Raw genomic sequence first — 137,433 nt, forward strand, 5'->3', positions numbered from 1 at the left:
CAGTTTTCTTTCATTTTGAATGATTTAATATTCTTCTCCATGCTGTTTATCAAACATGAAGGAAACTGTGATGTCCCATAGTGTAACAAGAGAGGCAGACAAAACACCAGAGAGAGAGAGAGAGAGAGAGAGAGAGAGAGAGAGAGAGAGAGAGAGACCCACCCAGCCATCCACCCCTGCATCCCACCTCCTCCTGCCCCAAATTCTGTCGGCTTTCTGCCTCACTCTGCTCTCTCCACACACATACACGAACCATTACACACAAACCCTACTGTATTTTCTGAGCTGAACAGGGCATGCTGGTGCCATAGCAGTTACTGTAAATCAATCTTACCCTCAGTTTTCTTTCATTTTGAATGATTTAATATTCTTCTCCATGCTGTTTATCAAACATGAAGGAAACTGTGATGTCCCATAGTGTAACAAGAGAGGCAGACAAAAGCACCAGAGAGAGAGAGAGAGAGAGAGAGAGAGAGAGAGAGAGAGAGAGAGAGAGACCCACCCAGCCATCCACCCCTGCATCCCACCTCCTCCTGCCCCAAATTCTGTCGGCTTTCTGCCTCACTCTGCTCTCTCCACACACATACACGAACCATTACACACAAACCCGACTGTATTTTCTGAGCTGAACAGGGCATGTTGGTGCCATAGCAGTTACTGTAAATCAATCTTACCCTCAGTTTTCTTTCATTTTGAATGATTTAATATTCTTCTCCATGCTGTTTATCAAACATGAAGGAAACTGTGATGTCCCATAGTGTAACAAGAGAGGCAGGCAAAAGCACCAGAGAGAGAGAGAGAGAGAGAGAGAGAGAGAGAGACCCACCCAGCCACCCACCCCTGCATCCCACCTCCTCCTGCCCCAAATTCTGTCGGCTTTCTGCCTCACTCTGCTCTCTCCACACACATACGCGAACCATTACACACAAGCCCGACTGTATTTTCTGAGCTGAACAGGGCATGTTGGTGCCATAGCAGTTACTGTAAATCAATCTTACCCTCAGTTTTCTTTCATTTTGAATGATTTAATATTCTTCTCCATGCTGTTTATCAAACATGAAGGAAACTGTGATGTCCCATAGTGTAACAAGAGAGGCAGGCAAAAGCACCAGAGAGAGAGAAAGAGAGAGGCCCACCCAGCCACCCACCCCTGCATCCCACCTCCTCCTGCCCCAAATTCTGTCGGCTTTCTGCCTCACTCTGCTCTCTCCACACACATACACGAACCATTACACACAAGCCCGACTGTATTTTCTGAGCTGAACAGGGCATGTTGGTGCCATAGCAGTTACTGTAAATCAATCTTACCCTCAGTTTTCTTTCATTTTGAATGATTTAATATTCTCCTCCATGCTGTTTATCAAACATGAAGGAAACTGTGATGTCCCATAGTGTAACAAGAGAGGCAGACAAAAGCACCAGAGAGAGAGAAAGAGAGAGACCCACCCAGCCACCCACCCCTGCATCCCATCTCCTCCTGCCCCAAATTCTGTCGGCTTTCTGCCTCACTCTGCTCTCTCCACACACATACACGAACCATTACACACAAACCCTACTGTATTTTCTGAGCTGAACAGGGCATGCTGGTGCCATAGCAGTTACTGTAAATCAATCTTACCCTCAGTTTTCTTTCATTTTGAATGATTTAATATTCTTCTCCATGCTGTTTATCAAACATGAAGGAAACTGTGATGTCCCATAGTGTAACAAGAGAGGCAGGCAAAAGCACCAGAGAGAGAGAAAGAGAGAGGCCCACCCAGCCACCCACCCCTGCATCCCACCTCCTCCTGCCCCAAATTCTGTCGGCTTTCTGCCTCACTCTGCTCTCCCCACACACATACACGAACCATTACACACAAACCCGACTGTATTTTCTGAGCTGAACAGGGCATGTTGGTGCCATAGCAGTTACTGTAAATCAATCTTACCCTCAGTTTTCTTTCATTTTGAATGATTTAATATTGTTTTTATTTTGAATTCCCTATATATGCAGACACCATACTCTTTTCAATGGTAAGGGCCTGTAAAGGTGTCAATCCTGCCCTGACTATACACATAACCCCAAAGTAAGAATATAAGGTGCTGCTATTTTGCCAGCATTTGGGAGTTACCGCCCTGAGAGTGATCCTCCAGGTAGATGTTATCTGATGAAAGCAAAGATGCAAGAACATGCACTGTCAGTCTGGAGTCATCCCACACACCTGACAAAGGCTATATATCATAGTAATCCAGGGACACGTTATAACTTAGGAAAAGAGCAGTCCGGTTGATTGGACCAAGCAGAAGGGGAGTGAGTATATAACTGAGAGAGGTGGATTCATTACTGCCTGCCCTTGGCCGGGAGTGCAGTGGGACATTCTGCCCTTTTGAGCAACGACAACCAAGCTCGTGAGCATTTTGAGAAAAAATCCAGTGTAGTAGGTAGGTGGCTTTATTCTTTTCTGCTGCCTCGAAATGTATGTCATCTCGTTCATGGGTTGGAAGCCTCCTTTGAGTGCTCCAAGGGGTGGAGGATCTTCCCTTACTTACTAACATGGAATATCTACATTAACTTTTCAGATAAACTGTTCGTGTGTTCTTGTTTGCTGACAGAGGAATTTGGATCCCTGGGGAACCACTTTGAAGGTTTGGGTAAGCTTTTAGCCCAGTGAGCCCCGTTCCCTCTTTCTACCAGCTGCCAAAGCCTTTAGAGGTGGAGAGGCACAGGCAGGAAGAAGGGGCAAGCACTCAGCAGACAGCAATGGGAGTGGTGTTAAGTGGGGTTAGATTTGGGTGCATAAGTGCTGGGTTTGCAGTGTTTGCAGCACCTATTACCTGGAGACTTGGACACCCCCCATTCCCCTCATTGGAGCGTTGTTACAGCGTTAGATACAAGGGTTGGTACAAAAGTAATGCCTCCTTTTTTATTTCAAATCTGGTGCCACATCATGTTGTGAGTTCAAGTGGGTGTTTAGTTTCACTCCACGAAGTGGCAATGTGATATGTCACATGAGTGTGGCGCACAAGAAGTTCAAAATAGTGGGTGTTTCAGATACTCATATAAAACAAAGAGACGTGATTTCTCACTGTGGAAGGTATCAGTCCAATTGAGATCCATCCTCGACTCTAAAATGTGTATTCTGTTGACTGTCTCTTCATCTCAGGGTCATAATGGTGGACCCAGGTTTTGTCTCCTGTGACAATGTGTGACAGAACAATTTCCCTCTTCTTTTCATAGTGTTCCAGAAATTCCAAATACATGACTTTCTAACCTTCTTTCTGCTCATCTGTCAGCATTTTCAGGACCCACCAGGCACAGACCTTTCTGTAGTCTAGCTCTTTAATGATGGCCCTTACAGCTGGTTTTCTGATGCTTACTACATCACGCAGTTTATGTGTTGTGATGCAGTGGTCCTCTCCAATGAGCATGTTGATTTGGCTCTTGTTGTCTTCTGTCATTGTCGGTCTCTGGCCAGCTGCTCCAAGACTTGTCAACAACATTGTTTCTTTGCTCTTGAAGTGTCTCACCCAAAGTCTGACTGTACTGATGTCAATGGTATTGTCACCATACACATTTTGGAGTCTAGTATGGATTTTGACTGGACTGATTTCTTCTGCAGTGGGAAATTCAATCAATGCCCTTTGTTTTATACAAGTATCTGAAACATCCACCATTTTGAACTGTTTGTGCACTGCATGCATGTGACATATTGTATTGCTGCTCTGTATGGTGAAGCTGAACACATCTAGCGAGTTACACTCACAACATTATGAAGCTTTGTACTGGGACTTTTTCTGATGCACCTGCAGTTCCTTTTCACAATTTTTTCACCCTCACCTGAGTTCTTCTCAGTAACCACAAAATGCATCATTCTTGTGCCCACTAGCTTAGCATAGCCCCAGGTTGCCTCTGACATAGGAGTAGCAAATAGGTTCGGTTCAGTGAATAAATGTAGCACGAGCCCCTGTGCTGGTGCCTGAGTGTTTCTCTCTCTCTCTCTCTCTCTCTCTCTCTCTCTCACACACACACACACACACACACACACACACACACACAATCTGCCCTTCCCCCCACCTCTCACCACCCCTAGGCTTACTTACAGGCATGCAGACGCATTGGCATGCAGAGCCAGGCTGCTTCCTGCTTGCGGCACTGGCCAGCCCACACACTCTGGCTCGTCATGTTTTGTGACTGCCAGAAAGCGCCTTGTTGCAGTTTTGATGTGACAGTGTATGCATTTGAGAACCACAAATCTATGTCTGAAGGAAAACTGACTTGGTGCGTTAATGTCGTAAACCCACGTAATTGCTGGAGCCGCGTTGCCAGATACTTCTTTTCTGGTGAACTTCTTAGCCATTAACACGAGAAAACGTGTGAAATGGGACATGAGATGTGTGACATGAGAAGGTTCAGAACGGCCTTTTCCAAGGAACATCCTCTGCTTCCATCATCTTGCTCAAATGGGGGCCCTGTGGATGACCAATTCACCAGCTTGTTTCCCCCCTGCAGCATTTAGCCATGTGGCTCTACTTGGCCGCCCTGCTGGGGCTTTACTTCCTTCGCCGATGGTACCGGGAGAGGCAGACTGTGGAGAACCTGACTGAGAAATACGTCTTCATCACTGGCTGCGACTCTGGATTTGGGAACCTGCTGGCCAGGCAATTGGATGCCCAGGGCCTGAGGGTGCTGGCAGGTTGCCTCACCCAGAAGGGGGCAGAGCAGCTGGAGAAGGCCACGTCGGAGCGGCTGAGAACCACCATCCTGGATGTCACCAGCACAGAGAGTGTTGAGGCAGCGACCGAGTGGGTGAAAGGATGTGTGGGAAGCAAAGGTAATTGAATCTTCCCAATTCTGTAATTCTTTGTCTGTGCTCCATTCTTTATGAAGCAAATATAGGATTCATTTCCTTTCATCATTAATGGGAACTGCGAGAGTTGCCAACTGACTCGAGAATAACATTGTGTCCTTCTCTTATACCTGAACAGCAAGTTGATTTGTTACTTTTGGTTTCTATTGATGTTGTGTAAATATCAGCATAAACACAAGAATATGAGAATAGACTAAAGAAAATGGAAAACATCCAGTTCTTAAGAGAACTTGGAATAAGTGGGTGCATTTGAATTAAGGAACGGTAATTCCAAGTTTGTAATTAAGAAACTGCAAATATCTCTCCCTCCCACACCCAGTGTGTCTTTTCTAATTACATGGAGAGATCATTCATCCGAACCATTCCCTCTCACTTGATCTAAGCACTTCAAATATTATTTTGATCTCATAGTATTTAGATTGCATGTGAGGGTTCGTTCATACGGTCACCTCCACACCATCAGAAGAAAAGGAATGGCATGCTGGGAGGAGGAGGAAAGCATACATGTTTGCTCAGACAGGTCCATCAGAAATGATATCAAATACAATAGTCCTAAACATGTGTATTCTCTCCTCCCGCAGGGCTCTGGGGCTTGGTGAACAATGCAGGCATAGCTTCTCCAATGGCTCCCAATGAATGGCTGACCAAAGAGGACTTTGCAAAGGTGATCAATGTCAACCTGCTTGGGCTGATTGATGTCACGCTACACATGCTGCCCCTGGTGAAAAAAGCCAGAGGGAGGGTGGTCAACGTCTCTAGCGCATCAGGGAGGCTATCGACTGCTGGAGGAGGGTACAGCCCATCTAAGTTTGGCGTGGAAGCTTTTTCTGACAGCCTCAGGTAAAGTGCCAGGTCTGCAAATTCCATGATTTTTGGCTCAAAACCTGTAAGATATCTGGCTCAACATATCTGTGAGATTGACTTATACTCTAGTATCTGCGGAAATTCCAGGCTACGGTTCTTTGTTGTTCAGTGTTTGAATGTGTTATTTTCCTTGACCAATATTTTCCTGTTCTTCTTGGAAGCAACTAAAATAAACTTATTGGCTGATGGATGATGTATAAGATCATAAGAACAGCCCCACTGGATCAGGCCATAGGCCCATCTAGTCCAGCTTCCTGTATCTCACAGCGGCCCACCAAATGTCCCCAGGGAGCATGCCAGACAACAAGAGATCTGCAGCCTGATGCCTTCCCTTGCATCTGGCATTCTGACATAGCCCATTTCTAAAATCAGGAGGTTGCACATACACATGGCTTGTAACCCATAATGAATTTTTCCTCCAGAAATTGTCCAATTCCCTTTTAAAGGCATCAAGGCTGGATGCCATCACCACATCCTGTGGTAAGGAGTTCCACAGACTGAGCACACGCTGAGCAAAGAAATATTTTCTTTTGTCTGTTCTAACTCTCCCAGCACTCAATTTTAGTGGATGTTCCCTGGTTCTAGTGCCATGTGAGAGTGTAAAGAGCATCTCCCTATCCACTCTGTCCATCCCCTGCATAATTTTGTATGTCTCAATCATTTCCCCTCTCAGGCATCTCTTTTCTAGGCTGAAGAGGCCCAAACGCCATAGCCTTTCCTCATAAGGAAGGTGCCAGAGCCCAGTAATCATCTTAGTCGCTCTCTTTTGCCCCTTTTCCATTCCTAATATGTCCTTTTTGAGATGTGGCGACCAGAACTGAACGCAATACTCCAGGTGTGGCCTTACCATAGATTTGTACAACGGCATTATAATATTAGCCGTTTTTATTCTCAATACCTTTTCTAATGATCCCAAGCATAGAATTGACCTTCTTCACTGCCACCGCACATTGGGTCGACACTTTCATTGACCTGTCCACCACCACCCCAAGATCTCTCTCCTGATCTGTCACAGACAGCTCAGAACCCATCAGCCTATATCTAAAGTTTTGATTTTTTGCCCCAATGTGCATGACTTTACACTTACTTATTGAAACGCATCTACCATTTTGCTGCCCATTCTGCCAGTTTGGAGAGATCCTTCTAGAGCTCCTCACAATCACTTCTGGTCTTCACCACTCGGAAAAGTTTGGTGTTGTCTGCAAACTTAGCCACCTCACTGCTCACCCCTATCTCCAGGTCATTTATGAAGAGGTTGAAAAGCACCAGTCCCAGGACAGATCCTTGAGGCACACCGCTTTTCACTTCTCTCCATTGTGAAAATTGTCCATTGACACCCACTCTCTGTTTCCTGATCTTCAACCAGTTCTCAATTCAGGAGAGGACCTGTCCTCTAATTCCCTGACTATGGAGATTTTTCAGTAGCCTTTGGTGAGGGACCGTGTTGAACGCCTTCTGAAAGTCCAGATATATAATGTCCACATCCAGTTCTCCCGCATCCACATGCCTGTTGACCTTTTCAAAGAGTTCTATAAGGTTCGTGAGGCAAGACTTACCCTTACAGAAGCCATGCTGATTCTCTCTCAGCAAGGCCTGTTCGTCTATGTGTTTTGAGATTCTATCTTTGATGAGGCATTCCACCATCTTACCCGGTATAGATGTTAGACTGACCAGCCTATAGTTTCCCGGGTCCCCCCTCCTTCCCTTTTTAAAGATTGGTGACATTTGCTGTCCTCCAATCTTCTGGCACCGTGGCTGGTTTGATGGACAAGTTGCATATTTTAGTGAAGAGATCAGTAACTTTGTTCTTCAATTCCTTAATAACTCTTGGGTGGATGCCATCAGGGCCCGGTGACTTATTGATCTTTAATTTATCAATGAAACATCTTCTCTTTTAACCTCTATCTGACTTAATTCCTTGGTCAGGAGGGGCCGTTTGGGCAGTGGTATCTGCCCAAGGTCTTCTGCCATGAAGACAGATGCAAAGAACTCATTTAATTTCTCTGCCATCTCTAAGTTTCCTTTTATCTCCCCTTTCCCTCTCTCACCATCCAGAGGGCCAACTGCTTCTCTGGTGGGTTTCCTGCTTCTAACATATTTGAAGAAGCTTTTATTATTCCCCTTAATGTTGCTGGCCATGTGTTCCTCATAGTCTCTCTTGACCTCCCGTGTCACCTTCTTACATTTCTTTTGCCACAGTTCATGTTCCTTTTTCTTCTCCTCATTCTCCTCATTATTCTCCTCACAGCAGTCGGATTATTCCTTCCCTTCTGTTTAAAGGCAGGGGAGAGAGGAGCAACAGAAAGCCTTAGGGCAGCAAAGTCTATTTCCAGCAGAGGAGTGGCCTGTGAGACATCCAGCGCTAGGCTTGCCTTGCTTTTATCCTTTTATAAGCAGCCCTGCTGGTTGTCTCTGTCTGTATAGGCCAGTCTCAGAAGGTGGGTCTCGCCACATGTGTTTTTTCTTAGGAGGGAGCTCAGGGGAGAGGAGGGGTGCCACTATCAAGAGAGTGATGGGCCAGGGGAGATATGGTGGTGGGGGCTGGACAGACCATTACAGGAGGGGGAGAATTCATCATAGGCAGATCATCTCTCCTTCTGGTCCTTCCCCCAATTCTCGGATGCCTGGTGGTCTTGGCGGTGAGTCCCTGGATCTGAAGCTGCTGCTTTTGAATGCCAGGTTGGTGAATAACAAAACCTGCATCATGCGGGATTTAATCCTGGATGAGAAAGCTGACCTGGTATGCATTATGGAGACCTGGTTGGACATGGCAGGAGGAGTTAATATCTCCGAACGTTGTCCACCAGGTTTCCAGGTGTTGCAACAGCCAAGATTGCAATGGTCTATCGTGAGTCCAACTCCCTTACCAGTGCCCTGTCCAGCAGTTTGCTGGGTTCGACTGCCTGCATGTTGTGTTGAGAGGGCCGGACAGGATTGGGATTCTGTTAGTGTACCGCCCGCCCTGCTGCCCAACAGTCTCCCTGCCTGAGCTGACCGGGGTGATCTCAGGGATAGCATTGGAGTCCCCCCACCTATTAGTGCTGGGGGACTTCAATGTTCATGCCGAGGCACCTGCAGCAGGGGCAGCTCAGGATTTCATGGCTGCCATGACAACCATGGGCCTGTCCCAGAAGATCTCGGCCCCAACACATGCTGGACCTGGTGTTTACAGCTGGGCACAGGGGTAGTGATCTGGATGTAGAGGAGATTAAGATCACTCCGTTGTGATGGACAGATCACTTCCTGATAAGCTTTAGGCTTGTTGCAGCTTCTCACCTTCGCAGAGGCAGGGGACCGCATTCACGGTCAGCCGCTGTGACGTGTTTGCACAACATTTTGCAGATAACATCGATCGTATTCGTCACGACTTGGATGCCACATTGACAATGTCTGACGATGTCCCCTTGGCAACTGCTTGTTCGATGTTGTGGGATTCTTTTCAGCTTGTACAGCCTGAGGATGTGGACAGACTCCTTTGGAGTGTGAGGCCACCTGCCTCACCCAGCTTGGCTGATAAGAGCTACCTGGGGTGGACTGGCTGAGTGAACAGGGAGGGTGGTCAACTCTTCCTTGATGGAGGGGACGTTACCACTTGCTTTGAAACGGGTGGTGGTTCGCCCCCTCCCTGGATTCCACTGTGTTAGACAACTACCGGCCAGTCTCCAACATCCTGTTTCTGAGCAAGGTAATTGAGCGGGTGGTGCGTCTCAGCTCCAGAGAGTCTTGGATGAAGCGGATTATCTGGATCCTTTTCAATCTGGTTTCAGACTGGGCTTTGGGACAGAAACTGCCTTGGTCGCCTTGGTGGATGACCTATGCCAGGGACTGGACAGGGGGAGTGCGTCCCTGTTGGTCCTGCTGGACCTCTCGGCGGCTTTCGATACCATCAACCATGGTATTCTTCTGGGCCAGTTGGCCGAGTTGGGAGTTGGAGGCACTGTTTTGCGGCGGTTCTGCTCCTACTTGGAGGATCGGTCCCAGGATCGGTGCTGGGGGATGCCTGTTTGACACCCTGGCCCTTGAGGTGCGGCGTGCCGCAGGGTTCAATTCTGTCCCCCGTGCTATTTAACATCTACATGAAACAGCTGTGAGAGGTCATCCTGGGATTTGGAGTGGGTGCCATCAATATGCTGATGACACCCAGCTCTATCTCTCCTTTCCTCCAGACTCCAGGGTGGCAGTTGAGGGCCTGGAGCGCTGTCTGGAGGCAGTGAGGATCTGGATGGGGGCTAACAAGCTAAAATTAAATCTGGATAAGACAGAGACTCTCTTGGTTCGGAAATCCTCGATGCAGGTGCTGGAGTATCGGCTTGCACTGAATGGGGTTGCACTCCCCCTGAAGGAGCAGGTCCGCAGCTTGGGGGTCCACCTGGACTTGCAACTGCTCCTGGATTCCCAGGTGGCGGCTGTGGCTAGGGGGGCCTTTGCTCAGCTTCGGCTGACAGTGATCCAGACCTGGCCACAGTGATCCATGCCACGGTGACATTGAGGCTAAATTATTGTAACGCGCTCTATGTGGGGCTGCCCTTGAAGACAGTTCAGAAACTGCAACTAGTGCAGAATGTGGTGGCCTGTGTAGTTACTGGAGGTAGGCGGTTTGACTGTCAGTCTGCTTCTCCAGCGGCTGCACTGGCTGCCCATTTGTTTCCGGGCCCAATTCAAGGTGCTGGTTTTGACCTTTAAAGCCCTGTACTGCTCTGGGCCAGGGTATCTCAGAGACCGCCTAAATAATAATAATAATAATAACAGGTATTTATATACCGCCTTTCTTGGTCTTTATTCAAGACTTTATTCAAGGCGGTTTGCATAGGCAGGCTTTTATTTAAATCCCTTATTAAATAGGGATTTTTACAATTTGAAAGAAGGTTCTTTCTTTCAAGAACCACTACATTCAGGTGTTTCATTCCAATCTGGCTTCACATTCTGGCCTCCATCCTCCCACGCTCAGAGCAGATGGAATAGCTCGGCTTCAGCTTGTCAACTGCTTCAAGGTCGCACAGTGCCAGTGGCCTCGAACTGGCGACCTTGTGGATGTTATTCTGCAGGCAGACGGAGGCTCTACCCTCTAGACCAGACCTCCTGCCTACTCCCGTACAATCCGGCCCGTCCTCTTAGGTCATCAGAGAAGGCCTTTATATAAGTGCCACCACCTAGGGAGGTACGTGGGGCAGCGGCAAGAAATAGGGCCTTCTCAGTAGTGGCACCAACACTATGGAATTCCCTTCCCCTTGACTTAAGAACTGCTCCCTCTCTTGAAACTTTTCGGTGAGGCCTGAAGACTCTTCTGTTTAGATAAGCCTTCTGAGTTCCTGGCCTTTTTAACATCTCTTAATATCTCTTAATATTTTTTAACATCTGTTTACAGGCCTGATCCTTTTTTAATTTGCTGCGCTATGCTCTTATCTGACTAGTTTTTATCTGACTACTGTTTTTACAATATGTTACAATATGTTATTTTTTTATCTGTTTTAAACTATGTTTTTAATGTGTTTTAACCTTGTTTTGTAAGCCGCCTTGAGTCCCTTCGGGGAGAAAGGCAGGGTAAAAATAAAGTATAATAATAATAATAATAATAATAATAATAGGGCAAGACTTCCATTTACGGAAGGAAGCTTCCTTGCCCTTCACAGCCTCTCTAACTTGACTCGTTAGCCATGTGGGCACCCTCCTGGAATTTAGTTGAGCCCTTCTTCCTTTGCGGTATATGCTTCCGCTGTGCCTCTGTTACTGTTGTTTTAAGCAGCCTCCATACACTCTGGAGAGATTGGACTCTTTGTACCTTTCCTTTCAACCTCCTTCTAACCAATCTCCTCATTTGAAGGAAGTCCACTCGTTGGAAGTCAAGGGTTTTTGTGAGAGATTTGTCCGATGTTCTTCCCCCGACGTGCATTTTGAAACAGATCGCAGCATGATCACTATTCCCCAATGCCTCAGTAACATTGACATCTCTAACCTGGTCCTGAGTACCACGCAATATTAAATCCAGAATCACCTGTCCTCTGGTGGGCTCCATGACTAGCTGCTCTAAGGCACAGTCATTTAGTATGTCAAGGAATCCGATCTCCTTTTCGTGACCAGAACACAAATTGACCCTGTCAATATGAGGATAATTGAAGTTCCCCATTATTACAACCCTGTCCCTCCTTGTCACCTCCCTGATCTGTTTCTTCATGTATGAATCTTAGCATAAAATTAACTAGGGTAGTTGTGGGGTTGAAGCAGTTCTCCCCTGTCACAAAGTCAACTCACCACAAACTGTCTTCTGCTCTCATCAGGCGAGAGCTCCATCCTTTTGGGGTCCATGTCAGCATTATTGAACCGGGTAGTTTCAGAACACCTATTGTCAACAAAACTATAGAGGACCTGCACAAAGCATGGAGCCAGGCACCTCCTCACATCAAAAAATCCTACGGGCACCAGACCTTTGAGAAATGTAAGTTAGCATGTTCCTTTATTTTTCATAATTCACTACAGGGCTTGGTCTTGTGACAAATTGAAAGGGTGAATATCACAGAGATCCACTTGTCTGAGTTTCAGTTCCCAAACATTAAAAAAATTTTCAGGTACATCTACTTTGTGTTTGGACTTCTAGGGATGGGATCCAGGACCTACTGTTAGTGTCTTTGGGCCCAATCCAGACCTGAGTGCATTGGTTTACCACCGGCACAGACTATCGGAAATAGTCATTGTTGTCATAAGGCATTGTTACAGACGTCACAACCTCCCCCAGAATGTCGTGATGTCTGCTTATTGCCTCCAGAGGTAATTAACCGGCCATAAACCCATCCAGCCACTTAACACCTCTCAGGCTTCTCTTGTTTTCAGTTACCAGTTGCTCTTCAATCGTAAGAGCTTCCAAACCGGATAGTCAGGTCAATTTATCAAACCCATTTGAGCCGTACTCCAGCCTGAGCCTCCCTGACTCAGCCTGATCTCAGGAGCAGGTCTCCTTTACTGGGGTATCCAGTTCACATACCAACCAACCATGGATTAGCTCCCACAACCAAGTCCCTTTGTTCCATCGGTCCAATAATCCAGTCAGCTCTAATAGATAGGATGTATTGAAGAGAGAGTTAAAGAAACAGTTATACAGACAGGCACTGCATCAGTCATAGATTTAAGAATTTAGATTAGAGCATATCATTGCATTACAACACTCAGCAATAATAGAACAATAAAGAGCTAACTCCTAATCCTAACTATCGCTCACCAAAGCCTTGGTGGAGTTCCAGTCCAACCCATCCTTGCTGCAGTCAAGGTGGGTCCATCTTGTCAGAAGGGTCAACGCTCAGGCCCCCCTTGGCCAGAGGTGAATTAAGACAAAGGAAAGCTACTTCCTTCTACCTTTATAGGTCTTCTGATCCATCCACCAATTAGAACTCGGATCCAGCCGAACATTCTAGGTATGGACGTGCCACAGACCTTCTCCCTCATGGTGGACTCCCCCCACCCAACCTGTAAAGCTCATAGCTTCACCTAGTTGCTAATCAAGCAGCCTTGGAGCCAGTTTCACAGCCTGGCACCTTATCGGAGGCCCTGTGAAGCGGCCGCCTCCACAGTTCTCTCAGACCTGGTATGTGCTAATGAGCACCCTTGTTTGCAGCTGGTCCTTGCAACTCGGGCCCAGCAACATGGCCAAAGGCAGAGACTGTCCTTGCTCAGGTTTTTACCTTGTCAACCCCCATGTTAACTTTTCCGTCACAGGCATGCTTGCGAGCAGTACCGGTGCCAGTGCCAGAGCTAGCACAGCACGAGCCTGCACTGGACCAACTCTGCCACTGGGCCCATGGCCCGCCACCCGACACTCTCCTGGAGTGCCAGGCGGTGGAGAGGTGGGTGGGGGCATGAGTGAAGATGATCTAGGGTGGAGGGAGGGTCGGGAGGAGGGGTGGCGGGGGAGGGAGTGAGGCAGGAGGAGGTGGGACTGGAGGAGCTCCGCTCCGCTGGGCTGCGAGGCCCAAAACAAGGCTTCTTGATTGCATGCTGGCTTAATGGCCAACACAGAACCAAGAAGCCCAACTGCGGGGCTGTTTCCCTTACCCGGGGGAAGGGGACAAAAATCCCTTCTCCCCGGGGGCTGCTGCCAGTTACCTGGTGTGGTCAGGATGCCACAGCAGCCATTTTAGCAACCCTGCCAGCCAGTCAGCTCAGGATTCGGCTGTTACTCCCTGATTCTATTCCTTCCCTCCCCTGCCATTGTAGTCACATTGCTGAAGCACGCACTGTATCCTGTGGTGGGGGCAGTTCCAGGGGACTCCTCTGGGTAAACCTGCAGAACCAGCACAGGTCTACTTGGACCTGTGCCAACAATTTAGCTGGTACAAGTCTGCGTGAACCTGGAACAGCAGATTGAAGCCTGTAAGGGGAAGACAATATCACCAGTACCGCTGTCACAGATAGTGCCCCTTTCTAGCCCTTGTTCCACCACTGTTTTAACCCTTCTCCTTCCCTTTCCACTCGCTCCCTTCCCTGTTCTGCCCTGTCTTCACTTCCCTCCCACTCTCTATGCTGACTTATCAGTGCCAGGGGACCCAACACAACTTGCAGCAATATCCCAGCTCCTCCCAATGGCAGGAAACATTTGCAACCACCATAAAGTGCCTTAGGCCATCAGAACAGGAGTTCCATCAGTGTAAGGGCAGCATAAGACTGAGCAGCCCAGTGACTAAAGTGTCACCATGTCTCACGAATTGTTGCAAGGTTAACTTGTCATGTGGTTTGTATCACACACAGATCTCCGACTGAGTCACACTATCAGTGGGAACTTCAGCCAGAACCTCAGTATGGTCACTAACTGCATGGAACACGCCCTGAAGTCCCGCCACCCTCGCACTCGCTACTCTGCCGGTTGGGATGCGAAACTTGTCTACATTCCTGCCTCTTATTTGTCAAGCTCAGTGGCAGACTTTGGATTTCAGTGTGTTATGCCCAAGCCAGATACGTTATAAAGTTATGATTGTCCAAAAGCCTCACAAGCCAGGGATGATACTGAACTCTAACTTCCTCTTCCAATATCTCAATCACGTGACGCTTTGGGAATCAAGGAACTTTAAAAGTCTTATTTTTAAATAAGTTTTTCTTTTTCTTAGGGTTCGGATATTTTTTTCCTTCGTTTTCTGACCTGTTGGCACATACGGTTTGCTCTTTTCCAAGTTCTGCTCTGAAATCACAGAACATGTATATTCATGCATATGTATCCATTTCTACTGCATCCGTTTCAATTGATCTGGAGGGAACCAATCAGTGACTTCAGCAGCCATCTGGCAGAATGGGTTTGGCTGCCTCTTGGTGAAACTGACCCTGAGGAAGAATCATGGGACTGGAAATGTGTGGGGCTTCTCAGCCCAACGCCACCGCTTTGCCTTCTTTTCTTTTTTGCTGCTCCTAACACATTTTGAATTGCTTTTATTGCTTATAACACAGGCCTGCAAAATTGAGGGTCAGAAAAGTTTTTCCCAAACTTTATGGTGGTTTGATATGAATTTGGGGTGCCGATTCCAAAAATGGCATCCATTTTGCCTTCTCATGTCTAGTTTTGGAGATATAGTATAGCCTCGTTAGTGAATGGTTCGTGCAGCTTCCTCATGAGTGTTGCAAGGTCAAAAGCAAACTCAGTAGGCAAGAGTGGTGATTGTCTGCAAGCTTTATTTCGTTGCCAGCAACGGGCTTCTCAGGGACTCCTGTCCAAAATGAAGAGAGCAATGAGAGCCATGTGGGAACTCCCAAAGCCCTCAGGGAGAGCAATTTTCCAGTGTGAGCCTCTCCCTTATATTTGATTCTGGCTCCTTTGTCTGAGGAGTCTTACATTTCTCATTGGCTGGTGTGTGACATCAGAGATGGGGGCCTTCTTAGGGTTGGCCAGAGATAACTTTACAAGCATTTGATTGGTTGGCTTCAAGGTACAAACTCCAAAAAAGGAGAAAACATACATTGAGACATTATAGAAAACATTGTTTCCAACAACCACTAGATGGCACTGTTTACGCATTTACTGGCTTTGGTATGTCTTGTGCTATCTTTCCAAATTCCTTTTTGTCTGGTCTCATCAATCACTGTGGGCTTTCTGCTAACCTCTGTTTAATTCTCTATATGTGACTTGTTATTGTGATGTATAGTGATATAAACATATATTTAATACAAGACAAACTAACTTCTTATTGTAAAAAGGATTTTAAGAGACTTTTCTCATTCATTTTAACTAAATCCAGCTTTTTCTTTCAGCTTTCAGCTCTTGTTATGTTTTGGCTTAATTAGGGGACTTTCTCTGGAATGTTATTTCTGTTATCTTCTGTCTGTCTAACAAGATAAACTGTCCGCTTAGATCTCCTCAGTAAAAAGTCTCCAACCTGTGTATAACCTTTAGTTTTATCGTCTCTTGGTGCCAAGAGATATAATTTATTATTGCAAGTGTATCCTGACTACTCTCTATTTGTTATCTAAACCTGTCTCTCTGAGTTATAAATCTGTCTCTGAGTTGTAGTCTAATCTCTCTTTGAGTTGTAAATCGGTCTCTGAGTTCCAATTAAAAGTATCTTTTGCCTAAGATAAGAGCCTTATCTGAGGAGTAACTTCATACCACATTCCAGTGTCTCCTGTCAGACTCTCCCAATTAACTTTTGCTAGGCTTTGCCTTTCAAGGTTGCATTTTCAGACTTGTGGCTTTAAGTAAAACTTAATAATTTTTCCCCTTTCTGTGTATTTCATGCTTTGTATTTCTATACTATTATTTAGCTTTCAAACAGTAAAACTTATTCCTAAACTATTACATCCTTATATATTGAAGAATATTTGGCATGCATGCTAACTTCGTAATTTATTTGGCACTTCTATGAATCCTCACAGTATTCATAACATTGTCCTTCTGAAAATATAATGTTTTAAAAGTCCAAAAATGCCTTTTTCCTTTTCAATTCTCTGCTTAGAAGCAACTTGAAGGTGGAATTTGCCTCCCTATTCAGCGTTTTATCTGACGCTTTAGTATAATGAGCATACAAGGCTATAAATTTGATTCCAAGAGAAGCTTAAATCATTTGTCATACTAGCAATTAGCCTGAGATGGAAATTCCAGCTTCTTATACTCCTGTTTCCATGAAGCGGTTCACCTTATCTGATGCTTTGACAGTTTGCCCAGAAACATTCCTTGAGACTGATATACAGACTGTCTCTGTTTGCAGTTTCAGACAAAGACCAGAAAAATGCTTTTTTTTGGGGGGGGGGGGGGGGGTTCTAAAGCATGCTGAGCATATGAATATAACATTTTCCCTATTTCTTATATAAACTAATATGTTTGTGAGCATGCTAAACATAAACTCCCATAGCATAGCATAAACATTTGGTTTGTTCTATAACATTAGTGGCTGTCATGGCCTTGCATCATTGAGGAAGCCATGGTGTAGGCTTCCTCACGAGGAAGCTGCTTGAACCATTCACTAAGGCTATACTATATATCCAAAACTAGCCGTGATAGGACAAAACGGATGCCGTTTTTGGAATCAGCACCCCAACTATACCTAGCAGTTGGTGTTTAAGGAATCAAAATGTGTGTTGACCTTTGTAATTAGAGGTGTTTGAAAATGGTGTTATTTATTTTACTCAGCCCATTGTGTTCAGTAAGACTTGGGCTGTAATCATAACTGACTCACCCAAAATAAACACCTCTACATAGTTAGTAACATACTATCAGTGGTGTTGCTGTGGGGGTGTGGGTCACACTGGTTTATGCACATGACGGGTGTTACTACGACTACTGGCCAAAATTTTGGTATTTTCTAATCATACCATCATGTTATATATCATGCAATGCGTAATTTAATAGAGAATGCAACAAAGCAAACCGCATTAGAATATCTCTCTTCCAGGGAGAGAAAACCCACAAGTTACTGTTACTGTCATGAATACTAGATAAATATAAGGCATCTATTATTATTACCTTACTTTATTCACATCAAAATGACAACACAGCTGATAATGATCGTATGCACACAAAAACCACAACCTTTATTAGCTGGTAAATCCTCATCCACACAGACAACTGCCTGACATCTAGGTGTAGATGAAGTACTGACAAAGGATGGATGCTGTGCCAATTATGGCAGTATTCTGTAATTCGGCTAGTGTTATTGCAGGGGAGTCCAGGTGTGCAAAGTACTAGTTAAATTGTGTTGACATTGTTCCTAGTGCACCAGTTACTATCAGCAGCACTTTTACATGCTTCATCCAGATTCGTGTCAATTCTATGCACCGGTTGCGGAATTTGGATACTTTCTCCTGTTCTTTCTCCAAAATTTGCGAGTCACCAGGAATGGCGACATCTATGATTAACACATGCCTGGCTTCTATGATGGTACTTTCTGGCATACTGACCTCCACATGTCTGTCAGTCTGTATCCAAAAGTCCCACAGGATTTTGACCTCTTCATTTTCTACTACTCTTTCCACTTGGTGTTGCCACAGCTTTTCTGACGCGGGTATGTTGTACTTTTTACATAAGGCCCAGTGAACTAATTTGGCCACATTATTGGGCCGTTCTTTGCCCCACATCCCACAATAAAGACACAGACAAAGGTCTATGGTAGAAAGGGCCACTTTATTAACTGTTTAAATTACAGCTCAAATTGCAGCAGGGGCTAAGTCATGTGGGTTCTACGTGGGGGAAACGGAGCTGCCCATCTATCTCCCCCTAAACCCATTTTGGGCGACCACACCCAACTCCAGGCTGTGTCAGAACAATGCCTGCCACCCCCTTCCTTGTCACCCCAAAGGGATCAGGCTGGCTGGCTAGTGCAGGCCACCCCAGCAAACCCGTGGTGCACCTTTGCCACCAGGCCGAGGTTCGGCTAGCCCGTGTCACCCAGTCGGGTATGCCAGCATGACCGAGCATGGAGTCCTCCCAGCCCTTGCCACCCTGCGGTGTACACCAAGATTGCCTTACCTACCCAAACCTGCACGACACCTGCCACACGGGGGGGGGGGGGGTCAACCTAGCGCTTGGCCCCCTCTGCACCATAAGGAAATCACTTTCCGCAGTCCCTGCTGCAAGTCCTTAAGAAAATTATCTTTACCCAAATCGAGTGGCATACTCCATTGCTTCTGAACAACTCTGGCACATAATGCCCAAAGTCTGGATGAGGAATAACTTCACTACTTGTCCTAGAATCACCTGACTTAAGAGTATATTTAACTTCTTCCTGGCTAACTCGATCTTTTTGACACTCTCAGCATGATGTCATGCCCTACGTGGCAGGAAGTCGGTCCATAAGGACGACCATCCCAGGGAAGAGCTGACTAATGTGGAGAATGTCACTATGGGCCTGGAGCCTCAAGGACACCATTGCCCTCTGGCCCAGGACACTCTCCCCCAGATGGATTACAACTACCTAAGGCAGGGCCAGGGCCCTCAAAACTCATAAATTTCAGGAAGAAATTGCCCCATTCTGTGTTCCTCTTCTTGCCCCAGTGCACACAAGCTGTGGGACCCAGTCACAGCTGGGTGTCAAAGCAACTGGAGGTCACTCTCTTCCTTGCCCAGAAGACAATGAAGTATCCACCAAAAGAACCCGAACTAGCAGATCCTGGAACTGCAGAAAAGAGGAAGCCGGCATGAAACACTATAAATGTTCAACTGCAAACGTAGCTAACCAATCCCTGGTCCCAACTGGGATGGACTGCAGCCCAAGGCCGTGAACACATAACTGGGCCATATGCCCAAACCAGTGCTACCCGGCAGCACCAGTGTGACATTTTGCGCCCAACCGCAGTCACAGGCCATGTCTGTACAATTTTGTGGTATTAACTAGCCCTTTCCCCCTACCATCAGGAGAGAGGGTCACAGCTGCGAGCAGCTGGATGCCAGAAAGGCTTAAGTACACTCACCTGGGCCATGTGCCCAAACCAACGCCACCTGGCGGGAACCCAGCATGGCTTTCTGCGCCCAACCACAGTCGTTGTGGAATTAACTAGTTTTCTCTCCCTACTACTAGGAGAGAGAGTCACCGCAGTGAGCAGCTGGATGCCAAAAACAGCTTACAGTTCATCAGGGTCCTTGATATAATACTTAAATGCGCCTGAGTGCCAATGGCCAATCTGCTGGATGTCATGTGCCAGCCGTCCGTTGTCAGCTGCTGCTGCTGCTGCTCAAGTTCCAAAGGAGTGCGGCCGTAGTCCTTGACTTGCAACAAGACTTGCTAAAGCCCCGCGGAACAAGACCCTAAACTAGGGAAAGGAAACCAAGGTCGCATCAGCCTGACCAAACTGAGGGCCAGGAGTGGGCGGACAATCCACCAGATAGGACCCGAGTGTCATCACGATGCACAAAGTCAGGTTTGCTGCCTGTTGTCGTACTCTGCAGCCCATGCCCTTCTGAACTGTCTTAACAACAGAGGTTAGACACAATAACACGGTGGAACTGAAGGGCCCTACCAGATTTGTCCCTTGCCGAGACATACAAATCTCATTGGGGTGGAAGGTGCCTCATCAGTAGTTAAGCACAGCGCCTCCAAATGCCTGACCAGTCTAATCAAAAGCCCCAGGGTGATAGGCTGTCTTCAGTCTGTGGGGCATTTCCGCTTAAGACCCTCCACCAGCTTTCTAGCCTTAAGGTCCATGATGGCGTCAGCAAAGCCTTGGGCACCAGCACAGTAGGCCAAGACTACTAGATACACAGCCAGAGACCACTTAACAACAGGATCTTATGGAAATACAAAGGAACCCCATAAAGTGCTTAAATGTTATGGCCCAGACTTGAGATAAGTACAGGTCTGCCCTATAAGCTGCAAACTTCCCCACCTTACTGTGGTAGCTCTAACAGGCAGCAGGCGCAAGTGCAGACCAAATTATATCTTGCGCCCTAAAAACACGGATCAATAACCAAAGGGGAGTATTGGATCAGGTCTTGCCATGCCCCTGATGCCAAGCGATGGAAACAGTCGACCAAAAATTGATATAGGCCAGGCATGTCCAACTTTGAACAGGTCGTGATCTACTTTTTCCGGCCAAAAATGCCGGTGATCTACCACCATGAAAATTAAATTTCAAATTAGTTTCAAATTAAATTTTAACCCAATAAAGTTGGAGGATTCCCCCCCCCCCCAATTTTTAATGAACCTTCTGTCATTTACTTGGATGTGATCAGCTGTTAAGCAAATTAAGCAAAAACAAAACAGAGAGACGAAGATCCAGTAAGAACTGCGAGGGGAAATGGAAAGTACATTTTTTCTCATCAAAAAAATAGGTCCAAAAAATGTTTTCTGCCTAGGCACCTATGGAACCTGCAGGATTAGAGCGTGTCACTCAAGGAGACTGTAGAGCGTCCACAGAGGTATGTGGAAAAAGATGAGGGCAATCTAGGAAAAATGGGGGTCAGGCCTTGAAAACGATGAACCCGGGGTCATTTAAAAAATAGGTCCAAACATTTTTTTCACCCGAGGCACCTGTGGGACCTGCAGGAGAAGTACACATTACCCATGGAGACTGTAGAGCTACCACAGAGGTATGTGGAAAAAGATGAGGGCAATCTAGGAAAAATGGGGGTCAGGTCTGAAAAATGATGACCCCCGGGGTCATCGAAAAAATAGGTCCAAAAATTTTTTTTTTCTCCCGAGGGACATGTGGGACATGCAGGAAAATAGCGGATCATCCAAGTAGACAGTAGATCCTGCAGAGATATGTGGGACAAGATGTGGGAGATCAATGAAAATTGGGAGTCAGGTCTGAAAAGTGCTGACACCGGGGTCATGCAGGAGGTCGAAAATAGGTCAAAAAAATTTTTTCCCCCAATGCACTTGAGGGTAATGCAGGAGAAGTACTGGTCACCCAAGGAAACTGTGGAGCATCCACAGAGGTATGTGGGAAAAGATGTGGGCGATCAAGGAAAAATGGGCACAGGCCAGAAAAATTATGACCCCGGTGTTATATAGTGGGTCCATGTGAATAAAGGAAAGCATAGAGATAACAGCTCAATATGTTTTTTCCATCTTCTGAACAGAACCTGGCAATGAAACACAAGGCAAACTCCCCTGGCTTTTTATAGCCTTTAGCTCCGCCCAGACTTCCCATGATTGGTGCAGTTGAAACCTTAACTAGAGGGCCAATCAGATGGTAGGATTTTGATCCATTACCCGATTGGCCAGCCATAAGTCTGGGCCAATCAGTTATGCAGGATTTCGACCCTGCATAACTTACATACATAACACCCCTCCCCCCAAAGTACAGTTCAAGATTAACAAACATAGTCCTGTAAGTGGCGGGGCCGTACCCGCATTCGCAAAGAGCAGTGTGGCGTTTGTATCAGGACCTCTGGTTCCTCAGTCAGCTCTGGGTTTGGCACATCTATGGCAGAGGGACTCCCCATAGGTGTGCCGACATCAGGTGGCTCAGATAAGTCCAGGGAGGTCTCCGGTTGCCACAGTAACAGGTCTGGAGTGATGGCCTCTCCAGACTGTGGCAAGACCTGATGCTGTTCACTGGGGACTGGAATCAGCATGGCAGATGCTGAGTCAGCCAGGCGGCAGCACATCTGGTCCACATGACAGGATGGTAAACTCGTATAAGACGGGGCCAGTGATTCTAATGACGGTTGCTGGGATTCACGCTGGACTATTTGCATAGTTCCGTACATACACTGGGTCATTCAGGCTGAACCCACGAACACCCTCTCGTATCTCAGAGGTTGGTGGTCTTTCCAAAGTCCTGTCAAGGCAGGTCGTCAGGCGCCGCCCCATAAGAAGTTCCGCTGGACTGCGGCCTGTGGCAGTGCATGGGGTGACTCGCTGGCTGAAAAGGAACGCTGCCAGTTGATGGTCCCACTCACCCTGGATGATGCGGGTGAGTGCTTCTTTTGTGGTTCTCACCATGTGTTCAGCTTGACCATTCGTGGATGGATGGAAGGGAGCTGATGTCACATGGCAGATCAAATACCTGCTGATGAACTCCTTGAATTCTGCTGATGTGAACTGGGCAGCATTTTCCAACGCAATCATATCAAGCAGACTGTGGGTAGCAAAGATCTTGCGGAGAGCCTTGACAACTGCCCGGGTTGTCATAGCTGCTACTGGGACAACTTCTAGGCATTTGGTGTACGAGTCCACTAGAATGAAGAAATTTTGGCCCTGAAAAGGCCCTGCAACATCTATATGTAGTCGGAACCACGGGGTGCGAGTGGACTCCCACTGTTGTACGGGTGCTCTAGGTGCTTCTGGCCGAGACTCCTGGCAGGTGTTGCATCGATTCACCCATTCTTCGATGGCCGTATCAATTTTGGGCCACCAGACGTAGCTCCTGGCCAGTGCCTTCATTCGTACGATGCCCAGATGGTTTTCATGTAGGGCTTCTAGGACCCGGTGATAAAGCTTAGTCGGAATGACTACCCGGCTTCCCCAGAGGAGGTAACCTTATGCGCTGAGAATTCATGCTGGCAGGAGACATATGCAGTGAACTCTGCGTCCTCCACACCCAGTTGAGAACACGGGAAAGGATGCGATCCTTGGCAGAGTGTGAAGCCACGTCCGAAGCATGGAGTGTCGGTTCTGGGAGCGATTCCAGGAGCATGATGCCATGTGCTAGAGCTGGATCGGGTTCATGAGCAGGCAGTGGAAGGTGACTGAGAGCATATGCATGGCCCATCGCTTTGCCAGGCCTGTAATGCAGAGAGTACTGATATGCTGCCAGGAATATGGACCAACCCAGGATGTGGGGAGACAGAATCTGTGGCATCTCTTTATCTGGGGCGAAAAGCCAGCAGAGGCTTATGGTCCGTCGTAATCAAAAAATGGCGACCATAAAGATAGTCATGGAATTTTTTGACGCCCGCCACTATAGCCAGAGCCTCTTTGTCTATCTGTGCATAATTCCATTCTGCAGGAGACAAAGTGCGTGGACTACTATAATGGGCTACTGGGACCTCTCTTCCATCTGGGAGTGTGTGGCTGAGGACTGCACCAATACCGTATGGAAAGGCGTCGCATGCAAGGTCAACGGGAAGTGACTCATCAAAGTGAGCCAGCACGGAGTTGGAAGTGAGTAAATTCTTTACCTCTCGGAAAGCAGCATCCTCACGGCGGCCCCAAACCCAGGGAGTCCTCTTGTCCAGAAAGTGATGCTCTGCCAATGCTGCCTTATCTGGCAAAAAGGAATGGTAAAAGTTCAGGAACCCTAAAAATGCCTGTAACTCCCTGCTTGGAGGTTGGAGGTGGGGCATTCACGATAACTTGAACCTTTTCTGGTGCAAGATGAATACCATTAGCATCAATGAGGTATCCCAGGAACTCAACTTTCGGGGTCCCCAAAATGCACTTCTCTTTCTTTACCCTAAGGCCAGTAGACTGGAAGCGGCAAAGGACCTCACGAAGGCGACTGACGAATTCTGAATCTGATGCCCTGGCAATCAGCATGTCGTCAAAAAAGGGAATGACTCCAGGAATTTCTTTGAGGAGAGTGTCCATGAGGCCCTGAAAAATTCCTGATGCTACACAGACGCCGAACTGCAAGCGCTTGAACCTAAAGGCACCCCGGTGGGTAACTGTGCCTCTGCTGTGTCATCATCAACTGGCAACTGCTGATAAGCCTGGGCTAAGTCCAATTTTCCAAAAACCTTGGAGGCGAGGAGATGGCTGATGACCGGCACCAGGTATGCATACTGCTGGAGAGCCTTGTTGATTGTACGTTTGTAATCCACGCAGATCCTCACATCCCCGTTAGGCTTCAGAGGGGTAACAATTGGAGTCCCCCAGAGTGCATGCGGCACTGACTCTAAGACCCCCTCACAGCTAGCATATGTCAACATAGCTGATGGCTTTACCACTGAATTTCTTCAAGGCATGCCGCCTAATGTAGTTGAAGCCCCAGCCATAATGAAGTGCAGGATCTGAATCCTTCACACATGCGCATGCAGGAAGACCAGCTTGACTTGTGTCCAGCTGGGTACTTGGAAGGCCCAATCCCCTTTTCTCCTTAGCATAGGGGCAAGGGAAGCAGGGGTAGTGCAAGGAAGAACAAGAAGCAAGAGTGGGCCCTGCTGGGGGAGTGCCACAATGACCCCCAGCAGCTGTAATCACACAAGCGTAAGGGCCAGGCACCTATTGTTTTACAGCAGGGGTGTCCAAAGTTTTTGGCAGAAGGGCCGCATCATCTCTCTGACACTGTGTCGATGGCCGGGGGGGGAAAAGAATTAATTTACATTTAAAATTTGAATAAATTTATATGTTTACATAAATGAATATATTAAAGATGGACTTACGTATATGAATGAATGAAGGTCTTGCAATAGCTCAAGGCCTATAAAAGGCCTTGCACAAAGCAAGGCTGGCCTTTCCTTTGCTGCCGCTACATCTGCATCACAGATGTGAAACAACAAGCATTGGAGGAAGCCCTCATCCTACAGCACACGAGAATCAAACAGTTGCCCTCATGCTGAGAGCAGTTGCCTGGGGCCAGTGTGGGCTGCAACAAATCTCCAGAGGGCCAGAGGCTCATTGGAGACTGGGGGCTCCTTGAGGGCTGCATTGAGAGGCCTTGAGGGCTGCAAGTGTCCCCAGGGCCAGGGTTTGGGCACCCCTGTTTTACAGGATCTGGTCTTGGATAAAATCAGACAAAATTGTAGTTAGACACCCCCTAAGTTTAAACCCCCCTCCACAAACTTATCCAAGAGTCATAGAAAATTCCATGATTTTTGGTGCAAAACTTGCTCTCGACTTATCTGTGAGATTGACTTTTACTTGAGTGTCTGTGGTAATTCCAGGCTACGGTTCTTTGTTGTTTAGTGTTTGAATGTGTTATTTTCCTTGACAAATATTTTCCTGTTCTTCTTGGAAGCAACTAGTATAAAGTTATTGGCTGATGGATGATGGATGAATGTTAGTAAAGGATAAAATTAACTTGGGGTAGTTTTGGGGTTGAAGCAGGTCTCCCTTGCCACCAAGTCAACTTGCCACAAACTCTCTTCTGCTCTCATCAGGTGAGAGCACCATCCTTTTGGGGTCCATGTCAGCATTATTGAACCAGGTGGCTTCAGAACATCTATTGTCAACAAAGTTATAGAGGACCTGCACAAAGTGTGGAGCCAGGCACCTCCTGACATCAAAAAATCCTATGGGCAGCAGTACTTTGAGAAGTGTAAGTTAGCATGTTCCTTTATTTTTCATAATTCCCTTCAGGGCTTGTTCTTGTGACAAACTGAAAGGGTGAAAATCATGAAGATCCACTTGCCAGAGCTTCAGTTCCCAAACGCTAACAATTGTTTCAGGTGCCTCTCCTTTGTGTTTAGAATTCTAGGGATGGGATCCAGGACTTTCTGTTATATGTGTCTTAGGGCCCAATCCAGACCCGTGTGCACCAGTATACCACCGGCACACACTATCGCAAATGTGCCATAAGGCACATTTGTGAACAGTACTATGGGCCAGTGCCAGAGCTAGTCCAGGACGAGCCTGCGCTTAGCCAGCTTCAGCACTGGGCCCGCGGTCTGCTGTCCAGCATTCACCCCGATTGTCAGACAGTGGAGAGATAAGAGAGTGGGGGGAGGTGTTCTGGGGCAGAGGGAGGGCGGGGAGGAGGTGTGATGGGGGAGGGAATGGGCAGGACCAGCAGAGCTCAGCTTCACTGGATCAAAAGCCCTGTCAGGCCACGAGGCCTGACACAACATTTCTTAATTCTACACCAGCTAAATAGCTGACACAGGGTTGAGAAGCCCCATTGCGGGGCCGTTTCCCTTACCTGGGCGAAGGGGAGAAAAGTCCCCTTCTACCGAGAAGCCACCTCCAGCTGCCTGGTGTTGTCAGAATGCCGTGGCAGCCATTTTGGCATCACAGTAGCCCCACATGCTTGGCAGCTCAGGATTGGGCAGTTGTGCCCTTATTCTATTCCTTCCTTCCCCCACCATTGTAGTCACACCGCTGAAGCATGCACTGTATCCTGTGGTGAGGGGGCAGTCCCAGAGGACTCCTCTGGGTAACCAGGAGGAGGACACGTCCAGCACCAGGACACATCTACTTGGACCTGTACCAATAATTTCACTTGTACAAGTCAGCATGGACCTGCGAGGGCAGATTAAAAACTGGAAGGGGAAGAGAATATCTCCAGTACTGTTGCCACTGATAGTGCTGCCTTCCAGCCTTCATTCCACTACTGTTTTACCCCTTCCCGTTCCACTCACTCCCTTCCCCATCCAGCCCCCTCCACACCTCCCTCCCTCTCCACATGCTGACTTATCAGTGCCAGGGGATACAACAGCTCTGCTGCTGGGCCACCCCCACTCACAACTTGCAGTGGTACCCCAGCTCCTCCCAATGGCAGGAAGCATTTGCAACCACCATAAAGTGCCTTAGGCCATCAGAATGCGGGTTCCGTCAGTGTAAGGGCAGAATAAGATTGAGCAGCCCAGTGACGAAAGTGTCACCATGTCTCACGAGTTGTTGCAAGGCTAAATTTTCATGGGCTTTGTATCAGACACATTATCAGTGGGAACTTCAGCCAGAACCTCAGTATGGTCACTAACTGCATGGGACACGCCCTGAAGTCCCGCCACCCTCGCACTCGCTACTCTGCCGGTTGGCATGCGACACTTGTCTTCATTCCTTCTTCTTATTTGCCAAGCTCAGAGACAGACTTTGTACTCGAGTGTGTTATGCCCAAGCCAGATATGGTATAAAGTTATGATTGTCCAAACAAGCCTCGCAAGCCAGAGATGATTCTGAACTTTAATTTCTTCTTCCAATATCTCAATCACATGACACTTTGGGAATCAAGGAACTTTAAAAGTCTTATTTTTAAATAAGTTTTTCTTTTTCTTAGGGTTAGGATATTTTTTCCTTGGTTTTCTGACCTGTCGGCGCATACGGTTTGCCCTTTTCCAAGCTCTGGATTGAGACCACAGAAAGTGTATATTCGTGCATATGTATCAGTTTCTGCTGCATCCGTTTCAATTGATCTGGAAGGAACCAATCAGTGACTTCAGCAACCGTCGGGCAGAATGAGTTTGGCTGCCTCTTGGTGAAACTGGTTCCACTGACCCTGAGGAAGAATCATGGGACTGGAAATGTCTTAGCCCAACGCCACCGCTTTGCCTTCTTTTCTTTCTTGCTGCTCCTAACACATTTTGAACTGCTTTTACTGCTTATAATTAGCGGTGTTTGGAAATGGTGTTATTTATTTTACTCAGAAGTAAGCCCATTATGTTTATTAAGACTTGGCCTGTATTCCTAACTGACTCACCAAAAACAAACCCCTCTGTAGTTAGAAACATACAATGCAATAAGAAGTTCTTCACAACATCAACATTTATTTCTCTGCTCTGACACATTACCATTCTAATCTTGGTGCATCCCCCCCCTTCCCAGGCTTTGGTTCAGAAGGAATAACTTTGCTTTACATTTTTCTCACCCAGATTGCAGTTGTTTTCAAGGTCAAAACAAGGGAAGCAGCAGCAACTCCCAAGGAGTCCCTGGCTGCACAGAATATGCCCTGAAGTCCTGCTACACTTGCAGTTGCTACACTGAGGGCTGAAATGAAGAGCTTCCCCCTACTTCTCTCTCTTCCTTGCCAATCTCTGTGGCAAACTATGTACTGAGATGTTCTCTGCCCAAGAAAACACAGACATCTTTGTTTATGTTGCAGAAACAGCATGATGACGTTTCAAACATGTCATGGAATGTGGGGCATCTCTTCATATCCTAAATCAGATGGAGCCAAAGTAATCAAGTAACTTCTAAAATTTAGTTTTGCTTTTTCTGCATTTTCTGAGTGACTGGCTCATATGTTTTAGCCTTGATGGATGTGTTAAGAGGAACCCACGTGTTAGAGGCCTTAAACCAACCATTTTCAACCACTGTGCTGTGGCACACTGGTGTGCTGTGGGTAGTCTGAAGGTGTGCCTTGGGATTTTGGGGAGGGTCATTTATTAGTAGGGCAATTGGGGAATTTGAGCCCCCTGCCAGCAGATTGGTGTGCCTTATCAGTAGTCAAAATACTGATGGTGTGTGTGCCTTGACAGTTTTAGCACCATGTCAGTGTGCTGTGAGATTAAAAAGGCTGAAAATCGCTGCCTTAAGTAATAAAAAATAAACAGTATCAAGGAGTCCTGGGCTCCAAAACGCACTCATAACACTTACACCAACCCAAAGGAGATGTCATCAATAGTATGTGATACATATTATTATTATTATTATTATTATTATTATTATTATTATTATTATTATTATTATTATTATTATTAACAGTATTTATATACCACTTTTCAACTAAAAGTTCACAAAGCGGTTTACAGAGAAAAATCAAATAACTAAATGGCTCCCTGTCCCAAAAGGGCTCACAATCTAAAAAGATGCAAAAGAATACCAGCAGACAGCCACTAGAACAGACACTGCTGGGGTGACGTGGGCCAGTTACTCTCCCCCTGCTAAAAAAAAGGAGCACCCACTTGAAAAAGTGCCTCTTACCCAATTAGCAGGGGTTAAAGATGGAAGAAGATGGAAGGGGTTAAAGATGGAAGAAGATACATAGAAGACGGAGGGGTTCAAATGCCAAAGTTACCTAGCCATATCTGCTGTGTTGTGGCTTGTGTTGTTGCAGGGAATGTGGGGTTAGTCCACCAAGATACAACAACCTCCTGAAGCAAAGGTGGGTAATATGACAGAAGTAGGCTTGGTAAGCAAATTCAGGGACAGTTAGACAGTGGCTTCTGCCAATTTCAGGGGCTTCTTGGAAGGCAATTCAGTGGGCACTTGAGCTGTGGTTTGCAGTTGTGCTCAGAGGAGAGTGTGCTGGAAGGCAGGGAAAAGGCTAGAGAGCAGTTTGATACCTGACCCGGGTGGAGGCACCCAATAGCAACACGGAACCCAGTAGAAGTCATTTTTCACAGCTCAATCTTTGGAGCTTGTTGTCTCAGGAGGAAGAGTCCTTGGTTGAAACTTCCACCCTTGCATACGTCTCTGCTGTAGAAGCAGAAGCCCTACAAGGGTCAATTTTGGCAGACGAGAGATTAAGGGCCCAATCCTATCCAACTTTCCAGCACCAGTGCAGCCACAATGCAGCCCCAAGGTAAGGGACCAAATGTTCCCATACTTTGAGGAGGCTTCTGTGACTGCCTTCCCACCACAGGATGCAGCACACACCCCATTAGCACAGCTGCACCAGTACTGGGAAATTGGATAGGATTGGGCCCTAACCCATTTCTACCCAACATTGTATATACGTGACAGGAATCAAATGTGTACCCCTGTGGGCTGGGCAGAAATGGGTTAAGGCAGATGGGAGATTTGGAGCCACCCTTGACAGGAGTGTACTTGGACCTCTGGCATCTTCCCAATCCTCTCTCCCTGACCCCTTTAAGGCCAGTGCTCTTAGCATTGCACCACTCCAGGTGAAATCTGATCTGCTTGTATGATTGTATGAACCCTGACCTTGGGCCACATGAAATGGTGTGTTAGTGCAACTGCATCAGTATCACTTGCTAAGAGACGTGCCCTCCCAGCCGCTGCTAATGTTTTTTTCTTGTCACTCTTGCAGTTTTGTTTTTAAACCTTCTTACAAATGTAGTAAAATGTGCTGAAAAAGCAAGACAAAAAACAATAAAAATTCATAAATCCATATGTACGAGACAACAATACATATGATCAATATCATCATTTGGTTGTGTTCCCAGGATGAACAAAAAATTCATCAACCCATTACTTGCCCCATATAAGCGTTTATAAGGAAGCTTTTATAAGTAACCTTTGACATGGAAGCAATCTTTTGATGCCTTTACAACATAGGGGGAGCATTCAATGATTGCTAATCAACTGCTAAAGAGAGTTTTACTGTCATTGTTGTATTCTTTGATGCTGGTTTTTAATATTATTATTATTATTATTATTATTATTATTATTATTATTATTATTATTATGTTTTTACTGCTATTCACCACCAAAGACTGCAATTCTATATACACTTTCCTGGGAACAAGCCCCATTGATGGGTCTTACTTCTGGGTAGACATGCATAGGATTGGGCTCATAGGCTCTTGATTTAAAAGACAGGATCTCAGTCTTTAAAAATAAATAAAGTAGCTATAACTAGAGTCAGCCTATCCATGAGGCTAACTGAAGTGATGGTCTCAAGCAGCAGCTTGGTGGGGGCGCCCCTCTCTGTTCAGCTACTTGCCTCCATTGCTTCTCCTTTCAATCCTTGGGTTGGAAAAGGAAGAAGGAGACAGAGAGGAAGAGGAAATGTGGCGGGGAGGAAAGTGCTGAACTAGAATACTGGAGAGTGGGAGAAATGGAGGCTGGCACATCGTCAGGTAAAGGGGGCAGCATTTGGAATGCTGCGGGTGGTCATGTGCCTCAGATATCAGGAAGTCTAAGGCCTGCCCTGACTATATCTCTTGGACAGGCTTGCCAAGTGGTTGAAAGAAAATAATGTTATTGACCCAAAACAAACAGTTTGCTACCTGTTGATTGCTACAGATTGCTACAGATTGGTTGCAGATTGGTAAATCTATTCTGGACAACTGTCTAGTCCTATCCCATTTCATCTTTAAGTATGCTAGGTCTAAAAATTCCCATCTTTATGCTGCCTTTCTGAGTTTAAAAGGTGCATTAATATGGTTGACAGGGAATTACTCTGGCTGAAACTGGACAATTTAGGCCTAGATAAGCAACTCCTTCTCTTAATCAGGAAGCTCTACTCAGGGACTAGCTGCTGTGTAAAATTAACACCCAGTGGGAAACTTTCAGCTTCAACACCTACTAATTTAGTAGTGAAACAAGGATGTGTTCTGGCCCCTATATTGTTTAATGTATTCAATGATCTGGCTCCTCGTTTGTCCTTGGTTGATACCCATCCTCCTTAATTAGGCAATTTATCATTCCCCCTTTTGTTGTATGCAGATGGTATGTTGTTATTGTCTCCTATGAAGTGTTTAATCAACTGTTGTATTGAATACAGTGGTGTCTCACAAGACGAATGCCTCGCGCAACGAAAAACTTGCAAGATGAAAGCGTTTTGCGATTTTTTTTGGTGACTCGCAAGACGAATTTTTCTATGGCCGTGCTTCGCAAGACAATTTTTTTTGCATTTTTTTTTTGTTTTGGTTTGTTTTAAATTGCACAACAGTTAATACCCAGGATGCATTGTGCCTGGAGGTTAAAAAGTTGAAGTTTTGTGCTTGAAATTTTTGAAATCCTCTGTACAGTATGTATGCCTTTAAAGAGCACTTAATAAACACTTTGTAAACCAAATTTGACTTTGTTCTGACTTTTTTTGCCCATAGGAACGCATTAATTAAATTTCAATGCATTCCTATGCATTGAAACCGCGCTTCGCAAGACGAAATTTTCGCAATACGAAACGATTCGCAGAATGAATTAATTTCGTCTTGCGAGGCACCACTGTATTTAATTTCCAATAAATTGCAATTGAATTTCAAGAAGTCTAAAATAGTGGTTTTCTATTCCCAATGGAAACCTATCTCTTGGTCCTTTGGGGAGAAGGCAATCCAACAGGTTAAAGAATTCAAATATCTGGGAATTCTGTTTCATTATAGGAATACTTGGTCATCTCATCACCAGGCTGCTATTTTCTCAAGTAATTTATTAGCTCAAGCTACTCTGTGGTTTTTTTACACCTGGGGCAATATATTCCAGCAGCGATGCAGATCTTTAAGTCCAAGGTTCTGGCACAATTGCTGCTTGGTTCCCTTATCTTGATATCAGCTGTTTCCATCTTAGTAGAACGTGTTCAAATCAGATTTTTACATTTTATTTTTCTTTATAAGATCTTTGCAGTACCTCACTGCGTTCCTTACACAGCATTGTGCCTCAAAGCTGGCCTGCATAAGATTGAAACGCTGGCCTGGCTAAGATTCCTGTGATTTTGGTTGAGGCAAGTCAGAACATTGTGCTCAGAAATATCCTTGCTGATGTTACTGTTTCCCCAGGTCTAACATTATTTCATAAAAGACATCAGTTGCTTGGTCTTTCGCCTGACCTGGCCTGCTAGGAGGATTATCCATGCCCGCTGCTTACATTCGGACCTGTATATTTGATATAGAGAAACAGGACTTACAAGCTGCAGCCTGTAAATCTTATTCCCCTCTGTATTTTGGTCTTTCATGGCCCTCTGATTTGGGTTCAAGTTATCTATCTTTTGTACATTCGTCTCAGATCTGTAGAGCCTTTACCTTGGCCGGGTTTAAAATCATTCCTACAAATGTGCTGAGAGCAAAATTTAATAGGTCATTGGAGATTTCCCAGTCATGTTCTTGTCATTTAACCTCAATTGAGTCTTTGACCCATGTGTTACGTTATTGCCCCCACTATACTGATCTACATCATCAATTCCTATTCCCATTTCTGGAAAACTTTTATGGATCGGATACTGACACTATTTGGTATCTGCTAGATGGGAGAAATGAGTGTTGCTAGTTATATGTTGTGAGATATTTGCTCTCAGTGTTGTCAAGGCATAAATTTTTATGTATTTTTGCTCCTCTACATAGTGATCCTGAACAATGAGTGGTTTCAACCTTGGTTGTTTTTATCCTTCTGTTGTAGGTTTTTATGTTGATACTGCTGTCATTTATTGGAAATTGTTTATGCCAATAAAGCAGGGCCGGGGAGGGGTGTAAAGGGGTAATTTGTACCCGGGCCCAGGGTCAGAAGGGGGCCCAGGAGCCAAAGGAGGGGGCCCAGAAAGTTCCTGAGATCTGATATTTTCCCATCTCACCTGAATTTGCTGCCTATGCATCATGCTGGAGGCACAACAGTGGGCATGCAGTGGCAAATGCAGCTGCAAGCCATACACACCAGGTCCAGGAATGCATCCATGACCCTTCTTAACACAGTATCATATCTGGGAAGGAACAGGTCTGCTACTGTAGCTCTTTGGCTTGTGGATCTCATAACCATGAAGGAGTTTATAGGAGCTCAGGGACCCAGCTGTGGGGTTACAGCTGCTGCAGAAGTTCATTTTGGTGCACATAGCATACTGTTCATTCTAGTGTGAACCCAAATATGAAGATGCTAATTTTCTGCAATGCCTTTTCTATATTTCAAAGATTTAAAAGAGACTTAGGAGTGTGTTTGGTTTTCCATATTACTTTATCTAGCTGCCAGTGCAGCATGGACAGGTAGACCTGGGCTCCGCATCAAGAAGCCTGGTAGACCTGGGCTCCAAAGACTATCCTGACTGTCAACACCCTCACCCTGCCCTATTTTGCCCTCCCCTTCTACCTACCTCCATTATCCCCCTCCCCCTTTGGGAGGGGGCCCCAAAGAAACTTTGTACGCACATGACCCTCTTCCTTCTTGCTGCTTCTCTCAATGCTCTCTTGCAATTCCTCCTACCTAGAGATGTGAAGGCCCGGAAAAAAACTGGACAAATTCAGAAAAAAAGTTTTTTCCTGTCTTTTTCCTGAAACCTTTTTGTTTTTTCCCAAAAAATTTGAAAAATTGGAAAAAAAATTGATTATTGAATGTTTTATTTTAACATGATGAATAAAATATTTTAAGACAAGGTGTTCAAATATTTTCCAAATCATTTCTAAAAAATATGTATGGTATCAGATTATTCTAATTTCTGTGTACTGAGGACAAGCAAGTCCTAGGTTACAAACGGAACTCTCCAATGCAAGAACAAGATGCATTTCTTCCTTTCGGAGGTGCTGCCATTGTCACAAGAAAAGAAAAAGGTTCCAATTTTGTTTTTGCATGTGGGTGGGTGTGTTTGGTTCTGTTTTGTCCTCTTCACTAGGCCTCAAAGCATACACAGAGCAACAAAAAGGACCTGAAAGTATATACTTAATTTAAAAAGGTAAGAGTTTACATTTATCTGATTCCAGAATACTGAATCATTTAGATAAACATTAGTTTATCTTTATAATATTTGTATAAATAATAATTTAATTACTACTAATCTGGTTAAATTATTTTTCTTTCCTACTCCCCTCAGGAAAACAGTGAGAACAACTAGCATATGGAGGCATTTTCACATTACAAGTTCTTCTGAGAAGAAAAATGTGATTTGCAAATATTGTCAGATGAAATACGCATTTCCAAATGGTACCAGGAATGTTACATCTCTAGGAGCAGCAGCTGTGAGGCTTACCAGGACAACCCAATCCATTGCATTCCTACTCAGAAGTCCCACTTCAGCCAGTCATTCAATGAGGCTTCCCCCTCCCACCAGCCATGGTGGAAAACATGATCGCTATGATCTCCCTTCCCCCATCCCTGCTTCCTCCCCTTCCCTGGGCTTCTCCAGGCAATGGTAAGGCAACAACTCCCCTTGGCTCCTCCTCCTGCGCTCCCTCAGTGAATGAAAATATCAGAATGCCCATCCTTTATCCAATGATCATCTGTTCCTTTCTTCCTATCAGCAATGGGAAAAGTGAGCCTAATTCAACCCCCATTCATTGCAACATTAACCCTTTCCTTCCTGGCTGGAACCCATCTGCTGCTCACCCCTTCGGAATGCTGGCCCCACAAGGTTTTTCACACAGCGAAAACAATAAGCAAGCACACCCAGACTTGAGTCAGCATGCATGGGGACGAGTGCCAAGTCATGGGAGCCCTGACACAAGTCTTTTTTCAGTCTTCCACACGACTCATGAGTCGCCAAGTCACTCAAAATCACACATTTTCACAACTCAACTCTGACTCACTGACTCAATTTCCCAACCCTGTTGAATCCTGACTTCATCTCAATAGGGTTTACAAACTAGAATCTGAAGCTAGGATTGTACACATGATGACAAGCTGAATGGGGCAGCCAAGAGACACTACAGATTAATAGGAGAGTTGATCTAAGAGGAGGTAGGCAACAAGGTTGTTCTGAATGAGATAGTACAGTGTCCTTGAAGAAGTAGGTGTGCAGTCTGGGGATAATCCTAGACCCTGATTCACTTTTGGAAACTCTGGCAGCTGTGGTGAGGAGGGGCTTTGCTTTAGGCAGCTTCACTTTTGTCAGCTGTGGCCCATGTGATTCTATCTCATCAAGAGAGCCTTTGCTCTATGTGCTGCTATCATGGCTACATAAGAAGGCCAACCATACCTGATAAGTAGCCCTCTCTTCTAAAAAGGATTGCCAGATTTTCATCTCTTGTCTGTTGCTCTGCCTTGAACAGCTTGGTCTGGAGTAACCATTTATGTAATAACATGAATTCATGGTATGAAAAGTTTCATTTGCTGATTCTTCACCATCAAGCAACTTTTAAGTTACAGAGGCTAGATGAAAAACCTTGCTCCTTCAGATGTATGATTTAGGGTGGGAACCAAACCTGCACTGGAGCAGGCAAGCCAGGAGGCTTGCGCTGCATCCAACACAGGTTTGTTGGCTGCGGTAGCTCAGCCAGGAGCAAAGGGGAGCTTTTCCCCTTACCCCTGGGTAAGGGCTGCTCGCCCCAATGGGTCTCCTCGGACCTGCACCATCTCTGGAGGTGGCGCAAGTTTGAGGAGAGCGGAGCGGCTTGAAGCTGCTTCGTTCTCCATGGGGATGGGGGTTGGGATCCGGCATAACTGCCAGGTCCCAGCCCTGCCCCCAGCTCCCTGCACGCCCACCCCCGGGACCGCCCATCACCCGCCCAGAAACACCCCCTCCCACCTCCTCCCCGCCCCCCATGCCTACCGTTGCTGCTTGTGTCAACATGGGTGCACCAACACAAGCAGTGGTGAGGAAGCCACTGCAGAGGCTTCTGCTGGCTGCCGCGGCTTCCTCTCACGGAGGCGCAAACGTGCTTTATGGCACGTTTGTGATCCTCCTACGCCAGTCCAAGGGACTTGGACTGGCATAAGGTGCAGTTAGGATTGTCCCCTAAGTACCACTACCGATATCCCACAGCAATCAAACATTTGTTCCCTTACCTTGGGGCTGCATTGCGGCTGCGCTGGTGCTGGAAAATTGGATAGGATTGGGCCCTAAGACATTTTGGGACATGCACTTTGGGAACCCCAGCCATAAATCATTGTGGGGGGTTGGTGCAAGCCTTTCACTGTACAGTGATGCCTCACATAACGAATGCCTCGCGCACCGAAAAACTCGCAGAACGAAAGCATTTTGCGATTTTTGGTGACTCGCACAATGAATTTTTATGACCTGTGCTTCACAAGACGAATTTTGTTTGTTTGTTTGTTTTAAGGGGGGATCTTCATGCCAGTTTATGCTCACATTCACCCTAAGGAAGGGGGAGGATCGTCATGCCGGTTTATGCTCATGTTCACCCTAAGGAAGGATGATGAGTTCTTGGGGTTTCCTCGCGCAGCAGCGGGTCAGTCAGCATCCCTCCCTCCCTCTCACACACACACACTTACGCTCTCTTCACCACCCCTCACTCACTAACTCACAGGGCCAGGCTCCTGTGTGCCTGTCAGGGGTTGCACGTTCTTGCTCCCGCCCGTTTTTGTGCCCCCCGCAAGCCTGGAACATCACAGCCCTCTCTCTCCCCAAGCCTGGAGCATCGCAGCCTCTCTTTCCCCCCACCCCAAGCCTGGAGCATCACAACTTCTCTGCAACACAAACACTTTCCCCCCTCTCTCACACACACAGGCTGCCCCCTTCTCTTACACACACAGATGCTCTGCCCCCCCACACTCACACAGCAGGGGAGGGGTGCCTTCACTCATCTCATCCAGCATCTGAATGTAAGCCCCCCCCCAGCAACCTGCCATCGCAGCCTCCCCCCCCCCCCGCAAGCCTGATCCCATTCACCCTAATAAGGGGGGGATCTTCATGTCAGTTTATGTAAGTAAGTCCCATTGTGCTTGCTCCCAGGAAGGTGTGCACAGGATTACAGCCTTCAAACTCCCCACTCAGCATCCCCCCCATCGCTCATTCACCCTCTCACTGCCCCATTTCCCCCCATGATCACGGCAAAAGCAAGCAATTGAGTGCAGCTGCTCTGTCCTCCTCCCCAGCTTAGAGCACAATCCTGTGCGTGTCTCCTCAGAAGTAAGTCCCATTGTGCTTGCTCCCAGGAAAGTGTGCACAGGATTACAGCCTTCAAGCTCCCCACTCAGCATCCCCCCGTTTTTGAAATCCTCTGTACAGTACGTATGCCTTTAAAGAGCACTTAATAAACACTTTGTAAACCAAATTTGACTTTGTTCTGACTTTTCTTGCCCATAGGAACGCATTAATTAAATTTCAATGCATTCCTATGGGAAAACGCGCTTCGCAAAACGAAAAACTCGCATAACGAAAGGACTCGCGGAACGGATTAATTTCATTATGCGAGGCACCACTGTAATACATACATAGATAATACAGCCAGTATACAGTACAGCTCTATTTGACAGAGGTAACTTTCAGTGCAAGATTATAACTTTATTAAGAAAGAATACAAAATAAAGAAAGCACAAGTATACTATTTTCTTGAAAAGGACTTTCCTTGCAGGAATCCAGAAGTTCTGAGCAGCATGTGTAAACCTTGTCCCGACACAACACATAGGAAGAGTTGTACCAGGGAAGAGTGACACTTACTGTCAAAATCCTTTATTATTTAAGGATTTTGGAGGCTGCTGCTAGATGCAGAAATGAGGAAGAGCAAGTTAGTGGAGAAGAAGTAATAAAGAGAGTTTGGGACATTCTGTTTTAATGGTGTGTGAATGGCAAGGCAATTCTTTTTCATCAGGATGTAGGTAAACAAGGTGCCTTCAGAGGCTTAGCAGTGTCACCTAAAATGCTGGTGCACAATGATCATTAAGCAGGAGTGCTGGGGGGGGTGGCTAGCATCTTGAAATGAAGTTTAATTAGGCTATGTGCAGAATGTAGGTACACTGTGACAGGAAAAATGCAGATGTTTTGACACAAAGTACAGAGATTACTGAAAGGTTGTGTACACTAAGGGCAAATACAAAATGTGAGTACAGATTAAGATGCACTGACAGGATTAAAAAATTTTATTCCATGCAGACAGAAAATGAATTACCTTCTTCCTCCCAGATATGTGACAGGGGGCACTAGTGTGCTTGGGGGGGGGTCAATGGGGGCAAGGGACCCTGGATGGCATGCCTATGGGGGCAGCGCCACATCTGCCCCCCCCACAGCTGCATTGAGAGTCAACCTGTACCCTCAGGTTATATCATGGAGGGGGGGCACTTCTGTTTTTTCTGGAAACCAGAAGTGCTTCTTAAAGGCCCCCCACAGGTGTTCCGAGATGCTTGGAGAGCACCTCCAGTCGTGAGCAAGAGGTCCCCTGAGGCATAACCACAGATTTAAGTATTTGTGGTTTTCTTAATCCACATGGGTTCCATTTATGGGATGCTGGGGCCCAACTGTAACTGTGGCAATGTTATTAAGGTACTGCAATTACTTCCAGGTCAGGGAGCAGCACGAGCCACATGAACGCTGCTGGGTGGGGGAGGTCATGTACACAAGAGCTTGAGGCTTGACCAGACTCCTTTAGAAACATGGCCTGTATGCCAGACAGTAGTGTTTTGTTCTTACTGTCCATTTTGTACTCAGAAATTCTGGGGAGGAAGGGAGTCATCTTGCACATTGGCATTCACTAATGTTGGCATATGAAGCTGGTAGTAATGTTGCTTGGTATCAAATCCATATTGTCCTTTATTATAATATAACCAGAAAGGGAAAGAAAAACAAAGAAGGAAAAAGAGAGGGCGAGATCCATCTATTACATCACCTCTCCTTCCCCCAAACCTGACATGTGCATTTCACTCTCTTCATACGGCCTGGGCAGGTTGTGGCCAAGACCGTGTCAGCACAAAGTCCGCTAATGCTGTGGGCAGGTAAGAGAGAGGGATGAAGAAGAACTGGGCATCCCAGCCCCCAGAATAGCGAGTGCGGGGGTGCTCGGATGTCAAGGCATGCGCAATGCAGTCAGTGACCAGGTACAGATTTGGGGAGCAATGAGCTACCAATGCATCTTTGAACATCTTGCAATCTGTGTTTAAAAAAAAGTGGGACAGAAAGTGATTTGTCAGCCAAAAACAGCACTACAGAAAATACAGTAGCCCTAACTTTAATCACAAGGTTTATGCATTGCCAGCTTGAAAATCAGCAGCAGCCATTGGTACGTATCTCTTGAGTATCCTTCTCATCACGAAATCCTAACCCACTTTCCAGCACCAACATAAAGGCGATGCAGCTCCGACGTAAGGGAACACACATTCCCTTATTTTGAGGAGCGCTCTGTTACTGCCACCCAACTGCAGGATGCAGCACATGCCCCATTGGCACAGCTATGCCAGTGCTGGAAAGTTAGTTAGGATTTGGGCCTCACAGGTATTACATTCTGAGGCTCAGACTCAAAATACAGCTATTCCGTGAGATAACATCCAAGAGTCACACCTGTGAGTTTCCACCCACATGGGATTTGTGACCACACATTTGTTACAATCCAGGGCTTTCATTAAGGCAAAAGTTGCATTAATTCCTCCTTTAGCACTGCCAATCATCTTCCAGTATACCCTTCTGAGGGTAATAAATATCCTGCTCTTGCCAGTGATAGCAAGATTTGTGTGCACCTCATCCAGATTTGGGGGTTAAGAGCGGTGGGGAAGCAAAGTGTGAAAACACACGCCATAGTTCATGATATATCAAACAGCCCAATCCTATCTAAATCCCCACAGTGGCTCTGGCATGGGTAGTACCGCACCCCTTGGTGGACTTGAGGCTGCTGGAGGTCTCCTGGGGGTAAGGGGACTTTTGTTTCCTTGCCTAGGTGCAAGCCTCAGCAACCAGTATGAGTCCAATTGGACCTATGCCAGTGATATCAGTGGCATAAGTCCGAACTGATCCGTGCAGGCGCGTTCTCAGAGTACTGGTGGCCTCCTGAGATGACGCTGCGACAGGGCACTGGGAAAGAATTCCTGCAACACTAAGAGCGCTGTGACCGGGGTATGTTTGGGAACTGCTGCCCTACAAGCAAGGGAGGGAGACAGCTGCCATTTAAAGCCAAATACAAGGAGAGGGTGAGGTGCGGCAACAGAGGGCTCTGCCAGGGGCCAGACTAGGGAGCTGTTCACCTCCTCAGAGGTCTCAAGTGCAACCATACTTCAAAAACTCTTCAGGCAGAGTTGCTCCAAGACATTAGGGCACCATGAACGGAGAGCCTGATGTGCCTTTCTCCATTCCCTCTAAATTTTCTATCTCCTCTAAATTTTTCTGATACTGACACCTCCCCACTCTGGTTATTTACAGTACTTACTTTTCCCATTCAAGGCACTGGAAGAGTGCCTCTTCAATTGCTTAGGAATTACAGTGTGCTTTTTGCCTATCCCACAAGCATGCCAAAATGACAGGCCAATGTTGAAGCTTTGCTTGCTGGGTTTCTCTTCTCAGAATCAATATCAAGGGACAAACAGTCCTTCCGTGCAAGGAAAGGCTTCCCTGGTGCAAAAAGAGCGTTCCACCAGGGAGCCTGCTTGCCTTGCTGCCAATCCCCCCCAAACTGTACTCCAGCCAACTGCATCTGTCCAGATTTTGGGCGCAGAGCCTGTTGAGGTGACAGAACCTAGAAGCAGCTGGCCGGAACACAGTTTGGGGGAGATAGACGATGTGAAATGGAGGCTCCCCCACAGAACAATAAGCTCTGTCCACACTGGGGTGGGATTAGACCGAGTGCTGGATCCAGCCCGCAGGCCAGGGTCTAGAGAGCCCTGCTTCAAATGGATGGGGAGGCCCTGCTGGCAGAGGTGTCCCCAAATGCCAAGCAGAATGTAGCTTGGAAATCCTACTGTTTGCACACACACAAACTGTTCCGTCCTCCCAGCTCCTGCTGATCCTCAAACCCCTCCCATTCCTTCCACGCAGACCATATCAGGAACTCACACTGATCAAAGTAGCTCTGGCCATAGCTTTCTTTGATTTCCTGTGGAACGCTGACCCATAGCTGCTCCAGCTTCTCAAAATGGAACTGGGCATCCGTCATGGATGTTCGGAAATAGCCCGGCTCTACTATAGCTACTTTCACCCCAAATGGGCGGAGCTCACGTCTAGAAAGAATCAAAGGATGGACAGGAAACAGAAAGATGTTCAACAGTTGTCATTTTGGCTGCATTCATTTTTCAGCTAGAAAAGAGTCAGAATTGGGAGTCACTAGCATGTCTCAAACATGCTAGAAACGTGATACATTAAAAAACGGAAGGAAAATTGTGTCAACAGTACAGGGTGTTTACTTGATTTTTCATAACTGCCTTATAATTATTAAAGTTACCAGGGATGGGCAAATCCAGTGCACCCTGACTCGAATTCAGTCACAAGTCTTCACCCCCCCCCCCCCGCAACTCAACTTGAAAACAAGCCATAACCGGGGCACTTTCCAAGTTGCCGAGACCTTTTGATATATGTGTTAGTCATGGGGAAAAAATGAGGCAGCTGCTGGCTCTGAGTGTGTGTGTGTGTCGGAGTTCTCTTTAGTCACTCCCCTGCTGTCCCTACCCATCTGTAAACAGGACGGGACGGGGTGGGAGGGAGAGCAGGGACAGAAGCGACAAGAGGAAAGAGGGTCACATGCAGCAGCTGCGAAGCCTTCCAGGACAACCCAATCCTTGGCAGCTCTACTGAGTAGTAGTCCCACTGCAGCCAGTCATTCAATGGGACTTCCTCCCCTCCCTCCAAGTAACAATAGAGCTCATAGCGACCATGGGATTGGAAAGCAGACTGCTACGAACCCCCCCTTTCCCGCCTCCTTTTTCCCTGGGCTTCTCCAGCCAACCCTAAGGCACAAACCCCTTTGGGCCCCTCCTCCTGCCCTCCCTCATCTAAAGAAACAAATCAGACCACTCATCCTTCGTCCAATGATCATCAGTTCCTTTCTATCATACATGAGCAAGAGAGTCCCCCTCTGCCTCTCCCCCCCCACTCAGATGCAAAAGCAAATATTAACCCTTCCCTGCCTCCTGGCTGGAACTTCCCTGCTACTCGTCTGCTCAGAATGCTGGCCCCACAAGGTTTTCACACCACAAAAACAATAAGCAAGCACACCCAGACACAGATAGACTTGAGTGCCAAGTCAAGGGGCTCTTGATGCAAGTGTTTTACCAAGTCTTCCATGTGCGCAACTTGAGTGTAAATAAGTCAACGAAAAACACTGATTTACGAGACTTGGACTCTAGTCACCTGACTCGAGTTCCCAACCCTGGAAGTTAGCTTAAAGTTTTTAATTTATGAATAATGCTTTTAAACTCTCGAGACTGGATGGCCACTTCTGTCCAAGTTTAAAAGCACTTCGCCACAGCCTCCTCTATTTTCCATACAAGATGCCTGCAACTAGATGTTTCCCTAGAGTTGAGCAATAGGAAACATTACTAAATGGAGGCCCCATTTTTTCTATCCCCAAGCTTGCAGGAAAGATAGCTAGCCTGGCAAGCATGCCAGAAGGTAAAAAATGAATGAGACTGTAGTGCTAGAAGGAGGGGGGAAATCTCTCTAGCTCTTCGAGTGCTAGAAGCTGAAAAATGAACACAGCCTTTATAAGAAGTGCTTCTGAAGAATAAACTCCACTCTTCTCATGGATTATGATTATATTTCAAGCAGTTAGATACCTTAGCTCAGTGGTTCTCAAACTTTCAGCACCAGGACCCACTTTTTTGAATGACTATCTGTCAGGACCCACTGGAAGTGATGTCATGACCAGAAGTGACATCATCAAGCACAACCGTTTTTAACAATCCTAGGCTATAATCCTACCCACACTTACCCAGGAGTAAGTCCCATTTACTACCATTGTTAAAAGCATATACATAACAGCTTGTTAAAAGTACGGATTTGTAACATTTTTTCAAATGCAGAAACATACCATGGTAGCCTCAACTTGAGTATATTAAAAATAAAATATTGACATGAATGGCGACCCACCTGAAAATGGCTCATGACCCACCTAGTGGGTCCTGACCCACAGTTTGAGAAACACTGCCTTAGCTTGTTTGCTGAGAGAATCCACAGTTTTCACATTCAGGAACCGTGAACACAACCCAGACCTGTAACAAAATACTGTGGTGCATCCCCAGGATTTCAGATGAATCCTCCAGTTCAGCACAGCCAGACTGGAAGAAGACACTTGTGGAGATGGGGGGGAAAGGAGTTTCAGGAGTGGGGACTTTTTTTTCTTTCCCATTAGTTTAAGGCCATCTCCTACTGTGCTACTAGCTATGATTTGATAATTTCTACAAGACTCCATAGGCAGGTGTGGCTGAGGATTGCTGCAGTCAAGGCTTTCCTGCTGACAGCACACACTGAAATGGCCACCAGAACAGGTTCTCTTTTGGAACCTGAAGGTGGTGCTTAAAGAGTATATATGGGGATGGAAATAGAATTGAAGTAGAATGATGATAATGAGAGGAAACAAGCATGAACTGGATGGGCTGTTGCTCCCCAGATGGTGGCGGACCATCTGACAGCCCTCTGAATTCCAAACTGGAAAAGCAAGACCATAGTCAATTGTCTCAATGTCCCAGGTGAGGCCAACCCAGTGAGCAAAAGGAAGCATTATTTTATCCATATACATGACAAAAGCTATCTCTCAAAACCACACTGCTTGACAGGGAACTAATTTTTTTTAATTAGTAAAAGAAATTAAGGGGAAAAATGACTGATTTTCCCGTTTCATATGCATGAATAAAACCAGTTAATACAGCTCCAAAGCAATCATCGGTTTCCCACTCTTGATCTTGATCTGAAGTGACCTGGACCCCAAAGAAACTTGGGGACCTCCTGGCAGTGTGATGGTACTGACATTAGAAGCAGTAGAAGATTACCTGAGAGAATCAGAAAAAGCTTCCACACCATACTTTGATGGACAGTAGCCTCCTGCATTAATAGCCAGTCGCCCCGCGATGCTGGACATATTGACCACCCTTCCTCTGGCCTTCTTCACAAGGGTTGACATGTGCAGCGTCACATCAATCAAACCAATTAGGTTGACATTTAGCACTTTCAGAAAGTCATCTTTAGTCAGCCATTCAGTGGGGCCTATGGGATTCGCAATTCCTGCATTGTTCACCAAGCCCCAGAGTCCTGTGGAAAAGAGGCAGCAACTTACTATGTATAATCAATGTGTAACCAGAGCTGCACTGCACTAAATATGTATAGCTGGGGAACGGCAAATCATAATCAAAAGCAAGCATCTGAATATATTTGTAGTGAGCTGGGTGTTTCCAAAGGTTAGTATTAGCAAAACTCTGTAGGGCAAAAGAAAACTCCTTGAACATTACTAGAGTGCATCCAAAACCATCAGGTTTCTCCAGAAAATGTCACAAGACTACAAACTTTTGAAAAAATCTGGTAGTAGGCCCAGGTCCAGAAGCATCCGGAAATGGTCTCAGAATCACTGTTACAAAACTAAAAAAAAGTTTCACTTTACCAGCCGCTCAAACCTCTGCTTTTATCCTTTTCACTATGGGGGGGGGGAACTGCCTTCTAGAGCATTTGTTGAGCTCCATGTACATTGGATGGGGAAAGTACTGGTGGCCTTGTGTTCCCCTTTGCCTGGCCTCCCATAGGAGCAGAGGCACGTTTGCCTACTTGTAACTGTGTATATGTGGCTCAGTTTTGCTTTACACAAAACTCAATACATTTTCCTTGTCAGCTTGAAGGGGGGGACTTCCTTCTGGAGTGTTTTTTGGGGCCTGAGTTCATTGGATTGGGACTATTCTGGTGGTGTTGTGTTCCTCTCAGCCTGCCCTTTGAAATGGACTGAGGCATGTTTACCTACTTATCTGTAAATGTGCACGTATGTCACCTTCCATAGGGCTCAATACATTTTCCTTTTTGGCTATCAGCTTGTCAGTTTCATGACTTGCCAACAATCAAGTCACCACTCACGGTTTGGGAACCACTGCCTTAGGACCCCCAGACTCCCATCACCTGGCAATGAGACCTGCAAAACAACATGACAAGCAGTAATAGGAGGCTTGGTGGGCAGAGCTCTAGCATGCACTTTCTGCATGCTTGAAAAAGCCCTTCCATCCACCCTGACCCTGTTATTAGTGTTGTTGCATCTGGCCTCCCAATTGAGAAGTAACAGGATGACATAGTTGCCAGCTACTTCCGGTGGTACTTCCAATAGGTCAGCCATTTTCAACCACTGTGCTGTGGCACACTGGTGTGCCACAAATGGTCCCCAGGTGTGCCATGAGAATTTGGGAGAGGGCCATTTATTAATAGGGCCAATGGGGGATGTGAGCCACCACAGGCAGCATGGTGTGCTTTGTCAGTTGTTAAAAAACTGATGGTGTGCCTTGACCATTTTAGTGCCTTGACAGTGTGCCAGGAGATGAAAAAGGTTGAAAATCACTGCAATAGGTGGAAGCATGCACTTCCATGCAAAATGGTAATGTGGGGGTCAAACGTTGAGAAACGCCAGATTAGGCTATGTGCATCAAGGGTTAAACAACCTGCTATTTGGGGGAACACTGCTGCCCAATCACCATTATAGTCACAGAGGCTCGAATGACTGGTAAAGTGAAATTTTTTGTTTAGATGGGACACCCCAATGCTAAAATATTTGGGAACCACTGCCTTAATGAGTTCCCTGAGAGAGAAGTGGGGACACAAGCCTAGGGATTAAAGCAGTCACACATAACAGTAACCTGACTTCTGTTAAGTACTGGGACAATGGAATAACTGCAGTCCTTGTTACACAAAGAAGGAACTACAAGAAAAGGACAGAGACAGTAGGAGAGCAATCCACAAGCTCTTAAACCAGGAGTTTCCAAACCATCCATCACAACACTCTGGAGCATTGTGATGTTCTCCCCAGGGATCTGCAGGCTGCTGGCCAGCCGGCAGTGAGACCATGTGGGAAGCTGAAAATGGTCAGTACAGGGCTGCTCAGCAGGCAGAGCTCCTGTGCATGATTTTTGCATGCGTGGAAAGGTCCTCCTGCTTGCCCTCAGCCTCTAACTGGCCATTTGCGGTGGTCTCTGAACCCAGAAGTAACTGGTGGTTAGGTCATTGCCAGTCATTTCCAGGAGCCACACGCAGCATTTGCAGCACCTGGGAGTGTAGTGAAATGTTGAAGATGCTGGGAAGCACTGCCTTAACTGAACACGCACTAGCTCCCCCTGCTGGTGGAGACAAGCATTTACAACAACACTCACTACTATATAATTCTAGTCTGAAGCAAAGAGGCAAAGAAGGAAGGCCCATAGCCAGGGAGACAGACCAGGGACAGACTGCACTTGCTCCCGGTGTGGAAGGGATTGTCACTCCCGGATTGGCCTTTTCAGCCACACTAGACGCTGTGCCAGAACCACCTTTCAGAGCGCGATACCATAGTCTTTCGAGACTGAAGGTTGCCAATACAATACAAGTTACATGCTGTTGCTCCCCAAACCAGGGGAAGTGGCAAGGTAGAGGAGGATGGCCAGGCTGTGCCATCCTTATGTGCTCAGAAAGAGCCCAGGAGGATGAAGAAGGCTTATCATGTCCTGCTCCAACTTCACTGATTCTTATAACATGGCCAGTGAAAAGAATGCTGGAAGTGGAGAAGTTCTCCAAATTGAGCTGCTTTAGTGGAGCATGAGTAGGAAGTTAAAGGCACTGGTAGGAGAGTGCACTGGCACTGGGATAGGCAGGGCAGCAGAATTGGGGGGGGGGGGTTGAAAGTAGCAGAATGTAGGGGTGGGTCTGGATGGCAGATTAGCATGGCCCACCCCTGTTGAAGCCCCTGACTGCTGTGGACTCAGTTTCCTTAGGGTTGTTGCCTTTTCTTCCTGACAGGCATGGTGTCTTTAGCTACAGGGCAGATAGAAAAACAAGCATCTTCTTTCAACAATATTTGCCCAGGCAGGGAAAGCTGCATCTATTTCATTTTTGCCTGTCATGACATTAAAGGTACAGAACTCAAGCTGAGCAAATATGAACTTCTACTCAAGCTGGCAATGAAATGGTAAGAGGAGAGGAAAACGCAGGACTGAGGAGGGTTGCCAACTTCTTTTACCTGCTTTCCTGTACCTTTAACAGTAGCTCAGTGTCCTGATATGGGCAGGTGTTAATGCATATTTCAGGTTGTGAAAAGTTTCTGATGAGGATTCCTGCATACCAATTGTTAAGCACAGAGCAACATACAAAACACAGCAGCAGGGCAGATAGATTTTCTGGCAAGCTGGCAACCTTAGAAGATACACCAATGAGAAAAGAAAGATGTTCTTATGAGATAGCTGTACCCAGTTTGGTTTTGGAGGGAGATGATTAATAAGCTGATTTTATACAATCTACAAAACATTGCCCTACTCAGTATGCCCCACTTTCAACCCCAGAGCTTCAAAGAACTGGAAGAAGTCGGGCACTGTACCTTTGCTCCCCACACATCCTTTCACCCACTCGGTCGCTGCCTCAATACTCTCTGTGCTGGTAACATCCAGGATGGTAGTTTTCAGCCGCTCTGACACAGCCTTCTCCAACTGCTCTGCTCCCTTCTGAGTGAGGCAAGCCGCCAGCACCCTCAAGCCTCGGGCATCCAGTTGCCTGGCCAGCTGGTTCCCAAAGCCAGAGTCGCAGCCAGTGATGAAGACGTATTTCTCAGTCAGGTTCTCCACAGTCTGCCTCTCCCAGTACCATCGACGAAGGAAGTAAAGCCCCAGAAGGGCAGCCAGATACAGCCACATGCTTGCTGTGTGTCACAATAATGCAAAGCAAAATGCAAGGGTTTTTTCTTTGCAATCCAGGTAATTCTGCCATTCTCAGGCAGGAACACACTCTTATGAGAAACCTTTCTTATAAGAGAGGGTAGACACTTGAGCTTTGATTGCAAATATTAATCTACAAATATTTATATCATATTCCACTTTTCAAAAATGGCAAAACCAGCTTTATAATTCAGTGTTCCAGATACATAGTATCATACTTGCATACCAGAGGGATGATAATTACAGAGAGAGAACAATTGTGTTTCAATGGATTTTTAATTATAAAAAGACATTTAAGCACTTTAAAAGGCTTAATAACCATACTTTGCATTACAGTAGGTATTTCAGATGTTCAAAGGACTTAATGTACATTACCTTGCTGTCATCCTTACAACAACAAACCTGGCATATTATCCCCAAATTGCAAGCAATGCAATCTTGTACATGGTTCTTGTACCCCTTTAATCCAATGGGAGTTCCTTCCCAGTAACAGGACTGCAGCCTAAATGAGAATGGCCTAAAACCATCTTGTGCAGGGCAAAGACAGGATATGAACCAGGAATTGCTTGATTCATTGTTCTGTCTGATTAGCTAAACATCACTGAGCAGATAAAAGTCTCAGCAATCTTTCTGCAAGGACAACCTACATTCATTCAGTAGTTTTACAGCTCATAACATTTATCTCATGTATCTGGTACAGATACAGAGCAAGAGACAAACATTCCTCCAGCATGATGAATTCAGCCTCTGTTTTCAAGAATCCTATCATACCCTATGCTGCCTTCTTGGTACTCTCAGGCAGGGGTGAATCTAGTGTTTGGGGGGGAGCCATGAGCACTACCTTAAATCCAGAGCCTAGGTAAATGCGAGCTCCAATAACCTCTAGAGCAGGGGGTCGGCAACCCGCAGCTCTAGAGCCGCATGTGGCTCTTTCAGCTGTCTGCAGCGGCTCCTCCAGGTGAAAGTGGCAGAGTGTGACAGGAGGCACCTGTGTTGGGAGTGCAGGCTGCTTCCCTCCGCCCCCTGAGCTCACTGCCCTCTTCTCCCTTCACCCCCACCTGTCCCGCATTGGTTTCCCTTTCCAATTTTGCTCGCTCTGCAGGCTTAAGGTCCCTGTTTTTCCCTTCCCCAACTCTCCAGCAGGCTCAGCCAATCAGCATCCAGCAGGCTCCTGGCTTTTTCTGTTGGAATGGCTCAGGGCCATTCACTGGCTGACCACCAGCCAATCCTGAGCCACCCTCCTCCTCAGCCATTTTGAGCCCTTGCAGCCCGCCTTTCCCTGAGCAGGTCCCCACTCAGTGCAAGGAGAGGCTTTTCCTCCACAGCAGAGGAGACATCCTGTGTGTCTACTCAGTAGTAAGCCCCATTACAGTGGATGAAGCTTGTTCCCAGGAAAGGGTTCCTGGGATGGCAGCCTTGGCACCTGCTCCTATGTGTGTCTACTCAGTTGTAAGCCCCATTACGGAGGATGAAGCTTACTCCCAGGAAAGGGTGCCTGGGATGGCAGCCTTGAAGCCTGCTCAAGGCCAAACGCAAGGACGGGTGAGTGGGAGCCCGCGCAGGTCTGTTCCAGAGTAAGCCCCGATGTAGTCCCTGGGCTACTCCCAGGAAGGTGGGGAGGGCTGTAACCTCAGCCTCCTCCTGTGCAGGTCTACTCACAAGTAAGCCCCACTGTAGTCAGTGGGGCTTCCTCCCAGGAATGTGTGGAGGGCTGCAGCCTCAGCCCCCTCCTATGCAGGTCTACTCACAAGTAGTCAGTGAGGCTTCCTCCCAGGAAAGTGTGGAGAGGACTGCAGCCTGAGAGCTCCAACCAACTTGTCTGCTCAGAAGTCCCATTGTAGCCAATGGGTCTTACTCCCAGGATAGTGTGAGAGGGTTGCAGCCTGAGTGAGGGCGGGCAGGCAGGGCAGAAGCTGGCCTGTGGTTGCCCCCCCCCCACCTTCCCCCTCCAGCTCTGACTTCTTCTCTTCCCCACCTCTGGAGTCTGTGTCCTTTTTTCCTTCCAGCAGGGTGCCTCTAGAAGGTGGGGGGAGTTCTTTAGTATCCATGTAAGATAAGCAGATGTCATAACCACCATATGTATTGGAATCCTGGAAGATTTGGTGAGGAGGTAGATGTGGTGTCAGCAGTGGCCCCTTTAAGGGTAAGGCCTGGGCATCCAGCAAAGTGTGCTGCACAGCTGCAGCCACTTGAAGGCAATAGGGCCCTCAGGGATATAAGGAACACCTGAGGAAGGGGGTGTGGGCTGTAGAAGGAGTGCAGGTTGGAGGCAAGACTGGCTTGGCTTATTGACTTGGATACTCTGACTGACTTACTTTAGAATCTGATCTTGGACTGTGACTTAGCTTATTGACTTTGGACTCTGCCCTGGATACTCTGACTGGCTTTGTGACTAATGGACTGCTGGAGACACTGGAGTTTGGTGTGTGGCTGCTGTGCCCAAGACCTGCTGAGGACCCAGGGTCTGCTGTAGTGGTGGGAGGCTGCTGGCAGGAGAGAGGACCTCTGTAGGTTGAACAGGCGAGCTACCCTGGAGGTGGGGTCCAACAGGACTGCAGGGCAGAACCAGGGTCATTTGTTGGGGGAAAGAAGGGGAGCTAACTTGCTTAAAGTGGGCCTAATTCTCCAGGTGGAGAATGGCTTTGGAATCAGGCAAAACACCATAGAGGAGCAGGCGTCTGAAAACACAGGACAAGAATGTATGACAAAACTAACTAAAAGCTATAAGAGGGGGCTACATTATAAAAATGGGACCTATAAGAGCATAAAGGTGGAAAAAAAACTATATATGCAGTATTATCTTCATTTTAGATGTCAAAGGGGTTTTGTGGCTCCTGTGGTTTTTTTCCCTCCGGAAAACGGGTCCAAATGGCTCTTTGAGTGTTTAAGGTTGCCGACCCCTGCTCTAGAGATACAGGAAGCTGGACTAGATGGGCCTATGGCCTGACCCAGTGGGGCTGTTCTAGGTTATTTATCTAGGGCTCTAGATCAGTGGTTCTCAGATGTTTAGCACCAGGACCCACTTTTTAAGATTCTTTTTTAAGAATCTGTCAGGACCCACTAGAAGTGATCTTATGATCAGAAGTGACATCTTCAGGCAGGAAAATTTTTAGCAATCCTAGGCTGCAATCCTGCCCACATTTACCCAGGAGTAAGTCCCACTTACTATCATTGTTAAAAGCATATACATAGTAGCCTGTTAAAAATACAGAGCTATAACATTTCCCCAGATGCAGTCACCTACCATGGTAGCATCAAGTCTAATATATTAAAATAAAATATTGAAATAAATGGAGACCCACCTGAAATAGGCTCGCGAGCCACCTAGTGGGTCCCGACCTACAGTTTGAGAAACACTGCTCTAGGTTTTTATCTATGCAGGGACATATTGCTGCATGTTCCAAACACTCTGGACGTGTTCCAACAACCTCCTTCACCACTCCAATCAGCTATGGACATTAGCTGTGTGTGAAGTAGAGGTAAAAATCTAGGCCTGGTGTCCGACTCTATCTTGGAGCTTGCAGCCATCTTTCAGCAGCTGGTGAGAATCTTGCTTAAGCCATTTCTGTCCAATGTTGCATATTGGCAACAAGGGCCAAATGTGTACCCCTGTGAGCCATAGGAGCTGCAGAGTCCCCTTGGAAACATTTTTGCAGGGCCCCAATTTTAAAGCATTTTATTTTAAAATGTGAGCTTAAAAAGTCCATGTGAGTTAATGGAGCAAATGGCTCAAAACACATTTTAATATAAAATAGCATACAAGTAAACAAACAAAGCTTAACTTTGAAGAGTAAATAGTAAAAGTGGTCCATAAGGAGCTATTCACTAATAAGTGAGCTATTCACTGCTTGGGTGTCTTTCTGGACACGGATCAACAGACAGAAGAAGGGGGAGAGCAAAAAATACCTCGGAGCCTAATCCTATGCATGTCTACTCAGAAGTGTCCCATTATAGTCAATGGGGCTTATTCCCAGGAGAGTGTGCATAGGATTGCAGCCTGTGAGCCCAATCCTATGCATGTCTACTCAGAAATAAATCCCATTATCGTCAATGGGGCTTACTCCCAGGAAAGTGTGCATAGGATTGCAGCCTGTGAGCCCAATCCTATGCATGTCTACTCAAAAATGTCCCATTATAGTCAATGGGGCTTACTCCCAGGAAAGTGTGGAGAAGAATGCAGCCCCAGAGCCCAATCCTATGCATGTCTACTCAGAAGCAAGTCACATTATAGTCAATGGGACGTACTACCAGGAAACTGTGGAGAGGATTGTAGCCATACCTTTGACCCAGAGTTGCCAGGGGTTTGTAAATTTACCTTGCGGGAGTTCCTGAAGCATTCACCTGTGACACACTTGAGTCCTTCACAGAGCTTGGCCTGTTAAGCAGCAATGGGCAGCTGGGCTGTAAGGACAAGCCTGCCCCCCACCATCCACCTGCGGGAGGAGGAGACCCTTCAGCTACACTGAACTGCTCACTCAGTGTGACTTGCACTGGAGTGAACATGGAAAGGACATGGGCTGCAGTCCCAGGCGCTCTTGCATAAGGGCTCCAACTGCTTTGGAGTGAGGCCTCATGAGTAAACATGCATGGGAGGGGCCTGCAGCTGTCCCACTACCAAGGGGTGAAGAAAACAGATCTTGTGAGTCATCCAAAGAAGCTTGATCAGAAGCAAAACATACACGCACACAACGGGGGGGAGAAGAGGGGGTACACAGTAGTTTTTTCTGGCTTAAAAAGGCCCACAGACAGGAGAAACCTAAAAACTTTTAGGCTAGACACAACCCTTTAAAAAAACAACTGCAGAGGAAGCTACGGAAAGGGATAGGCAACAGACGCACTGGGACAGCCATTGGTGCTGCTTACTCCTGAGCAAGGCTGCCCCAAGATCGGGTCCACGCCTGCATTTCTATGCCTGGTTGTTCCCCCCCCCCCATTTTCTTTCTTTTTTTTTTAAAGTAATGATGGTGCAGGTTTAATGCAGAAAATCAACAAGCACTCTCCCCACCCCCACCCCAAACAGCCCCCAGAGAGAAAAGTGCTGCACAGCCCTGGACAAATGCGATCTGCTGCATCCCAGGAGAGAGAGAGAGAGAGGATAAAAAGACATACAAGCACGATCAGGGATCGTTTGCAAAAGGGAACACAAAACACACAACTGCAGTTGTGTCGGACAAAAAACTTGCCTTGACGATGCAGCTGTGCTTTAACACCAACCAGGGAGAGACTCTTAGTTTGCACTAAAGTGGGCTGGACTACTTTAGAGCATCCCTCTCTGCACTTTAGCTCTACCAGCGGGGCTCTTTTGCTTTCTCCCCCTTACCTCTGCCGTCACTCTGCGGAACTGTTCTGTTCACAAGACAAGAGCTGCTTTGCTTTCTCTTTCTCCTTTGCCTGCGTTGCATCTCCCTCCTCCCCGCTGCAATTCACAAGCCACACAGCCAGGAAATCTGCAGCACCAGCCTATGCTTGTCTGCTCAGAAGTAAGCCCCATTATGTTCAATGCAACTTACTCCCAGGAAAGTGTGTATAGGATTGCAGCCCTAGGGCCAAAGCCTATCTAATTTTCCAGGGCTGGTGCAGCCCTGTCAATGGGGTGTGTGCTGCATCCTGTGGTAGGGAGGCAGTCACAAAGGCCTCCTCAAAGTAAAGGACTATTGGTTCCCTTACTGTAGGGCTGCATTGTAGCTGCACCAGCACTGGGAAGTTGGATAGGATTCAGGAATCCTATCCAACTTCCTATCCAACTAGTCAGGAATCCTATCCAACTAGTCAGGAAACTTTTTACAGCCGATAGTCAGAGAATCATCCCACTTATTTTGACAATGAAACCCCCCCCCCAGCCTTGAAGCTGCTATAGAGAGGAGCATGATCAAGAAACAGAACAGATTCATGTGGGCTTGTTTTAGCTGCAAGATGCACCTTCCCTCCAACGGAATTAAAGTGGAAATACTCCTATGAAATGTTTCAGAATCATTTGTTTCCACACCACCCTCACCCCACCCCACTCCCACCCCACTCCCACTCACCAAGCCTTAAATATTGTTCTGTGTGCAAGCCTCAAGGACAGGGACATCCCTGGGGTTTGGGCTTCCAGGGGCCCCAGGCTATGCTGAAACAAACTATACAGTACAAAACAAATTTATTACAAAATAATGTGGGTACCTCAATCTCAGCCTACCCAGGGCTGCATTGCCCTTATCTTGGTGCTGGAAAGTTGGTTAGGATTGTGTCCTGGGATTGTTAAAAATTTTCTTGCTTAACGATTGTTGCAAACTTAGGTGGGTTTGCGGTGCTCAGAGTTTTTGGTTCTCGAACCCTAAAGCCCTCAAGGCCCCCTGTTCAGTAGTACTGCCACCACCCTGTATGTGTCAGTGCCTCAGTCTAGGGACACTGAGACATTCTAGGCTTAATTCTATCCCTTGCAGGCACTGAGCACTTTCTCCAATTAAAGCTTCAGTCCTCAAGTTACTAGACCTCAATGAGCACTTGGTAGCTTGCTGAACAGCTAGGCAGGATTCTGAAACTTTGTCCCCAACAGACAATGAAACAACTTGGTAAAAGAGATTTTAGTTTGTTAAGTACATAAGGTTACATAAGGCAGCAAATGCTAGAGGCATAAACATCTAGGAAACATATCAGCAATAAAATAATAAAGCCAGCTGGCTATCTCTATTAATCCCTATCTCTCATCTGGATCAGTTACTCTTGTAGATCTCTTTCCAGGCTACCTGTGAGACCAGATGCCCATGGTGGACAATGAAGCTCAAAGCCTGCAGGATGCTGCACCCAAAAACTCTGCCCAAGAAGAACCGGACACACCCCATGGTCACTCATTATTATACTTCTTATGCTAATAGTTCTAAGGTGACTTCATACTTATTTAGACTGTCCAATCAGAAACTTTTGAGGACAGAACCTTCTGGAAGTGGGTCTGGTTGCTAGCCCTCCTAGTTCTTACCCCTCCCAACTGGAGATCCACAGCTGCATTTCATCAGCTTGATAGGGCCCCTTTCTGTCTGCAAAGGTGCTACATTCCAATGGGTTGTAATTTTTGTTGTCTCTCCTCTGCTGGCCGGAAAAGACAGACAACAATCTTTTTGTTTGTTTACTCACATTCTTCCAGCTAGGAACGGCTGGCAACTTCTCTGTTACTGACTTAGTTTTGGTTCAGGCTCCACATGCTAACCAAGGCCTAATATTTACATATTCGTGATAATGATGTCACTTCAGGGATTACTGAAAGGTTACTTCAGTAAATGATGTCACTTCACTTCAGAGATAACTGAAAGGTTACATACACTAAGAGCAAATACAAAATACAAATGCAGACAAGAGATACATTGAAAGGCTTAAAAAGCTGTCTTTCATGCAAACAGAAAGTGAGATTATCTTCTTCCTCCCAGGATGTGGGGGAGGGGGAGACTAGACTCCTTTAGAAACATGACCTATATGTCAGTTCAGGGGGAGAGAGGGTCACCTTGCACATTGACATCCATTGATGTTGGCCAATGGTGTCACTAGGGTTTGCGTCCCCCCCCCATAATGGACCTCCTCCCATGCAATGAACCTGAGGAGTGTGTGTGGTGATGCATCATTGAGCTGCCCCACATCACTGTCCCACCCCCCACATCATTAAAATTGCAACTTTAAATTACAATATCATACACACTGCCTAAATGTACACATTTCTGGAACTGAACTTGATTCAGCTTCAGAAGGTTTATTCCACTGGCTTCAGTAGAGAACACACTTGTTCTATACACACATATTCTGGTTCTCAGTGCTTTCTGTGTGAAATCATACTATAAGCAATGTTCAACATAATGTGAAGAGTCATCACAGGATGTCACATGGAGAACCACAGAAATCAGAGTTGGAACCTTCAAGATCATCAAGTCCAACCCTCTGCCAGTGCAGGGTGTCCACAGCTACAGCATTCCAGATAGAGGCTACCCAGCTTCTGCTTAAAGACACACTGGGTCACTCTCTTCTAAAGCCTCCAAAACTACAGCAGTTCTCAGCTCCAGGAGATCTGATTTCCTGTCTCATTATTTCCCTACCAATAGTACTAGCTTGAATAGCATCACTCCTTGTTCTTGTTGGAGGAAATTAAAAATAGTTTCCTCTTTGGGGGGAAGCAACAACCCCCCCTTTGTGTATCACCCCAGGGAACCTCCCTCACCAGGCTGACTGCTAATCAATAAAAAAGACAAAGAGGCAATGGCTTGTTAAAGTTGCAAAAAAGAAGTTATTTACTTACAGTTCCATTGAGTGTATATTTACAGCATCTAATTAAGATCAGAGGTTCAGCTAACAGAGATATTAAGGCCCTACAGCTGCCTCACTCTGCATGCCGTGTGCTCAAGATGGCCTGGGCATCAGAGCCATGGTGTGCACATCTTAACAGGTCAGAGGGCAAGAGGAAGTGCTCAGAGGAGAAGGGTAGGATAAAGGGTTTGGGCCACACCCCACAAGGATCACAGAGAGAACAGGTAAAAAAGAATAGAGTCACTGGGCCATAGCTTGACTCCTTCTGGACAGCATCCTGCCCCCTCTGGACAGCAGATGGAGTTGCACCAACTCCAACAGTTCTTCCCTAGCTCTCCCCTCAACAAAACAGAAATCAAAACATCTTGAATAATTCCCAGTTTTGCAATTGGAGCACAGTATGCAAATCCTTCGAAATATATATGCAGTTGTGCAAATGCTGCTCTGTGATATACCCTACAACAACTTCCAGTGCTCAATTTCAGTCAGAGGGGACTGCAATCCCACACACCCTTACTTGGGAGTAAGTTCAGTTGAATGGATTGAGGCTAACTCCTGAGTAAGCATGGATTGAATTGCATTGTAACCCTTGTGTTGCAAGGTATTGGAAGGTTCAAAAGCAAACTCAGTAGGCAAGAGTGGTGATCATCTGCAAGCTTTATTTCGTTGCCAGCAACGGGCTTCTCAGGAACTCCAGTCCAAAACTAAGAGAGCAATTTTTCCAGTCTGAACCTCTCTTATATTTCATTTTGGCTCCTTTGTTTGAGGAGTTTTGCACTTTTCATTGGCTGGAGTTTGACATCATAGATGGGGCTTTCTCTGGGTTGGCCAGAGATAGCCTTACAGACATTTGATTGGTTGGCTTCAAGTTACAGGTTTCAAATAAGGCAATACCATACATTTAAACATATAGAAAACTTTGTTTTCAAGTACCAGTAGAGTGTACTGTAACCTCATTTTTATTCAGAACTGGCTTTTGGCATGTCCTTGTACTTATTTCTTGGCATCCTCAACTTGGATGGCCTTGGCTAGAACCACCTGTTTATCTCTAACATTCTTTCTACCAGACACCGTGGGGCTCTCTGCCAAACTTTGTTTGAGCTAAATCCTCTGACTTGTCTCTATTCCATGTTGTGATCCCATATGTGACCTGTTACCTTTGGTGTATAGTGGTGTAATTTATTATATTTAATACAAGACAAACCAACCTCTTGTTGTAAAAAGCTTCAGCTCCCTTTGTCTGTTGTAGCCCAGACAGAGGCTGTTCATGGATGTTCTACCTTATCTGTTTCTGTCTAGCTGTGTTTGTAGGTGTTTGTAGAAAATCCTATTTCCGCCTGCCAACAGATAAAAAGTTGCATTGCTAAGACTTCTCCCTCACCATAATGTTGCAAGTCCAGTACTTTCCCTAATAACATTCCAATTTTCCTGCTTTCTAGTGCCAACAGATAAGGCTCCTCATCTCAATGTTGCAAGTGCATCTCTTGGTTTACGGTTGCTGCTGCCAAGACAAGAGTCTATCTTTGAGATGCTACTCCCTCTTGCTTTCCCTATTTGCTGTTGCCAAAAGCTACTCCCTTGTTCAAATTATGCTAGACCAGGGGTGCTCAATAGGTGGATCGCGATCTACCGGTAGATCGCGGAGTGCCGACCCCCCCTTCAGGTGCCTCTGGGAGGAAACGCCGGGAGTAAGGCCCATTGTACTCAATGGGGCTTACTCCCAGGTAAGTGTGGCTAGGATTGCAGCCTCACAGCCTAATCCTAGGCATGTCTACTCAGGAGTAAGTCCCGTTATACTCAGTGGGGCTCACGGTACACCAACATACATTGTACACATAAATGTTATATGTTATGATGGCACAAACATTGTAAAAAAAACTCTGGTAGATCTCCGGGCCTTGCTGGGTTTCAATCTAGCTCTCGAGCCAAAAAAGTGTGAGCACCCCTGTGCTAGACTGTGAATTCTCAAGGTCTACAGAGATACAGGGTCCCACATTCCAAAGTTTCCCTGTGAGACAGGTCTTTTATTTAGCTGGAAATAGCTTTTTCACCTTTCTATGTATTTTATGCTGCTATTATTAAACTTTCAAACAGATAAAACTCACTTTTAATGCTATTACATCCTTATATATGTGTGTTAGTTACACTCTATAACTATTAAGGCAGTGAAGAATTATTTGCCAAGCTTTGTAATCCTTGTATAATACCTTCTAAATAGCTCTCCCAGTGCTCAACATATGTATATAACACTGTTTGTTTTTGTTTTTGTTTTTTTGTGTTTTTTTTTTTGGTTTAAGGAAGCTTGAATGAATTATGATTTTAAAATGGCAAAATTGCTTTTTGCCAAGGGTTTTCTGTTTAGTCTGACATAGAAGCAGGGAATTTCCAGCTTAAGATGGCTTGGATGCTTTTCAGCATCCTCAATGTGTGTATTGTTCTGAACTGTTATCTCCATACCTTGGTATGCTGCCCAAAGCTTCCTTTGCTATTTTTAGCAAAACCGCCAGTCTCAGCAGTTTCAGACTTCTTCTTCAGACAGAGAAGTAATGTGGATTTTAATTTTTGTGAGCTGCTAAGCACTTAGGCTTTTAAACATATGCTCTAATGATTTGTTTTAAACTAATACAGCATAAATGGCTTCCATTACCCTGTATTACTTGTAGTACTGCCCTGACACTGATCCTGCTTGGATGCAATATTACAGAGAGGCAGGCATTTGCAGGCTTCCCCCCCTTCTACAGCTTCTGACTCTCTTGCAACTCTATCTACAGATATTCCCCCCCCCCTTTTGTTCTGTTCTATCTATCTGGGGTGGGAAAGAAGAGTGGGGGGAAGGGAAAGGAAGTTTTAAAATGTAGAAAATGTTGGAGAAGGCAATAATCTTGAAAATATAAAGGCTGAGGGAGTGAGGGAGGAAGGGAAGGGAAGGGAAGAAGCCCAAGGATGAGGTAAATTTGCTGTGCGTTTCGCAAATGTAGACCTGATGACCTATATGGTCTGGGAGAGGAGACAACTAGCTCAGCCCTTTGCTCCCACCTTTCTGCAGTTGTGTAGCAACAGGGGATCTCCACCTCCCCTTCTACTTTTGCAGAGCATTATTTCAGATTTCCAGTGGCTGCCTTTTGGGAGGGGGGGCAACAAACATTTTTGCCCCTCTCCATGATCATTGGGGGGGGGAATCCTCACCTCCCCATCATCACTCTCTTTGTCCTCTCTCTGGGCTTCTGAGTGCAGCCTGCAGTTGGGTTGCATCCAGCCACCCAGAAAAAGGGTAGTTCCAGCCCCCCCAAACAGGGGGCAAAGGCAGAACTGAACACTCCCTTCCAAACAGGCAACTTACTGGGTGTGCAGGAAGCAGGCTTTGTTTTTAAAGGGACAGCAGCCCTTCCATGCTTTCCTGGGAGTAAACCCCATTGACTCTAATGGGACTTACTTCTGAGTAGACATGCAGAGGATTGGGCTGCAAGGGCTGCTGTCCCTTTAAAAACAAAGCCTGCTTCTTACCAGCCCAGTGACTTGCAAAAAGCAGTCATTCACAAAAATAAAGCAAATGCCAGGCAGGATAGAGGAGACTGTTTCCCAGCAGGCAGCAGTAACTCCCCTTACCTGATGCACAGAGAGGGAGTAGGGAACGTGCAAAGCCCCTGCTGCAGGGCTCCCAGGCTTCTCGGGAGAGGGCTGGGAGGAAAGAGGGGAGGGCACAAGAGCGGCCCCAGCAACCTCCAGCCCTTCCTTTGCAGGGGCAAGCCCCTCGGAGCTGGAGCTGGAGCTGGAGGTTTCCACACATTGCCCACAGGTGTGAGGCTCACACATGCCTGCAGCACCTCAGAAACCTCCAAACTCAGAGGCTCCTGCAGCAGCTCTCTCTCTCTCTCACACACACACACACACACACACACACACACACACAAACGTGAGGCTTGCCTCATAAGCCTCCACCCGGCTGGACTTCAGAGCAGGAGATTCCAGGAGGGCAGGGGCGGGGTAGTTGGCGTGTCACACTCCCCCAACACAGCACCTGGTGCGGCCTGCACACACACACACCCCGCACCCCCGTAGAGACACCACTGATTGTTGGTATATGAATTTTGTAGTTAAGTTGCTTAGTATTGGAGTCCACATTGTTCTTTATTATAATGTGAAGATACAACATAACCAGGAAGGGAAAGAAAAGAAAAATAAAAAAGGAAAAAGAGAGGGTGAGATCCATCTATTACATCACCCCTCCTTCCCCCAAACTCGACATGTGCATTTCACTCTCTTCATATGGCCTGAGCGGGTTTTGGCCAAGACCGTGTCAGCACAAAATCTGCTAATGCTGTGGGCAGGTAAGAGAGAGGGATGAAGAAGAACTGGGCATCCCAGCCCCCAGAATAGCGAGTGCGGGGGTGCTCGGATCTCAAGGCATGCTCCATGCAGTCAGTGACCAGGTACAGATCCGGGGAGCATCGAGTTGTCAACGACTCTTTGAGCATCTCGTAAACTGTGTTTAAAAAAAAAAGAGGGCAGTATTATAGTAATTTGTGGGTCAAAAACTGTGCCACAGAAAATACAGTAGCCCTGCCTTTAATCACAAGGGTAATGCACTGCCAGCTCGAAAATCAACAGCAGCAACTGGTACAAATATTTGGGGTATCTCTCTCTCTCTCTCTCTCTCTCTCTCTCTCTCTCTCTCTCTCTCTGAGATGTACATTCTGAGGCCCAGACCAAAAATACAACTATTCTATGAGATAACACATCCATGAGTCACATCTGTGTTTCCACCCATGTGGGATTTGTGACCACAGATTTATTGCAATCCAGGGCTTTCTTTATAGCCAAAGCTGCATCCTCCTGTGCTGCCGCCAATCATGCTTCTGTAGACTTCCTGTGTCTGCATGTAGCTGTCCCAGCAGCACTTGCCACCTAAAAGTGTAGGAGCTTCCCCCTGAGTGTTTGCCCTTGTGAGGGCAGTGAATGTCATGCTCTTGCCAGTGACAGCAGAATTTGTTTTCTCCTGATCAGAATTGGGGGGGGGAGGGATAGGGGGAAGCAATTAGAGCAAATGTGCAAACACACAACCAAGTTATTATTATTATTATTAGTAGTAGTAGTAGTAGTATTTATATACCGCTTTTCAACTAAAAGTTCACAAAGCGGTTTACAGAGAAAAATCAAATAACTAAATGGCTCCCTGTCCCAAAAGGGCTCACAATCTAAAAAGATGCAAATGAATACCAGCAGACAGCCACTAGAACAGACAGTGCTGGGGTGAGGTGGGCCAGTTACTCTCCCCCTGCTAAAAAAAGCAGCACCCACTTGAAAAAGTGCCTCTTACGCAATTAGCAGGGGTTGTTCATGAGATAACACACAGCCCAATCCTAGCTAAATCCCTGTGTGGCAATGCGGTGGCATCGGCATGGGTGGTGCTGCACCCCATGGTGGATTTAAAGCTGCTGAAGGTTTCTTTGGGTTAAGATAACATTTTTTCCCTTGTCTCAAGTTAAGCTCCAACAGCTGCTACTGTTCTACTCAGACCTGCACCAGTGATATCAGTGGCGCAAGTTCAAATTGATCCTTGCAGGAGCAATCTCAGGAGAGTGCTGAAAGCCATCTCATCCTCCTGTGCTGCCTCCACGACCGGGCAACATGAAAGAAAGTGTCACCATGATACTAAGGGCATTGTGACCAGGATAAATTTGGGAACCACTGCCCTACAAGCGAGAGAGACAGCTGCCCTTTGAAACCAAAAACAAGCTGTCTCACCTCCTCTGAGGACTCAAAACTCACAAATACCGAAAAATCACAAGTTTTGCACCATACTTCAAAAACACAAATGGAGAGTATCAAACTCACAAATTAAGAGATGAAAAAGTAGGAAAGAGGTACATGGATATTCACAGATGTCTTAGTGGATAAGGGAACCTATTTGAGTTTTGCTTCCAAACGTGGAGTTATTCTGTAGGAAATTCTCATTTCTTCATGGATTTTTGCATGATTGGTCTGGGCCTGAGTTTGGAATAGTCCCACCAGTTCCCAAAGTGTTAAAAAAAAACACAATTGAATTGTATAAGCAGGTAGAATTGGGTGCAGAAGGACAGATTTAAATATGGCAAGTGTCTTCACTTTCAAACTGGGAGAAATGCATAAGCTATGAGTGGCCAACCTGTGCCATGGGTGGTGAAGAGCAATGGATGTTCATGGAGAGCTGGTTGGCCTGGCTATGACATATAGTGAGGCCTGCTTCCCATGATACAACATATCTACTTCTGCTTGAACTATGCAGTGTTACGTCTGGGGACAGGGAGCAGAAAACATTTCAGGCGGAGTTTCTCCATGCCATTAGGACACGATGAACAGGGATCCTGATGTGCCCCTCTCCATTCTTCCAGGCCCTCTAAATTTTCCATCTCCTCTAAATTTTTATGACACCTCTCACCCCAGTTATTTATAGTAACTTACTTTTCAAGGCAATTGAAGAGTGCCTCTTCCATTACTTAGGAATTACAGTGTGCTTTTTGCCTATTCCGCAAGCATGCCAAAATGACAGGGCAATGGTGAAGCTTAGTTTGCTGGATTCCTTTCCTCAGAGTCAGTATCAAGGGACAAACAGCCCATCCTTCAAACCAGCAGTCTCCAAACTGGGGACTGCTGTGCACTGGGAAAGGCTTCCTCCGCATGAAAAGAGCATTCTGTTCCACCTGGGATCCTGCTTACCTTGCTGCTGACATCTCCCAAGAGAGAGAGAGAGAGAGAGAGAGAGAGAGATTGCATGTGGCAAGAAATTTGAGCACAAAGCCTGTTGGGGTGACAGAAGCCAGAAGCAGCTAGCTGAAGTGAAGTTTGGGGGAGATCGGATGTGTGAAATGGAGACTTCCCCATGGAACGGTAAGCTCTGTCCACACAGGAGCAGGATTGGTCCGGGAGCTGGATCCAGCCTGCAGGTCGGGGTCTGGTGGGCCCTGCTTCAAATGGATGAGGAGGCCCTGCTGGCAAAGGTGTCCCCAAATGGCAAGCAGAATGTAGCTTGGAAATCCCACTGTTTGCACACACACAAACTGTTCCGTCCTCCCAGCTCCTGCTGGTGCACACACCCCCTCCTATTCCTCCCACGCAGACCATATCAGAGACTCACAGTGATCAAAGTAGCTCTGGCCATAGCTTTCTTTGATTTCCTGTGGAGTGCTGACCCATTGCTGCTCCAGTTTCTCAAGATTGAATTGGACATCAGTCATGGATGTTCGGAAATAGCCCGGCTCTACTATAGCTACTTTCACCCCAAATGGGCGGAGCTCACGTCTAGAAAGAATCAAAGGATGAAAAGGAAGCAGTAAGATGTTCACATGCTTGTCATTTTGGCTGCATTCATTTTTCAGCTGGAAAAGCGCTAGAATTGGAGTCACTAGCGTGTCTCAAAACATGCTAGAAATGCGATACATTATAAAGCAGAAGGAAAATTGTGTTGACAGTACCTCAGGGTGTTTTCTTGATGTTTCATCATTGCCTTATAAATATTAAAGTAACTTTAAAGTTATTAACTTCTGAATACTGTTTTTAAACTCTCGAGAATGGTTGGCTGCTTCTGTCCAAGTTTAAAAACCCCTCTTCCTCAGCCTCCTCTATTTTCCATACAAGATGGATGCAAACCAGGTGTTTCCACAGAGCAGGACAATAGGAAACATTACTAAATGGAGGAGGCCATGTTTTCTATCCCCGAGCTCGCAGGATAGATACCTTGGCAAGTATGCTAGAAGATAAAAATGAAAGCGACCTTAGAGTGCTAGAAGAAGGGGGGGAAGCTCTCTAGCTCTTCTAGTGGTAGAAGCTGAAAAACAACGCAGCTTTTATAAGAAGTGCTTCTGAAGAATAAACTCCACTCTTCTCATGGATTATGATTATATTTCAAGCAATTGGATACCTTAGCTTGTTTGCTGTGAGAATCCATAGTTTTCATATTCAGGAATCATGAATACAACCCAACAAACTGCTGTGGTGTATCCTCAGGACTTAAAATAAACCCTCTAGTTCAGCAGAGGCAGACACTTGTGGAAGTGGGGAGAAATGGGGTTTCAGGAGTGGGGAAGGGGAAAACGGCATCTTTTTTTTTTCCCATTAGCAATCGCTCCACTTTCACTTTTGCAGCTTTGGGGAGCCCTGCAGACAGTTGCGCAGGGCTCTCCGCACCCCCGGGAGGCTGCAGGAGGCTCTGGTAAATGCACCCAAGCCCCTGCAGCCCCCTGAGCGGCGCGATTCTGGGGATCACGCCACTGCCTTCCCCCTGCCCCACTACCTTCCCCCCACCCCCACAAGAACTTACAGTGGTTTTCAAACTCCCTGAAAGTTTGAAAACCACTGGTTTAAGGCCATCCCCTGCTGTGCTACTAGCTGTGGTTTGACTTGCAATTTCTGCAAGACTCCATATGCAGCTGTGGCTAAGTTTCGATGTAGTCAAGGCTTTCCTGCTGCCATTGCACACTGAAATGGCCACTAGAACAGGCCCTGTTCTGGAATCTGAAGGTGATACTTAAAGAGTATCCATGGAGATAGAATTGAAGTAGAATGATGGTAATGCGAGGAGGCAAGCATGAACTGGATGGGCTATTGCTCCCCAGATGGTGGTAGACACTGATAGCCCCCTGAATTCCAAACTGGAGCTTACTTGGCTAGGCAGGTTCATAATCAATTGTCTCATATGTTCCAGGTGAGACCAACCCAGTGAATAAAAGGAAGCATTATTTTATCCAAATGCATTGCAAAATATGTCTCTCAAAACCACATTGCTTGATAGGGAATGTTTGTTTCCTTACCTCAGAGCTGCTTTGCAATTATGTCGGTGCTGGAAAGTGGGTTAGGATTGTGCCCTTAGGAGTGTATATGTCCATGTTACTGTATCTAGCTGCTGATGTCACACAGACTGGTGTCTGCACAGGAAGCCCAGTAGACTTGGGCTCCAAAGATTATTCTGTTTCACCCTGTCCCACCCCTGTTCTGCCCACCACTGTCACCACACTCCCCTGCTCTGTTTCCCCCTTTCCCTCCCCCTTTGGAAAGTGGCCCAGAAGTGGCTCACATCTTTGTACCCCCTGATAAAATTCCTCTTGGAGGCCCTGCAGTTAGTACAGCTCCAAAATGATCTTTGATTTCCTACTCTTGATCTGAACTGACCTGGACTCCGGAGAAACTTGGGGACCTCTTGGCAATGTGTTGATGCTGACATTAGAAGTGGTAGAGGATTACCTGAGAGAGTCAGAAAAAGCTTCCACACCATACTTTGATGGACAGTAGCCTCCTCCATAGAAAGCCAGTCGCCCCAGGATGCTGGCCACATTGACCACCCTTCCTCTGGCCTTCTTCACAAGGGGCAACATGTGCAGAGTCACATCAATCAAACCAATCAGGTTGACATTTAGCACTTTTGCAAAGTCATCTTTAGACAGCCATTCATTGGGGGCTACAGGATACAGAATTCCTGCATTGTTCACCAAGCCCCAGAGCCCTGTGGAAAAGAGGCAGCAACTTACTATAATCAGTGCATAACCAGAGCTGTACAGCACTAAATATGTATTGCTGGGGAACAGTTAGTCGGAATCAAAAGCAGTCATTTGAATAGTAGTGAGCTGGGTGTTTCCAAAGGTTAGTGTCATGATGACACCACACAAACAAGCCCAGGCCCCACCAGGAGGGCTCAAGAGCACACCCCGGGCAAGACCTCAGGCAGTCTCACAAGGTGTTCTGGTATGGGTAGGAGCCCTGCCCAAGGGGGCGTCTCCTGGTTGTATAAAAAATTCACAGGCAAGCAGAAGGAGTGAGACTTGTGGCTTCCCAGGCTGCTCTGGGGTTGCGTTTGCTTTCAGCCTGTTTGTCTCCCGGTTGTCCACAATACTGTGGCCAGGTTGCCTGCTGAACGTTGGCAACGTCCCAGCTCGGCTGAGCGACATCCCCACACCCTCAGCTGCCCAACCCCTGCTTCCGCCGTGGAAGAGTGGGACGGAGGAAGCAACCCTGAGCAAAGATCACGTTGGTGTCTAGAGTCAGGGAGCGCTGTGGCGTGGGTGCGCGTTCCCCCCTCCCTCCGGCTGACTTCCCAGGTGCCTATTCTGCACCACCACTGAAGGTACAGGAATCCTATCCACTTGCACAGAAGTAACAGATTTTTTTTTCTTGGTCTGTCTCCGTTCAAGCTAAGAGCTAAAAAAAAGTAGAGGCGGCCGCTCAAAAGTGTTACCAATTGAGCCCCGCTGCTCCTAAGGCCAGCCTTGGTAGAGGATTACCTGAAAGAATCAGAAAAAGCTTCCATGACATACTGTACTTCGATGAATTCCAGAGGTCTGGAAGTCCATAGGAAAACCATGTCAGACCTAACTGATAGGTTCAGTTAGTTTTTAACAAGCTTAGCATTTCTTGTTCTAGTCTGTGTCTTGTCTGTATTCTGCCAACTGTCTTTTATATGCCTTTCCATTTATATGTAACAGTAACCTATTTAAAATAAATCAATTATATCTTTACAAGCTGTGCCTTACTGAGTCCTAAGGAATTGGGATTCATCTTGCCCAGCCTGGTTGCCAGCCTGCTACCAAAGTGAGTTGTGTGTTTACAAGAGTCTTGAGTCCTGGGTTCCCTTGGCATTGGAAGGTGGAGGTCAGGGGCTGCAAGAGCTGGCTTATGCTCGTATGTCTTCAGCTGCCCTGGAGGTCAGGGGCCTGGCTGTTATCCAGGGTGGTGGCGGCAAATTAACTAAGGCTTAGCCCTAAGGAAACCCAGGACTCCTTCTTAGCTATTGTTGAAGCTAATCAGGTGGACCTGAGTTGGAAAACTTGCACTCAGTGATTTGGTTTATTTGGCTAATAACTACACCCTGGTAACACTGTGATATTGTTGGTGCTGAGATACCTGGAGTGGTAGAAACACTGAAAGATAGTAGCCCTGACTCTTTGGCTGGTGACTTAGCCAGTGTTGCTAAGAAATCAATTGGGAGCTGCCTGCCTGACCTACTAGGTTTGTAGGCTAAGGTGTCAGAAATCAATCAGTCTGGGGGTATCTTGTAGCTAAATTCCCCGACTGTGACAGTTGACTTATTGGTGGCACAAGATTCTTTGCTCTATTAGCTACAACAGACTACAGTACTATACAGTACGTTTCTGGGCAAGGTAATTGAGCGGGTGGTGGCGTCCCAACTCCAGAGGGTCTTGGATGAAGCGGATTATCTGGATCCTTTTCAATCTGGCTTCAGGCCGGGCTTTGGGATGGAAACTGCCTTGGTCGCTTTGGTGGATGACCTACGCTGGGGACTGGACAGGGGGAGTGCGTCCCTGTTGGTCCTGCTGGACCTCTCAGCGGCTTTTGATACCATCGACCATGGTATCCTTCTGGGCCAATTGGCCGAGTTGGGAGCTGGAGGCACTGTTTTGCGGTGGTTCCACTCCTACTTGGAGGGTCGGTCCCAGATGGTGGTGCTGGGGGATGCCTGTTCGACACCCTGGCCCTTGAGATGCGGGGTGCCACAGGGCTCAATTCTGTCCCCCATGCTATTTAACATCTACATGAAACCGCTGGGAGAGGTCATCCGGGGCTTTGGAGTGGGGTGCCATCAATATGCCGATGACACCCAGCTCTATCTCTCCTTTTCTCCAGACTCCAGGGTGGCGGTTGAGGGCCTGGAGCGCTGTCTGGAGGCAGTGAGGATCTGGATGGGGGCTAACAAGCTGAAATTAAATCCGGATAAGACAGAGGCTCCCCTGGTTTGGAAATCCTCGATGCAGGTGCTGGAGTATCGGCTTGCACTGAATGGGGTTGCACTCCCTCTGAAGGAGCAGATCCACAGCTTGGGGGTCCACCTGAACTCGCAGCTGCTCCTGGATTCCCAGGTGGCGGCTGTGGCTAGGGGGGCCTTCGCTCAGCTTCGGCTGGTGCGCCAGCTGCGGCCGTACTTGGATCGTGCTGACCTGGCCACAGTGATCCATGCCTCGGTGAAATCGAGATTACTGTAACGCGCTCTATGTGGGGCTACCCTTGAAGACGGTTCGGAAACTGCAACTAGTGCAGAATGCGGCTGCCCATGTGGTTACTGGAGGTAGGCGGTTCGACTCTGTCAGTCCGCTTCTCCAGCAGCTGCATTGGCTGCCCATTCGTTTCTGGGCCCAATTCAAGGTGCTGGTATTGACCTTTAAAGCCCTATACTGCTCTGGACCAGGGTATCTTAGAGATCGCCTACTCCCGTACAATCCAGCTCGTCCTCTTAGGTCAGGGGTGCCCAAACCCCGGCCCGGGGGCCACTTGCGGCCCTCGAGGCCTTTCAATGCGGCCCTCAATGAGCCCCCAGTCTCCAATGAGCCTCTGGCCCTCTGGAGATTTGTTGCAGCCCACACTGGCCCCAGGCAACTGCTCTCAGCATGAGGGCAACTGTTTGATTCTCGTGTGCTGTAGGATGAGGGCTTCCTCCAATGCTTGTTGTTTCACATCTGTGATGCAGATGTAGCGGCAGCAAAGGCCAGCCTTGCTTTGTGCAAGGCCTTTTTTAGGCCTTGAGCTATTGCAAGACCTTCATTCATTCATATAAGTTCATCTTTAATATATTCATTTATGTAAACTTATGTAAATTTATTCAAATTTTAAATGTAAATTAATTCTCCCCCCCCCTCCCCGGCCCCTGACACAGTGTCAGAGAGCTGATGTGGCCCTCCTGCCAAAAACTTTGGACACCCCTGTCTTAGGTCATCAGAGAAGGCCTTTTTACAAGTGCCGCCGCCTAGGGAGGTACGTGGGGCGGCTGCAAGAAATAGGGCCTTCTCAGTAGTGGCACCAACGCTATGGAACTCCCTTCCCCTTGACTTAAGAATGGCTCCCTCTCTTGAGACCTTTCGGCGAGGCCTGAAGACCCTTCTGTTTAAACAGGCCTTCTGAGTTCTCGGCCTTTTAACATCTTTTTAACATCTTTTAATATTTTTTTACAGGCCTGATTCTTTTATGACTTGCTGCTGCTCTATGCTCTTTTTACCTATTTTTTATTCTGACTGCTGTTTTTTATGATGTGTTAATATGTTTTTATTTGTTTTTAAATTATGTTTTTAATATTTTGTAAGCTGCCTTGAGTCCCTTTGGGGAGAAAGGCGGGGTAAAAATAAAGTTATTATTATTATTATTATTATTATTATTATTATTATTATTATTATTGTTTTTGTTGTTGTTGTTGTTATAATACAGTGAATCCCCTGGAATGAAGCAAGGACACACTACATATGCTCAGATGGGTAGCTGAGAAACACTTTGACCAATTAAGGGCGCAATCCTCACCAACTTTCCAGCACTGAGGTAAGGGCAATTCAGCTCCAAGGTAAGGGAGCAAACATTCTCTTACCTTGAGGCGGCCTCTGTGACTGCCACCCAACCACAGAATGCAGCACATGCCCCATTGGCACAGCTCTGTCAGTGTGGGAAAGTTGGTTAGGATTTTGGCCTAAGAGAAAAAGTCTGAGGGCGCAATCAAGACCTTACATTAGGCCGGCTCAAGTCCCTTGCACCAGGCCAGAAATGTCACAAAAGTGCCGTAAAGCACTTTCATGCCACTCTGAAGGGACTTAGGGTAGCGCATGAACTTGCGCCAGCCTCCCTGCACTGCCACAGGCCCTGGGGACAGGTAGGTTTGTGAGCTTGGCCAACACAGAGGTTTGGGGGTGCGTGGGGAGGTGGAGAGGAAGTGGGAGGGAGGTGTTTCAGGGTCGGGGAGGGGAGTGGCGGGTGTTCTTGAGGGTGGGATTCTAACCCTGTTCCTGGGCAGCCAGATCCTAATCCCATCCCTGGGCAGCCCGCACCAGTCCTGGGCTGCTCGGATTTGCCCCACCTCCAGATGTGGCACAGATCTGAGTAGCCCCATTGGGGCTGCAGTGGCTCCTTCCCCTTGCCTCCGGCTGAGCCACTTTCCCCTTGCCTCCGGCTGAGCCACTTTCAGCCCAAACCTTGCACTGGATACAGCGCAGGCCCACTAGGCTGCCTGTTCCAATGCAAGTTCAGATTGCACTGTGAGAGTTTTGCAGCTGGCAAGCCAAATAAGCTTGATGATTATGGCTACAGCCACTTGTTCTTATACATGTGTCTGCCCCATTCATCTATAAAGAGGGGACACTTTCTGCACACAGATGAGAGAAACCAAATTCCCCCCTCTGCTGAACTAGCTACACTCCATTGCTTGAATTGTTTTTTCTTCATCTCTCCAGGAAATGAGCTGGACTGGGGAGAAAGGTACTTGAAGGGAGGCAAGGTAGGGGTGCGGAGTGAGTTTAATTGCTCTCATCCATGTCCTTCCTGCATAGTAAAAACAATAAAACACAAACCCACCACCACCCAACTCCTTGCTTTATACATGAATATGGCAAAATGTGCATAAATACACATGGTCAGCCCTGTCTTGATTAGTTGCTCCTAAAGTTTGAGTGTCTGGATGGGTGACTGAGCTCATTGAGACCATGCTAGTCTAGTGATTCAAATGCTATCTAGTTCTGCCAGCTGACCTCACTTCCCCGGGGAGACCCATCTTACATCTGGAAATCTTACACCTGGAGATGGGGTATACACAACAACTTGGTTTAGAGGTAGCCTATCTCTGAATGCCAGATGCAAGGAAGTGGCAACAGGATACAGGTGTCTTGCTATCTTGTGTGTTCCCAGAGGCATCTGCTTGACCACTGTGAGATACAGGAGGCAACACTAGATAGGTCCTTGGCCTGATCCAGGGAGGCTCTTCTTATGTTCCCATGCAAAATCAGCTCCCCATTAGAACTATCGACTCTGACTGGAGCAATTCCAGAAGTTTTGCTTGTTCCCCAACATACTTTAATGTCATTATGTAAAGGAGGCCCTACTAGAATCTCCAGGATTGTTTCATAGAGATTGGTGCTGATTCCTGGAGACTCCAGGCCAATCCCAGAAGGTTGGCAACCCTACTTCCCACACGTCATTGTTTCCCAAACTATGGAGCAGACCTCTAAAGAAGAATCTGTGGGGTGGAAAGGCAGGATTAAATAAGCAAAAAAGCTACTTCTGCAAAGATGATGAACAGGAACAATTCTGACCACAGCACAGAAAATATTGCATGGCTTTTTGAGAATGGTCTTATAAGTGAGGGTTCTCCAAAGCTCAGACCATGACTAGTATGATCAAACGCAAGGAAAGAAAAGATGCCTGTGCCCATATTAGGTGTGTAGAAGATGGAATTTCTACAGCAGCAGATTGTAACACAGGGGTGAGGAAAGCTGTGCCTGCTGAAGTGCAGCCATCTACACAACTATACAGGAGCCCTATCATCTCTATTCACCCTAGTGATAATTTAATGAGATCTCTGAAAGAGAGAAGGGGGAACCTAAGCCTAGGGACAACCCAGCCATGAGGCCGGTTTAATCATCGTTTTATGCAAGTGTTGGGGGCATTAGTAGAGCTGAGGGATTAAAGGAGTCCCACACACCTTGAATTGACTTTTGTTAAGGATGTTACTGGGACAAAGAAAGAACTGCAGTCTTTGTGACACAAAAGCAGAAAGAAGAAGTCAAACCAGAAGTCTAGAGTCCATAGGAGAGAGCAATCAACACACCCTAGACTTATGCAACAGGCTCCCCCTGCTGGTGACCCAGTGTTATTACACACATACTGTAACTTTTCCAATAGGAGGAAAAGGCAAGGTAGTGGAGGATGCCCTGCAACCACCCATGGCCCAGCTGTTCCATTCTCTTCTTACATGCTCAGAAGGAGCACAAGAGGGTGGCTTATGCCCTGCTCCAACTCCACTGCTTCTTGCAAAATGGCCAGTGAAGAGAATGCTGAAAGTGGTGGGTTTTACTTCCACGGTTCTCCAAGCTGGGCTGCTTTAGTGGAACATGAGCAGGAAGTTAAAGTCGCTGGTAGGAGAGGACTGTGTTTGTATACTAGCACTAGCATAGGTAGGGCAGCAGAATTGGGGGGGGGGGTTGAATGTAGGAGTGGGTTTGGATGGCAGATCAGCACAGCCCTCCCCTGCTGAAGCTCCTGACTGCTGTGGACCGAGTTTCCTCAGGCTTAGGGTGTCACCTTTTCTTCCTGACAGGCATGGTGTCTTTAATAGCTGTGTGACAGACAGAAATACAAGCATCTTTTTTCAGCAATATGTGCCCAGACAGGGTAAGCTGTATCTGTTTCATTTCTGCCTGTCATGGTGTTAAAGAACAGAACCCAAGCTGAGCAAATTTGAACTTCTACTCAAGCTGGCAAAGAAATGGTAAGAGGAGAGGAAAAAGCAGGAGAGAGGAGGGTTGCCAGCTTTTAAAACCTGTTTTCCTGTTTTCCTTTAACAGCAGCTCAGTGTCCTGATATGGGCAGGTGTTAATGCATGTTTCCAGGTTGTGGAAAGTTCCTGCATACCAAGTTACTGTTAAACACACAACAGCAGGGCTAGATAGATTTTGTGGTGAGCTGGCAACCTTAAAAGATATACCAATGGGGAAAAAGAAATGCCCTTGCCAAAGAGCTCTACCCGGTTTGGTTTTAGAGGAAGATAATTAGTAAGCTTATTTTATACAGTCTAAGAAGCATTGCCCTACTCAATATGCCCCACTTTCAGCCCCAGAGCTTCAAAGAACTGGAAGAAGTCGGGCACTGTACCTTTGCTCCCCACACATCCTTTCACCCACTTGGTTGCTGCTTCAACACTCTCTGTGCTGGTGACGTCCAGGATGGTGGTTCTCAGCCGCTCCGACGTGACCTTCTCTAGCTGCTCTGCCCCCTTCTGGGTGAGGCAAGCCGCCAGAACCCTCAGGCCCTGGACATCCAATTGCCTGGCCAGCAAGTTCCCAAAGCCAGAGTCGCAGCCAGTGATGAAGACGTATTTCTCAGTCAGGTTCTCCACCGTCTGCCTCTCCCGGTACCATCGGTGAAGGAAGTAAAGCCCCAGCAGGGCAGCCAAGTAGAGCCACATGCTTGCTGTGTATCACAAAATGATAGCAAAATGCAAAAGCAAAATGCAGGGGTTTTTCCTTGCGTTCCAGGTATAATTTTCCCAGTCTATTCTCATTCTGCCATTCTTGGACAGGAACACACCCTTATGAGACTACTTAGCAGCACCCAAAGGGTCAAAGATTGGTTGGTAAATGTAAACAAAGCCAAGTCATGCTTATCTCCACCCTGCAGTTCATTGCACTTTTTTCTGAACCAAATGACATTTCCCATAAAGTGCTCAATGTGCAATGAACAATGCAATCTTGTACATGGTTATTTGTACCCCATGTGTCTGATGGGGCTTCCTCCCCAGTAAAAGCATAAAAGACTGCATCCTAAGTGAGACTGGCCTATAACCATCTTGTGCCTGGCAGGGACAGGATATGAACCAGGAATTGCTTGATTCATTGTTCCGTCTCCTGGTCAACTAAACATCACTGAGCAGATAAAAGTTTCAGCAATCGTTCTGCAAGGGCAACCTACATTCATTCAGTAGTTTTATGACTCATAACAGTCCTCTGGCATATCTGGTACAGGCATGAACCAAGAACCAAAATATTTCTACAGAAGTGAATATTCTGCCTTTGTTTTCAAGAATCTCAACATGCCCTCCCTTGCCTCCTTGGATTCCAAGATACTCTTACGGCACTGGGTGATCAAATGGCAAGGACAGAGTTGTTGTACCTTTAATATTTGCAAAGCAGAGGGAATTTCAACAGTGATACTTCCCTCTTTGTCATGACAAGCTGCACCTACCAAAAGTCATTCTTCTGATCAGTGATCAGCAATTGAAGAAAGACCTGTGCATCTGGTCACTTTTTCCCTAAGATGCAATCGATACTCCTTCCTTCTCTCAAACTCCCCTCCACAGTTGCTAGGCTTTTCTGATGCTTGTGATCAGATCCCCTGAGCTTCACATACAGAGAGTTTAAAGTGCTCTTCAAAACAAGGGAGTTACTTTACCTCAGAATCCAGCTGTGAAATCTGTCTGAAGCAACAGCGCTCAAAAAGGAGTTGTTATTGAGCCATCCTATTAATCAGTTCCAGCCTCCAGCCTCCGCCAGAAGTTGTACAGGACTCTGGATAGGTTGGAAAGTGGATGCCAAGTTCTGTGGCTAAAAAAGGAGAAAGTCCAAGGAAAGGCTCCAGGGCTTTATCTATGCAGAGATAATCACTCTGGACTTTTCCCTATGTTAACTAAGCTGCAGTGTATTTGTATGTGAGAGATGGCAAACTACATTTAGGGCCCAATCCTACCCAGCACAGGAGCAGTAGTGCTAAATGCCCACTGTTGGTATCCTGCGCTGGATACAAGCAGCCTGGATATCTCCTCAGGGGAAGGGGACATTCATCCCCTTACCCCCAAGTAAAGCCCCAGCCTGCTCAATGGGACTTCTCAAATCAATGCCAGCTAAATCTCAGGCGCAGAGTCAAGACCCATTTTGGACTTTTGAGCCTGACCCCCCAAACAGTACTGTCCCTCCTTCCTGTTCCTTCCTCCCTCCCCTCACCCGGAAATGCCCCCTGTCCTCCCACAACCCTCCCCTCACTTTCATTCCACTTAATGCTTTCCTGCTCATCAGTGGCAGCTGGGGGTAGAACTGCAGTATTGGTGGAGCAGTGCAGGTCTCCCCACCGGCACTGCTTCCTCTCCAGGTTGCACAAACATACCTTATGGCATTTTTGCTACACCCTTCACTGGTGCTGGAGCTGCAGCATCAATGGTACAGAAGCCTAGGACTGGGTTCTTAATTGCTAACTTCAGTTCTTGCAAAAATCTACCAACTCCTTTCACCTTTAAACTGTTTTACTTACAGTTTCAGGACTTAAATAACTTTTTGGGATGAGCTGGGCAAACTAAGGTTCTTTAGACCGAACACACTATGCTCTGGTGTTTTAAAATTACATTTCATAAATGCAGTTCTAATTTAGCATTTAATGGCATTGTCACTGTGTGCATTAGGGCGCAATTCTAACCAACTTTCCAGCTGTGTCAATGTGGTGTGCACTGCATCCTGCAGTGGGGAGGTAGTCAAGGGGGCCTCCTCAAGCTAAAGGCATGCTGTTGCCTTACCTTGGGGACTGCATTGTGGCTAAGTCAGTGCTAGAAAGTTGGTTAGGATTGCGGCCTTAGGGCCCAATCCTATCCAACTTTCCAGCACCGGTGCAACTGAAATGCAGCCCCAACATAAGAGAACAAATGTTCGTATATCTTGAGGAGACCTCTGTGACTGCCTCCCCACCACACGATGCATTACACACCCCATTGGCATGGCTACACCAGTCCTGGGAAATTGGATAGGATTGGGCCCTTAGTCTTCAGTTGGTATCTTGTGTCCTGTTGAGGACTCTGCCTTGCATGAGTTCCAAAATACTAGTTTCTACCAATTTTGGAACTACTTGTGGGACTTTGATATAGTGTTCTAGGCAGCTGATTTATCTGAGATGGAAGTGCCGCATTGGATAGGTTTGCTAAGAGGTGTTAAAGCAAAATTCATGGTTGGAAACATGCTGACCACATGGAGCTTTTTTTTACTGCTCACACCGTACAGCTGATCTGCAGCTGTCAAAGCATTTGCTGCTAACCATGAAGCCATGGAGATTTAGGAAACATGGCAGATTCTGACCACAGGAGCTCCCACCCTTCCTGACTCCTTCCTTAAATTATACAAGAGAAAAATGTAGCCTTGACTGTTAAATAAATAAATAAATCACAGATCACTAAAAAATCTAGGTGTTTTAGTGGACCATAAGCTAAGCGTGAGCCAGCAGTGTGATGCAGAAGCAAAGAAAGCTATCGCATTGCTGGGCTGCATTAGCAGAAGCATAGATCGCAGATCATGAGAAGTAAAAGTTCCACTATATACTGCACTATATACTTCTATATATACTTCCACTATATATACATCCACTATATATACTTCCACTATATACTGCACTATATACTGCACCTCAACAGGTGGGAAACCCTGGCCTCTGAGCGGCCCGCTTGGAGGCAGGCTGTGCAGCATGGCCTTTCCCAGTTTGAAGAGACACTTGGCCAACAGTCTGAGGCAAAGAGGCAAAGAAGGAAGGCCCATAGCCAGGGAGACAGACCAGGGACAGACTGCACTTGCTCCCGGTGTGGAAGGGATTGTCACTCCTGAATCGGCCTTTTCAGCCACACTAGACGCTGTTCCATAACTACCATTCAGAGCGCGATACCATAGTCTTTCGAGACTGAAGGTTGCCAACATATATACTGCACTAGTCAGTCCAGTTTTGGCCACTGTGTTTTAAGAAGGATATTGATCAGCTAGAGCAGGTTCAGAGGATGGCAGCTAGTAATGGGTCTGGAAATTAAGTCCTATGAGGAACAGTTAAAAGAGCTTGGTCCATTTAGCTTGGAGAAGAGAAGACTGAGAGGATATTGAATATGGATATGAAAATTGAGGGCCCAATCCTATCCAATTTTCCAGTGCCAGTGCAGCCGTGCCAATCGGGTGGTGGAGGGGCAGTCACTGGGGCCTTCTCAAAGTATGGGAATATGTGTTCCCTTACCACAGGGCTGCATTATGGCTACACCAGAGCTGGAAAGTTGGATAGGAATGGGCCCTGAGTCAAGTATCTGAAGGGATATCACTTAGAAGAAGGGGAAGACTAACTTTCTGTGGTTCCTGAGGGCAGAACTAGAACCAGTGGGTTGAAACTGCAGGGGAGTAGATTTAGGTTAGGCATGAGGAAGAATTTCATACTGATAACTGACACTGGAACAGTCTGTCTCATACAGTTATGGGCTCAGCCTCATTGGGGGTTTTGAAGCAAGAGGCTGTATGGCCACCTGTCAGGGATGCTGTAGTCACCTGCCCTGGGCAGGGATGGGGTGAGACTAGATGATCTCCAAAGTTCCTTCCAACTCTAACGTTCTATTATGAAATCTCAACTTGTGAAAAGTGCCACAGGGCCCAATCCTATCCAAATTTCCAGCACCGGTGCGGCCGCAGTGCAGCCCGAAGGTAAGGGAACAAATGTTCCCTTATCTTGAGGAGGCCTCTGTCACTGCCTTCCCACAACTGGATACAGCGCATGCCCCATTGGCACAGCTGCACCAGCACTGGAAAATTAGATAGGATTGGGCCTATAGACAATTGAACAAAAGCTTAGTGTGACTTTGCAAACAATGCATTTGCTCACACACTAGGAAAACAAAAACCAAAAGAAGGAAAAGCTCCCAATGCACACGAAAAGTGCATGCAATAGTACATGCCATTGCATTTTGCATCACGCAACCTGAAATGCAAGCTTCACAAAGTTTAAAAGCAGATTGTTGGCATGCACATTTTACCAAGGCAAACTCAGCCACCTGGCCATATGCCCCCCACTTGAACAACCTCCATTGTTATTGTCTGTTCAGACTGCAAAAATAGTGGGGTTGTTAAGCCCTTGACAGGTCACAACATATGACTGGTACACTGCATTCTGCTTGGTGGCTTACAAATTGTGCAGGCCTGCTGAGAACTGATTTTTAGTATCTCAGGCTTATGCTTAATGGTTCTGGAGTTGGACTTCAACCAGGAAGATCCAGATTCAAATCCCCACTCAGCCACAAAGCTTCCTGGATGACCCGCCAGTCACTATCGCTCAGCTTCGCCTTTCTCACAGGGTTGTTGTGAAGACAAAAGGAGTGAAGGAACCATGTATATCAGCGTGAGCTGCTTAGAGAAAGGATGGTATAAAAATGTGAATAAATGCCGGCAACATGCTGACTGTTGTGCCCAGGACCTCATAGAGGAATTTTATCAGGGGGTACAAAGTCTCCCCAAAGGGGGAGAGGGAGAGTGGTGACAGGGGTGGGGAGGGGGCAAAACAGGGTGGTTGAGGGTGGTGACAGCCAGGAAAGTCTTTGAAGCATAGGTCTACCAAGTTTACCCACGCTCACGGTGTCGGCAGCTAGATACAGGAATACAGAAAACCAAAAACACTTTTAGGTTTCTCTCTAAAATCTTTCAAATATAGAAAATCATTGCAGGAAATGAGCATCATATTTAGACTCACACTAGAATGGAAAGTGTCTTGTTTGCACCAAAACATAAATTCTGCAGCAGCCGTAGCCCCGCAGCTGAGCTCCTCTACACTCCTTCATGGTTAGCAGATCCACAAGCCAAAGAGCTACTGTAGCAGGCCAGTTCCCTCCCAGATTTGACACTGTCAAGGAGTGTTGTGTATGCATTCCTTGCCCAGCACATATGGCTTGTGGCAGCATCCACCACTGCACACTTGTGGTAGCACCCCCAACATACCATGTGAGCAGTGAATCTGAGTGAGATAGGAAAATGTGAGGTCCTTTGGCTCCCTTTTGAGCGTGAGCTCAGGTACAATTTACTCCCCTCTCATGGGCACTGGTTGTGCCATGTTCAGTGCCATGCAGTTGAAATCTTCCTCCCCACTGGAAATGGCAGGGAGAGGAGAGGCATCTCCCTTCCTCCCATTTCGGGTGGGGGGGCCATAATTCCCAGATCAGACCATGTAGTTAAGTTTACACAGGCAAGTTTGAGCCTGGAGAAGCCTCTTTACAGAAATTACAAATTCAACCACAGGAGGTCCTCAGAGGATGCTTTGAAGACCAGCAATCTTCATCACAACTACAACTCCCGCGAGCCCTGAGCCAACTACACTGTGTAAGGTGGGAGCCTCTTCTGATTGGCTGTTGGAGAATAGGAAGAGGGAGCCTGATTTTTCCCGCGTTCGATCTTTGCTTCGGACATGGCAGGGTTCGATCCGGCTTCTTTGCCTGATCTGCTCCCGCTTTACTACCGCCGCATCTTCCCCTTCGCTCTTTATGGAAAGTGGCTGCGTTATGGTGATGGTAAGGAAAGATGTGGTGGTGCTGGGGGGACTCTGTGCATTGGGAAGAAGCTGAATGACAGGTCTGCAGGGTGCAGCACTAGAATGTAGAGGGAGAGGGTCATTGAAAGCACAAGCCCATTTAATCAGAAGTAAGTCCCATTGGGTTCAATGGGGCTTACCCCCAGGGAGTTGTGTCTAGAATTGCAGCCTCTAAGGCAACTGTTTTCAACCACTGTGCCATGGCACACTGGTGTGCCGCAAATGGTCCCCAGGTGTGCTGCGGGAGTTCGGTGGAGGATCATTTATTAATAGGACCATTGGGGATATGAGCCCCCCACCACCAGCAAGGTGTGCCTTGCCAATTGTCCAAAGACTGATGGTGTGCCTTGACAATTTTAGTTCCTTGTCAGTGTGCCGTGTGACGAAAAAGGCTGAAAATCATTGCTCTGAGGCTTCGCAATGGAATCGTATGCATGCTTACTCAGAAGTAGGCTTCACTGTGTTTAAGCCATTTCTACCCAATGTTGCATCAAATGTGGACTGAGCAGGAATGGAGCATATTTCCAGGAAATTGCATAGGATTGCAGCTGTAATTTGAGCTGCGCGGGGTGGGGGAAACCTTGTAACCGGATTTCCAGATACAGGGACCAAAACGGATGGGTAGATGTCGCCTTGGTCAAAGCTTCCCAAAGCATCTGACTGACTGCTGTTACGATACAGGAATACTAGACTTTGAGCCTAGTGGTGTGCCACTGTGAGATACAGGAAGCTGGACTAGATGGGCCTATGACCTGATCCAGCAGGGTTCTTCTTATGAGCCAACCATACATTGCTTCAGTTTACTTGTGAGTAAATATGCTTAGGCTTGCAAAACATTACATATATATTGTTTTGTAGCCTTTCCAACAAACTTGGAATATAGGTCAGATTTATTCTCCCCATATAACAGATGAGGGGCCAAGGTTGAGACCACCATAACTTGCCTATGGTCAGTTACCAGGTCTGTGACAGAGATGGGATTCAAACCCAGGCCTCCCTGATTTGTCAGTCAGTCTCCTCATATAACTAGAATGTGATCTTTTGCCTTCTTTTTCAGTGTTGAAGAATTACTTCCAGCGGCGGGAGTTCTCATTCACGCTTCACGATGACATCTATGTGCGGTACCAGTCTTTTAACAGCCCCCAGGAATTGGAGAAAGAGATCCAGAAAATGTGCCCTTACAAAATTGACATTGGAGCTGTGTATTCACACAGGGTATGAAACAGTGCAGAACAATCTAATTATGAAAATGGAAAGGATTTTTGAAACCATGCCTCTTCATTATGTGAGCTTACTGCTATTTTAAAATAGCATTAAGTTTCAAATGGATGCAAACTTTTCTTACAAAATGCCCTCTAAAATGGGGGTCTCACTATAGCTTGTTCCATTGCTTCATTACTCTTCTGAAATATTAACCCAACTCTATTTAAGACTATTCCCTCTTGAATCCTCATCAGCAGACACTTGTCATTCATCATTTCCAGCTTGTTTTTTATTTACCTTTTAAAGTATACTTTTATTACTTGTGTGATGCTTTATAGAGGTTAATAAACAAAAAGCTCATTAATAAACTAATAAAAATTTAATAAATTAATAAACTAATAAAAATAAAAAAATAAAATTAATAAACAGTTAATAAACTGGCTCATTACCAGAATGGTAATTTAAATATGATCAAATATTATCAAATAATGGTGAGGCATCATTTTAGTAGAAACTAAATGTTATGAGACAATGGAATTATGTTCCAAGTTATTGTAAGCAATTTATTACAGTATTTTTAAGTCATATTTGTTCCATTTTTTTCTCTCTACAGCCCATTCAGCGCAACACTGTGCATATGGGTGCCTTCCAGGCACAAGAGAAAGAACTGGTGTTTGACATAGACATGACAGATTATGATGATGTCAGACGATGCTGCAGGTATTTTTGTTATCCATTTTTAGAAGAATGACTGGGATTATATAGCCATTCTGGTAATGAGGAAGATATTGTAATGGGGCTAAAACAGTTATATGTATTGAGTATGTAATAATCCATTACTCTTAATCCTACTCAGCTTCCAAAGATACTTCCTGTTTGTTTTGTTATGTGTCTTGGACTAGAAACTTGCTTTTTATTTGATTTATTTTGGTACAGTAGAGTATGTGTGGGCAGTTTCTGTCCCCCAATAGTGTTTGATAAATAGTGTTTGATAAATGTCTGAAGGACTCTTTGGTAGTCAGAGAGCTAGTTTTCCTGCAGCTTGGAAGAAAGTACAGATTTTTCTTCTGGGTCAGATTGAAGGTCTATCAGGCTAAATGTTCTCTCTCTCTCTGATAACACACAATGTGGTGCACCCAGAAAGACTGTAAATAAGCAAGATGATGAAAACCACCACCCCCTTTTTTGTCTCACATCTGATAATTGGAGGTACGTCAACTCTAAACATGGAGCTTCCATTCCTGACTATCGTACATTTATTATTAAAATCTCAAGGCCCCAGTTCTGCCACAACAGAATTCCAATGCAGCTTACAAATAACTGAATTTATTTGTTTTTAATTCCTTAAAAGTATAATACCATGACAAAGAGCAATTCATGGGCCTATCCTTGATTTAATTTATCTAATCTTTTTTTTTTTCCCAAGCAACTTGTGCTAGTGGCCAGAGACAGCTTGATTCTATGCATGGAAACGAATCTTATGAACTTGGTGGTAAATCTTATTGTGTTCAGTGGGATTTACCTCTAAGTGAGCGTGCCTTATGCAACCTGAAATCCATACGTGACCTAGGCTTGTGAGAACAAATACTTCAGTCCATTCTGAACCTTTAGCCCTGTAATTGGAGTTGAATGAATTCCCCTGTCCTCCAATATTCCTTATTCTTTCAGAAAATATTTATCTGCAAACTGTTTTTGGCACTTGCTTTGGTCTGCTCTGCACAACGTAATCTGCTGGATCCTGCTTATGGTTGCATATATTTGCCGTGCAGGCAGACCTCTGCTGTACAAATTGTTTCAAAGCACCAAAAACTGCTGACAGAAATATTTTTGTTGTACTACAAAACAGCAAGTGTGAGCCACTGAGCAAGTGCACGATGCAACTATGATGTGGATGTGGTTTCAAGTGGCTCCATAAGACTTGTTGTTCAGTGAGACTGCCTATCCCTGTAGAACCCCTCCCCCCACACACACACACCTGGAGTACTGAGATCTTCAGAAAAGACCCTGATTATTGAGGCAACTTCTAGGAAGGAGCAGGGCCTTCTTTGTGACAGCTCTGAGACCATGGGAATGAGACTCTATAGTACCCATTAATTTTTTGTAACTAATATACAGCCCACTTGATCTTGCAGACACATGGCAGCTGAAAAGAATGCAAAAGAATGTTTGCTTATTACCTTTTATTTTTGACTTACCAGAATGGACTCTTTAACATCTAAGAATGCTACTCTGTTATCGGAAGCCCCTTCTGCTCATGCACTCTCCTTCTGTTCTTGGAAAGGGTTTCAGATGGCTGAGCACTGTCCTGCTGTTAAGTTAGAATCCAACCCATTGCTTTTAATGTACTTCTTTCTTGTTATCTTCTGCTGTTCTCTTCTCTGCCAGGTTTTCTACCTTATTAGGGTTGCTTTGTTCTTTTTAAAGTTGTGCTGATTTGTTGCAATTCCATATGATTTTTGTAAGCTGCCTGGAATAATGGGAGGTGTGTTTCTAGTACTTGCTTTGGTCTGCTCTGCACAATGTAGGAAATAACTTTTACGATACATATAGAATTGAAGTAGGTCTTGACTGTTTTCAGCTCTGCAGAGATCTGCTCCAAGTGTTGGACACTCATGATCATTGCTATCCGCATCATAGATCGGGCACTTGTGGGTAAGTGCTTTATAGCATGCTATTTTTAAGTTACTAATTTTGCTACTTCGAGATTCACATGGAGTAAATTCCTTAAAAGTGGGGTATTGTGTTTTCCTTATCTTTATTTTATCTAGCACCTTACAGGGGAGTATAAGCAAAACAAAAAAAAAACCCTCTCCAAAAAACAGATCTCAAGCAGATCTAACAAACAGTTAAAAGAAAGGAGGAGAAAAATGAACAGAAAGTGGAGACCCATATTGCAGGTGGTGATTAAATCTGGGTCCCAGTTCTGAAAATGTTGGAGGCTGCTTATTGCTAGTCTGCTGCTGCTGCTAGCAGTCTCCACAGAGTTGCAACTATATATGGAAAAGCAGTTGTAAACTCAGGCTTATTTTGCAGAGTTGCCAAATTGTAGGGCTGGAATGGTTCTGTTAGAGAGCATCTTATCCATCTCTTTCTAACAAGGAAGGAACTCTTTCCTTTAACCTCAGGTCCCCCTTCCTTATTGTTCTGCTTGGAAGTCAAGGTTTTTTACACATGAGGTTCCTAGTTTGAGGCTTCCTTTAGTCTGTTCTGGGAGGCAGGTGGCTCAGTGGTGGAGCACATGCTTCAGAAAGTCCTGCATTTGACAGGCTATGGGAAAGACCGCTGTCTGTCAGAGTAGATGGTACTGTGCTAGATGAACCCAAAGGTCTGACTAGTTTAAGGCTGTTTCATCTCTTCATGTGTATCTAACCTACTTTTATACTCTAGCCCAGGAATTTTCAACCTTTTTCATCTCACGGCACACTGACAAAACACTAAATTTGTCAATGCGCACATCAGTTTTTTGACAATTGACAAGGCACACTGCACTGCCAGTGGGGGAGCTCACATCCCCCCCAATGGCCCTACTAATAAATGACCCTCCCCCGAAACTCCTGTGGCACACCTGTGGACCATTCGTGACACACCAATGTGCCATAGAACACTGGTTGAAAATTGCTGCTCTAACCAATGGTGGTAGCCCTGTGAGTTCTGTCTTCTGCTCTCTGTTTCATTTCTAGTGTTAGACCACATAGCTTGAACCTCCTCCTGCAGTAGGAAACCACAGCCTGTTAGTTGCAAGTTGGTCAACACTGGCACTTTTTCTCCTCCCCTCTCAGCTTATTTTGAACCACCTGACAATGCATGGTGGAAATGTTCTTTATTTTATTGCAGTCCCACTTGACTCATGACACTGTGGTAGCGAGTGAGTTAGGTTAAGTTTAGGAGGTTATTTGAAACATTTGTACTTCACTCGTGATTACGCAAATCACTAGTGGCCCTAGCCAAGCCACTGTTCTGTCAGATTCTGTTCCCATCTGCAATATGAGGATAACGGTGCTAACCTACATTACAGGATTGTTGAACATGGAGTACTGTGGACACGTATAGCATGTTGTGTTTTTATTTATTTATCCCAGCCAAAACTGCATGCTAACTTTATGCTCTCTGTTTTCCCTCCTGCACTTCCAGTTGATTTTGGAATCAAGCACCGACTCTGGGTGTACTCTGGGCGCAGAGGTGTGCATTGTTGGGTGTGTGATGATCATGTCAGGAAGTGGTCCTCCACTCTCCGTTCTGCAGCAGTGGAATATCTCACTGTAGTGAAGGTGTGCAATATTTGGGAAGGAAGGAGCTGGAAATTGATGTTGGAGGGCAGGGGAGATTAAGTCCATGGGCCGCATGCATTGGTATCAAGGGTGGCAGAGCAGGGCTGTGACAGGAAGTGAACTTTAACGGGGAAGCAGTACATTGCATTCATTTAGTAGTAGTGACCCCATTACCAGAACTCTTGAGAAAGTGGTTGGAAACAAGGGAAGAGCTACAAAGATTTGAAATTATTTATTTTGTTTATTAGTATTTACTATATTTCTATCCCACCTCTCTCCCTGAAGGGACCCAATGGCTGTCTGCATTAGCCTCCACAGGTTGGATATGCACTTGCACACAATTCACTCAGGGCCTGCACTGCTGTGACATCCAGACACTCATGTTACAACAGAGTAAAATGTGGTTGCATTCTGGAGAATATCTTCTCCATAGCATTGTAAAAAGATGCCCATGAATGTGCACAGGCCTCTTTTCTCTCTTTTTTTAAAATATGAAGGATCTTTCAGCTTAAAGGCAATTTATGCTTTATTAAGGCAACCAGAGGAAGACAGGCTTTCCACACTTTTGAGAATTGTATACAGTGCCGTCCCCCCCGCCCCGCCCTAGTGGACTTGCTTTATGTGGTTTCAGTTATATGCAGTTCACAAATCCCACCCCACTATGCTCATCACTCATCTGTTTTGTTTGCCCTCCTGTCGCTGCTTCCTGTGCTGTCTACTTCCTGCTTCACTTCAATTGCTGCAGCCATTGCTGCTGTCAAAGGGGATGGCGTTTGCAGTCCTCCAGACTGCTTCATGCTTCCTGTTGGCACTTGCCGTGTTAGAGGACAAGTGCTAACAAGCAAGTGCAAACAAGAAGCAATTTGGAGAGCAAGTGCTAATAAGAAGCAGTGTGGAGGGCTTGTGCAGTGCAACAGTATGTATAGTGTTCACTGCTATCCATGATAGCAGCAGGAACATCTCCCATGGGGAGATGTCTGTAGAGGGAATTTGGGCAGGTGCATCTTGGTTAGGTGCAGCTTGTCATGTGAGAAGAGGAAAAGTGCACCTGCCTAAATTCCCTTTTCCTCATCACTCTTTAGGTTGCGGAGGTTCTATCCTCCTTTGAATCTGGTCATCTTACACCTTACATATTGCCCATATTGTCTATAAATAATAACATTCATGATAAATACATTAAAATGGTCTTGGGCTTTGTTACCTTGCCAAGGTTCTAGCTGTAGGACTGGGTTGGGAGTTGCTGATGGCTGTTCCGTACAATCCGGCTCGTCCTCTTAGGTCATCAGAGAAGGCCTTTTTACAAGTGCCGCCGCCTAAGGAGGTACGTGGGGCAGTGGCAAGAAATAGGGCCTTCTCAGTAGTGGCACCAGCGTTATGGAATTCCCTTCCCCTTGACTTGAGAATGGCTCCCTCTCTTGAGACCTTTCGGCGAGGCCTGAAGACCCTTCTATTTAAACAAGCCTTCTGAGTTCATGGCCTTTTTAACATCTTTTCTACATCTTTTAGTATGTTTTAACAGGCCTGATTCCTTTATAATCTGCTGCTCTATGCTCTTTTTACCTGACTTTTTATCTGACTACTGTTTTTTATCTGTTTTTTATGATATCTGTCAATGTGTTAATATGTTTTTATCTGTTTGTTAAATTATGTTTTAATCTGCTTTTAACCTATTGTAAGCTGCCTTGGGTCCCTTTGGGGAGAAGGGCAGGGTATAAATAAAGTTGTTGTTGTTGTTGTTGTTATTTTAGCTGCACCCTCTTTCTCCGGGCCAGCTGGAGAGATTTCATGTTGGCCCGGATGCTGAATTAAGTGCTTAGTGCACCAGTTTTGTAGATGAGGAGAGGATATTAAAAGGAAGAAAAGTTCAGGAGGGGCAGAAGATCCAGCACAGTTTAATGCCCCTACTACGTACCTTCTGGGGAATCTCTGTTATCATTCCAGGGGACTTGCAGCTTTAAATGAGGAAAACCCAACATAAAGCTCAACTTACTTTGCAAAATATTATTTTGTAGGGTGGCGAAGACACCATCAAGAAGGTGACCCTCTCTGATAACATTCACCCTTTCATCAGGTCAGTTGATATGACAATCCAGAGAGTGTGTGGCATGTGCAAGCACAGTGAGGCCGTTCATTCTGAATTCTGCTTTGCAAAGCAATGGTTTGTTAGCTATCTTTGGTTCTTAAGTGCTGCTTAAATTGTGGTGTGAACCCCTTTGGCATGTGGAGATGTGCCTAGACCAGCCATTCTCAACAGGAGCTGTATGACCCCCCGGGGAGCCTTGGCACATTTGAAGGGTTTCAAACTGTGAGGTTGGGATTTTTATGTTTATCGATCCATATTGACAGGGGCTCCTGGAACCTGAGAAGAGCTCCAGAGGGGCCATAGCGTAAAAAAAGAAAAGAAAAAAAGGCTGAGAATGGTTGGCCTAGACATTTTGCATGGTGGGTGTCTGATGAAGAGAACGTCAGTTGGCACCGTATATGCAATTGCTAGTTTGGTTAAACAGATGCAATTTTTCTCACCTCTCTGTGTGCCAATATCACCTCTTATGTGAAGTATTAGCAGTTGAGTGCTATATGTATCTTGAATACAAAAAATCTTAGAATAGAAATATCTAATTCTCTCTCCTCTGTCCTAGTGAATCAGTGGAGTTGGTGACGAAGTACTTTGAAGAGTATGCCCTGGTTGGTCAAGATATACTTGGCAGTAAAGAGAGCTATGAGAAAGTTTTGGCTCTGGTCCCAGAGAATATCCTTTTGGGAGCCCTGAAAGTCCTAAAGGTCATGGGTGGTGGGGGGGGGGAGAAAGATACCTCTTTTTAAGCCTCCAGGTTTCTCAAAGTGAAGGGCCTATTTTACATATTTAATAAAACATTCATCTATTGCTGTTTCATTAAGGTGGCCAATAGCAGCAGGAGAAAAACAGCTATCATAAAAAAATTTAAAATAGAAGCACATGAGAACAAAATCCAGCCAGAAAAACAACAGCATACAAGTTCCATTTCTCCAGTTCGAATATCTGCTTGAATTGCCTCATCTTTGCTTCCCACTAAAGATAAGAACTAGGGTGGGCCAGATAAATCTTCTCTGGAGAAGGCAGTTCATAAGTTAGGTGGCACAACCTGCTCTGTGTTCTTATACACTACTCTTGAGATGGCAGGCCGACCAATAGTAGGGATTCCTTTGAGTGTATTGATAGATTCATTTTTATAGTATTTATATATCACCTTTCTCTGTTTTTACACAGCATTCAAGGTGGTTTACACAGGCAGGCGCATCCTATGCTACCGTTTTTCAATAGGTTTTTACAATATTGTTCTGTGAGAGGAACTCACAGAATCCTCAGTTTACAGATGTTTCCCTTCACAGTGTGGTTATCTCTTCTGGCAGTATGCCTATATGCCTCTCCACACTCCCCCGCTCTCTCATCATGGTGGCTCACTAGCTATTCTGTCCTCTCACAATAGGTTATAGCAGTTTTTGTCAGCTTGCTTCCAGTCTCTCCTCCAGAGGCACGACAGTGCTGTTCCTGCTTAGCTGTTCAGGCACTGTGACATCTCAACCATCAGACTACACCTCCTGCCATGGAGAGCTGGAGGAGCAGAGACTGGGTAAGGGGTGGCAGCATTTGGCATGCCATCTCAAGTGTCAGTATGTCTTGGGCCAGCCCTCATAGGAAAAGGAGCCCCCCCCCACACACACTAGAGGGGTGCCAGTTGTAGGTTCTTACGCACCAAATATCTACTGGCCTTGAAACTCTTTAACAATTTGGCCACCAGTTAGAGATGAACTTCTGCAGGAATTCTCTAGAAAGCAACATGATTCAGTCCAGCGCTGGCAAGTTTTGAAAAAGTACTTGAAAAAGTATGATGTTAAAAGCCAGGTAAGTGGTGTGGGCAGAATCTCTGTAAGTCATTGGAGTCTTGTGGGTGGGTTTCTTCAGGATGCCAGCGCGGGACCTTGGACAGGTTTTACTTTCTAGCCAAAGGTTAGAATTGATAGCTGGGTTTTAAAGAAATGAAATTCTGCTGTTGCTGGGTGGCCAACTTTTGAAGATAAATGAGCAGTATGTTTGAGCACCAAGCTCCTTGTAGGCCAGTTCATCTGAGTGTTCTTTGAGGGACTCAGTCATTAGGAACATGACTTCCTAATGTTCAGGTTGGCAAGAGAGCAGTGCCATCTCCAGGGCACCCCTTAACCTGGAGAGATGGCACATGCTAACTAAGAATGTTCTTATTCCAGCTCTGAGTGTCTTGGTTGTTCTACACAAAGTAAGAATGACACTGCATTGGGAATCTTCCATTCTTGGCGGGTGGGGGCTGTGTGAATAAAAACACTATCTCCTCACCACCTGGAGCCAGCGTTATCATTGTTCTGTCATCAAGCCACTCATGTGAAGGGACCACCAGGTTGCTGCTACAGCAGGAATTAACTTCCCTTGGTGCTGCCAGGAATTGCATTAAAGGATTCCCAGGCTCTTGGGAGGGGCCAGACTGATTCTCTTGGGAGCCAAATGCATGTCTGCCAGTTAGATATGTCTGTTCTAGTGGATCAATTTGGTGAAAGCGCTGCTTGCTGATCCATATGGCTGGTTCTTCTGTACAACTGTTGTCTTTGACTTTGCAGTAGTAGAGTATGCTCTTCAGCAGTATAATGACACAGCTCCTTTAGGACACTCTGTCTCCCTCTAGTAATGTCATATATAAACGCATACAAAAGATCTACTAAAGCCCAAAGGATTGTCACTTGCTAATCTCTCTCTTCCATGAACATATCCAAGAAAACTGAGTGGGAGATCATGTTGCAGTACTGTTTTCCCCGCCTGGATATTAATGTTAGCAAAGGCATCAACCACCTGTTGAAGAGCCCCTTCAGTGTTCACCCCAAAACAGGTTAGTTTTATAATGCTTCAGTTTACCTTCTTTCAGTGAAGATGATGATCCATTATCATCATCATATATCAGATTTGTATCAGAAGGTTCAAATCCCTCTTGGGCCATGAAGCTCATTGGGTGACTTTGGCCCAATTGTTCTCTCTTAGCCTAAAGTGGTTCATTGGATTGTTGTAAGGACAACACCATACACATGACTCTGAGCTTCTTGGAGGGTAGGATACAAACATGATGATTAATAATAGTGTAATGATTTTGAAAGCATGCAGTGTCACATTGATCCTCAGACGGGCCACTCCTGACATGCTTGTTTCTTTACCGGTTTCTGTAATTGTAAGTAGAGGGGGGGTTTTATAACAGGGCTGCAATTCTTAATGGATTTTGTTACTCAGTTAATAATTAAAATATTGTTGGTTGTTGATGGTACATTTTGGTGGAAGAAATCTGCCATGTTGGGAGGCAAAGGCTAAAGTTCACATTGCATTTTTTTTTAAACCATTTTGGTATGTGACTTTAATAAGGAATGGCAAAAAGAGAAAGTGGTAACAATGGCCTTTTTTCCTGACAAGAAGTAGCATTTGTGGGTTAAACTATAAATGTATCTCATATCCTTCAATATCCTAAAAAACATCTATACAGTCAATTTTTGGCATCCGCAAAGGTTAGGTTCCTGGAAACCGTTAGTTCGCAACCTTCAGTCTCGAAAGACTATGGTATCGCGCACATCCATGGATGTGGAATCACTGATCTTATAGGATCAGTGGGGTTAGGGGAAAAATAAAATTGCAACGAATACGTTCAGAATGGTGCGGTAGATAGTTTCAAATGACCATGGATGGCTTCAGAATGACCCAGTGAGCTCTAAAATTACCGCAGCAAGATTCAAAATGGCTGTTGCAAATGGCTTCAGAACCGCCCAGCTTTAAAGTGGCCACCACAAGTCTCAAAATTGCCACCATGGATGTTGGAATACATTTAGAATGACCCAGATAGCTTCAGAATGACTGTGGATAGGCAAGAACAGACCGTGAATAGCATGAGGCAAGTCACACTCTTCATTCCCACAAATAAGCAAATCCACAAGGATAGAGTGTGAGTATACTGAGAATTGACTGTATTTAGGTCTTGCAAACATGCACATTCATTTAAATGTAATTGATTGCTTGTTTTATTAGATAAAAACCAGATGACGTATTGATTATTAATGATTGGATTTTTTAAAAATTGGAGGAAAATGTATAAAAAATGAATTGAAGGGGGATAAAGGCTCACACTACAGGAATATCTAGCAAAGGCTGAAAAGTGTTAGAGGCACACATTCAATTAAGGATGCATAAAGGCCCCAAGATGGCCAGTTATTCTGACTTAGAATTGCATTGAACCTTCCTACAAAGGATTTGTTGCTTGTTCTAGAACAGCAAGCACAAGCGGCCATTTCTCACAACCAACAGTGAGTTCCTCAACTTACTGTCTTTGACATTGGAAGAGAATACTGTTTTTTTGCCTCCCTCAGGTCGTATTTCTGTTCCAATTGACCTGCAGAAATTAGATGAATTTGATCCGTTTGCTGTTCCCACTATAAGGTATGGATCATTTGCAGCAGTGTTATTGTTGTATGTGGGGGGGGGGGTGTTTGTGTGCAGCCAAAGCAGCCAGTTTATACATTCTTCCGAAGTATGGAGTCAGAGGAGGATGTTCGGTTCCATGACATCATTCCATAACTGCAAAAGTCTGTAACACTGGAGATCTGCTAAAGTAGGAACTAAGGGCCCAATCCTATCTAACTTTCCAGTACCGGTGCTGCCTCAGTGCAGTCCCAAGGTAAGGGAACAAAAGTTCCCATACCTTGAGACCTCTGTGACTGCCTTTCCATCACAGGAAGCAGTGCATACCCCATTGGCACAACAGCACCAGCACTGGAAAATTGGATAGGATTGGACCCTAAAACTTCTATGGCTGGAGTTGTCACCTAATGAAAAATTGATTTTGTGGGTTTCAAGGCCATGTTCACCAAGTCTAGATAGTAACCCAGTGTTTCGCCCTAAACTCTATAGAGCAGTGGTTCTCACACATTTAGCACTGGGACCCACTTTTTAGAAGGAGAATCTGTCGGGACCCACTGGAAGTGACGTCATCACCAGAAGTGACGTCATCAAGCAGGAACATTTTTAACAATCCTAGGTTACAATCCTACCACACCCAGGAGTAAGTCCCACTTACTATAATTATTAAAAGAATATGCATAGTAGCTTGTTAAGTGTACAGGTCTGTAACATTTCCTCAAAAGCACTCGCATACCATGGGAGCATCAAGTCTAATATATTAAAAATAAAATATTTAAATGAATGAAGACCCACCTGAAATTGGCTCGCAACCCACCTAGTGGGTCCTGACCCACAGTTTGAGAAACACTGCTGTAGAGCATTATAAGGAAATAAAAAAATACAACTAAGCTAACACCATGCTCTACTGCATGAAACAAAAAACTAAGGCAAATATCCCTGCCAAAAGCTCAAAAGAACTGAACAACAAAGTCATGTAATAACTGTAATTAAGTAATTAGGGGTCAGATTAGATCAGCGGCTAGTTGATTAGAAAAGCCTGACTATAAATACTCTTGTTCTTGTCCCGGCATTTAGATGGAACTAGGTTCTGCTGTAGGCAGGTTGCAGTTGACTATGCTTACGGTTCTTTTGAGCTTTTGACAGGGGTATTTGCTTTAGTTTTTTGTTTCATGCAGTAGAGTGTGATATTCTTGTTCCTGGTAGATTTCAGGATTTTCAGTTGTTAGCTTAGTTATATTTTTCTTTAGTCCCTTAATGGTGTACAGAGTTTAGGGTGAAATATTGGGTTCCTATCTAGACTTGGTGAACGTGGCCTTGAAACCCAGAAAATGATTTTCTCAGGTCATTTGCTTTTTTGCTGAAAATTTTCTTAAACAAGTAAGCATTTCCATGGGATTTTTTTGTGAGTACATGGTTCAAGGTTCCACCCCAGCCTGTGAAATCAGCTTAGGCCACAAAGTAAGTTTAGTTACTGAGCCCAGGTATGAACTGGGCTCCCAAGTACACAACCCTGTGTGCTTCATCGTATAATCTCATAACATCCCAACAGCAATGGACTGGCTACTCAAAGTAGTGATTTTGTTGCAACTTAACCTTTTAGCCACCTTTCTTTAAAATAATATCTTGCTAATTCCACACACCTTAAAAGCTCCGTCTTCCATTCTTGACACTGACACAATGAGCTGTAGCAGGGAGGCTTGGATCATTTTGAATGAGATAATGGTCTCCAGTTTCCTAGAGTACGATAATGCAACAATTATGCACCCGCAATTCAGCTGGGTTCAATTTGTTTTGAAACAATTTCAATTTCAGCTGGTTTCAATTTGTTTTGTGTAGGTTTCAGAGTGCACTTGGGAGCATGGATGAGGGGCCAGTTCACAACCACCCTGTACAAAAGCACCAGTGCTATATGTGTTGTCTATGAAATGGGCAAGCATGCCATCTTACAGCGGCTTGTGTGTCACAAAACATGATAATCCCTTGACATGGGAATTTTTACCAATGCATCTGGTATAAAAAAAGGAGTGAATGTCATCTGACAACATAATGATCTCTCTCCCAGTTGTGTAGGAATGTACTTATGTGTTTTGTTTTTTTAAAAGTCGTCTCTGTCATGAACTGGATTCAGTTAGCAACGTTGAGGGGACCGAAAAAGAAAATGAAGGGGAACCAGAATGCCCTCGAAGGAGCAAGGGTGAGTGCACAGAGCAAAAGATCCTAGAAATTTTCACCCAGTTGTGAAAATTGCTGTGCTGCTGTTCTTTGTAGTTGTCAGGGCTATGTGTACTAAACACTGGTAAATTTATGCTTGGCATGCAGGAAGGCAAGGAGTGATTTGCCCCCAGTTGCAGGAAGTCTTATTCAGCTCTCCCTCTGCCTTCTGATAATTCAGCAGGCATAGCTCACATACTTCCTATACCTCTGTACACTGAAAATGGGAACAACAACATCGGAAGAGAACTTTGGTCATACTGTAACGGGCAACAAAGACATTTCAAAATAATCATCCATAGTTTTGCAGCCTGTTTCAGTAGCCTATCAAGGCAGATTCTTGCATGAGAGATGACTGTGCCCACATTTGGTTAAACTTTTATTATCCAGTAGGGATAAAGGAGGGATACAACAGTCACTAGATGCCTGTAAGCCACAAAGATATCTCCCTCTAGTGGTTTCCCTAAAGGTGGTGAATAAGACACACACTCTTGCATTCTGTTTTATAATAATTTGTGCATGTCCACATTGTACATGTACATGGAATTGACAACGCACTTTGGCCATGTTCTGGCCTTTCCTTTTTACAGATTACAAGAAAACCAGCCTGGCTCCGTATGTGAAAGTCTTTGAACAGTTCCTGGAGGGGATGGAAAAATCTCACACAAAAGAACGTAATAAAGCTAGCGGTAAGGGCTGAGGTGGAAGGAGCATGACTGAGCATGCATGTGATGGCACCCAAGTCTTAGTCCTTTGAATAGAATTAGTCTTAATAGGGGTCCACCAAGTACCTGGAATTAAAAAGATCTTTGATAAGAACACTTCATTTTTACTGAAAAGACATACCTCAACCATTTTTTTAAGGGGCCTTTGCCCCCTTCTTGTGTGTGGTATTGTGACTGCATCATGATGCTATCCCAGATATGTCATTCCTGAGCTTCCAGGTTGCAAAACTACACGCTACAGAGCCATGTCGCTACACAGCTTACAGGGAACACCAATCTCAACTCCACTGTTCCTTACTTTGAAATTCTGCTCGGTTATTCTGATGATTCAGTCTTGCTCTTGTAGCAAAAATATTGCCTTACCAGGTTTCATAGATGATCAAATGGATCCATGCAACAAAAATCAATATAGCATATAAAATCATAACAGTTGTATTAATCACCTATACAGTCAATCATTGCTCAGGATTCACGAACTAATCTTGGCTTTTCGAGCTGCAAAAGAGAGAGCTTTAAGAGTTGCACGCTTGTTAGTTTCATTAAGCAAATAGATAAACTTTGTAGGCGCACTGGCTGCACATCTATTCAGATTTCATAATTTATTGTCAGATGATTTGGCTTTTCTAATTGTAACAATTTCTTTTCCCTTGGATTCTTTTCTACCCCTCTCATTTTGACAACCATGTAAGGACCCAATCCTATCTAATTTTCCAGTTCCGGTGCAGCCGTGCCAGTGGGGCATGCACTGCATCCTGTGGTGGGGAGGCAGTCCCAGAGACCTCCTTAAGGTATGGGAACATTTGTTCCCTTACCTTTGGGTTGTATTGCGGCTGCACTAGTGCTGGAAAATTGGATAGGATTGGGCCCTAAGTTGACACCCAGCCCTTCTGATACTTCAGAATGATGTATTAAAATGCTTAAATTGGTCTCTTTTCCTCTTTCTTTTAGACATGCAGTTGGAGTTCTGAGATTTTTGAACTTGTGGTGGGCAGTAACCATACCCATGTCATGCACCTGGATACCTGTGAGCAATTACAGTGCAACGTTCTTAGCAACTTTGGCATATTCTTGCACTCGTTTATCGAAGCAGCTAAAAGTGGTCTCTTCTACCAAGGTAGAGGAGATTAGAAGTAGAAACAGCCAGTCCCAAGCCTTGAAGGTTCCAGCAAGAGAAAGCAAAGCCCATATAGAAAAAGGCACCTAATGTAAGCATATTGTAGTGATGCCAGGACATAAGAAATGGCTGGATTATTTCTCTGCATATCTGACAAGTTTTCATTCTTAAAGTTATATTTGCGTTTAGCTCTGGCATTGGCACTTGAACAAATCTGAGTAACTTGTGATACACCAAACTGAACACAGCCAACCATTCACATACTGTGGCCTGCCAAGTACTTGATGATGCCCTTCCTTTGGCAGTCTGAGGCAGACAGTGAAATCAAGATAGCCTGCTATGGTAGGCTTCATTTTAATTGATAGGGCACACATGCAGACCTACACTAGAGACTGTCCTAAAGCACTGTTTCATTTTGTCCCCAATTTCTGCTCTGAGAACCTGTTCAAACCTTGATAGTATGTATTACTTAAAAGTGCTTTGTTTTTTTCCCCAGCTACCTCTTAATCATTTCTTGGTTTGGCTACAGCAGCAGCCTTTACACCATTTGGATTTCACTCTTCCAGTGTAAAGTTTTGTAACTTTTTAAAAATAGATTTTTGACACTTTGAGGACCTGGTCCTGCCAAAGGCAGGTCCTTTTAAGCCCCATGGAATTGAGCATGTACTCAGATCTTGCCTGTGATCTCTGTGGTGCTTACAAGTATTTGTTATTCCCCACCCCTCCATGTTTCTATTTAAATCTGTGTGTCTGCCTCTCTCTTTTGGGCAGCTGTTGAGGTCTGTTTAACTCTCTTCATTGTTTGTAGGGTTGACTGGTGTGGTGCAAAAGTTACAGTCAAAATGATGTTTCCTTTTTTTTCAGCATTGTAACAATAAAGATACTTTATGATAAATTTTAAGGGCTTTGTGTATTTGAAATGATCATAGAAGAAATGAGTAAAAGTATTCGGGGATTGGGGGAAGTTGCAAACAGTCCATCAATATGATAGTCTTTGTTCATGTGCTGTTGAAGTCCATGGCAACCACTTCTGTAGGGGAACATACACAGGCTGAACTGTAGACATCTCTGAGGTGGGGCAAAACCTGCCCTCCACCTTTAACACTGGATCTCCAGTAAATGATGGTGGCCACTTGTTTCTATAACATAAAGCAGGCATAACTTAAAAAAAAAAAACTCTCGATACCACCTTTGTGAAAGAACAGATTTGTGAAATGATACTTGTTGATGCAAAGTGGTCGAACAGTTTTGGAGCCTTTCAACTAGTGACTAGTGGGGCAGATGACAAGGGTAATTTAACATATGGGAGTGTAGTGCCTTAGCAAAATGTGTGTTATCTGGAAGTGTTAACTCAAGAGTGAAGTTACAGAAAAGGAAAAAAAAAATCATTTACCTCAGGTACAAGAATTACAGGATGTATGTAGCCCCTCTGATCTGCATAAGGCAGACTTCCTTTATATACCTTGTGTATTATGTGTGTGTGCTTACTCATGGCCCATACAAGACAGAATCCTGCCTGGCTAATTGATGGCAGAATAATATAGCTGAAAAGTTGCACATGGCACTCTTCATAGAGTCAGAAGACCCCACGAAGTTCATTGTCTAGGTACTGAAACAAAGGACTCAACAGGGAGAGAAAAATGATGGAGGCAGGGCACTGCCGTCCTATCTGTGTACCACCAGCTGTGGGTTAGATCAGCAACAGATTGCGAGGGGCTAGTGGACACAAGCTTCTGTCAAATCTGGAAGTGTGGACCTCCAGGTTTTGATGGCAGCATAGTAGGGTTTGGGGTGTTTATTCTATTTATTTTTGGTAGCACAGAGGCAACTGATCCAAGACAGCATCAGGCAGCAACCCAGGTTGCGCCTCCCATGAAGAAGGGGTACATAGAGGAAGCATGTGCTATTTTAATTATTCATTCTTAAGATTATTACAGTAGGAAACGAGGACCAAGATGTGCTAAATGTTTCATGGAGAAGATGGGTTTTAAGAGGGAATTTGAAGGACGCATCCCACAGATGTTCCAAGACGTAGTTCTAAGCATAAACAGATTCCTCCCAGTGCAAGGGACTGCAGTGAGACTTTAAAAAAAAAAATCACTGACTGAATGTATGGTTCAGTACTAGGCAGTTATGCCTCTTAACTGGTGTATAGTCAAAAATGACAAGTTTATCTTGGAAGCTATGAATCGGGAAGTCCCTGGTTGAAATCACTCTTTTGTCACAAAGACAAGTCCCTCTCTCCCAGCCTCAGTCCCTACCTTCTATCTTTCTGCAGTACAGAGTTAATCTTGATTTACAGGGATGTTGTAAGGCAGTGTTCTTCAGCCTTGGGGTCAGGGCCCCAATAGGGTAACAAAGCCTCAGTTGTGGGGGTCACAGCAACTTAGGAGAATGAAAAAGGTTGAAGATAACTGGGTTAGAGCACCACCAGGTAAAGGGGGCGGCAACTGGTGTACCCCTTCACGTACCAGGAGACTGTTCCCCTGTCCTGCTCAGGTTCTTAACAATTGTGCTAAAATAGCTTTCATTAGGCTTCATGGCAAGATTTTCTGTTCTCTAATAAGAATATTTAGTTACAGTGAACAGTGCTGGGAGGGTATTACAATGGCAGGGAGTGGGCAAATAGGGCCTCGGAGGGGGGGTGGGATCAACCGTAGGGTCCCCAGTCACATAATTTATTTGTTTATATATTGGGGTCGTGGCATGAGAAAGGTTGAAGACCACTGTGGTAAGGATTATGTATTCTAGAACAGCAGTTCTCAAACTTTTCAGCAATGGGACTCACCGGAAGTGATGTCATGGCCGAAAGTAACATCACCAAGCAGGAAAATTTGTGACAATCTGAAGTTGCAATCCTATCCAGACTTGCCCAGGAGTAAGCCCCATTAACTGTCATTGTTAAAAGCATATCTACAGAGTAGCCCAGTGATTTTCAATCTTTTTTGTCTCACAGCACACTGACAAGGTACTAAAATTGTCAAGGCACACCATCGGTCTTTTGACAATTGACAAGGCACACCATGCTGTTGGTGGGGGGCTCAAATCTCCCAGTGGCCCTACTAATAAATGACTCTCCGTCAAACTCCCACGGCACACCTTCAGACCATTTGCAGCACACCAGTGAGCCATGGCACAGTGGTTGAAAATGGCTGCTTTATAGCCTCCTACCGCTGTGTCATGTTCCTGGTCTTGCTGCCAGGCGCCCAGGGGTCCTGCAAGCACCACCGGCAGCCTGTTAAAAGTACAGATCCGTAACATTTCCCCAATGTGGTCACAGGCCATGGTTGCATCAAGTTTAATATATTAAAAATAAAATATTGAAATGTATGGGGACCCACTTGAAATTGGCTCATGACCCACCGAGTAGGTCCTGACCCACAGTTTGAGAAACACTTCTAGAAAATAAAATGCATATGCTGCCTTCCTACCATACAGATGTATAATTTTAAAAAAGCATCATAGAATTAATAAATTAACCTTTATGTACAGCCTATGAGCATGTAGCATCACACTATTTAAGAGACAGCTGTTCTCTTCAGGGACTCATTGCAGCTCCTTGTATTGGTCCTTCCCAGTTACCGTAGCTTGCTCTGCACGCGCTTCCTCTGCCATTCAGAACCAGAGCACGCAGCCCTTGCGGGAGGGGGGGATGGGAGGAGCTCAGGCAGAAGCCTTGCCCAGGGGAAGCCAAATGCAGAAGCACCACCATATAGAGCAGCTTCCGCTTGGACCCGGAAGTCCTCCTGGCTCTGGCCGGAAGTCACCCTCCCACCACCTTTCGCTCTCTTTCTACCGCCATCTTGGTCCCGGCTCGTCTCGTACAGTAAGTTCGGCCGTTTGAATCCGCTGCCATCCTCCTCGGGGCGGGCTCTGAGCGAACCGGTGGGAAGTCGCCGGGGCCGGGGAAGGCTTGGACCGTTCAGCGCCCAGCGTATTTCCCGGAGGGGGAGTCGAGCCGGGGCCACGGGAGCCGGCGACGGTTGGGCAGTTTGGGCCCCGCATCCCGGGCCACAGGGCCTTGGTGGGTGTCTTCGCTTCAAGGGGAAGTGGCAATCCGGAGCCTGAGGGCCTGGAACACAGACGCAGGGGAGAGAGTGCTCGTGCACTGGCGGACGTGAGGGAGAACTCACTTTTGGACCGCTCCATAACTAGGCAGGCATGTGCGCCCTTTTTGGGAGTAGAAGGGCATCTTCTTTAATGGGGCTTGGGTGTCTTGGGGCAGCAGAGGAGTGAGTGTGAACAGGATGGCGTGTATCCTGGTAGGACTTGGGCAGAGGAGTGGAATTAGGGGTTGGCTCCTCCACCCCGCCTCCTTTCTCACTGTTTTCTCCCAAGAAATCTAGTTACTTTCCATGGTTTTAGGCTGCAATCCTGTACACTCTTTCCTAGGAGTAAGTCCCATTGAACACAAAGGGCCTTACTTCTGAGTAGGCATGCATGGGGTTGTGCTGTCAGTTCGGTGTGACGTGCGTAGGAAGAGTTAAAGTTGCTCGAAGAGAGATGGGGTGTCATGGGTTGTCATTGGTGTCGGGGCCTGGTAATGACTCTTGGTGAGGTGATTTGACCTAGTATTCAGCTAGGGCGGTGAGCAGTGGGAGTTATGTCTAAAGCAGTGATTTTCAATCTTTTTTGTCTCACAATACATTGACAAGGTATTAAGGATTGTCAAGGCACACCATCAGTTTTTTTGACAATTGTCAAGGCACACCATGCTCACATCCTCCAATGGCCCTACTAATAAATGACCCTTCCCCAGACTCCCACAACACATTGATTTTCAACCTTTTTTGTCTTGCATGTACGCTGACAAAGTACTAAGGATTGTCAAGGCACACCATCAGTTTTTTTGACAATTGTCAAGGCACACCATGCTCACATCCCCCAATGGCCCTACTAATAAATGACCCTTCCCCAAACCCCTGCAACACACCTGCAGACCATTTGCAGCACACCAGTGTGCCACGGCACAGTGGTAAAAAAATGGCTGGTGTAAATGAAGGGTCATAGTGGTGAAGCTGTAATATTAACGTAAGAGCCTTTTGGGATCCACCAAGACCCATGTAAACGTGGATTCTGTTTCCAGTCAAGTAGCCAGTAGCAGTAGCCAGTCAAGTGTTACTATGAAGTTTCCAAACCCTCTCTCATTCTCCCTGTCATTTAGTCTTTGGAGGTATACTGCTCCTGAGCATGGAGGTTTTGCATGGCTGTCATGGCTAGTAGCAGTCGCTAGATCTTAATTTCCATGAGACCCATCTTGAGTTGGTCCTAGGTTTGAGTCTCCGCTTCATACCTTTCATCATTCTCCAAAATGTCATTTGTGCTACTCATGTAGTCTTGTTGAATGAGGGAAGAGGCAGCACATTCTAGTAAAGAAACTCAGCAGGAAAGATCCAGTCCTGCAGGTTGACCAGGTATGCTTGTATTAGGTTTGCTATTTCCTGTAAACTGACTATTTTGTATCTCAGCCTTATTCAAATCACTTTAAAGGTCTTGCCATACTCTTTCTTCTTCAGTGATTAATGGAGATGGTCTTCTGTCCAATTAGCAGGGACATGAAGACTAGTTCTGGCAAAGGTTCTGAATACACTAAACTGTGTAAAATGTTCTGAATACTCAAAACCTGCCATGTCTGTAAAGAATTTTTAAGCATGACTAGGCTGTGTAAATTGAACCCGGAATCAGTGCTGTAGGAAATGATCCAGCTGCTTTTTTATCTGTATCTTGTCTGAATATTCTGATTGCAGAGAGGGAGATTGTTTTTAGATACTCTGCAGTGTTTTAACATGAACTCTGGAGAAAAATGACTGAATTTCACTTTCTTCCCCTTCTAGAAATGCCTGGTGAAGCCACAGAAACCGTCCCAGCTACAGAACAGGAGCTGCCACAGCCTCAGGCAGAGACAGGTTAGTGTCTCAGATGATGGTGGCTGCAGTCATATGCATCTCTTACTGGGAGTAAGCTCCATTGAACATAGTGGGATTTACTTCTGAGTAAACATGCATAAGATTGCTCTGCAACACATCTTCAGAAAGGATCCTGAAACTTGTCCAGTCTGAAGATAAAGCCATTTGGGGAGGCTGAGAGAGTTGGGAAACACAAATAGTTGAGAACTAGTATAGCATGGTGGCAAAGAGATTGTGAGTTCCCTGGTTCAAATATCATCTCTGCCATGCCACACCACAAAGTGGCCTTAGGGAAACCACTCTCTCTCAACTTTAGCACCTCCATCTGAAGTTGGATAATATGGACCTACCTTACAGGGTTGTTGTAAGGGTAGGATTGCTGAGATGCACATTGAACATTCAAAACCATTATATTGGTGGTGTTGTAGTTTGCCCAGCTGTGACTCTGAAAATAAAATTGGTTAGATAAAATTTTGACACAAATTACCCTCTGCCTTTACAAAGTTTCGTCTCTTTCAGATTGGATGAGCTGCAGGGTCTCTGTCTGGGATATGGTGGTAGCATGCTTGGGGTAAATCACAATTTGGATAAACACTGCTGTCCTGCTTTGTTGTGGAGATTTTTAGAGTATGATGTGCAGATATACTAACCATGACCCTCCTGGTTTGTTGTTGTGCTAACTTAAAACTAAAAATATCAAATAAAACACTAGAGAAATGTGGGCTGGCGTTTCTAAGGCAAATGCTAGATACTTGTTAAAAGTCTTGGGGTTTTTCTTTTTTTTTGTCTTCTGGTAATAAACTGTGCTTCTCTGAAAGCATCTCCAAATGATTGTGAGTTTTCCTCTCATGTTACTTGTAGTTATATATGTAAGATTTTTTCAGGATATGTTGTTGGTGTAATTGGCTTAGGGCGCAATCCTAACCCCTTGTGTCAGTGCTTTCCAGCACTGGCATAGCAGTGCCAATGGGACATGTGTTACATCCTGCAGTTGGGTGTCACTCACAGAGGCCTCCTCAAAGTAAGGGAATGTTTGTTCCCTTACCTTGGAGCTGCATTGCCCTTAAGTCAGTGCTGGAAAGCACTGACATAAGGGCTTAGGATTGTGCCCTTAGTGTCATAACATACAAATTGCACAGAAGTTGTGTGTGCTTTCAGTGTTAAAATCTTTTCTCTACTCCTAATGTAGGAGTTCCTACTAGCTTAAAAGTAACACTTTTTTTGATCTGCTGTGAATAAGGTCTGTGAATGTTGAGCATTTTGCGTCTTACTGGATTCACTATTTCTCCTTTATCATGTTTATGAGTCTTACTCAAGGAAGAGAGGTTGATCAGAATATAGGATACAATCTCATGGCATTCCTAAACTGGTGTGACAGCCAAGAATTGGAAGTGCTTGGAACATGATCAGTCAATAATTATTCTGTGGCTCTTATTTCCTGTTGCGAATTGCTGGTGGTCACTGTTTGTAATAGCATAAGCTGCTGTAATGTGGCTGGAAACCACATGGGGATTTGGTCTGACCCCAGATCTGGAGCTACCTTTGTGTGTGTGTGTGTGTGTGTGTGTGTGTGTGTGTGTGTGCGTGCGTGCGTGCGTGCACACGCATGTTTTGAAACAGAGTAGATATCAAGCTGATAGCATTCCCTAAAATAGCTTGACTTAAATGCAGAACAAGGAAGCACATTGCTTTACAACTCCAAGCCAGAAGCTTGCATTACAATTTGGCATTCATCAAGCATCCTGTACTTGACCATGACACATAGCTGATAAATGTGCTGGCTGAGAAAGTGCCTCATTCTGGTGGATTCAGAGTTAATACAGTCTTTAAGAACTTGGGGATGTTTTGAAGTTTTTGTGTGCGCGCCCACTTTTACCTAAGATATTAATCCTAACAACTCCCCCTCCCCACATTTTTGTATTATGTTTCCTAACTGTCTGTCTTAAAGGTATCTTGGATGCTGTAGTCCATTTCGCAAAGATCCTCCTTGTTTGCTACATTTCTGCCTTTGAGACTTAGGGGATAGTGCTTGACTTTGACTGAACATTTTCTGCCCATACCTACACATGGGGATGCTTCACATGGCATGACTGGTAAATGTGATGATTTCTATCCATTGGATGTGTGAGCTTAACATGGAGACAGAAGAGAAACTATGGCGTTCACCATTGGGTGATAAAATGATGCTACATGGAATAGAACAGTGTTTCCCTCAGGCAAGCAACGTTTTCTACTAAGGTCACCAAGGTGCTGTCTAGCCCGCCAAACATAAGCAAAGATATATTATATAAGCACTGGTTTCCAATTGTCCATTAGGTTGTTTATGCCAGGTATAGATCCAGCACTCCCTTTGCCTTCTGTTGAGGAAAGGTGACTGATGTGTCATCCTAGATCTTAGCTATTTGCCATGTTAATGCATTGGACAGAGGGCTATGAGGAGATGAATAGAGCAGAGCAAATAGATTTGCTTTGCTTCGGTCTAGCTTTGTTACTGGTTCTTTTTTAAAATATGGCAAAGGCAACACACAGCAGCCCTGTTCAAGCCACCAACACTAAACCTGGAAGCAAAACAGAAGAAGAGAGAACACCACAGGTGCATCCAGGACAGATGAGTGCAGGGGTGTCAAACTTGTTTCATACAGTGGGCCAAATAGCATTTATGACGCCTGCTAAGGGGCAGAAGTGATGTCATTAAACAGGTCATAACCAGAAATAAGCACTTTTTTCTCACTTAGGAATACATTAACTGCAAATGATAGAAGAGAAAACACGCAAATCTTGATCATATTTTAAGATACAGCAGAGCCAAATTATAATGCAGGCCACCCTTTTAGCAGTTACACCTCAGTAGCTGAGAGCCCAAGGGCCAGATAAAAAGCTTCTACAGGTCACATCCAATCCCTGGGCCTTATGTTTGACACTCCTGGATTAGTGTATTCACTCCTTCTCTGCTACTTACATCCTCTTCTGTCCTCTTGGGCTCTGACACCCACTGAGATACCGACTCTGAAGGTTGTTCATAATTGTTTCTGCCAGCTACAGTTTTCAGTTACCCTATATTGACTTACCTATGTTATCCCATGGCAAAGAGGGTGTGCACATGACTACTGCTGTGCTGTAAATTCAGCCCAGCTGGGCTTTTTGACACTCCTGACGTTAACGCTGAAAAGTTTTTATTGTTGTGACACTCCCCAAAACTGGCGTGAAGCTTAGTGCATAGCAGTAGTACTCACAAGTCAAGTCAGACAGTGCAATGGCATCAGTTCCAGGTGATCATTAGGCAAAGTGACTCATGCTGTTGAATGTTACTCCCAAGTAACCAATTGTCTCTATAACGCTTTGTGCATGAGAGCTTGTTTAGTCGAAGTGCCATTTGTCTCTGGGCTGCTAAGGATAACTCACACTTTTCACCATTGTTGGATTGCTATTTCTTTTGGATTTCTAACTACCTTGTGGAGCATGTACAAACGCCTGGGTTTCCTGGGTGGTATCTGAACAGTTGACACTATTGCAGTAAATCCACCCCCAGTTTCTGGGGCACCCGTGGAAGTGATGCTGACAGCTGAGAAGGCCAAACCAGTTGCCACCGAGAATCCTGAAGTGGCAGGCAAGGGTTCTCAGGCTATGGCTGCCCTGGAGCTTTCAGGTAGGTCTTAAGTTAAAACTTCAGGATGGGGTTAAAATTGCTGCATTTGCAGCTTGTTTTTTTAAAATGAGCCACATAATGGTTCAAGGCTTCCAAAATGCCCATTCTGTTAAAGCTGAGAATTTGATAGGGGGAATTGCTGCTTAATAAAGGGCTTTGAAAATAGGCATAACTGTACAGAGCTGGTATGTAATTTCTTGCTGACCGAGTATATTTTGACAGGAGTTGTGTTTGATCTTCCCTTCCTTTGCCAGATAAGGAGTAGAGATGTAAAAGTTATATCCCCTGAGTTAGGCAGTAGGGTATCTGAGTCTCTTGTTGTTGTTTTTTTGTTGTTTTTTCTTAAAAAGTACGCTTCCAAGATTTGCTGGAGATGTTCCCATAGAATGTAATTTGAAGGACAGCTGGTAAAAATATTGCACCTCAGTGATGCCATCTAAAAAAGGGGTGTCAAATTCATTTATCCCATAGTCTTTCGAGACTGAAGGTTGCCAATACATATGCAATACAAACTCATTTCATACAGTGGGCCAAACAGCATCCATGATGCCTGTGGGGGACCAAAAGTGATTATGTTATTAAACTGGTCAGAACCAGAAATAAGCACTCTGTTCTCATGTAGGAACTCAGTAGCTGCAAATGACAGAAGAGAAAATACACAAATCTTGATCATGTTTCAAGCGATGGAAGAGCCCAATTATCATGCGGGCCACCCTTTCAGCAGTGACACCTCAGCATTGCTCATTAGCTGAGAGCCAGAGGGCTAGATAAAAAGCTTCTGCCGGGCACATTTGGCCCCGGGCCTTACATTTTACACCCCTAATCTAAAACATTTCAAATGAATTTGAGGGGGTGGGGAGCCTCCTTAAAGGTTCAAAATAGTCCTTCAAGATGACCGTTTGGTAGAATATAGGTTCATGGGTCAGCCAGTGCATTTCTAGATTAGCTTTTGTTTCATTTCAGTTGTGCTTGAGAAGCTGTTCCACAGCTATAGGTTTCACACTAAAAAATTTTGGGTATATCCTGGTTCATTTTTCTGACTTTGTTTCACAGTGGTAGTGGTTTTGTTAATTCAGTTGAACTATGTATTCATTTCTCTTATTTCTTCAGTTACTGATGGACAGTAAGTGCTAATGCATAGCCCCCTAAGGGTAACTGCTATCAGTCCTTCTTTGGCAGTCATAACATCATTGAGACCAATCACTAATTTTACCAAGGTATTTTCTTTGTCCTACCTTTGTCATGGAAGCCAGTCCCCATATAATGCAAGTTTCTCTCCTATATTCCAATGTAAAGATCAAGATTCTTAAGATTACATGCTACTTGAGTTGCATGTTTTGTGCCATGCAATCAGACATCAAACTGATGTTCACTCTACTCTTCTTCCTGTATAATTCCATTCAGTAGTGTGCCTCTAGCTTGATTTTAATCACTTGGTAGTCATTGAAGCAGAGCTACAGACACTCCTAGTACAATTACCTATTTGCTCTCCCTTCCTCCTCCCACAGATTATGTGTGGTGTATAATGATGCAGTTTGACTTTGCTATAAAATGTCTTTGGAAAGTGACTGGTTTGTGCTATTAACATCAGTTTGAGAAAATACTGGCATACCAGTGTCTCTTTTCCAAGCCCCACATTGCCTGTGGGTGTAGTGAGAAACTCACAGTGTTGTATCCCTTCTAAGGAAGTTCATTTTAATTCAAGTCTCATCTAGGCTTGATTAATGGCAAGCCTAAAATGAAAGGCACTTTAGTTCAGGCGTCTGTAGCTCTCAGTAGACTTTATTTGCTGTCGTGATCAAGCCAAGAGAATAGATTTTACATCTAGATTGTACTAGCTGCTTATTTAGTGGTCTGCTTTTTAATAACCTTCTTGCTCTTGGTCATTTAGCTCTGGCTATTCCCGCTCTTTCTGCTGGTGCTCCCGAAGTGCCAGCAGCCTGTTTTCCTGAGCCATCCATTCAAGCACCAGGTATTTGCTCTTAACCCCAGTGTGTCCATTAACAATATTTTGCTGTGCTGTGCTTGTACAGTTAGATTTAATTCTAGCTCTTAACAAAGTTACATGGGGTTGTTCGAGACCAAGGATCATAAAGTCTAGGCTCCTGAGTTCTTCTGCTGTTCTATTACAGCGTATATAATATTCACTGGAATACTTTACTTACTGTTGGGATTGGCAAGTTTGTCTTTACCATTTTAAGGAAAGTATTACAAATAGTTACAGTGGTGTGTTTGGCTATATAGTGTGGATGTTTGCTATTGATAGATGCCCAGAATGGGTGTAAAAAGTGGTGTGGTACCTTCCACTATTTTTCAATGTCTTTTTGAAAGGATGGTATCTTTCTGTTCTCATTGCGATGGACATTCTAAGTACCAGATTAGAATGGTACTTCTAATACCATTCTAAGTACCAGAAATTTCTGCCTCAGTATGCCTGAGTTGCAAAATGCTTAGGGCTCATGTTGCCTAAGGAATACACCCTGAAATTGTAGGATGGGACTTGTATAAGGACACTTTTGTCAAACGTTCACTGCATTGGACTTACCAGGATTTGAGGGGCATGTAGATGTTTCTTCAAGATAGATGGAAGCCATGTTTCTAGACTCTTTCTTTAACCAAGGTAAACTGCCTTCACAATTACAAATGGAACTTATGCTGCAAAGCAAATTGCATATGGTGGTGATGCAATTGGTATCTATTGTCCCTAGAAATGTGGATATAATAAATGAAAGTTAAATGCTACCATCTTGGACCTTGCAGAATGTTTCCTGGACTAAATACTTCTATATTTAGAATTTAGATATATTTTGGTAGCTCATGTTCAGGGTGGCCAACCAGACTGTTGGTTTTGCCCTGAAAGATCCCGCTGGAGAGAGTGGTAACACCTGGGGAGGGGAGATGGGGCACATAACTATGAGACAGTGGTATATATCAGATGGCTTGAAACTGCTAGCAGACTCTGTAGAATAGCAGCACTTTCTGAAGGATGTTACTTGCAACAACCTGGCTGAGGGGGAAACACAAATAATCTTAATATTTTCTGACAGCAGTTGCAGCATTTTCTGCTTCCCAGGTAACTGGACCATTTCCATGTGGGTAACTCTGGATAACACATTTTTTCTTCCCCTGTGTTTTTCTTTTCATCATTGATTCACTTTTTCTCTCCTTTAGCTGCTGTTTCCAGCTCCTCCGTTTCTAGTGCTGCTCACCCTTCCCCTTCAACCTGCAAAGCTAACTCGCCCCTTCCTGAACTCTATCCTCCCATTACTCCACTGACACCTACTGGTTTTGCTGCCTTACCTGGGCAGCTTTCCTCCCTAGCTGAGGCTTCCTTCCCTCTCTCCTCCGTGCCAGTCACCCCTGGCCCTGCCTTGCCACCTTTCATTCCAACTGGGGTGAGCCAGAATTTTTCCTCTCCCTTGAAGTCCCCAGATCTGGTTGCTTCTGCCCAGTTAACTAACTCCCCATTGCCAACCCTTGCATTTGGACCTCAGGCTACTCCCCTGAACCAGGTAATTTCCCCCGAGTCTTTTAGTCTGGCTTCTCCAGCCCAGTCTGGCTTCTCCACAAACCCAGTACTGATAGCTTCTACATCAGCAGTTTCTCAGATGCAATCATGCCCCCCTGTTCCAGCTCCTTTCATTCTCCCAGTTGCTCCTGTTTCTCCTTCTTTGGGCCCAGCTGCTACTGCTGTCCCTACTCCTAGTTCTTTCCCAGTTCCTCTCAGCCCTCCTGTCAACACGGCAGCCTCAGTCACTGCTCATGTTCCAATTTCTGCCCCTGTGGCCCCTGCCTTAGCACTTCATTCTGTAACCCCAGTTTCTGTCCCAGCTCTTCCCTCAATTTTCCCTCCATCATCATCCCTTCCTGCTCTTAGGCCTATGACATCCTCTCCAGTTCCTGATACTCCTGTGGCCTTTGCTCCCCACCCAGTAGCTCCTACTTCGTCACCGGTGCTCTCTTCCACTTCTTGTGTTGCTAAAACTATGACCCCTTCATCTGCCTCTGCTTCCACACCCATGAGTTCTCTTACAGCATCTCTTCCTCCTTTCTCCTTTGCAGTGACTACTCACAGCCCAGGGCCCTCTCTAGTGCCCGCATCTAACCCTGTGACCCCTGCAGGGCCACCTGTGGGTCCTGTCCAGCAACCTGCAGCTTCTCCTTTGGAACCCAGTTTGGACCTTGTAGTACCTGCTTCCTGCCCCTTTGCCTCTGCTGTGTGTCTTGGATCCCCTCTTGTTTCTCCAACAGGACTTGCTCCTGGATCATTGGTACCTGAATTGATACCTTTGGACCCTTCTGTCTCCCCAGCAGTGCCTGCTGCTCAGTCTGTGATTCCTCCTTTGGCACACATTTCTGCTCCTATTGCTCCTCCTGTATCCCCATCAGAGCCTGCTCATAAACCACTGGCCCCTGCTATGTCACCTGTGAAACCTGCTTCTCCTTTGGCACCTATGCCTGGCCCCATTAGTAGCCCTGTGCCCCTAGCAGTGCCTGCTTCTGGTCCCACAGCACTTGTTTCACAGCTTGTAACATCTGGTTTTGTCCCTGTTTCTGGCTCTGTGTCTGCAGCAGAGCCTGCAGGGCCACCTATGAAATCTGCATCGCCTTTGGCACTTGTTTCTGGTCCTGTTCCTCTAACAGTATCTGCTTGCAGTCTTGTGGCCCCAGCAGTTCCTATACCTGAGACACCTACTTCTTGCTCTGTGGCTTCTCACCCCCTGGCTCCTACCCCTAAACCTGTAGTACCTGCATCCTGCGCTTCTACTCCAGTGCCACCTGTGAAACCATCTTCTCCTTTAGCACTTACTTCTGACCCTGTAGCTCCAGCAGTGCCTGCTTCTAGTCCTGTGTCACCTGCTTCCCAGCCCCCGGCTCCTCCTTCAGCACCTACTTCATCTCTGGCTCCCATTTCTGACCCTGTGGCCTCAGCCAGCCCTGATTGGAAACTTTTGGAACTTGATGTGCCACCTGTAAAACTTGCCTCTCCTTTAGCACCTACTTCTGACATCATAGCCCCTCCTCCAGGAGTGCCTGCCTCTCATCCTATGGCACCTGCTTCCCAGCCTCCTGCTCCTCCTTTATCTCTGGCTCCTATTTCTGTGGCATCAGCCAGCCCTGATCGGAAACCTTTGGCACCTGATGTGCCACCAGTAATACCTGCCTTTCCTTTAGCACCTACTTCTGGCACTATAGCCCCTCCCCCAGGAGTGCTTGCCTCTCATTCCATGGCACCTGCTTCCCAACCTGTGGTTCCTGCTTTGGCACCTGAAGCTCCACTTGTAAAACCACCTTCTCCACTTACTTCTGGTCCTGTAATCTCTCCTGTGCCACCAGCAGTGCAGACTGTTTCCCAGTATGGGACTCCTGCTTTGGCCCCTGTGGTTCCTCCTGTAGTCCCAGAAGGGCCTACACCTAAACCACTGGCACCTGCAATACCACCTGTGAAACCAGGTTCTCCTTTAGCACCTGCCCCTGCCTCTGGCCCCATAGCCTGTCCTATGGCCCTGGCAATGTCTGCTTCTAGTCCTGTGGTTCCTCCTGTAGTCCCAGAAGGGCCTACACCTAAACCACTGGCACCTGCAATACCACCTGTGAAACCAGATTCTCCTTTAGCACCTGCCCCTGCCTCTGGCCCCATAGCCTGTCCTATGGCCCTGGCAATGTCTGCTTCTAGTCCTGTGGTTCCTCCTGTGCCACCAACAGTGCCTGTGTGTAGTCCTATAGCTTCTGTTTCCCAGCATGAGATTTCTGACTTGGCCCCTGTGGCTCCTCCTGAGTCCCCAGGAGTATCTGCTCCTAGGCCATTGGTACCTGCTGTGCCATCTGTGAAACCTGTTCCTACTTCTGGCTCTATATCCCCAGCAGTGCCTGCTTCTAGTCCAATTGTCCCCATAGCCCCTCCTGTGCCACCAACAGTGCCTGTGTCTAGTCCTGTAGCTTCTGTTTCCCAGCATGAGACCCCTGGGTTGGCTCTTTCTGTGACTCCAGGAGTATCTGATTCTAGACCATTGGCACCTGCTTCTAGACCTGTGAAACCTGCTTCTCCTTTAGCTTCTGCTTTTGCCACCAAAACCCCAGCAGTGCCTGCATCTAGTCCTGTTGCCCCCACAGCCCCGCCAGTGACCTCAGCAGTGCCTGCTCCTAGACCTTTGACACCTACAGTGCCAGCTGTGAAATCTGCCCCTTCAGCACCTTCATCTGGCCCCAAAGCCCCTCCTGTAATCTCAGCAGTGCCTGCTTCCAGCCCTACTGTGGCACCCTCTGTGACCGCTGCTGCTGCTGTTCTTCCTCCTGTTATTCCTGCTTCTGGGCCAGTAGCTTCTCCAGTAGCACCTGTAACCCCTCCTTCTCGAACAGTGATCTTGACTCCTCCACTGCCTCCTCCTGCATCACCTACAGCCCCACCTGCTCCCATTTCTCTTTCTCCAGTGACCCCTGTCTCTGCCTCTAAACCACCAGCTGTCCCTGTTGTCTCCACTGCCTCAGCTGTAGATGTGCCCCAGTCTCCTGTGGTGCCTCCACAAAAACCAGCACCCTTACCTTTCACGCTTGCCGACCTCCCTGTTTCTGCTTCACCAGCAAATAAAGTCACTCAGCCTGTTGTCCCTGAACCGCCTCCTACTGTCCCTGTGAAAAAGCTAACTCGCTCTGCTATGCCTCTTAAACCATCACCAGTTTCACCTGCCTCTGAACTAGCATCTAAAGTGCTACCCAAAACCCCCACCCATGTCTCTGCTGTCATCGAAGACGACGAGCTGCCACCTCTGATCCCTCCAGAGGCCCCTGCTGGGGCACCGCCTCTGCAGCCAGTCTTGGTGGATTTCTCTCCTAAACCAGCTGTGGCCCTTGCTGAGGCCCCAGTAACTGCTGCTCCTCTTCCTCCTCCTCCTGCCAAGCAGCCTGTCCTGAAGAATGACAAGGGTATTTGCCTCTTTGGTTTGCTGTGTGCATGGATATCACAGACTGCTCACTGAATACTAACCTGTTTGTACCTGCAGGAGGCTCTGTGCCCTGCTTGTGCACCGTGTGCGTTAAGCCTAGAAAAATAGCATTTAGAAGTGAACTTAACCAAAGCAAGTCTAGGCTGAGCTGTAACCAGTCTTGGTCAGAAAGCCCTTGAAGATTCCTTTGTGTGTGCTGAGGAGATGAGATTTAAGCATAAGAGTGTATGCCACGAGTGAAAGATGTTCACATACTGAGCATGTTGTGGGAATGATGCCAACTTTGCCTTGACTGGCATTTCTGGATAGCACTAACCTAGAAATTCTAATCACAGCCTTGTTTTCTGTAGCACCTGTTGTCATCTTCAGCCTGCTCTCTCCAGTTCTAGTACTTGCCTTGTGATTGGATGTCTAGTAGATCTTAAATGCAGCTAATGAGCTAATTAGCTGGTGCAGTTAATTAGCTGCTTTGCGTGAAATGTTCATTGATGTAGTTGTAGCTGGTGTTGCCAGGTCTGTGTTTATGATGTAATAGTTGTCCTGGCTCTAAAAGAATAAATTGCTTTCCGGGGTTAATGTCCCCCAGCCCTTCTTAGCATGTATTGTCTGTATTTGTACCTGCTCTTGGGACACAGAAGTTGTGTGCATTTGAATGTCAGCAGAAGCTGTTAAATATGCATTAAACAAGATGCATGCTGTTTAGGTTCCCAGCAATAACTCACAGTTAGTGGTCAGTGGTTCTTTTTAGCTACCAGATATCTCAGTGTAGCCTGTTATATGTGCTGGGTTTTTGCTTACACTAGAATTGGCTCATGAGTTCATTGGCAGGTGAGAGAGGATAAGCAATTGTGCTTGCTCCCAGAACAGAATGTGGCCTCTACCTTCTGTTGTTTTCACATCTGCCAGTCAGTCTAATTTGTTTCTTCATACCTGCATCACAATCACTGCATGCTGCAATAATTAGGCTCATGAACCAGTGATTAATTAAGACAGGGGATCTCAAACTTGTGGGGCACAACCCACCAGCTAGGAAAGCCCTGTCTCTGCCCCCTTAAGGGGTGGAGTGGAAGGATGGCAGCAAAGCAGTTGCTAGGATCATGTCACTGCCAGGGCAAAAAGAGGGTTTCCCCACAACTTCTTGCTTCACTGCCTTCACCCCTCACCCACATACACTTACTTATGTTCTCAAACTTCTGGAGAGTTTGAGAACTGTTGAATTAAGGTGTAAAAGTATGTAGGCTGCATCCAGATAAATCAGTTCTGCGATGGGGTCAAGGGAGGGGTGTCTGGTGTTGATCTTTTATGAAAGAATTTTGATGAGCTTAGTAAAGATCTTGAGAAGAAGTGTATTCAAGTCACCATGAAGTAGCTTAAGCTTTTGAAGTTCATGCCTTTTTATTACTTTAAACCGGTGATGAGTTCATAGCCTATAATTTAGTCCTTGCAGTACAGTCCCCATTTCATGGAGGCTCCATTTATATGTTATGAAACCTAATCTCCAACCCACAATCTTGGAATTCAGGAAGGTGCTATGCTCTCATGTGCTTCCTCATCCCCTCTTCCTTTCCTTGATTTGGAGGCAATCCTGGTTAGTCTAACAATAATTTGCTCAGTTTGGATGTCATAGCAGACTATGGTTATTGCAAACCATAGAACAGAAAGTAGAATTTGTATGTGAGGGAGAAGAAGCAGGGAACATGTTCCTGAACTTCAAACCATAGTTTGGAGATCTGGTTTGTGTCATCTGAACAGAACCAGACTGCATGTAACACTATCATACTACATCGCCTACTATACAACACAGAGGTGACTCCTTATTCTGAGAGTGCCCGCATAACTCTTCTCCCATGAAGTTCTTTCTTCCTGGGTGTTCTCAAACGTTGCCTCTAAGAGCTCATTGATAATATCCCTATACTCGCCTACCAAGAATGTCTACACCTTTCCAATAGATAGCCTTTACCTAGAACTCTGTGGTTTAAAAAAGCTTTGCTTTTATTTGCTCCACCCCATCCATGTCCAATAACAATTGTAGGCAGTGTTTATCAGTTCAGCACCCTGAGAAATATTGGTCTGAATCTAATTCACAGAGAGAGAGAGAGAGAGTGTACTCACACTGGGGTTTATTCACTTTGTCTTGCAATGCAAGCTGACTAGATTAGAAGCACCTGTCTTTCCTGCTGTAACTGCACAAGTTGAAGCCACTATTGAATGAAGCACCATCATTGTTTGTCTCTAGATTGCACTGTTTCTGTTGCTTTGTTTTCTACATTGGGAATAAATTTCTGTAGCACAGATAATTCTTAAGTTTGTTGGCTTAGCAGGTTTTTAATGTGCATTGGCACAATGAAGGAGTGAAAGATTCCTCATGACCAAGCAGCAAAGTTATTCATGTTGTGCCTGGGCCTGCCTGCTGCTCTCAACAGAGTCCAAATTAGAAGAAAAATTATGCCTGTTTGTTTCTCTAGGGTCTGGGACAGAATCCGACAGCGATGAATCAGTGCCAGAACTTGAAGAACAAGACTCTACGCAAGCCACAACACAACAGGCACAGGTGAAGTCATGGGGATAAGACAGGAATCACACAACTGGATTTAATCATTTCATGGGTGGGGCTACAGAACAGTGTGAACTTGGATCAGAATTACCCAAGCTCACATGAAGGTGTTCAAGCCACTATATATAATGTAAGCTTTGTGCATCTGCACACAAGGCTGCTGTCTTGATCCTAGGATAGTTTTGCATCCATACTGTGGTATATAGTGCTCACAATCGCATAGAAGGTATTAAGCACAGGATATTTGTGCTAAAAATACTGCTTTAAAGACTACAAAAAGTGAATTGTTAAATTTTTTTTTTCTTACATCATTTGCACAACTGTACTGTTGAATTTTTTTGAAAATTGAATTTTAAATTGGGGATATGTAAAGAAGTGGGTTAGTGTGAGAAAATGGGAGGACAGAACACGTTTATGAGGTTAGGAATAAATGCACTGTATGCAATGAGAAAGGCTTAGTAGCTCTGTGGGTGGGTGTGAGTGCGCACACTGGAGGGGGGTAGTGGGCGGGATCCAGATCAGTGGAACATCGTCTAGACCTCTATTGATGTGTTTTAACAACCTTCCAACAGGCCTCCAGGATTTTAAAATGTTGTGTTAAAAAAGGAAATCAAGATTATCATGTTTTCCTCTTAGATGCGCTCTTCTGTGCTGTGTGTCGGGATGCAGTTGTGACCTGGTTATTTACTCAAGGGTCTCCAAACCCTGAACTGTGGGCCACATCTGGCCCTCTAAAGGATTTTCTCTGACCTGCATGGTTCCTCAGCCTCTTTGGGCTAAAAATTGCTCCAAAGATGCACTTCTGGGTCTCTCAACATGAGTATATACCACATTCAGCTATAGAGCAGTAGTTCCCAACCTTTAGGAGTTCAGGGACCACTAAGGCAAAATTTTGAGACAGTGGGGACCACATGCAACCCCCACCCCCACCCTCACGCACAAAAAATACAATTAAATTTGTAATACATATGAAGATTATTTAATAATTAATGTGATTGTTGTGTTTGCATTTGCTTCAGTAGCTGTGAAAGTCTTGGGTTTACATGGAATACACAATAATTCCCCCCCAACTCAGAGGTTTTCACACCCACCCAATTCAGTCCAGTCTCTTTTCCCCCACACCAGACCACATTACGCACAGCCCTTGCCTCTTTTAAGTGTGGGAAAACACCTGAAAAAGGGAGAGGGTAAGCACAAGGGGATTATAGGCAAGTCATGCAAGGTAGTTAAATGAGCCAACAAAAAGCACACACATCCCTCCACAGTTCCTTTTGTTACACATCCCTGGCCCTGCTCCCCCCCCCCCCCACTTGTGAGTCCAGAGTCCTTAGGAAAGTGTTCAACACAATTTAGGCAGGTGGGTCCTGAAGGAGAAGAGACGTGTGAAGGAAGCACCAGCTCAGAGAGACATCTCAGAATGGCTGCTGCATGTCTCAGGAAGAAAAGTCCTTTTGGTGTGCACTGCAAGGTCTTTGGGGGGGGGAAGCCTCTCTTCACTTCCTGTTCTAACTGCTGTCATGCTCTAGCTGTGAACTACTTTGGTTGGAGCTAGGAGAGTGTGAGCAAGCCTATAGGTAGGTTGCAGCCACAAAACAACAGCTGCCTACTCTGCCATTAGTCTGTGGAACTCCTTGCCCCAGGATGTGATGATGGTGTCTAGACTAGATGCCTTTAAAAGGGGATTGGAGAAATTTCTGGAGAAGTTCATCATAGCTACAGTGTGACTAACAGCCCCATTCTAGGCATGTCTACTCAGAAGTAAGTCCCATTATAGTCAGTGGGGCTTACTCCAAGGTAAGCATGCATAGGATTGCAATCTGAGGAGATGGGGAACTGGCCAAGTGTGGAGTGGGGGAGGGCTCCCCATGGACAAAGCTGCTGTTGCTCTCTGAGGAGGAAGAGTCAGGGGTTGCACCTGCTGTACTTGGCTATGGTGGTGCCTGTTCTGCAACTTCTGGGATTGCTTCTCCCCAGGTGCGCCGCTTGCAGTAAGACAGCAGAGGTGCTGCCTGTTTCCCTCTCCAAAAGGGGTGCCAAAACCTGGTTGCCTGGATCCCTTGCTCCACCCCTGGGTGTTAGAAGAGCACATCCAGGGGGCCCAATCCTGCCAACTGGGGAGGGGATACCAGGGCTGGGGGTTAAGCATACTGTTTCTCCCCTCTCCTGCTTCCACACTGCCTCCAATTCCCTTCCTCTGTGTTCCCTGGCCGGCTGGAGTCCGGACTCCCAGGGAAATCACATCCAGAGAAACCCACACCCAGGGAAACGCCCCCAGCCAGCCAGCCAGCCAGTGATGCCTTTGGGAGCCTGTTCCTTCTCCTCCTTATTACTCCCATTCCTCCCCTCCTCAGGCCCCCCCCCACCTCCAGTGGCAGCAGCCCCCCACCCGCCCACCGAAGAGACTTCCCAGGCTGGCTGCAGTACTGATTTGACTCCTGGAAAACCAGGCTGCGAGGGCTCACCTCAAGGCACAGTGTCAAGGAATGAAGGCAGCGGCGGCAGGACACCTCTCCTCTGCATGCAGCTGAGCCAGGAGGCTGAGGCGCCTGTGCTTCACTTTTTCGCTTGTCTGGGCACTCACAGACAAGGAGGGAAGGGAGGGGGAGGCAGGAGATGGAGAAAGGCTATCCTCTGATTGGCTGCTGGCGCTGCACAGCCTTTTTTTCTTCCTGCAAGGGCATTTTTTTTCTTTTTTCACCAGAGAGGTCGCGGACCACCTGGGAGGGCGCTGCGGACCATGGGTTGGGAACCCTAGCACTAGAGGTGTTGAATGCAATGCAGTGGAATGGAATAATTTTATTCCATTCCATTCAGCACCTCTAGTGGCTGAAAACTGTATATACCGATGTTTTATCAAACCTTTTTCAAAATCCATTCCCCATTCTTCCTGTGCAAGTCAATTTTGCCTTCTTCTCCACTCCTCTTTCCACCCCATCCACTTATTGTATTTAATCAAACTCACAGCACATCGTTTCTCCATATATTATTTATTTATTTTCTGGCCCTCGACACCATGTCAGATATATGATGTGGCCCGCGTGATGAAAAGTTTGGAGTTCCCTGTTTTAACTGAATGTGTCCTATCCAATTCCAGGGTTAATGATTGGGTAACAATCAAGTTAGTCATCTTATCAGTGGTGAACAAATTTCAGCAAAAAAACAGCTTTTATAAAATAATAAAAGCATTTCTGATCTCAGGTGGGGAGCCCAACTGTATGGGGCAATCACCAAAACCGTCTCTGCATGCCCTTGCAATCCTAGCTTGGCACATGCATAATAGACTGAGATTCCTGACCTAAGCATAACTGAGATCATGTTGGAACACAAGGGTAGAGTGATTGTTTAGATATGCCTTGCAAGTCTCTGTTTCCTGTGCTTGGATCTGGAGGATTTCAGGTGTAGATTCACAAGCGCATATTCATAAACCAGCAAAATGTAGGTTGTTCATCATAGAAGAAATTGTCATGGTAAAAGTATGTGTGTTTTGGGTCTTTTTGCTAGGTTTCTTTTAATCCCATTTTATGTGGTGTTGAGGTTTCTGTTTTTTTGTTTTTCCTGCAGCTTGCAGCAGCAGCTGAAATTGATGAAGAACCAGTTAGCAAAGCAAAACAGAGCCGGAGTGAAAAGAAAGCACGGAAGGTAAAGCCAAATTGAACTGAGGTGCCTGTCTCATGCCATTCCTGTTACGACCCATGAAAACCGCTCTCATCTATTTTAAATCAGAACGACCTGGCGGAGCAGGGGTTGATCACTACTCCAGCACATATGTGCCCTTTCTGAAACAACACCTGCATTTTACAAAAAATGGTTTAAGGGCAGGGGGCAATTCACCGGGGCAGTAACACCACTAAGAACAGACCTGTACCTCTGAGTTTTCTCCTATGCTGCTTTTCTTTCAGGAAAAGGCCATGAAGATTTATTTGAATTAACTAAGCAAGAGAAGCTCTTGTGTTACCAAGCAGTGGCATAGCTAAGGCATCTGGCACCTTGGGGCACAAAAATTTTAATACCCCCCTTTCTGAGAAGTGTCTGAAGCCTCTGACCACCTCCCAGATAGAGAAGTGTTAAAAACTTTTGTGGCACCCCCCCTACATAAGCCAGACAACTGGAACCCAGGGACATGTACCCCCTAGACCTCCCTTAGCGACGTTGGTGTTACCAAGGGAATTTTATCATAGTAATAGCTTTATGTCAACAGGTAAGAGCTAAGTCCCTGCCATAGCCTGTTCTACCTTAGGTGTTCAGTGGCTTACTTTTTTCACTAAAAGATTCTTTTTCTTTTAAGGCAATGTCCAAACTTGGTCTTCGCCAAGTCACAGGTGTAACCAGGGTTACTATCCGGAAATCCAAGAACATCCTGTTCGTTATCACCAAGCCAGATGTATACAAAAGTCCTGCATCAGATACCTATATAGTCTTCGGTGAAGCAAAGGTGAGCTGATCCAGGAATGTTGGGTTGGAGACATTTACTTGTCCGCTGCTTGTAACAGTGCAGTAACCTTGTTAGCCAGACAGAATTTTGGCACTGCAATTTGAAAGAGACAACAGCTGCACTACGAAGCTTTCCTGCTATTGTATGCTATATGGGGGTTGGGGTATTAATAATAAAGGGAACGTAGAGCTTCATGGAGGACAAGAGAGTATTTCTGCTGGAAAAGTGGCAGTCCTAGTATTTGTAGTGCTTGTAGAGACCTCTGTTTATCTTGTTCGTTGTTGATTTCAGTTGTAATAGCCAGAGAGTCTCACTGACCTGTTCTCACCTATCTCTATCAGATTGAAGATCTGTCACAGCAAGCACAGCTGGCGGCTGCTGAGAAATTCAAAGTACAAGGAGAAGCTGTTTCAAACATTCAGGAAAACACACAGACTCCCACTGTACAAGAGGAGAGTGAAGAGGAGGAGGTATGTCACCCCCATTATATATGAGGTTATTTAAAATATTTATATCTTGCTTTTTCTCTCCCTATCGGGAGGGGCCGACAGCACCTTACAGTATTTTTTATACCTATTAGTTGTAGTGCTATTCTCAGGGGACCCACAAAGAAGGGGAAAAAAGCTATGGGGATTGAAAAAGGGCAAATAAACTATAAAAATGTCAGTAAAAGCATAGTTCCTCCTCCTTTTCCTCACATGGGCTGTTGGTGTTTGTGTAGGCACTATGGGGGGAGGGGCACGTTCCACATTGAGGAGGCTGCAGCAAGTGGGGATGGTGATGGTGGATCTTCTGCCATTGCCTTCCCCTCTCCTCAAGATTTGCAAGTGACAGTCACAGCCAGATCAGGGATGTTGAGCTTGTTAATTTTGTGCCTTGGTGCCTCAGACATTTCCTAGTTCTGAAAGGTTCCCTATTACTGGCTTCAAATTCTCTCACTTCTTCTTGTGTTCCTAACAGTTTTTAGTGCTGCCTTTTGGGAGCCTGCAACACTCCTACCCCACTCCCTTGTGAACTTCAAGGTTCCTTTGTACCCCCAGGTGTACACACTTCAGATGTGGTTCCAGAGCTTTAGAGTTCCCAACAGTATTTCACTCAATAGTCACATACTGCAACATCAGCCCACCCATATCTAAACTGCAGCCAGAGTGTTATGTCCTCAGGCTCTAAATTACCAGTGTACCAGCTTCCTACTTGACTCCTGGGACTGCTGCTGCAGTAATTTCCACAGGGTGGTGACATTTGCAACCACTGAGCAGATTCCCCAAATAATAATCTTTTTGGTCTCCACCTCACCCCATATTGTTGTCCTGAGTGCCAATTATAGAAATAGTGGGACCAGCTGTTAAGTGTATCTTGTTATAGGTACTGATAGATGTAGGGAGTGAAATAGTGCATTTTTGATGCCAGAATCTATTTTTTAGTGTCCATGCATGCCTTAGAAAACTAGTGACTATAATTGTATTAGGACCTGGAAAAACTCACCTCCTTTGGAATGAGCCGGCATGCACTTTATAGGCTAATGAGCAGGGACCACTGTTGAAAGCAATTCTGGCCATTCCAAGCCTATATTTTACTAGCAGAGCTATTGCTCATTTCACTGTAGGCAAGGCACTGTTTTTGCCACATCCACAGGCAAGGCACTGTTTTTGCTACAGTTTTTAAGTGTTAAGTGGATACTGAGGCTGTAAGAACTTCTTACTGCATCCATGCTTGGCAGAAAAAGGCCTAAACCACCGACCTGGAGATAATTAATGTTTTCCCATTCAGGTTGATGAGACTGGTGTTGAGGTGAAGGACATCGAGTTAGTTATGTCCCAAGCGAATGTGTCTCGGGCAAAAGCCGTCCGCGCCCTGAAGAATAATAGTAATGATATCGTAAATGCTATTATGGTAAGTGTCTCATTGGAAAACATTTCTGACATTATTGTGCTGGTGGGTATGGAGTCTGATATTGAAGTATCATTTTTCTTGGTCATTTGATTTGCCTAATGAACCCCTTGGAGAAGATTTGTGCATACCTTTATGAAGAACCATACGTTAAAGCATTCCGAGGCTTAGGAACAGTTAATCCCTTATTCATATCAAGGACATGCAGTTCCTTTTCCAGATAATGTTCATTTTGAAACAAGGCATGTAATCTTTCTCAGTAGGTTTTGCATACAGCAGACTTAAAGGGTGTATGTATATTAAAAGAAGTAACAGAAGCAGCTCCCAGCAAACTTGTGTTGTATGTGGACAACACAAACTCTGCTCTAGAGTACAAGACTAAAGTGTGCTCAAGGCCATGCATGCATTACAAATGGTTTTAGCTGCCACTACTTAGCTTTGGAAATATGCGAAGTAGTGTCTTGTTGGAGACAGCTAGTCTTGGCAGAACTACAATTCCCAAGGTTCTTGAGGGCAGGGAGAGTTGGGACAGTTAAATCACTTGAGGCTTCTAGTGGATATTACCAGATTGTTTCCTTTGAGGATAGCTGAATGCATCACTTCTCAATGTTGTATCCTAGGCAACAACTTGGGAACGAGGCACTGCCTTTGCCTGTCCTCATCTAATTACTTTATCTCATAGCTAGAATTACATCCTCAGTGTTCCCCACCCGCTGTCTGAAATCACAGGAAGCCATAACAATAGCCCCCAAGGTCACTTGGCTGTACAGGGTAGATAAACAGTCTGCCTAGTTTGCACCAGCAAAGTCCCATGAATTTGTAGATCCTACCACCTAGGGGTAGACAGGAAAGTTTCTAACTCACTTTCTTTTTCTTTCTAGGAATTGACGATGTAACTACCCAGAAAGGGAAACCTTTTTTGGTGTTTCAGAGGAGAGTAAATTGCAGCTAAATTCAAAATTTGTACTTATTTCTATCAGTTAATAAAAGTTGTGGTTTAAAAGGTTTCAGGCCTCTTTATTTTTCCTTGTTTTTCCACAAGATTTTAGACTGCAGTCCTGTGTACACTGACATGGGAGTAAGCCCTTTTGACTACAGTGGGATTTAGTTCTGAGTAAACATGCATAGGCTTGGACTGTGAGACTCCTCAATCTAAAAGTTTTAATAGTGGCTGATGATCCAGGTCTGACCACTTTACATTGCTTTTGCCTATTTGCTAAAAAGCATACTATTAATTCTTTAAAAGTCTGTTTGACCCTGCTGGGTGCCAAAGAACTTGGGGCTTGGTGTGAATAGTCCTTTATAGGCATAGCAGCTCTTCTGTTCCTGGGTATGAAAAGCTAAAGTGCAGATCTAAAGGCTGTAGTTTAGAATTTTCCTGTTAAAAGGTCTCAGTTAATTTGGTTCCCTCATGCTGGTGAGAGTTGGGTAACACTGTGCAAAGAACAGTTTGTTCTTGAGTTTCTTTCAGTCAAAGGACAACTTTTGCCACTGTTTCAGGAGTTCAGTTTGGCACAGACCTCTTAGCACTTGCTACTTCATATTTGAACTCCTGTTATTGCTTGTCACTGTTAACACACATCCAAAGTCCATACAAGCAAATACCATACTATTACAAATAGTAAAATAACTTGCACCTTTAAAATATTTGGTTCTTGCTAGCAATTTAATAGTTTTGTCTAGTGTTACTTTGTAAACATTGCCTATTTTCCTCACTCATCTGCCTGTATAGAATAAACTGATGGAGAGAGGGGTTTTGAAAGAACTAAAGAGATTTCCATAGGGGTATAGCAGCTGAAAAGGGTATTGAGTAGAAAAATAGCCAGAGGGGAAAACATTAAACGCGCGCGCACACACACACACACACACACACATAACCCCTCTTAAGAGTACAGCCTCCTAAAGCTTTTGCTAATGCAAGAAGGGGCTGCATATCACATGTAGTATGTCTGAGGGTATACAAGAGTGTGTGTGTGAGAGAGAGAGACGGGGGCAAGACTGAGAGAAGTATGGGAGAGTAGACATCTACCTGGAGTTGCCCACTGGACAGTTTAAAATTGGCAGAGTGATCTCTAGCCACACAGAGTGATTCTTCCTCCTCATAGTTTAAAACATTGTGAGCTAGCATCCTGCTGTTAAATCTTTCATGCACAAGGGTACCTTATTTAATTATAGTTGCACCCCAGAGAACAAGGCCAGTAAGGAAGCCCATGTGGTCATAAAACTTGGAAATGCATTTTGTGGCATGTAATAATTGAGCAGATTTGCGTAATGTATCCTTTTTTTCATTCTGCCATTGGTACTATTTTGTATTATTTTTGGTTTTGCTAAGGGTAAGGGTAAGGAGATATGTGGGGTGCTGATTCCCTGAGCTCAGCTACTGGAAATGCCTTTATCATCTCTTCTGGAATTTCAATTAGGTATTGCAAACAACCTTTGAAACATACCTTTGCAACTGTAAGAGCAAGAAACTTTTATTTTAATGAAAGCAGAAATTCTTAGAAGTTTTGTGTGCTCATGGAATTGCAGCATACAAAGAGCCTTTTAGCAGTTGTTGTGTAACCAACTTGTAATGTTACACGGTTTTATTTTCCTGTATTGTGCCTACAATATGTAAGAATTAAAGGGTGAAATAAACTTCAGGATAGCTGTAGTAGAGCAATGTTTCTCATCCTTTATCCCCAGATGTACCACTTCTCATGGTCTGTCTTATCTTAAGTACCACCAGTATTGGTGACATCAACCCAGGGCCCCGCCCCTTCTGTCCCACTGTATGGAAGCTTCTGGGGAAGGGAGAAGGTGGGAAACATTGCCTCTCTCATTGGCTGGTAGCTCACCAGCTGAGTGTTACAAGTACTGCTGACAATAAGCTGATGAGCGGGAACCTGCCTGAGACAGAGGCTGATCGTCCAGCCAAAATCAGGTTGGGCAGCAGAGGCAGAGGCTTCACAAGGAGAATGAGCTTCTCATACCCCACTGCACAACAGCTCAGGTACTACCAGTGGTATGTATACCACTGGTTGAGAAACTGCTGTAAACCTTTTCCATAGTCTTGAGCATTTTAGTGATTCAGTAAAGTTAACCTACGCTTCAAACAATTGGACCCAACTTTACTAGCTCTTAGCCCAGGAATCATAAAATCCTTGACGAAGATTCATTGGGAGAGTGACTCCCCTAAGCAGCTGAATAGCATTTCTGAGTCTTAGTTTACAGTCTTGAGACTAAACAAATCCTTGACCTAGACATAAGCCCCCTGTACACTCGGGGGGCTTCATACTGGGTGGGATTCAAGCTCAGCCCTCAGCCAACTTTTGCCTGTATAGCTTTTAAGGCTGAATTTAACTCTGCATCAAAGTCAATGCATTACAAGAAGCCTTCTGACTTGGAACTTAGCAATAGGTTACATTCCCTAAGGCAGTAGTTCCCAAACTGTGAGCTGTGGGAGCTGCTGAAAACAGCCAGGAAGCTGTGGAATCCTTGTGAAAAATCTGCCACCCTATACAATGTATAGGATTGTAGCCCTAATGAGGAGCTAATGGCCCAGTAGGTCAAGGGAGCCACCAGTCAAAAAGGTTTGGGAACCACTGCCCTAAGGAATCAGTTATAATCAAGACCGCATCACATCACAAGCCTTGACAGCAGATCATGACCTCCATACCAAATTCTATTGATTTCAGCAGCTTGATACGTACCTTAACCCCCTACCCCCTTTACCTAAACATCACTTTATAAGCATCTTTGGTATAGTTTATAAACTTAGGGTGCAATCCTAACTCCTTACGTCAGTGCTTTCCAGCACTGGCATAGCAATACCAATGGGGCATGTGCTTCATCCTGCAGTTGGGTTCACTCACGGAGGCCTCCTCAAAGTAAGGGAATGTTTGTTCCCTTACTTCAGAGCTGCATTGCCCTTATGTCAGCAAGGAAAAGCACTGACATAAGGGGTTAGGATTGTGCCCTTAGTCTCTTCAGTATGAATGACTTGAAGCTTTGGTAACACAGGCCTACAGAACAGGGTCAGAAAAGTTTTTCCCAAACTTTACGGTGGTTTGATATGAATTTGGGGTGCTGATTCCAAAAATGGCATCTGTTTTGCCCTATCTTGTCTAGTTTTGGAAATATAGTATAGCCTCATGAGGAAGCCATGGTGTAGCCTTCCTCATGAGGAAGCTGCTTGAACCATTCACTTAAAGAGGCTATGCCGTGTCTGCAAATCTAGGCGTGATAGGGCAAAACGGATGCCATTTTTGGAATCAGCACCCCAAATATACCCAGGAATTGGTGTAACATTTAAGGAAGCAAAATGTGTATTGGCCTGTGTAATCTGTCTAGACTTGGTACCTAGCTTTTGATTCAGAAGTAGTCTCAAAACTTTGGTATCCAGCAAATACCTCACTATTTCAGTTGGGACAGTTCAGCAATTTAGTAACTAAGGGCCCAATCCTAGCCACAGTCCAGCCCCCATGGTAAGGGAACACATGTTCTCATACCTTAAGAAGGCTCCTGTGACTGCCCTTCTACCGAAAGATGCAGCACAAACCCCACTGGCACAACTGCACCAGCCCTAGAAAATTGGATAGGATTGGGCCCTCAGGCTGCAATCCTATCCACACGTACCTGGGAGTAAGCCTCATTGACTATAATGGAACTTACTTCTGAGTAGACATAGATAGGCTTGGGCTGTAAGTCTCAGTACTGAGATCCTAATTGGTAGGCAGTAAAAAGCCCAGTAAAAAGTGACAGTTTCCCAAACATCACTGAGTGGACACTCCAGCACCTTGATACCAGTACCTCAAGACTCAGTATAGCTACAGAAATCTAGATTTCAATACAAAGTAATAGTTTTTGTATGTAGCATGTTTCCATTTCTAGGCTGCATATGTTTTTCAGCTAGCAGGAAGTGACGTCACTAGCATGCTTCCAGCTTGATTTATTAACAAATGACAACAAGCACAGAACATGGCATCTTGTTCTACTCCAGAATTAGGAGAAGCTGCAAAAGATGCAGCGCAGCCAACTTGGAAGAAGGCAAAGAGGCATTAACGCAAGTACTGTAGTCAAATACTATACCAAAATAACGGGTAAAATTTTACCATAACTAAATATTTCACCTGCACGTAAATGTCCATAAATTTATTGATTCCTATTTCTACTTTCCTTCTGTCTGTAAGGCAAATGATCACATGACAGCATGGAGACCACCATATTTAATACCTTCAAGCATGAAGGAAGGGTTGCAAGCATGGTGAGCATGCTAGAAGTTGAAAAATATGTGACTGTAGTGTCCTGGGAGGAGATGTACATATACCTCTTGAGTGCTACTGGCACTGCTAACTGAAAAACATGCAGCCTTACTCTTCATTCTTTGAGCAGTCTGATCATTGCTTTGAGCAATTATCTTCATTGCTACCCTTATCCTATGAGTGGTTCAAGCTTTGAGGCTGAACTATAGCATCAGTACCTTTTCATCTAGAGATAATCTACTGCTCATCCTGTGAACAAGATCAGAATTTTGGGATCTGAACTTACTTTGGATTTAGAGCACATTCAAAACAAAACAAGAAAAGGATTCAATTTCTTAGATTTCTGACAGTAGAAAAGTTTCTGACAGCTAGAAGTACAAGAATCAGAACTGTATCTCCCTTGACATCCAAAGTAGTAGAAGAGGAAGTGAAGACAGTAGAACTTTTTGCCCTATCAATATTGTTTATCTCAAAGATTCTTCTGTGGTGGGCCAGTCTTATCTACTGGGAAGCTCTTGGTAGTTAGACAGGTTCACTTGCAGTAAAATTCCAAAGGAAAATGCTCTCCTTCAGTTTCCAGACCAACCCTGCCTGGGTAGCAGGAAAAGGGGATTGTAGTACAGCAGCAGCTTTCCTTCTCAGCAGTTAGGGTGGTGGAAAGGAAATCTGTAGGGAGCCTCTTCTTGGGACCCTACCAACAGTGGCTTCACACCTTCCTGGGGAAGCATAACAAGGAAGGTCAAAGCAGGCAGCTGACCCTTCGCCCTCCCCAATCCAGCCATTTTGTTCCCTCTGTCATGGCAGGGAAGGCTGCAAACAGTGGCAGGAGCTGAGCAGCTACAGGGAAGTAATGCTCAAAGTTGGCAACCCAGTAGTAGGAGGCTTCCCCAGTTTCAGTACCAAAAGCTGAGGCTGTACAACTCACCACTAGGCCAGAAAGACTTGCTATGATGACAGTCCCAAGGTCAACCAAGCTCTAGCTTACCCATTCAAGTGGTATTGAAAGCTCTGATTACCGCTAATGCGAATCTTGTGGGTTATGTGCATCTCAACAATTTTGTAGCAAAGGGGACATGGTTGGCATCAGAGGCAGCAAGAAACATACTTCTTGGAACTGAGCACCATCTTCCTGGGGATCAAAGCCTTCTGGTGCTTCTTCATTAGAAAGCCATCCTTGTCCACACAAACACGTCTGCAAAAGACTATGTGGACACATGGTCTCATCCCCTCTACAGGGAAGTAAGAGGTCTCTTAATTAGGCAGAGGTTCACTTGAGGTCCATCAGGGTGGAATATGTCATAGGTGAATCAAACACAATAGTCTAACTCAACCAGAAAATCCTGAACCAGTCTGAGTGGCAACTGAGCCTGCAGTGCTACAGATGCTACTTGATTGATTTGGCCTCATGACCACAGCCCTGCAAACATCAGCTGGAGAGGTTCTAGTAATTTCAGAAGGACACATTTCAGATGGACACCCTGATGCAGCCCTGGCCCTGCAAAACACTCTGCATTCCCTCCATTCTGCCTGCTGCCACAACTACATCAGAATATCAGAGCTCATCACGGCACATTGACGGTGGAGACTGTGGTTCCTAAACCTCTTGGAAATGTTAGCATAACCACCATGGCAACTACTACTGCAGAGGACTTGCTTCTATGGAGAGCTTGAGATGATCTACTCTGCATTGATCTACAATGATCTGCCATTGATCTTTATTGAGCATCATGCCCTCAAAATGAGGTTGAAAGCAGGTGCCTTGTTTGGATGGGCTGTTCTGCAGAACATTTTGCCTGGTGCAAATCCAGGAAGCCTAGTGTAAATCTGGGGTGGCTGGGAAGAGGATTAAGATAGGATGGAGGAGGCCTCCACTGATCCCGCTCACCTCCCGGGCTTGTTCCACCCTCCCCCTGCTCAGAAATGTCCCCTCCCCACCTTCCCATGTGTTGGAGAGACAGCAGCTGAGCTGCTGGGTGCATCATGGCAGACCAGTGCAGGCCTTTGAACTGGTGCAAAGATGCTTTGATTATGCTGTGTGATGCTAATGAGGCAGTGCAGACTTTCCTGGAAGTCTCTGCTTTTACTGTAAAGATTCTTAGAGATGATTTCCCATAATGGTGTATTGTTTTTCTAGCTTGACACTTAATCCCTTGGTTTCATAAGATGCTGTTTAAAGCAGCAAAATGTACTAAAACCAAATTTCCTGCATTATCTCAAACCTCTGGCAGTCAGTTCCAACACAGATGTCTCACAGTCCTTGTAAACATGCTCTGGCTTCTGCAAACCTTTCCATTAGCCCCATGATGTTTAATATTCTCCCAGATTGTGCTGATAGTCATGCTGCCAGGGAGCCCTCTTTGTGTCTTTGAAGAGTTGGAGGGTGGAACTGGGCTGGACTCAAGGGAAGCTTTCTCTGAGCCCAATTCTTCATTCCAATGATCTGTTTGTTCCTGGGGGCAGAGATAGAAAGGGGGACAAATTCATCAGAATAATGCTTTCTATATGTGAGTCTAACCCCTTATCCCTTTTAAGTTCCAAATTGTTTCTCTTATCTTTCATAATTTATCCTAGTATGCCCAGTGATGGGTAAGGGCAGGAAGTTACATTGGTCATAAAAGACTCAGCCCCAACCACTGGCCATTTTACTTGGATATTTCTCTGGCACCTGAGATTTCAGTGGCAAATATATGGAAAAATATATATTTTCCATATATTTGCAGCAGTAACTTCATAGCCATATTGACTCTGAAAAAGAAGGGGTACCCTCCTTGCCCCACCACATTGCCAGCTCTCATATGTCTCCATGCTTCTTGAAACTGTGTAGAAAGATCAGAGGAAAGGCACAAGTGCATGCACAAAATATTCTCCCATGCAGTGGCGTAGCTAAGGGGGTGCAGGGGGTAGCAGTTGCACCAGGCATCAAGCTTTAGGGGGGCAACAAACTGAGCTTGACACTAGTGACCAAAACTGTGAAAATCTTGATATGTATGAATAATACCATCATGTTATATATCATTGGAAAGGTAATTTAATGCAGAATGCAATGAAACAAACAGCACTGGAATATCCATTTTCTATCAAAAGTTATGGCCAATTAACCAGAAAATGAAAACACAACTACCTTGTGGAACAAAAAGTGGATTTGCTTAACTCCAAACTGACCTATGAGACTGTTTGTTCTGAGTGCCAATGTGATACAGCATGGAACCAATAACTTTTTATTTATTAATTAAATTTGATTTTGTCATGCAGGGGTGTGGGGGGGGGCTACAAAATGTTCTTTGACCCCAGGTTGTAGATAGATGCCTGAGCTATGCCACTGACTGGGGGGAGGCAGCAGAGCAAGTGGGTGATGAGCTACTGGGGGAAGAAGGTGGGTTCCTCACAATTTTCACTTTTTAAAAAGCCTGGGTGTGATGTTACTTCCAGTTGTGACATCACTTCTGGGGCAATGTTTTGAGCTTGGCACCAGGCTACACGGTCATGCCACTGCTCCCATGCTTGACCCAGCCTCTCCCTTCATTCAGGCTGGGTCTCCAGAAAAATTGACATCTGCAATAAGGGTACCATGATACTGCTTAACTATGCACTAGCTGATCAATTTCCAGAGGTAGATTGATATTGCAACAACTAATAAGCAAGCTAATGATGTCCTCTGTTTTGAAACCTAAGATCTCCCTTGTACATTTCAGGGGGAGTACCTCCAATTAAAGCACCTTCTTGTGTTGCAGTGAGGTCTGTCTGCCTGCGGCACATTATATTCACCTCATCTTCCTTTAGACTTTGAAGTGGATAAGGTGAACCCCAGACTGACCACTTAGTATTATTTACTCCAACACAAAGATTTAGCATCCAGGAGGAGTAGAGTAAAGGGATTGGACCATCCAATCCTATAGAACTGGTGGAAAAATAGCATTACGATCTATTAAGACCTTGAATTTAGATCTCAAAGCTAATCTGTGGTATTTATTATTCCAAACACACTGGACACTGTTTAGATTGGCAGAAGGTGACCACTTATGGTATGCTCATGGAGCTCCTGAAAGGCTCTTAGGGAGCCTCGGGGCTCCTAGAAGCACACTTTAAGAAACGCTTCTCTAACATGGATAGATTATAGCAATGTTCTCTATGTAGGTCAAATATTACCTTTTTTGAAAACAGGGATTTGTATCTTTGGTATGCATAGTTGATGCTACATATTGAACTGCAAAAAATAATATCCACATCTTATGAAGCGATGAGGACTAGAAACATGGGTGTTTTTAAGGAAAATGTGATCTGAACCATGGGATGAGGGCAGCACCCCACAGCACCTACAGTGGCAGTCTGTTGTAAACTTGGGGGGGGGGGGTTGGTGTGCTCAGAGTTCTTGGTTCTCGAACCCTAAAGCCCTCAACACCCCCCTATCCAGTAGTACTGCCACCACCCTGTATGTGTCATTGCCTCAGTCTAGGGACACTGAGACCCTCTAGGCTTAACCCTATCCCTTGCAGGCACTGAGCTCTTTCTCCAATTAAAGCCTCAGTCCTCAAGTTACTAGCCCTCAATGAGCACTTGGTAGCTTGCTGATCAGCTAGGCAGGATTCTGAACCTTGTCCCCAATAAACAATGAAACAACTTGGTAAAAGAGTTTTTAGTTTATTAAGTACATAAGGTTATGTAAAGCAGCAAATGCTAGATGCATAAACATCTAGGAAACATATCAGCAATAAAATAATAAAGCTAGCTGGCTATCTATCAATACCTATCTCTCACCTGGGTCAGTTACTCTTGTAGATCTCTTAGCTTCAGGCTACCTGTGAGGCCAGATGCCCATGGTGGGCAATGGAGCTCACAGCGTGCAGGATGTTGCACCCAAAAACTCTGCCCAAGAAGAACCAGACACACCCCTTGCAGCACTCATTATTATACTTCTTATGCTAATAGTACAGAGGTGACTTCATACTTATTTAGACTGTCCAATCAGAAACTTTTGAGGACAGAACCTTCTCAGAGTGGCCCTCCTAGTTCTTACCCCTCCCAACTGGAGATCCATAGCTGCATTCTATTCCGCTTGCTCAGGCGCCCCTCAGTCTACTGAGGTGTTAAACATTCCAATGGATTGTAATTCTTGTTGTCTGTCCTTTCTGGTCAGCAAAGGAGAGACAACAATCTTTGTGTTTGTTTACTCACATTCTTGCAGCTAGGAACTGCTAGCCACTTCTCCGTTACTGACTTAGTTTGGTTCAGGCTTCACATGCTAACCTAGGCCTAAACTGTACAGTCCTTTACTGACCGGCACTGGCACCCAATTGGATGGATTCTTACCCTCCAGGTGTCCTGATTATCGAGGGGCAGCTATGAGTAACAGAGCTCCAGGGGCAATAATTTTCCTGTTCTCAACATTGCATATACACAAGGACCAAATGTGTACACCTATGGGCTGGGCAAAAATGGGTTAAGTACAGGTTAGATTCTTCAGGTGTGTACATTAATTGAAACATATTTCAGTTGAAAAATTTATTTATACTGCATGACCAAAATTGTGAACTCTCTGTATTGGTATAGAAATATATAATCTATAAATTAGATAATAAATTCACTCCCTAGTGAATGTATTCACTGTGGTAACCCTGCTATTTTGTTGTGCAATGTACAAAATGAGCCTTAGAGCAGCTTAGATGGGGGGGGCATATACCTCCTGTTAGTGGATGATGGTTTATAGCAGAAGTGTCCAAACTTTTTGGCAGGAGGGCCACATCATCTCTCTGACACTGTGTTAGGGGCTGGGGAAAAATTTACATTTAAAATTTACATAAATTTACATAAATAAATATATTAGAGATGGAACTTATATGAATGAATAAAGGTCTATAAAAGGCTTTGCACAAAGCAAGGCTGGCCTTTCCATCACTGCCACTGCTGCATCACAGACATGAAACAGCAAGCAGTGGAGGCTAACCAGTTGCCCTATGTTGAGAGCAGTTACCTCAGGCCAGCACTGGCTCCAGAAAGTCTCTGTGGTCCAGAGGCTTATTGGAGACTGGGGGCTCCCCATGGGCCAGATTGGGAGGCCCTGAGGGCCACAAGATGCTTCTTCACTCACCCAAAGAGCAGATGGAATAACTTGGCTCTGCTTATCAGCTGCTTCAAGGTCTAGCTGTTCAGGGAGCTGCCACAGTTCTCAAACTGGTGACCTTCTGATGTTATCTTCAGGCTAACAGAGGCTCTAACCTCTAGACCAGACCTCCTGCCCAGACCTTCTCTCAAACTCTGGGTCAGGACCCACTGGGTGGGTTGTGAGCCAATTTCAGATGGGTCCCCATTCATTTCAATATTACTATATTAGACTTGGTGCCAACATGGTATGTGACTGCATTAGGGAGCTCTGAACTTTTAACAGGCTACAATGTACATACTTTTAACAATGTTAGTCAATGGAGCTTACTGCTGGGTAAGGTAAGTGTGAATAGGATTGCAGCCTAGGATTCTTAAAATTTTCCTGCTTGATGACATCACGGTTAATGACATCACTTCCGGTGGGTCCCGGCAGATTATCATTCTAAAAAGTGGGTAAAAGCTAAAAAAGTTTGAAAACCACTGCTATATCTCATAGTGGCCCACAGTAGCTTCTGAGCAGACAGGCATAGGATTGGGCTGAGGCTGCAAGCGTATCCACACTTTCCTGGGAGTAAACCCCATTGACTATAATGGGACTTGCTTCTGAGTAGACATGCATGGGATTGGGCTGAAGCTGCAAGCCTATCCACACTTTCCTGGAAGTAAGCCCCATTGACTATAATGGGACTTGCTTCTGAGTAGACATGCATAGGATTGGGGTGTAAGTACTTAATTAGTAATAAAAAACCTAAGTACTGTACAAGCACTAACACTGTACTTCAGTGTTTCTTCTGTGTATGAGGTCAATAACCTTGTGAACTGTGTGGTCAAGGTAATATAATGCATTATGACGTCATAACACGTCTTAGAAATGACTTGCCATGTGATCTCACTTATTTTTTTTGTGGGGGAGTAAACTATGTACAGCCCAGTGCAAGCATGTAGCAAGGACTGGCATCAACACGCATGAATGCAGAACTAGCAGGCAATTCATTACCCTGCAACCTGACAAGAGCCTGGGCTTGGGAGTTGACTCAGTTGCAACCCTCCGCCTGGGCGCATGCGTTCCAGGATGGAACGTTAGGGAAAGTCTAGAGAAAGCTAGAACATGCGCGAAAGCCGCCACTGCGCATGCGTTAACCTCTAGGTTAAAGTGGCGGGTGGAAGGGGGCGGTGCTCGGGAGGAGGAGCCCCGCAAGATTTGAGGGCGCGAGAACGTGCGCGAAGGGCAGCAAGGCGCATGCGCGCAGGGAGCAGGCGTTGGGACAGAGGTTCCCGCGCGTGCGCACACGGGTGGCCTTAGTAGGCGCGCCGTTGAGAGTGGAGAAGCGGTTAGGGTGGCGGCAAGCGGCGCGCATGCGCCTTAGCAGTAGCTGGGCTCTCGTGGAGGCGAGTGAGGAGAAGAGGGGGGTATTTTGCTGCGTCACCAGGCACTTAGAAGCCGCCGTTGCTGGAGCGAGGAGAGCGCGCGCGGTGCCTTGTGGGTAGCAGGCCTGAGCCTTTGAGCTCTGACAAGGAGCCGGAGCCGCCGCCTCGCCGTCGCCCTTGCCCAGCGCTCTCCGGTCCCGCCTCCGCTTCCTGGCTGAGCCCTTTGGAGCCAAGGAGCGGGAGAGAGGAGGAGCAGGAGCCGAGGTGCCGCCGCCGCCAACGCCGTTCGCCATGTGAGTGTGAGGTGGGGCGGGCTGGGCGGCTGGTGGGCCCGCGGTGGGTCGCCGAGAGGCTCGCCGTCTCTTCCCGACCCCGAAGAGGTCGCGGTGGCGGGGGGAGCAGAGGCTGCCTCCTCTCGGGGAAGATGGAGGTATGGGGACAGCGAGGCGCGTGGCTTATGGGCAGAGCGCTGTGGGGCTTCAGCTTGTGCCCCGATGCCTCTTAGAACCCCAGCCTATGCCTGTTTACTCAGTAGTAAGCCCCATCAGAGTCAATGGGACTTACTCCCAGGAAAGTGTGGACGGGATTATAGCCTCAGGGCCTAAGCCTCTGCATGTCTACTGAGAAGTAAGTCCCATTTTGGTCAGTGGGGCTTATTCCCAGGAAAGTGTGGATAGGGTGGTAGCCTGAGCCCAATCCTATTCCTGTCTACTCAGAAGTCCCATTATAGTCAGTGGTGCTTACGCTCAGGGAAGTGTGGATAGGATAGGAAGCTGCAGCCCTTTAAGTCTGTAAAAACCTAGGCTGCAGCATGTAGAGAAAGGCTAGCTGCACCCCTGAGCAGGTGCAGATTGTGTATTCCTCACTATTTAGTAACTTAAGAGAAGCCCCCCCCACACACACACACAAATTTACGGGGGGGGGGAGGCTTCCCCCATCAGAAGGTGACGTGCCTAAACAGACTCATGGCATGATCCCTTTGCTTGTTAATCACTGAATGGCTAAATGGCACCCAGTGAGCACCCAAGATCAAGGTGTTAAAAGTCCAGGGAACAGATAAACCGGGTGGTCGTGGTGGTGTTGTGTTGTACTACTCAGTCTGGAGAACAAAAGCATGTACTAGATTTTACCTGGAGGAAAATGGTTGGCTGTGTAAGGGGTGGGTGGGAGAAGCTGGAAGTTGATCTTCAATTTAGGAAGGTGGTCTAAGCACTTTGGGGGGCTCAGGAGATGGGGAGGTGGAAATGGAAGAAAAGTAACGTTGGACAAAAAAAGGGGGGGAAATAGCACAGCACATGAAACTGAACATAAGAACAGCCCCACTGGATCAGGCCATAGGCCCATCTAGTCCAGCTTCCTGTATCTCACAGCAGCCCACCAAATGCCCCAGGGAGCACACCAGATAACAAGAGACCTCATCCTGGTGCCCTCCCTTGCATCTGGCATTCTGACATAACCCATTTCTAAAATCAGGAGGTTGCGCATACACATCATGGCTTGTACCCCGTAATGGATTTTTCCTCCAGAAACTTGTTCAATCCCCTTTTAAAGGCATCCAGATCAGACGCCATCACCACATCCTGTGGCAAGGAGTTCCACAGACCGACCACACGCTGAGTAAAGAAATATTTTCTTTTGTCTGTCCTAACCCGCCCAACACTCAATTTTAGTGGATGTCCCCTGGTTCTGGTATTATGTGAGAGTGTAAAGAGCATCTCCCTATCCACTCTGTCCATCCCCTGCATAATTTTGTATGTCTCAATCATGTCCCCCCTCAGGAGTCTCTTTTCTAGGCTGAAGAGGCCCAAACGCCGTAGCCTTTCCTCATAAGGAAGGTGCCCTAGCCCCGTAATCATCTCAGTCGCTCTCTTTCGCACCTTTTCCATTTCCACTATGTCTTTTTTGAGATGCGGCGACCAGAACTGGACACAATACTCCAGGTGTGGCCTTACCATAGATTTGTACAACGGCATTATAATACTAGCCGTTTTATTCTCAATACCCTTCCTAATGATCCCAAGCATAGAATTGGCCTTCTTCACTGCCGCCGCACATTGGGTCGACACTTTCATCGACCTGTCCACCACCACCCTAAGATCTCTCTCCTGATCTGTCACAGACAGCTCAGAACCCATCAGCCTATATCTAAAGTTTTGATTTTTTGCCCCAATGTGCATGACTTTACACTTACTGACATTGAAGCGCATCTGCCATTTTGCTGCCCATTCTGCCAGTCTGGAGAGATCCTTCTGGAGCTCCTCACAATCACTTCTGGTCTTCACCACTCGGAAAAGTTTGGTGTCGTCTGCAAACTTAGCCACTTCACTGCTCAACCCTGTCTCCAGGTCATTTATGAAGAGGTTGAAAAGCACCGGTCCCAGGACAGATCCTTGGGGCACACCGCTTTTCACCTCTCTCCATAGTGAAAATTGCCCATTGACACCCACTCTCTGCTTCCTGGCCTCCAACCAGTTCTCAGTCCAGGAGAGGACCTGTCCTCTAATTCCCTGACTGTGGAGTTTTTTCAGTAGCCTTTGGTGAGGGACCATGTCAAACGCCTTCTGAAAGTCCAGATATATAATGTCCACGGGTTCTCCCAAATCCACATGCCTATTGACCTTTTCAAAGAATTCTATAAGGTTCGTGAGGCGAGACTTACCCTTACAGAAACTGGCGGCTGAATGAAATGGTGCTTAATAGGCATGGGTTGAAATGTTGTAATAAGACTGTGAACTAATACAGTTAGAAGTAAAGTTGGGTAGGGTGCCTTGGTCTGAGGCTGATTTTGAAATGTACACGTGGGAAGTGGGTGGGTGGATGGAAGGCAGGAGACAGAAGTAAAAGGAGTTGAAAAGTTGAAAAGAATGAGTCTGTACATATTGTGGGAGGTGTTTCAGTTGAGAAATAGTGAAAGTGATAGTAAGGACTCCTCCATTTACACTTGGCATGCATTCCATACTGGGCTTAAGAGCATGGGAGAAAGCCACATGAGTGTAAACCACATGAATAAAGAGTGTGAGATTCTTTTGTTGGTACTAACACGGGCTGAGTTGTTAAAATTAAAATCTGGGACTACCTGGAAGACTATTTGCTGTGTTAACAATGACATTACAGTAAGTTTTAAATGGATTGAGTTTGTACTTTGTGTTTTGAAGACAAGGGAAAAGAAATCTCTGTTCACTACTCTAAGATGGAAATACACCTGGCTAAAGAGGCCTAGAACGCTTGTTAATACAGGATCTGCTAACATCTTCAGGCGATATAGTAATTTTAATTTTGTCAGGGTGAGATTATGTCATAAACATCAGTCAATATTGTTCAGACTTTGTGATGTCCGTATTTCTTCCTTTACTAAGAATAAAGCAAGTCCTCACTTAAAAGTTGTTGATGGGTTATTGGAAATGGCAACTTTAAGCCAGTGATCTTCAATATTTTTTCATGCCATGTCTCCTATATATAAAGTATGAGACTGGGGATCCCACTGTCAGTCCCTCCCTTCTCCATTGAGCCTATCTGCCCACTCCACACTCGCATAATGCCCTCCCAGTGTTGTTCACTGTAGCCAAATATTACTGTTAGAGAGAGCAGAAAAAAGAGAGAGCAGTACCATGAAGCCTGGCACTGGTGAAAGCTATTTTAGCACAATTGCTAAGAACCTGAGCAGGATTGGGACACAGTCCCTTCCTGGTATGTGAAGGGATGCACCATATCCCTCCTCCTTTACCTGTTGATGTTCTAGTCCAGTGGTCTTCAACCTTTTTCATTTCTGTAAGTTGCTGTGACCCCACAACTGAGGATTCATGACCCTATTGGGGTCCTGACCCAAAAGTTGAAGAACACTGCTTTAAATGAAACAACTTGCAACAAAACTGATTGTACCATATGCTGATGATGGCTGCTTTACTGGCTGTTCATTTTCCTCCAGGAGCAATTCAGGATCTTCATCTTGACCTTTACAGCTTAGGGCCAGTGTATTTGAGAGACTGCTTCTCTGGTATAATTTGCTCTGTCCTTTCTGTTCATCAGAGAAAGCTCTTTTA

The 137,433-nt window shown here is 45.7% G+C and overlaps 6 protein-coding genes across 12 annotated transcripts in view; 4 read left to right on the forward strand and 2 right to left on the reverse strand.

The window, feature by feature from the left end:
* Positions 1–4,498: 4,498 nt before the first annotated feature.
* On the forward strand, positions 4,499–14,659 carry LOC136638803 (retinol dehydrogenase 16-like). Its single transcript, XM_066612831.1, has 4 exons — positions 4,499–4,811; positions 5,429–5,687; positions 11,987–12,144; positions 14,445–14,659. Exons 1-4 carry the CDS (start codon positions 4,499–4,501, stop codon positions 14,657–14,659), a joined length of 945 nt encoding a protein of 314 aa, XP_066468928.1.
* A 23,317-nt stretch (positions 14,660–37,976) lies between these two features.
* Positions 37,977–53,814, reverse strand: LOC136640256 (17-beta-hydroxysteroid dehydrogenase type 6-like). Of its 3 annotated transcripts, XM_066615239.1 has the most exons (6): positions 53,586–53,658; positions 52,581–52,698; positions 47,932–48,249; positions 44,393–44,651; positions 41,466–41,629; positions 37,977–39,576 (listed from the first exon to the last, which is right to left on the reverse strand). In XM_066615239.1, the coding sequence occupies exons 2-6, from the start codon at positions 52,600–52,602 to the stop codon at positions 39,356–39,358; spliced, it is 984 nt and encodes a 327-aa protein (XP_066471336.1). In that variant the 5' UTR covers positions 52,603–52,698; positions 53,586–53,658; the 3' UTR covers positions 37,977–39,355. The 3 variants fall into 3 exon arrangements, with proteins under 3 accessions (XP_066471336.1, XP_066471334.1, XP_066471337.1); XM_066615237.1 differs by lacking the exon at positions 52,581–52,698 and having other exon boundaries at positions 53,586–53,814; XM_066615240.1 differs by lacking the exon at positions 52,581–52,698 and having other exon boundaries at positions 53,449–53,638.
* Positions 53,815–60,640: 6,826 nt separating this feature from the next.
* LOC136639940 (17-beta-hydroxysteroid dehydrogenase type 6-like) lies at positions 60,641–74,532 on the reverse strand. Its single transcript, XM_066614644.1, has 5 exons — positions 74,432–74,532; positions 73,136–73,453; positions 65,750–66,008; positions 63,648–63,811; positions 60,641–61,016 (listed from the first exon to the last, which is right to left on the reverse strand). Exons 2-5 carry the CDS (start codon positions 73,446–73,448, stop codon positions 60,796–60,798), a joined length of 957 nt encoding a protein of 318 aa, XP_066470741.1. The 5' UTR covers positions 73,449–73,453; positions 74,432–74,532; the 3' UTR covers positions 60,641–60,795.
* A 4,671-nt stretch (positions 74,533–79,203) lies between these two features.
* PRIM1 (DNA primase subunit 1) lies at positions 79,204–96,142 on the forward strand. The gene is made up of 13 exons (XM_066616461.1): positions 79,204–79,313; positions 80,391–80,548; positions 81,150–81,256; positions 83,115–83,188; positions 84,668–84,804; positions 86,817–86,875; positions 87,444–87,553; positions 88,581–88,687; positions 89,585–89,696; positions 91,210–91,279; positions 93,364–93,455; positions 94,063–94,161; positions 95,146–96,142. Exons 1-13 carry the CDS (start codon positions 79,211–79,213, stop codon positions 95,163–95,165), a joined length of 1,248 nt encoding a protein of 415 aa, XP_066472558.1. The 5' UTR covers positions 79,204–79,210; the 3' UTR covers positions 95,166–96,142.
* Positions 96,143–99,072: 2,930 nt separating this feature from the next.
* Positions 99,073–121,689, forward strand: NACA (nascent polypeptide associated complex subunit alpha). Of its 5 annotated transcripts, none has more exons than XM_066613805.1 (12): positions 99,073–99,137; positions 101,146–101,217; positions 104,732–104,863; positions 106,755–106,835; positions 108,035–110,572; positions 110,786–111,787; positions 114,273–114,358; positions 117,923–118,000; positions 118,647–118,793; positions 119,135–119,263; positions 120,564–120,686; positions 121,565–121,689. In XM_066613805.1, the coding sequence occupies exons 2-12, from the start codon at positions 101,148–101,150 to the stop codon at positions 121,577–121,579; spliced, it is 4,401 nt and encodes a 1,466-aa protein (XP_066469902.1). In that variant the 5' UTR covers positions 99,073–99,137; positions 101,146–101,147; the 3' UTR covers positions 121,580–121,689. The 5 variants fall into 5 exon arrangements, with proteins under 5 accessions (XP_066469902.1, XP_066469904.1, XP_066469905.1 ...); XM_066613807.1 differs by having other exon boundaries at positions 108,926–110,572; XM_066613806.1 differs by lacking the exon at positions 99,073–99,137 and adding an exon at positions 99,160–99,335.
* Positions 121,690–133,548: 11,859 nt separating this feature from the next.
* Positions 133,549–137,433, forward strand: part of PTGES3 (prostaglandin E synthase 3) — a 20,205-nt gene continuing 16,320 nt past the window's right edge. Inside the window, exon 1 of the mRNA XM_066614900.1 lies at positions 133,549–133,686. Within this exon, the coding sequence (XP_066470997.1) occupies positions 133,685–133,686 (2 nt within the window). The 5' untranslated portion in view covers positions 133,549–133,684. The remainder of the gene's footprint in view (positions 133,687–137,433) is intronic.

The sequence above is a fragment of the Tiliqua scincoides genome, chromosome 2, assembly GCF_035046505.1.
Source record: "Tiliqua scincoides isolate rTilSci1 chromosome 2, rTilSci1.hap2, whole genome shotgun sequence".
NCBI classification, from domain to species: Eukaryota; Metazoa; Chordata; class Lepidosauria; order Squamata; family Scincidae; genus Tiliqua; species Tiliqua scincoides.

Excerpts from the sequence above, each read along its gene's own strand:
- NACA (XM_066613805.1), top strand. The coding sequence starts at position 101,148 with ATGCCTGGTGAAGCCACAGAAACCGTCCCAGCTACAGAACAGGAGCTG. Across the intron at positions 110,573-110,785 it reads TCCTGTGCCACCAACAGTGC|CTGTGTCTAGTCCTGTAGCT; the intron begins CTGTGTGTAGTC and ends CACCAACAGTGC. Across the intron at positions 111,788-114,272 it reads TGTCCTGAAGAATGACAAGG|GGTCTGGGACAGAATCCGAC; the intron begins GTATTTGCCTCT and ends TTGTTTCTCTAG.
- PRIM1 (XM_066616461.1), top strand. The coding sequence starts at position 79,211 with ATGGCAGGGTTCGATCCGGCTTCTTTGCCTGATCTGCTCCCGCTTTAC. Across the intron at positions 87,554-88,580 it reads TTTGGCTCTGGTCCCAGAGA|CAGTTAGAGATGAACTTCTG; the intron begins ATATCCTTTTGG and ends CAATTTGGCCAC. Across the intron at positions 94,162-95,145 it reads AGAACGTAATAAAGCTAGCG|ACATGCAGTTGGAGTTCTGA; the intron begins GTAAGGGCTGAG and ends TCTTTCTTTTAG.
- LOC136638803 (XM_066612831.1), top strand. The coding sequence starts at position 4,499 with ATGTGGCTCTACTTGGCCGCCCTGCTGGGGCTTTACTTCCTTCGCCGA. Across the intron at positions 4,812-5,428 it reads AGGATGTGTGGGAAGCAAAG|GGCTCTGGGGCTTGGTGAAC; the intron begins GTAATTGAATCT and ends CTCCTCCCGCAG. Across the intron at positions 5,688-11,986 it reads GCTTTTTCTGACAGCCTCAG|GCGAGAGCTCCATCCTTTTG; the intron begins GTAAAGTGCCAG and ends TGCTCTCATCAG.
- LOC136640256 (XM_066615237.1), bottom strand. The coding sequence starts at position 53,667 with ATGCAACGCAGGCAAAGGAGAAAGAGAAAGCAAAGCAGCTCTTGTCTT. Across the intron at positions 44,652-47,931 it reads AGGATGTGTGGGGAGCAAAG|GACTCTGGGGCTTGGTGAAC; the intron begins GTACAGTGCCCG and ends TCTTTTCCACAG. Across the intron at positions 41,630-44,392 it reads GCTTTTTCTGATTCTCTCAG|ACGTGAGCTCCGCCCATTTG; the intron begins GTAATCTTCTAC and ends GATTCTTTCTAG.
- LOC136639940 (XM_066614644.1), bottom strand. The coding sequence starts at position 73,448 with ATGTGGCTCTACTTGGCTGCCCTGCTGGGGCTTTACTTCCTTCACCGA. Across the intron at positions 63,812-65,749 it reads GCTTTTTCTGACTCTCTCAG|ACGTGAGCTCCGCCCATTTG; the intron begins GTAATCCTCTAC and ends GATTCTTTCTAG. Across the intron at positions 61,017-63,647 it reads CCAGAGCTACTTTGATCACT|TTTACGAGATGCTCAAAGAG; the intron begins GTGAGTCTCTGA and ends TTTTAAACACAG.